This window comes from Theropithecus gelada, chromosome 14 (assembly GCF_003255815.1).
Source record: "Theropithecus gelada isolate Dixy chromosome 14, Tgel_1.0, whole genome shotgun sequence".
NCBI lineage: Eukaryota > Metazoa > Chordata > Mammalia > Primates > Cercopithecidae > Theropithecus > Theropithecus gelada.
This window is the reverse complement of record NC_037682.1, coordinates 124,711,987-124,856,165: the sequence shown is the minus strand read 5'-3', so window position 1 is coordinate 124,856,165 and position 144,179 is coordinate 124,711,987.

Below are 144,179 nucleotides of genomic sequence, written 5' to 3'. Positions count from 1 at the left end.
ACAGAGCCTTTTATGCTCTACTGTCTAAGTCATGTAGAAAATGTTGCCTGATAATAAATTATGTCATTTATCAGAGTCAACACACATTTGTCAAGTGTTTATTACGTATCAGGCCCTGTGCTGAGGATGTGTGGATGGGGCGTGAAAGACATGGTCTTGGCCTCAGAAAACAGTAGGCCTCTATCAGAGCTCAGATCTCACGGACATGGTGACGCCTGTGGATCTTATTAGATAGTTTAGACACTATCTAAAGGGTAAAGGGGTAAACAGTAGGACATTTATTCAGAGAGAATCTCTGTGGTTATCTCCAGAACATCAGGGCAAGTAGGGGAAATAGGTAAAGACATTATTAGCAATTTGAAGCCAGTAATTAAACTTAGGGACCAGCAGAAGAAGCAGGCTTTGGTGGTAGAGTCCAGATTATTGCCTTTGTTTGAGGGTGTGTGTGACCAGGCTCAGTGAACAAATGAGCTTGTACTAAAGACAGCAGATGGAGAGGTGGATCCTTCTCCTCAGGTCTTGCTCAACCCTCGCATGCAACAGATGGCACCTGGCAGCCGAGTGAGGCCAAGGTGGGGCACACAATGGGCCTACCCCAGTCACCTGTGTGACCTGGGTTTCCCAGCACCTTGGAGACGAGGGGAATGGGGACTGTGCGTGTGGAGACATGGCTTTCTGGGGACGCTCTTCACATTAGGTAGAAGAAAGGATACAGCGAGGGTCACAGAGTTAGGGGAGGCTCTGATGGCTTTCCTGGAGTGACAGCTGGCAGGCAGCTGTAGAGAGATTGTGTGTGTGTTAACAGCCACAGTGACTGGGTGTTTATTGAATTGCTGTGGATTTTCTAAAAGCAAAGCAAGCATACTAAATTGCTGCAAATTACCAAGGGCTTTCCTAATGTTTGATAAAAATACTGTGAACATTTAAGGACACAGGCTCGGCAAACAGTTCTGAATGTGGTTGCAGGGCAGCTCTTGCACTGAGAACAAATGCTCTGGCTCGTCAATACAAATCAATGGAGTTCGTGGAATGGGGATCGCACCAGAAGCTGGACATTACAAATTCAGGTTGGCATCCCCTTCCTTTTTTAGGATTTGCTTTCATCCATTTTACACGTGCGTTTCCTCTCCTGTGCCCGCCTTGCCAGTGAAGAGGTGATTATTTTGGGGCATGGCCTCGGTGAGATGTAGTGCACCTCAAACTGGCTGTGGCGGCTTATCTTCTGGTTCAGAGATGAAAACAAGTGCAGGAGAATGGGCTAAGTTTTTAATCGTCTTCCGTAATGATCCCCAGTCTTTCTTGTGTTTCTCAGTGTTCTGAAGACCATCCATCAGCTGTCAAGGAACAGGAATACCTGCAAGGAAGGCCAGACCAGGGGTCTAGAATAGCCCCCGTCTCCCATTCGCCAGTTAACTCCCTTCATGTCCCATGCCTGGTTTCCTCAGGTTCAACCTAATTTCTTTCTGTCCCTGGAGCTTTGCAGTTTTGCTCATTTTCCTCCCTGAGTTAAGTCTTGTTCTTTGGACAGAAGTAAAACATAATATTTTGTCCTAAGGAAAAAAGTAGTGCCACTGGATTTGAAGGCTTTTGACTTCCAGCTTTGTACTGAGAAGCAGAGGACAGTCAGGAATCTGAATTAAATTACACCTCAGTTTAAAAATCAAAGGAATAGCTGTTTAGGAGCCAATTGCACTTTGGGTGAAATCAGTTGAAAGCATCAGAAAAATCATTAGAAATATTTGAAGAGGACAGCAGGTGTTTTGGTTTTTGCATTTCTTAACCTGTGTCATTTGATGTTTTGCTTCCACAGGGAAGGGTGAGGAATTTCACTGCCTTCCAGCAATTAAATTGCATTCAGGGGTTCTACAGTAGCCTTGGTGGTTTGCAACAAAATTTCGAGGATTAGATGCTCCATCTCCTGTCTGATAAGTTGTTGTGATTACCACTATCACCTATGAGTCTCAGTGTGGAATTCTTTTGATCATAATATTATCTCATTGAAAATCAAAAAACTAGAATAGTTTCTAAATGCAGCAAGGTATGCTTTAGTGGTAAGGTCAGCATGGGAGCCAGACATATTGAGGTTTCAATAGATACTAGAAAATTAGGAGAGATGGTCCGATATTTTTGGATGGACGAACAGACAGGTTTCTCCAGGAACACTTAAGTCTTTGAGCTTTGTGCAAAGAAGACTGTACAATTATCTTCCCTTGATGTTTTTCCCCAAAGGATTTGACATGTGATGTGAGAGATTGAATCTGGTAGTTTAGGAAATGGAAGGAACCTAGGAGGTCAGGAAACCCAATCTAACCCAAGCATCAGGGTAGATGCTTCCTGAGCCATGGAACAAAATGGGCAAAAAACAACAGAGAATACAGCTGGGTCAGAGAGGGAAAGGACAAAGGCACAAAAGGACAGGGGGCTATCACAAAGAAAGAGGGAACCAGAGCTCCTGCAGTGTCTTGCCTGGCCACAGCGTAGCAGCCCAGCCATGATGGGACAGGCATGAGGGGTGAGACAAATAGGAGATGACAACAGCAATGGGATAGGAGCAGCAGATGTTTTCCCTCGAGAACAATTATTGAGCAGTAATCACACGCAGAGGCGGGCTCCTGTTGCAAGCAGATGGACTTTATTAGCAGCCTTATAAATTGATGCTCTGAAACTCATCCGATGATCTTTGAGGCCTTAGCCAGGATTCAGTCACCCTCTCCTGTCCTCAGGGAAAAAGTCCTGATCAACCATCCCGGACAAGCACATTCTGAGGGTGGCCCTCTTGAAGCGTGGCTTCTGTGGGTCAGGAAGGGCTTCTGGGGATGAAATAATTTCCCTAGGAGGGATTCCATTCAATGGATAAGAATCTATGTTACTCACATCAAAAAGCTTATCCGCCATGATCAAGTGGGCTTCATCCCTGGGATGCAAGGCTGGTTCAACATTCGCAAATCAATAAACATAATCCAGCATATAAACAGAACCAAAGACAAGAACCACATGATTATCTCAATAGATGCAGAAAAGGCTTTTGACAAAATTCAACAGCCCTTCATGCTAAAAATTCTCAATAAATTCGGTATTGATGGAACGTACCTCAAAATAATAAGAGCTATTTATGACAAACCCACAGCCAATATCATACTGAATGGGCAAAAACTGGAAAAATTCCCTTTGAAAACTGGCACAAGACAGGGATGCCCTCTCTCACCACTCCTATTCAACATAGTGTTGGAAGTTCTGGCTAGGGCAATTAGGCAAGAGAAAGAAATCAGGGGTATTCAGTTAGGAAAAGAAGAAATCAAATTGTCCCTGTTTGCAGATGACATGATTGTATATTTAGAAAACCCCATTGTCTCAGCCCAAAATCTCCTTAAGCTGATAAGCAACTTCAGCAAAGTCTCAGGGTACAAAATTAATGTGCAAAAATCACAAGCATTCTTATACACCAATAACAGACAAACAGAGAGCCAAATCAGGAATGAACTTCCATTCACAATTGCTTCAAAGAGAATAAAATACCTAGGAATCCAACTTACAAGGGATGTAAAGGACCTCTTCAAGGAGAACTACAAACCACTGCTCAGTGAAATAAAAGAGGACACAAACAAATGGAAGAACATACCATGCTCATGGATAGGAAGAATCAATATCGTGAAAATGGCCATACTGCCCAAGGTAATTTATAGATTCAATGCCATCCCCATCAAGCTACCAATGAGTTTCTTCACAGAATTGGAAAAAACTGCTTTAAAGTTCATATGGAACCAAAAAAGAGCCCGCATCTCCAAGACACTCCTAAGTCAAAAGAACAAAGCTGGAGGCATCACGCTACCTGACTTCAAACTATACTACAAGGCTACAGTAACCAAAACAGCATGGTACTGGTACCAAAACAGAGATATAGACCAATGGAACAGAACAGAGTCCTCAGAAATAATACCACACATCTACAGCCATCTGATCTTTGACAAACCTGAGAGAAACAAGAAATGGGGAAAGGATTCCCTATTTAATAAATGGTGCTGGGAAAATTGGCTAGCCATAAGTAGAAAGCTGAAACTGGATCCTTTCCTTACTCCTTATACGAAAATTAATTCAAGATGGATTAGAGACTTAAATGTTAGACCTAATACCATAAAAATCCTAGAGGAAAACCTAGGTAGTACCATTCAGGACATAGGCATGGGCAAAGACTTCATGTCTAAAACACCAAAAGCAACGGCAGCAAAGGCTAAAATTGACAAATGGGATCTAATTAAACTAAAGAGCTTCTGCACAGCAAAAGAAACTACCATCAGAGTGAACAGGCAACCTACAGAATGGGAGAAAATTTTTGCAATCTACTCATCTGACAAAGGGCTAATATCCAGAACCTATAAAGAACTCAAACAAATTTACAAGAAAAAAACAAACAACCCCATCAAAAAGTGGGCAAAGGATATGAACAGACATTTCTCAAAAGAAGACATTCATTCAGCCAACAGACATATGAAAAAATGCTCATCATCACTGGCCATTAGAGAAATGCAAATCAAAACCACAATGAGATACCATCTCACACCAGTTAGAATGGCGATCATTAAAAAGTCAGGAAACAACAGGTGCTGGAGAGGATGTGGAGAAATAGGAACACTTTTACACTGTTGGTGGGATTGTAAACTAGTTCAACCATTATGGAAAACAGTATGGTGATTCCTCAAGGATCTAGAACTAGATGTACCATATGACCCAGCCATCCCATTACTGGGGATATACCCAAAGGATTATAAATTATGCTGCTATAAAGACACATGCACACGTATGTTTATTGCAGCACTATTCACAATAGCAAAGACTTGGAATCAACCCAAATGTCCATCAGTGACAGATTGGATTAAGAAAATGTGGCACATATACACCATGGAATACTATGCAGCCATAAAAAAGGATGAGTTTGCGTCCTTTGTAGGGACATGGATGCAGCTGGAAACCATCATTCTTAGCAAACTATCACAAGAACAGAAAACCAAACACCGCATGTTCTCACTCATAGGTGGGAACTGAACAATGAGATCACTTGGACTCAGGAAGGGGAACATCACACACCGGGGCCTATCATGGGGAGGGGGGAAGGGGGAGGGATTGCATTGGGAGTTATACCTGATGTAAATGACGAGTTGATGGGTGCAGTAGACCAACATGGCACAAGTATACATATGTAACAAACCTGCACGTTATGCACATGTACCCTACAACTTAAAGTATAATAATAATAAATAAATTAAAAAATAAAAATAAAAAAATAAAAAAAAATAAAAAACAGAAAAAAAAAAAAAAAAAAGAATCTATGTTACTAAATGGCTATGTTCACAACATAGGTCACAGAACCAAACATTTGTATACATGACCTCCATCGCTCTGGGTGCCACTTTCCTCATCTATAAAGTGAGGGAGTTGGATTTTCTGACCTCTTAGGTTCCTTCCATTTCCTAAATTACCAGATTCAATCTCTCACATCACATATCAAATCCCTTGGAGAAAAACATCAAGAGAAGATGATTATACAATCTTCTTTGCACAAAGCTCAAAGACATATATGTCTCTGGAAAAACCTGTCTGTTCATCCACCCACCCATCCATGCATCCATCCAGCCACTCATCTGTTTATCCATCCATCCATCCATCCATCCATCCATCCATCCATCCATTCATCCACCCACCCATCCATGCATCCATCCAGCCACTCATCTGTTCATCCATCCATCCATCCATCCATCCATCCATCCATCCATCCATCCATTCATCCATCCACCCACCCACCCATTCACCCAATTATCCATCCATCCATCCTTCCATCCATCTATTTAATCATCCTTCCATTTATCCATCCATTCATCCATCCATTGGTACTTACAATGATTCATTTGTTGGTTCAGATTTCAAAACTTATTAAATACCTAAACCCATAATATTTTATCTCTGTTGATACTGTATCTATCCTTAGTATTTGGCAGATCATTAATACTTAAATATTTACCAAACGAATGAATGAAAGGCAGCTACACTACGTGTTTTACAAAGCAACAGGTTGGAAAGTGGTTCTGCTTCACTGCAGTCCATTTCATAATTTCGTGGCAGTTGCACATATTTCAGCGCTAAATAAATATTTGTTAAAGGAAGGAAGGAATCTGTGCAGCTGCAGTTGTGTATGTTTATAGGTTTTGGCCATCTGCTTATGTCTCATCTCTGTAGGCAGTGTGGTATGGTGGGTAGGGTCTGATGGGTCTGGAGTTAAGAGGCCTGGATTCTCCTTCACACTGTTTCAAGCAAGCTCTGCACCTTGAATAAATCATGTAGCCCTTCTGGGCCTCTCCTTTCTCAACTGCAAAGTAATACATTTGCTTTGCTTACTTGCATGTTTAAAGTGCGTAGTTAGAGTGTGAGGGTTAAAAACGGAAGAGACCTAGTATGCACTTAATAAATAAGTGATAGTTACTGTTTAAATGCAGGGACTTGTCTTCTTCATCACAACATTAAAGAAGGGCTGGTATATCCTTTGAATATTGAATAAGTGCATTATAGTAATAAAACAATTGGGAGTTATTTATGTAGCAAACACTTACATAGGGATTGCTGTGTGCCAAGCACTGTTATATATGCTTTACAAGTATTTTAATAATAGCTGCAACTAATTCAATCAACTCATCGAATTAACTAACTTAATCTTCATAAAAATCGAATGAGGTAGGTACTAGTGTCAGCCTCACTTTTCAGAGCAGAAAACTGGGACCTGGTTAGTGAGATCAGCTCCCCGAGGTCGCCCCGCTAGTCAGGGGCAGAGTCAGCAAATGCAGGCAGATGTCTCGGCGTTGTGATCCTGACTCCCCTGCTCTGCCAGTGTGTGCTCGACAACCATGCTGTAGAATACAATCGCTAAAGTGGAATAGAGACCATGCTTCCCGCCATGAGGTTCTCGCAGTCTAATTGGGCACATGAAATATTTAGAGAAGGAGAGAGCGGGCAATAAAGCCCCCACATGAGGTATAGATCATAGGGGAACGTGTAACAGGCCCCTTACTTTTTATACAACACTTTATGCCTTTCTGTGTGTTTCTGCATTCGTCATCTCCTCTGCTTTCCATAATCGCTGTCATTATTTATTGAAGGCTTACTATGTGCCAGGCACTGGGCTAAGTGCTTTTGCTTATATTATCTCAACCAAGCCTCACAGAAAACAATATGAAACAGAAAACCTATTATATGAGCATCATTTCAGTTTTAGTGTCAAAAATTCAATTCAACTTGTTCATAGAAACAATAAATGGGGGAGTCAGAATTGCCTTCAAACACAGCTGGTTCTAGGGACTCAAATAATGCCACCGGGTACACGCTCTCTCTCTCTCCTCCTCTGTTCGTCTCCCTTCCTCACTTGGCCCTACTTTCCTCCCTGCTGGCTTAACTCTGAGACAAGTTCTTTCTTTAGGGCGACCCCAAGAGCTCCAAGCTAATGTCATCCTTACTGCAAATGATTAGCGTTTCCAATAAATGTCCTGGAAATGAGTTCTGTGCATATGACCTGCCTGTGGACTGATCACTGTGGCCAGAAGGAGGGAATGTGTTGATGTGTGGGAACTGTGTCACGAGGCCAGCCCTGTAACTCCAGGAAGGAATCGGCCTATCAGACCCAGAGGAAAGGGAAGAGGATGTTTCTAGGATAAGGGAGCATGGAGTCCGTGAGACACAACCGCAGCAAAGTCTGCAGCAGTGAATTTCTCCACTTTATGGACGAGAAACAGGTTCTGAGAGTCTGACGGCTTTGTCTTGGACCATGTACCTGGAGACCAGCAGAGCAGGGTTTGTATCAGGTGTGTCTTGTTCTTCTCATCAGTGTTACAGACAGGAAGAGAGAGGCACCGACTGCATAAACGCCTTGTTTGATTCGTCTAGATAAAAGTGGACATTGCCACTGATAAAGATGTCCTGAAACAGACATCTCCACTCTTTTAGGGATGCCAAACTAGGTAAAAAATTCTGGATGGCTCTGCATTGCATCCTCTGTCAAAACCTGCAACTTGGGCTTTGAACTGCAGCTTCTGCTTGAACACCCACATGGTCTTTGAATTTGGAACAATTAGAGAGATACAAGTGGTTCCTGTCGGGTGTCTTCTTTTACAAGTTGGTTTTTAAAACATGGTGCTGGGTGGTGGCTGCAGGCCAGGGAAGTGGGGACTTTGGCTGTGAGTTCCAGGCAGCAAGCTGGGTGGTGGGTGGACCAGCCTGGACTCCACAACAGAGTGGAGCACCGCGCGGGGCTTTGCATTTGGTCCTTGGGAAAAAGCTGGCACGGTGAGAAACCAGTTTCCAAGAACGGGCTCGGCGAGAAATTTGTATGCGGTATTGCGTAGGGGAAAAGCACCGTCGAAGGAGTCGGCACGAGCTCCTGTGGGCTCTGTGGCTGTCATATCAGCTATGAGGCCTGGGGTGCCTCGTTTAACCCCTCTGGTGCCATTTCCCCATCGTGAGACAGGACCTGTAGGGTGGGCTTTCTTAGGAAGGGGGCAGATGTCCTTAGACTGAGACCAGCGCACAGTTTTGGAAAGGCCCCTCACTGAAGACAGGGTTCTGCAGGTCAGGCGGAGGGTGGTCTGTCTGCCAGTTCTGGTCAGTAGTCCTGACAAATAATGCTGGAAGAACTGGCTTCTTTGCAGGCCTCTACGCCTGAGTCCGTATACAACCAAACCTGGTGGAGGCCCTAGTGACCCAGGCAAAGCCAGGCTGTGCTGACTGTAGTCCTGCCTGCTCCATGCCTGCAGGTCCCGCACCTGGGGCTCTGGAGGGCAGGGAACACAAGCCTGTCTGGAGCTCATCCTCAACCCTCTTGTCTTTTACCGAAAGACCTGAATTGGAACCAGCGGGGACAGACAGGAGATCCTCACATAGCTGACCCAGGCTCAAATCCCTGTCCCTCTTACATGTTCTAAGCCTCAGTTTTGTGACCCATTCTTGTAAAGAATACATCAGATAACATTTGCAACTGCTTAGCTCACTTGCCGTTGGACCCAGGGGTGGATAATGCGAGTCTCTAGGGCTCGGGGCATCTGTTTTCCTTCTCTCCCTCAACAGATGCAGGTGACTGCCTGGCTGGCCCTGAGAGCTGCTTGCAGCCTGCCAGGTAACTAGGGGTAAGGGCTCAGTGTAGGGCGGCCCCTCTACTCCATGCTGGGGATCTCAGGAGAAGGGAGTCTGTTACTGTGCCACCTTCTTCCACTTCCACCCCCAGTACCCTCCTGCTCCACAGGCTTCCTAGTCCCTCCTCCAAATCTTCTCCTTACCAGGACCCATGGGAGACAGTTTCTGACTCACTTGTGCTGGGCTTGAGGAAAGCCTGGTGGGAACCCTTCTCCCAGGCCGGCCCTAGGGAGGGCTTTCTCCAGGGGATGCTCCTGGCTGCAGGAAACAGACCATCCATGCCTTCCCTCCATCATCGCCTGCAATGGCTCTAGGCCCCAGGCGTCAATGTGGGGAGGAGGTAAAGCCACACATTTTCTTTTGTTATATTTCTCGAGTAAGAAGGTTGTACCCTTTCCCACCCCGAGCTTCCCACTTGTACATTGTCACTGCGAAGTGGGGGAAATGGCATTCTTCTGCAGCACGCCGTTGTCACCCCCACGTCACCCCCGTGAGCAGGAGCGTCACGTCGGCAGTGTCGCTCCTCAGTGGATGCACCCTGGCCAGAACGAGGACCCTGGACCAGATGAACTGAGCCTACTCCAGCTCCTGCTGCAACCCCAGACCAGGCAGAGCCTCGGCTCCTTCACCTGAAAAAGGGGAATGACACCAGGTGGAAGGGGGATTAGGCTGTATGAAGTACCTTATAGGAGAATGCCTCATCAGATACAGAGTATTTTACAAATGGTAGGGATTTTTACCATGTATATGATAAAATATATTTCACATAAAATTTACCTTTTTTAAGAGACAGGGTCTTGCTCTGTTGCCCAGGCTGAAGGGCAGTATTGCTATCCTAGCTCACTGCAGCCTCAAACTCCTGGGCTTAAGCCATACACCCACCTCAGTCTCCCGAGTAGTTAGAACTACAGATGCGTGCCACCATACCCAACTAATTAAAAAAAAAAAAATTAGAGATGGTGTCTTTCTATGTTGCCCAGACTGGTCTCAAACTCCTGGCCCCAAGCAATCCTCCTGCCTCGGCCACCCAAAGTACTGGGATTACAGGTGTGAGCCACCACACCCAGCCAAGATTTACCATTTTGACCATATTAAAGTGTATAATTCATTGGTATTAAGTACATTCACAAGGTTGTGCAACCATCACAGTCCTGTTCCAGAACTTTCCCATCACCCCAAATGGAAACCAGCACTCTGTTAAGCAGCCACTGCTTATCCCTGCTCCCCCAGACCCTGGCAGCTGCTCGTCTGCTTCTTGTCTGTGAACTCGCCTACTCTGGATATTCCATATAAGTAGGATCTTACAGACTGGGGCCTTTTGTGTCTGGCTTTTTCACTTTGCATCACGTTTTCAAAGCTTATCCATGTTTCCACATGTGTCAATTTCATTCTCTTAAAAGGCTTATTATTCAGCCATTTTTATTAGAGGCTTATTATTCCATTTTGTGATGATGCAACATTTTGCTTATAGAAATGGTAGTTCTAGTTTAAAATCTCACCCTGGGATGAGAAATCATCCTGGAAATGATGGGAACAGGGGTGCCTACTGTGGAGACAGGAGGTGGGCAGAGGGTCATCATGAGACCAGCCTTCAAATGTCAGACGGTTTGGTTAGGTCAGGTTTCAGTTTTGATGTTGCTTCTCCCAAAAGCCTTTTCTGACCTGCACCCCTGTTATAAATAAAGTTTTGGTGCTGCAAGAGAAATAGCACTCAAATGTAAAGTTTTCTTTTTAATTCTCAGCAAGGCAAGTTACTTCTATAGAAGGGTGCGCCCTTACAGATGGAGCAATGGTGAGCGCACACTTGGACGAGGGAGGGGAAGGGGTTCTTACCCCTGATGCACATGACCCCTGCTGCTGTGTCCTTTCCCTGTTGGCTAGGGTTCGACCGCACAGGCTAAACTAATTTCGATTGGCTAAAGAGAGCGACAGGAAAAATGTTTGGTGGGAAAAATGGTTATGACAGAGTAGGTAATTGGAATGAGTCAGGATCGAGCAAGTAATTGGAATGAGTCAGGATGGAGCAGGTAATTGGAATGAGGTAGGGTGGAGCAGGTAATCGGAATGACTCTGGGTGGAGCAGGTAATCGGAATGAGTCAGGGTGGAGCAGGTAATCAGAATGAGTTGGGGTAGAGCAGGTAATCGGAATGAGTCAGGGTGGAGCAGGTAATCGGAATGAGTCAGGATGGAGCAGGTAATCGGAATGAATCTGGGTGGAGCAGGTAATTGGATGAATCTGGGTGGAGCAGGTAATCGGAATGAGTCAGGATGGAGCAGATAATCTGAATGAATCTGGGTGGAGCAGGTAATCGGAATGAGTCACAGTGGAGCAGGTAATTGGAATGAGCTAGGGTGGAGCAGGTAATCAGAATGAATCTGGGTGGAGCAGGTAATCGGAATGAGTCAGGATGGAGCAGGTAATTGGAATGAGTCAGGATGGAGCAGGTAATTGGAATGAGGTAGGGTGGAGCAGGTAATCAGAATGACTCTGGGTGGAGCAAGTAATCGGAATGAGTCAGGGTGGAGCAGGTAATTGGAATGAGTCAGAGTGGAGCAGGTAATTGGAATGAGTCAGAGTGGAGCAGGTAATTGGAATGAGTTGGGGTGGAGCAGGTAATTGGAATGAGTCGGGGTGGAGCAGGTAATTGGAATGAGTCGGGGTGGAGCAGGTAATTGGAATGAGTCAGGGTGGAGCAGGTAATCAGAATCAATCTGGGTGGAGCAGGTAATCGGAATGAGTCAGAGTGGAGCAGGTAATTGGAATGAGTCAGGATGGAGCAGGTAATTGGAATGAGTCGGGGTGGAGCAGGTAATTGGAATGAGTTGGGGTGGAGCAGGTAATCGGAATGAGTCAGGGTGGAGCAGGTAATTGGAATGAGGTAGGGTGGAACAGGTAATTGGAATGAGTCAGGATGGAGCAGGTAATCGGAATGAGCTATGATGGAGCAGGTAATCGGAATGAATCTGGGTGGAGCAGATAATTGGAATGAATCTGGGTGGAGCAGGTAATCAGAATGAGTCAGGGTGGAGCAGGTAATTGGAATGAGTCAGGGTGGAGCAGGTAATTGGAATGAGCTAAGGTGGAGCAGGTAATTGGAATGAGTCAGGATGGAGCAGGTAATCGGAATGAGCTATGATGGAGCAGGTAATCGGAATGAATCTGGGTGGAGCAGATAATTGGAATGAGTTGGGGTGGAGCAGGTAATCAGAATGAGCTATGATGGAGCAGGTAATCGGAATGAATCTGGGTGGAGCAGATAATTGGAATGAGTTGGGGTGGAGCAGGTAATCAGAATGAGTCAGGGTGGAGCAGGTAATTGGAATGAGTCAGGATGGAGCAGGTAATCGGAATGAGTCAGGATGGAGCAGGTAATCGGAATGAATCTGGATGGAGCAGGCAATCGGAATGAATCTGGGTGGAGCAGGTAATCGGAATGAATCTGGGTGGAGCAGGTAATTGGATGAATCTGGGTGGAGCAGGTAATTGGATGAATCTGGGTGGAGCAGCTATAATCAGAATGAGTCAGGATGGAGCAGGTAATCAGAATGAGTCAGGATGGAGCAGGTAATTGGAATGAATCAGGTGGAGCAGGTAATCGAAAAAGGTTGCTTTATGAGGAAGTTGTTTAAAAGTAGAAGGCAAAGAATTGAACATACTGACATACCGATTCTTTGAAAAGAAATTTAGAACTCATACCTAACACCCCAATAACCCTTCCCTCAAATCCTGATGAGTATCTCTTCTGAGTGTTCCCTTAGGTCCCTGAACTTCTCTTATTGTAGCCCTAGGCTGTCTGTGTCTGTGGGCCTGAGTAACTCTACCATCTGCAAGGACAGGGACCACTCTGTCTTGCTCACCACAGCATCTCTGCCATTGCAGACCAATGCCTGGCACATAGCAGGCCATCTGCACCTCCTTGCTGAATAAGTGAATGAATGAATGAGTCGTGAATAGTGGAGATAGCAGCCGAAGCTTGAGCTCACCTTTCTAGCACATCCCACAACCTTAGAGCAGACTGCTGCGGGGAAGCAAGGGCTCCTGTGTTACAGGAGTCACGGGAAGAATTCGGGTGGCCACTCAGTCCAATATGCTTGGGGAAGATTGGAGTGAGTTAGAGAAATGGACCTGGCGGCCTTTGGAACCCCGTCTGGCTCAAACCTTCTTTGATTTGATGACTCCGAGAACTATCCCTTGCCCTCTGCCTGGGCCGTTCCTCACGCCGGCCGAAACGCTGCCGTGGCCCAGGTGTGACCCAGATGCTGACGCAGGATTCTTCAATCTCACAGGTGCTGCTCTTTATAGCTTTTAATCTAGTAATGCACTGCCAGTGTGTCCTTTTCATTAATCACTCCTTTCACCACAGCCACTTGGAGAGGGAGGCTGGGGGAGCAACAGAGAAGAGGACGGAGAGTCTGATGTCTTAAGCAGCATGTCAAAGTCAGAAGCGGTAAGAGCAGCGAGCAGCGCAGACCAGCTGGGGCTTGGGTGGACACCGGGAATGACACAGTCATGCACGCATGGTGGTGGAGGGATATTTTTGTGGAAAGCAGTGCAGGTTCAAAACCTATGATTTCAACTACTTTACCACCACCTTCCATACTCCCTACCTCGCTCCTCTCAAAGGCAGTAAAACCCCACTCAGCTCTCTTTGCTGGAGTAGTGCTCTACATCCAGAGTTCAGAGTGCTTCTGCACCTAAACCCTACCTTCGCCGTTCTCTTGATGCGGGTGAGGGAAGCTATCAGAGTACCCCCTTTACCAGACGAGACACTGAGGCACTGGGCAGTTATATGGCTTGCCCATGACTGGCTCTGTTCTGATAAGTCAAAGGGTGAAGAGAGAAAGCTTAAGAACCTGTGCTGATGTTGGACGTGCCGTTGGAGATGGGGACAGGATGGGGGACTAGAGTTGGTAAAAGAGTCTTAGAGTCTCACCATTTTTTTGATTTCCTGCTCAGTGCTTAGAGCCCATTTGCTTTTGTTTTCCAGGAATATTTTTACTTAGTTTCCTTCTAGAAAGTTATTTGTGGTTCCCCCATGAGTAAAACCTCACAGGGCAGTTCTGTCTGCAACCCGTTCATGCTGGAAACCATAGTGCGTTCAGTGAGCAATTTTCTTTCCTCTTTCCACTCACTGAGTTTTTTCTTCTTGCAATGCATGCAAAGGCCCTTTCATCTGGACCAGCCCCCACCTGCAAGAGCCCCCCAGCATGCATTCCCTCTCCCTCAGTCCCTTTCTTTCCTCCTCCCTCTGGACAACAGACAGTAAGAAATGTAGCAAAGGGTGGAAACATGCAGAGATACAAGCTCATGAAAAGCAGCACATGGAAGGTAGTAAATTAAATGCCACCCAGCAAGGATAGGGAGCCTGAGTGTGGAGAGATGCAGGGAGTAAAATGCAGATTAAACAAAGCAGAGCACTAGAGCAAGGGGTGGGAGGGAGTGAGCCTGCAGCCAGGCTTCTGGGGATAAAGGCTGAGTGTGCTGGGGAAGTCACTTTGCCCTCCTGCGGGTCCTCTGTACCAAGCTGGCCATTCTCCGAGGGCTGCCGCAGCGCTTTCTCTTCAGCCGGAGCCCTCACTCACGGAGGTGGAGAGGATTTGATTAATTAGGGGAGATCTCTTTCACACAGACAGCCAGCTGCTGATGAGGGCCAAGCTCTTTAAGGGTGAGGACGCCCGGTGTCCAGGGCTGGCCCTGCCTCCCCGCCCCCCACGCCCTCCCCTACCCACAGACCCCGTGCTCAGGTGCCTACAAATGCGGTCATTCATGCAGCTTCTTTTCCCCAGTCCTGGTGCAAAACTCCATTTCTTTCTTTCCTGGGGTAATTGTATAAGCCCTGGAAATGAGACTTTTTGGATGAAATGGCGCTGTATTTGTTGGAAAACAGGGTGTGATGATTGAGGTCGGATTAAGTGGGCAGAGGGTGGGATCTTTCTGCCCTGGGGCCTTTGACAAGTATTTCTTGTAAGCTGTCAAGGGTGAGAGAAGGGCGAGAGATCAGGCTGGGGGTGGGGAAGGGTGGCTCCTCTCACTCAGCCTCCTCTGGTGTCCCCTCTGACCTCACTGGGCACAGAAGCACCCTCAGCTGTCCAGCCCCTTCATGCCCCTTCTTAACAGCTCTGCTCCATGGACAGGCTGGGGACTTCAGGGCTTCCCCTTTTCAGGACAAATGCATCATCTGGGGTGCTTAGCAGTGGGCTCCCCACATTGCTCAGCTTATTAAAAGAAAGCTTTGCCTTCAAGTGGCACAGGTAATGAAGCATTGCGGGGTGCCTGCCGGCTCTAATAAGACGGAATGAACTGAGGGGGAGAATTAACCTGGTAGGATTAGTTCACTCTGCAGCAAGATGCTTGGAATCGCCTCTTAGACCCCGTGCCGAGAATCTTAAACACACTCCTTTCTCAGAAGGGGCACTGGCTGGGGAGGAGGGCACTGGGCTGAGCTAGACAAGACAGGCAGGGCTGCAGGCAGGGGCTGAGCTCTCTGCCAGGGAGTGGCCAGTTTTCTTCCCAGGCCGTGGCTGAGCGTGCTGGGCTGCACCGTAACTCCACAGATCTGTCTGTTCAACCCACATGGATGGTCCAGGCTGCGCCAGGGTTGATGGGGAGGGGAGAAGGCAGCGAACTCTTTCATGGCCATGCTCTACTTGGTGGTACAAAGGTGGCATGGGTCTGGGACAGATGCCCATGTTTGAAATTGCAGACTTTGGGCTTGCCAATTCAGGTCACAGGAAGAAATGGAAAGAATAGAAAGAACACAAAGCCACAAAACAAAAGGCATCGGCATTCAAGATTCAGCTGCGAGCCTACTCCTGGTTAGGCCTGTGCTGGGTGCTGTGGTGGAGCCATGAATATGGCAAGTCCACTGCCTTGAGAGGCTCCCACGCTGCAGGAGAGATGAGTGTGCAACCAATGGCAGCGCTAGTCAGGTGGCCAACGATGGACACCTGTGCAGGAGGAATCAGCGACTTCTGCCTGGCTAAGGGGTAGGAAAGGACTTGGGGGGTCTTTGCAACAGAAGCAGCCTTTTTACTTTCTTTATCCAGCATAGGCCTCTTTACCAAACCATCGGGGGTCTCAGAGACCTGGGTGTTCTCTAGCTTTGGGACTCCTTCAGGTGTGTGTTAAAATATGCATGACCTGCCTGGCCCTGAGACCGAATGAGGGAAAATGTTTGGGGGCCTGAGAATCTGTGTTCGGACAAGCATCCCAGGGGATTACGGCAATCAGCAAAACTCAAGGCAGACAGAAGGAAACCAATCTCTCTTTTCATAGAGGAGGGAAGTTAGGCTGAAAGATGGGGCATGCAGTGGCTGAGTCAAGACAAGTGGCTGGAAAGTGCGGTGCTGGGACCTGAGGTCAGCGTTGCTCATTGCCAAATTCAGTGCTGTCTCCACTACGGAGGTCACACGGTCTGTCTCACGCAGCAGGAAAGGCACTAAGAAACGAGCTGTGGGGCCGCACAGCACATAGCATTCCATATTAGGGCGAGGTCTTGTGGGGCTCAGGAAGCATATACAGAAAGGGGGGAATTGCAAGTTTCCATTGCTTCCTGCTTGCTCTGTCTACCTATGTCCTTGCTAACCCCACCTGCTCCAGACGGCAGTTCACCTTATTCCCAGAAGGTCACGTTTTCTTACTGGGCAGCTAGCAAAATGCCAAACGGACTGATGGGTTTCTCAGACTCTAAATAGAGATGGCAGCATTTACGAGGGCGCAAAGCCTTACCACAGAAAGTTGCCAAAGTCTTGTTTCTGGAGACAGAGCTGCACGATATCTGTGGAGCTGAGGGAGTGCGACTCTGGGGCACAATGGCTTTCCTGAAACAGCACCCGATGCCCTTTCAGTCCTGGGGTGATACCCTTTATAAAATCTTTTCCTTGTCAAGAAAGAGCCAATGTTGCTTGCAGGCATGTGGCCTTGGCTTACCAGCCATCCTGTATTCAGTGTGAGAAAGGAAATGTGTTTCCACAAAGCACACACCCGCCACATCCAAGCTGAGAAGCCTTCGCTGGTCTTCCAAGGCAAGTGTTTCCAATCTCAGGCTGGCTGCATCCCACCAGCTGCCTTCATGCCTCCTGGGTGCGTGGAGGGTACCAGTATCCTGTGTGTCAGGCCCCTGCACACCACCTTTTCCTCTGACTCCCACAGGGCTCTGGAAGGAGCAAAGGGAGGTGTTGCAGATCATACGTTTTATTTGACAGATGAGGGAAAGAGCTGAAAAAGATTAAGTGATTTTTGTACTCACATTCACTCAGTGGTCAATTTAAGACTCACACCCAGTTCTACAACCTCCTCTCTTTCCCTTCCTAAACTCCAATTAGGACAATTGGTCCAGGTTCCTTCATGCCTCTGAGACTTTTTGAATATTTCCCCTCTCTGGACTGCCTTACTTTTCTTCAGCCTTCCAGATCCTTCCAAACGGAGCTCAAAACTCCTCTAAGAAGTCTTTCCCAATTTCTCTTAGCCTCAATCCTCTCTGAACCTGAACTACACCACTTAATGCTGAATTATGTTCTATCATATTGTTTGCTAATTGTTTGATATGTGCCATTTTTTTCTCAGCCCAGCTAGTTTGTAAATTCTACGTGGATGGTCGCTTCATGATTCTTTGATGGTGCCCAGTCCAAGGATGCTAAGCACAGGGTTTAAAACTTTTTTGCTGAAAATCTGCATGGAGAATGCTAATGGCATTTCTCCTCCCAAGGGAATGAACAACAGCGACCCCATTTAGCATATCCCACTGTGTTTGGTTTCTCCCTATGTTATTAGCGTAGAGACAGCAGCTCTCTGGCTAGGAAAAAGCATCCAGCTGTTCAGGGCAGCTGGAAGCCAAGTAAGGGTTATTTTGGGATGAGTTATTTCTTGCTTCTTAAGCCCTTTCAAATAATATTGTCTGGGACGGTGCTTCTTGCTGGAGAAGGCTTTCCTTACTTCCACAAACTAGAGGCAGATAAATCGCTACAGAAGAAAACCAGGGATGGGCTGAGAAGGGCGGGAAGTAAGACCCCTTAGTGTTGACAGCCAGATGTTTTTGGAGCTCCTGCTTCATCCTCCTCCTGCCTCTGTACAGCTGCTCCCAGGGCACAGGGACAGCTGAAGGCTTCGGAGACTGCAGCCCTTTTAAACTGGCTTTCATCCATCCGCCCCCTGTGCGGAGGCCTACTATTTACTTATTCGCAGCTAAGTTCCTGCCTTTGATGTCAGAATTTCAGTGGGGGCCTAGAAAAGAAACATATACATACATAAATGAGGTAATTGCAGGGTGATACTTGCTCTAGGGAGCAGAACTGGTGGGAAGAGTGGAGGGGAGGGTGTCGGTGGGAGCTGCTGTAGACTGGGTGGTCAGGGAAGCTGCTTGGAGATTAAAATGAAATGGAGGGAAAAGCCATCCAGATAGAGAGCTGGGAAAGTGCAGGCTGGCCCCGGTGGCAGATGCTGGAGGAACATGCCTAGGAATGGACGGAGGCCAAAGGGAGGAGAGCCCAGTGAGCCAGGGAGCCTGTAGGAGCGTCTGAGGAGGGCACTGGAAGCAACTGCAACCTTTGGAGAGTGGTTTGCACTGGAGGAGTGCTGGCAGCAGACAGTGAAGAGCAGGGAGGATGGGGGATGGATTCAAAAGCTGGAGTCAGGGTGCATGTTGAAGGCAGAGTAGCCAGGTCCATGGTGGAGCGAGTCTGGGGGCTGTGGGGGAAGAGGAATCTCATGTTTCTAGCTTTGACTGAGGAATACTGGGCAATAAATCAGTTGTGTGTGTGTGTGTGTGTGTATGTAATTCAAGAGTTCTAGTCTGGATGTATTGATACCAGACATATAATAATGGCTATAAATTACTTATTCAGCCACAACTTATTGTGTACCTAGTATGTGCCAGGCACTGCTCTAGGCACTGGGAATACATCAGGAGACAAAACAGACCTCCTCTTCTTCATCGAGCACACATTCTAGAAGACACAGACAACAGACGAGACGAATGTAGAGAGTGCTAGGAGGAGAGCAGTGCCTTGGAGAAAGATGAGACAGAGAAGGAAATATGAAGAGAGTTGAAGTTTTGTCTGGGATGTCCAGAGAAGTCATCACTCGATGATGGCATGTAGGCAAAGGCTTAAGAGGGCTGAGCGATGTTGGAGGAAATCCCTGCAGACAGGAGAAACATCAAGTGCCTGGGCTTGAAGACAAAAGGATACCTGCAGTGGCCCAGGGGCAGGGAGGTGTCCAGTGTGACTGAGGCGGAAGGAGTGAGGCTGAGAGCAGGGAGGTCACAACAGGGAGGGCGTGGTAGGTCAGAGAAGGCCTCATACTGCTGCTTGGTTGAGTTGGGAACTCAGTGGAGTATTTCAAGCAGAGAACTGAAATCATCTGCTCTGATAAACACGCTAAGAACAGACTGTAGAGACAAGGGCAGGGCAGGAAGCAGGACGAGCGGTTTTGGATGGATCCTGGGAGCTTGGACTAGCGCATTGGTGGTGGTGGAGTTGAGAAGGGGTTAGGGTCTCCATGTGTGTTAAAGGGATGATGACTGCATTTGCTAATGGACTGGGTGTGGGGATGTGGAAAAGAGAAATGTCAAGGGTAACACTACTGTTTTTAGCTTTGCAATTGAAAGGATGAAGTTGCATTAAAGATATTGGGAAGAAAGAGGGAAGGACAGGGTAGGGGTACAGTGAGAGCGCGACTTTGAGCATACTAGGTTTTGGGCGTGCATTCGCCATTCTTCGGGAATATTTGGCAACAGGGTGACAGGAGTTGAGTTTGGAGCAAAGGCCTGGGCTAGAGATACAAATCTGGGAGTCATTAGCATAAGAGTGATGTTAAAAGCCAGAGACTGGATGACCCGACACAGACAGTCAGAATACAGAGAGAAGAGGTCTAAAATCTGAGCCTGGGCCCTCTAGTGCTTGAAGGCCAGGCGAGATGGAACCACAGGTGGCTGTGTGAGCCTGTAAGTCATGCTAAGAAAGTCTTGAAGCAGGAAAACATGATCAATGCTCAAAAATATTGTGGATCACTAAGAAAACGAGAACCAAAAATTGACATTGACTTTAGCCATGTGTGTGACATCTGTGACCTTTATTAGGGCCGTGTCGGTGACGATGTGGGCGGGAAAGCCAAAGCAGATTTCAAGAGTGTACAGGAAGAGATGCGTCTAAGACAATAGGTGTAGACATGGTGTCAAGGAACTTTAAGGAAAGAAAGAAATGGGAGATTGCTATAGGAGAAAGTGAGTGACAGTTTTCTTGATAGAAAAAAACCACAGTCTGTGTGTGTGTTGATGGGAAAGATCCAGTAGAGTGAGAAAAATTGATGTTGCAAGAGGAAGGCAGGAAAATTGCTAGAGCATTGTCCTTGAGAAGATGAGGACGAATGGGTCTAGCGGACAAGTGGAAGAGCAGGCCTCGGACAGGAGCACCGTCACTCACAGCAAGGGAGGAGAAGGAGGCGATCTATGTACCAGTTGATGGAAGGCAGGGAGAGGTGGTCGGAGTCTGTGGATATTCTTCTCATGTTGTTTCAGTTTCCTCAATCACAGAAAGACGGTTATCAGCTGAGAGTGAGGATTCATGGGCAGGTGTTCCACATGAAGGATGAGATAGCATGTCCTCGCCGTCTAGCGAGCAGCCGAGTGAGTGTGCAAGAGCACTTACGTGTGAATGCTGGACAGCACCACGGGACCTGTGAGTCGATTGCTTATGAATTAAAAAATAACCAGCATGGGTGTGTTCTTTTTGTAAACATGTTCACTTGTGCATGTGCAAGCTGGTTAGACTAAAGCAGATTGTGATTTAGCTGCGTGCAGGAAAGTCCGCGGCAGCAGAGGGCGAGGACAGGCATGCTGAGGTTAAGGGTGAGGGGTGCGACCTAATGATTGGCAGGGAATGCAAGCCGGGGAAGTTGGAGACTCAAAGGGCAGGGGTAGATTGTGGAATCTGCACTGAAGCTGGGGAGGGGAGAGGGGCAGGGAGCATGGTACTGGGGTTGGCTCCTTGAGGAGATGGACTTGAAATACAGAAGGTGTTGTTCAGAATCTGGGATGTTTGAAGTCATGCTTACAGGGAGACAGCAGTTCTTGGCAATGACAGGATTGAGGTATGACCCTGAGAGTGACTGGATAAATTCGGAAGAGGGAGAAGTCCCTTGGAAGAATGGAAGCCAGGGCATGGCATTTGAAACATGATGATTTGTATATTAAATCACCAAAGTAGGAAAAAAAGTGTCAGGAAAAATAGTGTCAGGAGAAAGAGAGCCAGGAGCTGAACTCTTCAAGGTAAAAGGGGCCCTGGATAACTTGTGCCAAGGGTGGGAAGGGTGTGGTTTAGTCACTGACTGAAGATGCTAAGCACAGTACTCTCATGGAGGGGTGGGGAAGAGGGAGCAGCCATGAGGAGCAAGGACATGAGTCTCAGGTGGGCCTGGGGGCCGAGGGGGCCTGTTGAGGGAGGACTGCCCAGGAAACCAGTTTCCAGGAGAGAGCCCGGTTTCAGTCAGAGGCACAAGGTAGGGGGTGTGCATAGAAGAGGGTGGCAATACGGAGATCTTGCAAGAAGTGAAGATATGCGGGTCTTGCTGATGATTGGTCTTGAGTTCTAGAGGTAAGTGGCGGGGTGCTAGGAGATGGGGCGGAAGGAAGGTAAGATCAGAGGGTGAGGCAGAGAGCCTGTGGGTGTCAGAGTCTGGGTCTGGGGATGAAGCTGCTGGAGGTGGCTGGATATAAACAGGGAGATGGATAAAAACAGCAAACATCCTGTGAGCATATTCTATGTGCTAGTCATTTATGCATTAACTCATTTAATCGTCACAACTTTATGAGGTAGGCACTATGATTACCTCTGTTTATGGATGCAGAAACAGAAGCACGGAGGTGAAAAACTCACCATGATCACACAGCTTTTTTGTACAGAGTGAGGATTTGAACCCAGGCAGAGAGATTCTCGAATCTTTGCCACGACTCCATTCTGCCTCTGTGCTTGCTGATGTGTGCACTGCCCCGATTAGTTATGTGGCCTCGGGAAAACTGGCGACCTTTCTGAGTTTCACTTTTGACGTATGCAAAATATAGGTGATAATATCAGAATTACTGAAGGGAAGGGAAGGGAATGGGAAGGAAAGGGAAGGGAAAGAAAAGGAGAGGGGAAGGGGAAGGGAAAGGGAAGGGAAGGGGAGGAAAGGGGAAGGGAAGGGGAAGGGAAGAAGAGGGAAGGGGAAAGGAAGAGGAGGGGAAGAGGAGGGGATGGGGAAGGGAAGGAAAACGAAAGATATATTTGGGGAGATTGACATTCTCCACAGGGCTAAACCTTGATCCTGTTACACAGAAAAAGAAATTTGAGCTCTGCGTTCTGCTTTTCTTTCTGTGATTCCACAGTATGCTAGGCCTCTAGGAAAGTAGCAGCTCTCCTCCATCTTCAAGGAACATGTGCCTGTGTCTCACCTCCCCTACTCATGTTTTGTGTCCTTTTTCCTTCCCTTTCCCTACCTCTTCCCTTCCCCTCCACTTCCCATTCCCTTCCACTTCCCTTTCCCTTCCCTTCCCCCTTTTTTCCCTTCCCTTCTCTTTCCCTTTTCCTTCACTTCCCCTTTATTTTCCCTTCCTCTTCCCTTTTCTTCCCTTTCCCTTCCCTTTTTTCTCCTTTTCTTTCCCCTTCCTTTTCCTCTCTTCCCTTCCCCTTCCCTTTCCCTTCCTTTCCCCTTCCCTTTCCCTTCCTTTCCCCTTCCCTTTCCCTTCCTTTCCCCTCCCCTTCCCCTCTACTTTCCCTTCCCTCTCCTTCTCTTTCCCTTCCCTTCTCTTCCCTTTTCCTTCCCTCTCCTTCCCTAGCCTTACCCTTCCCTTCCCTTTCCCCTTCCCCTTCCCCTTCCCCTTCCTCTCCCTTCCTCTCCCTCCCCTTCCCTCCCCTCCCTTCACTTCCCTTCCCCTTCCCCTTCTCTTTCCCTTCCCACTCTTCTGCCCAGGGGTGGAATCTGCAGCCTTGACCTCCCAGGGTCAAGTGATCCTCCCATCTTAGCCTCCCAAGTAGCTGGGACTACAGGCATGTGCCACCATGACCAGTTAATGTTTTAATTATTTTCATAGAGATGGGATCTTGGTATATTGCCCAGGATGGTCTCAAACTCCTGGGCTTGAGTGATCCTCCATGCGCTGGCCTCCCAAAGTGTTGGGATTACAGGCATGAGTCATCACAGCCGTTTTCCCAGGCCCCCTGTAAGGCAGTTTTCTAAAGAGTAGAAATGGAGAGAGCAGATTGTGGAGGGATAGAGTGGAAATTGCCTTTTCCGAGATGCTGCACCCTGGAGACCGAGAGGACACGACTTTGTAAACTGTAACTGGAGGTGTTCTTGCTGAAGAAATGCAGTGTGGTAGAGTGATATTGACATGGGAAGAAATGAGTGTCAGTTATGGGCTGGTTTTACCTTCTTCTGAAGATTAATTTTAGAGATTGATAATGTAGGAAGACAGCAGTTCCATTTAGAGAAGGAGACAGACAGGCAGGCAGGCAGGCAGGCAGGCTCTTCCAAGGTGCTTGTTCTAGTACTGAGTGCCAAGGTTGTGGTGGACTCAGATGGACCAAGTCACCTGCCAGCACTGGCAGTTGGAGAGGTGAGGTCCATCTGTCAGAGCATGTACCCTTGCCATGTGGATACACATCTCTTTATGCAAGCAGTGAGGGTCAGGGATGCATGCTTTGCAGAACAGTGATTACATGGCAAACCTGCCATTCGGACAAATAGGGTTAAAATGGACCCTGTCCAAAATGGCAGAGTCAAAATGAGTAGGTGGCCTCAGGGATCCCTAAGGTGCCTTGATGTTCTTTCTGAGATTCTCTTTCTAACCCCGAGGTAAATAAGGGCTCAGGGAGTAAACTGTTTTTTAAGTAATGATGCCTGAAGACTGATCACTGACCTGATGGCAAAGCAATCAGGGCATGGAAAGCAACTAGACCCCAGACGAGGAAATTCAAGATGTAAACATGTCGGGCTTCCTGACTGCCCATGCACACACCTCCACCCCCATTCCAAGAGAGTTCCCTGAGAAGACGGTGACATTTCACTATTCAGTGTATGTGGAACAAGTGAAAGATAAGACAATGATTGTGGCGGGGGGATTTGCCGTAGGTCTGCTCGCTCGTTTCTCCCCAGAAGCTTGTAAGGGCACTATGAGAACCCAGGCTTAGCAGGCAGAGAGTTGTGCTCCACCCACCCCAAGAGGTGGCTGCGGGGGCAACAGACAGGCGGGAGGGGGAAGCAGGGACAGGAGGGTTCAGACAGAGTTTGCCTTGACATGACACTCCCCCAGAGCCAAGACCTGGGGGATGTTTCAGAGGTCCTGGTTTCCTATTGGACTGACAGACACATTTGCTGAGCTGAAGACATTTAAAGCTCCTGTCTCTTTTCTCCTCAGAGCTCCAGCGGGTTTTCTCTCACTCTGCATACAACACGCATACTAATTGGAATCTCTCCCTGAGAAGAAGCCTTCTTCCTGACAGATCCTTTAAGAATAGCTGTAGGTTTTGAAAAAACCCAAGATGGCATTGCCTGTAATTATAAAGTAATTGGTGTAATTGAGAGCTCAGGGTCTCATGCAAATCATCCTCCCATTTCTAACTTTACATCAAGACTATTTTTATTTTTAAATGAAAAAAGAAATCACGTGCATGTGGGCATGGTACTTGTGCATCTCCGCCTGGGCCCCTATGTGTGCAAAATACTAGAGCAGAAGTGGTGGGATTGGCCTTGCATGGAAGAGAAAACCGTTTCTGGTTCTTGTGTGTCTTATAGAAAATCCCCAGACTTCTCTCAGCCTTGGTTTTCTTCATCTGTGGAACAGGGAGTAACCTCATATTGTTGTGAGAATTAAAATAATACAGATGCACGAGCATTGTAAACTAGAAAGTGCATGCACAAACATGAGGACCTCCCCCTTGGAAACTTCTTTTCTGCTCTTTAGGAGTTGGAGCGTGGTACAGTGGGAAGAGCCATGCTCTGAAGCAAGAGACGAAGTTGCTCTTGCACTTAGAAACTGGATCCGTGACTTTAGTTGTTCTTTGGTGAGATCAGGTGGGGGTCTGATGGGGACACACATTGAAAAGTATCGCGTGCTGTTGAACTGCCTGTTTAGCCAGTGATCTGACCAGGTCTGTATTTTCTCTTCACCAAGATCCTTTGTGAGGAGTTGTGGTGGCTGCTATGATTTTACCTGATGCAGGTGAGGGTTAAATCTTCCAATACGAGACTCCCCACAACCCTGATCAGGACAGAGGTCGGTTTCTTACAGCTGCTCTAACAAATAACCACAGACTTGATGGCAAAAAACAGTAGAAGTTTATTCTCTCACAGCTCTGGAGGCCAGAAATTCAAAATCATTCAGGTAACACTCCCCTGCCTCTTCCAGCTTCCTTGGCCACATCGCTCTGATCCCTGCCTCTCTTCATATGGCCTCCTCCCTGTGTCTGCTATTTCCCTCCCTCCCTCTCTCTCCTTCCCTCTCCCTCCATATTTCTCATAAAGACACTTGTGATGGTATTTAGGCCGACCTCCCCCCTCCAGATAACCCAGGGTCTTTCTCTCATCTCAAGATTCCTAAGTACATCTTATCTGCAAAAAAACATTTCCCAAAACCCATGACATTTACAAGTTCCAAGGAATAGGAATTGGTCTATTTAGGGGACCATTATTCAGTTGACAACAAGAGTGAAGTCTCCCTGAATCCAGGCTGCCCAGGTGAGAGTCACAGCTCCACTGCTTTGTAACTTTGTGACCTTGGGAGAGCTGCTTCATCTCTTTGTGTCTCAGTTTCCTCATCTGTAAAATGAGGAAAATAATAATGCTGACCTAATGGGGTAGTTGTGAGGGTTAAATAATTTAGTATCTATAAAGAACTTAGAAAAGCTCTCAGCTCATAGTGAGTTCTCCCAAAATGTTCACTATTATTCTGTCTAGTTTTCCCTTAATACCTGGTTATAGGTTTGTCATGGTTTCATCTAAGCCCTTCTAGAACTTAACTATATTTGCCCTGCACAAACTTTTGGTGTAAATTACTTTTCATTTGCTCAAAAATTACTGTTTTAAGTTTCAAGAGGTATCACTGGAAAGATGTCCCGTATTCCTGGAGACTCACGTTGTTAAGATGAGAAATACTGCCCAGAGCCTCCTGCAGATCCAGTGCAACCCCTGTCAGCATCGCAATGAGGTTGCTTTTAGAAATGGATAAATATATCCTAAAATTCATATGGGCTCTCAAAGGCCTGCGAATAGTCAAAACAATCTTGAAAACACAGTCATAGTTGGAGGATTCACATTTCCTGATTTAGCAACTCGCCACAATTCTGTTTGTACAGTTTGTTTTGATAAAATAATCAACACTGTGGCACTCGCATAAAGACACGGAACAATGTAATTGAACCGTGGGCCAAGAAATAACCTCACGTCTATGGTCAATTTTTTTTTTTTTTTGTAAAGGGTGACAAGAACATTTAAGGGGAAAAGAATAGTGTTTTCAACAAATGATGTTGGGAAAACCAGGTATCCACATGCAAAAGAATGAACTTGGACTCTTACCTTATACCATTTATAAAAATTAACTCATAACAGATTAAAGATCTAACTGTAAGAACTGAAACTATAAAACTTCCAGAAGAAAACAGGGAAAAGTTTCATAGCATTGGATCCAGCAATTCTTCGATATGGCAGCAAAAGCACAGGCAACAAAAGAAAAAAGAGGTAAACTTGGTTTCACAAAAATTAAGAAAGACTCTTTTGTGTTTCAAAGGACACCATTAAGAGAGAGAAAAGGCAACCCGCAGAATGGCAGAAAATATTTGCCAATCATAAATCTGATAAAGGATTAACATCCAGAATATATAAAAAATTTCTGTAACTCAAAAGTGAAAAAGCATCCATGTTACAAAATGGGCGAACAACTTGCACAGACTTTATCCTAAGATACACAGATGGCCAATAAGCACATGAAAAGATGCTCAGCCTCACTAGTCATTGGGGAAATGCCATTTAAAGCCAAAATGAGATCCCGCTTCACTCCCATTAAGATGGCTACCATTAACAACCACAAAAACAAAAGAAAAACAATGGAAAAACAAATATTGGCCAGGATGTGGGGAAACTGGAATCCTTGTATGTTTCTGGTGGAGATGTCAAATGGTTCAGCCCCTGTGGATAGCAGTATGGCAGTTCTTCAAAAAATTAAACATGAATATGAAATTAATAGGTGAGGAGTTTCAGTTTAGGGGTGTTGAATTATACTGGAGATGGTGGTGGTAATGGTTACATAACAATATAAATGTACTTAATGCCATTGAATTATACACTTAAAAATGGTTAAAATAATAAAATTTGTGTTATGTGTTTTTACCACAATTAGAAAACAAATAGTGCTTAAGTCTCCTTTTTTCCCCTATGGATCTGTGAGACCATACAGTGGACCTGAGGGGACATCCTGGTGCAACACACACCACAGATCACATAGGAGCTCCCCAGCCTGCATCCCGGTCTTTTCCGGTGAGGAAATGAGGACTTACAAGGTCTTGGTTGGGAAGAGATGATGACCCAGCTGTTTTTTTCTTTAAATAAAGGTTGTTTTTATTAAATTATTATGTAATCATTTTTAAAAAATTAATTGATTGAATTCGCAAGAACTGATTGTGTACATTTATGGGGTCAGGAGGAGATTGTAGGGCTGAGGACAGGGCTGTGCCCTGGAAGAGGTTATAAAGATGAGGCGGTAAATGATGTGCCTGTGATGGGAAAGCGCTGGGGGAGACCCTGCAGAGCTAAGGGCTCTGAAACACCGTCTGCATTCTGCCACCCTGAGCTCTCACAAGGCAGTCAAGATGCCATTGATGTCTCTTATACGTTCTGGGCATGGTACAAGGGGGAAGATGAATTTCTTCAAGGAGCTTACAGGCTTGTCTGGGAGATGAGGCATAAATATCTAAATGAAGGAAACAATAGCTCAAGACAACAAAAGCTAAACTGGTATGAAGAACCGTCAAGTCAATTGAAGAGACGCTCATTGCTCAGGATGCTCACAGCAGGCTTGCTCACTTGAGGTGGGTGGCTGTAGAAGACAGGATTGCCTGGTGGTCACTGAGGTCTGTGGTGTGGAGAGGCCTGGAGCTGGGCTCCTACTCAAGTGCTGCCCATTGTTGTTGACCTGGGGCCAGGTTTTTCTAACCTCCTAGGCCTCTGTGTTCTAACCTGTAAAATGAGGTACTGTTATTTCCTCCACATGAGTTGTTGTGAGAGTTAAGTATGAGTGTGTAGAGTCCTTAGCACAATACCAGGCACATTTAGTACACACTCACTGTTAGTGCAGGGGAGGTGGTGTTGGAATTGGGTCTTGAAGGAGAAGAGGGAAAGGGGATGGATGAATGGCAATGAGGCGTAGGTAGCTGGGTATGTTTGAGGGCAGAAGTAATGAGAGTGTCTGGAGTAAAGGCTTTTTTCTCTCTCAGTTTTCCTTTTCCCCAAAGAGAAGACTAGACTTCTGATGTGCCAGCTACCAGGCTGATGAGGAAATGTGAGCCTGGCTCTGAGGTGGGAAGAAGGCCTGGACTGTGGGAAGAGGCTCACTGCCTTTTCTGGGGTCCTGTTCCCTTTTGGTCAATACTGTGGGTCACTGTGGGTCACCCAGGACTAGAATCCTGAACGTTTAGTCTTGACGCCAAGGTACAAACTGGCTACAGGAATCAGCATCCCACTTTCATGTGTAATATACCATTCTTGAAAAGTACTTTTCAATCATTTATTAGTTCATAAGAAATTTAATGAGAAGTGGGAAACATAATTTCTGCCTCATAGAATGAGATGAGATTGTTTGCAGAATATTTATGATCTTCAAATGGTGCAATACATGCAATAATGTTACCTTGCAATAATGAACTTTTATTATTCAGTAGCTATCAGAGGTTACTCTATGAGAAAATGGTAAATGACTAAAACTTAATTTTAAAGGGAGGAAAATGAACCAATATTATCTCGTATGCCTTGTTTAGTTACTTTTGCATACATTTTCCTGAAATTGTTAGTGTCTTATGATTATCTGAACTTATCTTATTTTTCTAATTCAGATCCGTTTAGGTAATTAATTGATCTGTGTAGTAAATGTCATAGACGAATACGAGTCTTCAGTTTTCTCAATGAAAACAGATTGAGCTGCTGGCTGAGTCTGTTTTCTGTTACTTAAAACAGAATACCTGAAACTGGGTAATTTAGAAAGAAATGGAACCTATTTCTCTAGTTCTGGAAGCTGAGTAGTCCTAGGTTGAGGGGCCACACCTGGCAAGAGCCTTCTTGCTATGGGGGACCTCTGCAGAGTCCTGAGGTGGCTCAGGGCGTCACGTGGGGAGGGGGCTGAGCTAGCTCAGGACTCCTCCTCTTCTTACGAAGCCACCAGTTCCACTCCTGTGATAATTCATTAATCCATGGATAGATTAATTCATTCATGAGGGCAGAACCCTTATGACTCAATCACCCCTTAAAGGCCCCACCACTCAATACTGCCACATCGGGGATTCAATTTCAACATGAGGTTTGAAGGGAAAAAATACTTGAATCATAGCACCTGTTCAATGAGACTGGGAATTTGATTACCATTCTTCAGTAGTTTTTGTTTTGTTTTTTTCCTCCTAAGATTCCTTCCAAGATATAATTCTATGATGGTCTGCTTCTGGTCCATGAAGGGCCAAAGACCTTCCTAACCCTCATGGCTCGATCAGGCACAGAAACCATGGTGTGGAGGTGCCTCCAAGGGAACCAGAGGGAGCACATCTCCAGCCCCTGCTCCGTGCCCTTTTCCGCTGCTTTCTCTCTCTTTTATTCTTTGCTTCTCCAGCCTCCTTTCTAACACTTGTTTGCTCTCTTCCCTCCTGCTATGTCTCTAGCCCTTCAGAGATACCTGTGTCGTGCAGTGCACGCTGGCTTAGCCACACGCAGGGTGATAGAGGGGCTGGCCGCAGGCCTGGCATCTGCGTGGGTTCCTGGGCCTTCTCCCTCTATTTCCTTTGCTCCCAGATTCTCTGCTGCAGGCTGGGTTGCACCAGCTATAGTCAAAGAAGCTCTCTAATGCCTCATTCATTGGTTACTCAACAGATATTTGAGTACCTACTGTGTGTCAGATGTATACCTACTATGTATAGGGACATGGCACTGAACGAAACAAGCTCCTGTGCTTACAGAGCTTCACTTCTCATGAGGACACAGACAACAAACAAGTAAATGGCTGGTGAATATATGGACTCTTCAATGCTTATGAGTACTTTAAGAAAAACTAAAGCAACGAGAGTGATAGCATGGCCGGAAAAGCCCTTTGTAGTGACTTTGACGTTTGAGCAGAGACCTGAATGCCATGAGGAAGATGGGCACACAGATCTCCGTGTGACAAGCATTGTAGACAGAGGGAGCAGGAGCTTCGAAGGCCTGAGACCAGAGGCTGTTGGTGTGTTTGAGGAGCAGAGAATGTTCCAGATGGTCTGGAGAGGAGGGAGGAGAAGGAAATGCCAGATGATGTAGAAGCTTTTTGACTGACTGATGGTCTCTACCTTTTTGGCAGAGTTGAGCAGAAAGTTCATCTTTCTTTTAAGGGAGGCCCTTCAACTCATTTATTTCCATCAGCATTTCAATATTTTTCTTGGAGTACAAGGAGTGTAGAGTAGATATCTGTTGCATTGCCACCTGATATGCATTGCCTGTTCTTTGACGACTGTATTCTGCTCCCCCTCCGTAGAGCTTACCTCTTCCCCCAACTGAGCCTGGGCATTCAGAGGGGCTAAGGATGCCACCAACGCCTTCTGCAATCACCACATCACATTCCCTTGGCAGTTAGACTGGAGGGAGAGCCACAGAGCCTGATCCAAGCCATGAGATACCATGAGACTTTTGCTGGGCATACTGGAAAGCAGGTTTGCTTTTTCTCACCAATTCAATGCCACGAGAATGTGGGATGTGGAATAGGTGCAACCGTCTTGAATCCACACAGGGGAGCCTGTCTGAGAATGGAGCCCCCTCTACAGGAACTGCAGCTGAGATAGTGAGATACAGAGTCCTGGGGACATAATCTGAAGCCTTGAATCAAGCCTTACTTGGAACCAGCAATGTATGTACCTTGAATTTTCTGTAAGCCAGTAAATTCGATGATTGCTTAAGCCAGCTTGAGTTGGGTGAAAAACAGTTTTGTTTTTGTTTGTGTGTGTGTGTGTGTGTGTCACTTGCAACAAGAGGAGCTCTACCTGACACTGACACAGATGATACAAGAGGGCATAGGGTGGGGATGAAGACCAGAACCTTGGATTCAAAACCTGCTCTTGACCTTGGGCAAGGTCTTAGACATATCAAGGCATACATTTCCTCATCTGTAAAATACAATACTAGTATCTTATTGTTGGGAAAATTCATTGAATATATATAACTTCGGAAGTACTCATCATAAGTGCTATGTAAATGTCTGCTGCTGTTGTAACTATTTTTTTTTCCTTTTTGCAAAATCAGGTTTCTGAAGCTATACTGTATTGAGTGACTTACCCTAGTCACACAGGAGGTCAAAGTTAGAGTGGAAATTAGGCACCAGAATGCTCAAGGGGTGGCCTTTGGCAGTTACTCACCTACCCCAGAAGGCAATTGGAGTGCCTACCACATTCCAAGCACTCTACTGTGCTGGTGGGCTGCAGACAAAGATGGCAGATTCCGTGAGAACCAGGGCTTATATATAGCTCAGTGTTGTGTTTCCCCTCGGTTCAATGACAGGGCTCTTTGCCCAGGGGGTGATGGGGTGATTACTCAGTGGTATTGACTTACCTTCCCCAACACAGCTCAGCATTCCACGGAGGGAAGGCATTTTCTGAAGAGGGTTTATTTGGAGAATCAGTTACCCACATAGTGAATGTGAGCCCCACTCCCAGGGCCAGGGTGCTCTCTCTTGGCCTGGTAGCACCTCTGCCCTGCAGGGTGGCAGAGCCAGCAGACAGAGGCTCGGAGCTGCCCTCCTTCTTCCTGGATTCCCCAGGCATCTGTTTCAGCAACTTGCTCTTAGTCTCATGATAAATTCATTACCAGAAAATGAAGCTGGAGTTTCCTAGTGACATAAAATATTGATGAGCGAAATAAGGACTAAGATAAATTATCAAATGTTACTTTCAGGCCCGGCTGCATTCTGTTCTGCCTGGTCTGCATACATTTGTTCTTCTCTCACCCCTTTTGATTTGTTTGGCTGGGGGTTTGTCCTTTTAATAGGAAGCATATTGGAACACCAGTGAAGTGCTCCAACCTCAACGTCATACCAGAGTGGGAAAAATAGACATGTCTCCTGGTTACTGTCAAAACTATGAAACCCAATCCTGCCACTTCACAACCTTCTGGCAGGTTCTTGGCACCCTCAGGATAGCATGAAAAACACATTGCTCCCCTGCTCAGAAACTGCTAATGGCTTCGAATTGCTGTAGAATAAAATATAAACGCCTTACGATGTCATTCAAGGCCCTCTATGGTTCCGTCCTAGCTTGACTTTTCTGTCTAATTCCCCTCTATGTTCCCAGGACTGACACACTTCAGTACACCTAGACTTTCGGATTCTCCGAAAACAGCATCAGTTTCCAAGCAGCTGTGCTAAGTTTCTTGCCTTGAAGTGCCCCTCGTCGATTTCTGTGATGATTGAAATCCTGCCACTCCCTCAAGGGCCAGCTCCGTTCGCAAAATCCTCTCTGATATTCTCCTACTCAGAATTAATTCACCAAAGGTGAATGTTGGTGAAAGCATTGCAAATTCAGTGCTTTTTCTCATTGCTAGTGATGGTGGGAATGGTGTGTTTACAAAGGAATGTAGCCATAGTTTTCAAAGTGCTTAAATAAGTGCACATCTTTTGAGTCAGCAATTCCACATTTGAGAATTTGTTGTAAGGAAACAGTAAGTTGTAAAAATTAATTTGAGTATGAGGCCATTTATCCTAGTGTTCTTTAATATAGTAAAATATTGGAAAGAATCGAAAAGCCCACAAGTAGGAAATTGTTAAATAAATTGTGATACATCTGTATGATAGAATGACATTTATCTACCCAAACATTATGGTGCGCAGAAATAGTTGATGGTTTAGAAAAATGTCCATGATGTTTTTGTAAGTGAAAGAAATAGGGTATAAAACTGTGAAGTGTGGGGGCGATGGGGGAGCTGTTTGAGCTTAGAGAAAGCTTTGGAAGCATATGCACCAAAATGTTGGGTTATGGGACTATGGGCAATTTTTGGACCATTTTCTCTTACAAGCCCACTCAACAGGGTCCTCCTAATGTGCATAACTTGCTTCTCATCTCCTTCACTTGAAACTAGCCCCCAACCCCTGCCTTTGCTCCCATGGTAGGAAAGCGCTTCAGATAATCATCCTCCATACACTTTAACTCTGCAGATCTGCCTTCATGCTCTGATCCCCAGTTAAACTCATTCATTTGCTCTCATCTTTTGACCTCCTTTTTACTCTCTCATGGTAATGGTGGCTCTCCTCCTAAACTCTCCAAGTCCCAGGCATAAGCCATGGCTCTGCCTATGTGGTGCACGGCCTCAGTAAAGGTCAGATCAATACCGAGTTCTCCAAAGTTACTTTCCAGAGTTTTATGACTAACCACATGAGATCATCTCTACTATTTTTAATGCCTGTAAGGATGTGGTGGGGAATGGTTTCCAGCAGGGGTTTTCAGCCATCTTCTCTGACGTGTATACATCCCAGACATTCTTGGAGGTTGTATTAGGGTTCTCTGGATATATATGTGTGTGTGTGTGTGTTTGTGTATGTGCGTGTATTTATTAGAAGGACTTGGCTCATGAAGGCTGCAGTCAGCAAGACTTGGAGACAAGCAGTCTCAAAACCCAAGAAGAGCTGAGATTCCAGTTTGAGCTTGAAGGCAGGAAAAGGCCAGTGTCCCAGATGAATGCAGTTGCATGGAGAGGCTCCTCTTGTTTGGGGGCAGGTTAACCTTTTCTGTTCAGACCTTCAACAGGTTGGATGAGGCCCACCCACAGTGGGGAGGGCCATCTGCTTTACTCAGTCCACAGATTTAAATGTTCATCTCATCCAGAAACAGCCCACACAGACACACCCAGGAAAATGTTTGACCAACTATCTGTGTACTTTGTGGCTCAGCTGAGTCAACATAATGCGAATCCTCCCAGAGGTTTCAAGGCCAGTTGCTGAAAGATAGCTGGTTGGCCATAGGTCATATGCACTGACCAATGTCATCTTTTTCTCTCACTGCTCCCCCACTCTCTGGTGTGTCCAGAGCTCTGGGTAAGAGCAGATGCTTTACCCAGGAGTCACAGGATGTCAGAGGCATTGAAACAGGCACAGGCCCACAGAAACTGAGGACCTTGTTCAAGGCTGCATGTCTTCTAAGCAGCAGAGCTAGGACCTGGACCTGGGACCTGGATATCATACTGCCCTGGTGTTTGTCCTCACAGTGGGGAGGACAGGATGGAGGAAAACTAGTCCTCCTGAGTTCTGGAAAGGAGCGCACCTCATCACACCCCTTGACTGCAGACTGTCATGTTCTCAGATTTCCCGGCTCCATCGTACTGCTTGACACATGGGCACAGCTCTCCGTCCAAGGGAAGCTCGGATGCCGTGTTGAGTTGTGTGGAACAAAATCAGTTAGCAAATCCCTGTGAAAACTTTCTGAAAATGGGAAGTACAGACCCTACACTCTGGCAAGGAATGCTTCCTGTCCCTTGTGAGGCCTGAGTCCTGTAAAGCCACTGGCTTCTGGGCAGGGATGGGGACCCACAGGCCAGTCCTTGCAGGGAAGGACTCAGGACACCGAGAGCCCTCTTTGAGCTTTCAGTCTGGGCTCTTCTGGTCATTGCTGCAGGGTCACTTCCTGGCTCACTGATCCTTTCATTTCCATGACTCACTCTCTCCTTCTGGGCTCTGTGTCCAGCTCCCCCCGCAGTTCCATGTTCAGTAACTGAAGGGTCGGGCCTGGTTCATCCTGTGATACTGCAGATCTCCTTGGTGGGTCCTCACCTCTAAACAGAGAACAGAGAACACTGAGAAGATTGAATGTGGGGCCAGGAGCACAATCAAATCTCAGTGCCCCTAAAGTCTACTTGTACTAAAACAATCTGGATAACTAGAGATCATGGTTTTTGGTTTCAGTTACATGGAAAAGTGACTTGTATAGTTAGAGATTTTGTGCACTGGGGCTTTTGCGATTTCCTTGCTGTTGTTCTTGAACAATATCAGTAAAGCTGCTAAATGCCCTGTTTAGCATTTCTGAGGACACAGGTTTTACCTGCGAGTCTTACATGAAGAGCATATTCCTTCTGCCTTGTGCTCCCCAGGGCTCCGCCCTCCCCGTAATTCCTTCAGTTGGAAGCAGAGGCACCTCCACAGCTTAAGAGCCCAGGCCTATCAGAGCAGAGTGCCCTTGCACAGGCCCCACACCCCCTCACATACTTACCTGTTCCAGGTGCAAGGGGTGATCCTGGGGTCACCAGACGGGTATACAGAAAAGGTAGGATGGAGTAGATCAGAACATTTTGGAGCTTTTCAGGATGCAAAACTGGAATCAAATCCTAACTCTATCACTTGCTGGCTGAAGGCCCAGCATGGCACCTGGAACACAGGTGTTCAGGAATTGTCAGTTTCCAGTAGTGGTAGAAAGATTCTTGAGGCTCTTGGAGAGCTGGGGGCAACAGCAGTTAGGCGTCTTCCATCAGCGGTGAGCTCGGGGAGGAGAGCAGTGGGGACAGGGAAGAGCGAGGGCAAGGGGTGGGTGAGTCAAGGTGAGAATCGGGTCCTTGGGTCTCATGTTCCAACTGAATGTCCACCACTGTCCTGCTAGGGGTCTAGTCAAGCCAAGGCTACAGTCCTTTCTCCAACCCTCCCGGAGATCAAGGGCCTGTGTCATCACAGACAAGGAGACCCCTGCTCTGCCCCAAAGGGAGGCAAGGCTGGGTGTGAGGTTCCTGTGCACCAGGCTTCTGTGGCCAGGCTCCTGGCGCTTCCCTTTGGTGATGACACCTGGAGACTTTACAACTAAGGGGGCTAATCCCATTTTGAGTTATCCAGAGAATCTTCGCAGGGTTGGAACTAGAGAATTGATTTTAAAACTTCTTAATGTTGCCTTTCAAAGGCCCCAACTACTTTCAAAGGAGGGTAGTTCTATGTGAAAGGCATTTGAACCACAGTCTTGAAAGGCCTGGGAGAACAGAACAGACAGTAAGAAATAGATGGTGGCTGAGCTTCTCCAGTCTGCCTCTTCCCCAGGATGTAGTTAGAGAAATGTTGTTGAGAAAACTGGAGGCTAAGCCTCTGCTCCTGTGGCATCAGCCTGGCCCTTCCTCCCCAATGCCCCCCATCACCCACTCACTCCCCGTAGTCCCTGCCCACACCCCACTTGACTATTAGCCAACCCTGACTCTCCACCAAACCTAAAACTGAGTCAGGGAAGGGTGGTTCTCTTCAGGGAGAGGGCAATGAAAGAAAAATTATCATGACTCGTCAGGTGAGGGATTGGAAGGAGGAGGCAATATCAATCGTTTCCTGAGGCTGGTGGCAATGTGAACCTGGGAAGGCAGAAACAGCCGGCTGGGCCGCAAGCTGTGCTCCTACTCCTCCCCGAAGTATGCTGGGCACAGGGTATGCCAAGCCCTGGGCTAGAGCCTCCTGTGGAGCAGCTCAGACTTCATGACCGTCCTGGGAGTGGTGCTGTCATGATCCCACCTGATACAGGAGGGAAGTGAAGCTCCCATGAAGGTAATTAACTCTCCCGTGCACATACAACTGAGCCCAAAGAGGTGTTGTGTCACCCCCATTTTGTAGAAGGAAAACATTTTGCAGAGACGAGCAGGGGCCAGGTGCCCTTGTACACTCTTTTAGCTGTTGTTGACAAAGGACCAGCAAATATTTCTGTACAGGACCAGAGAGTAAACATTTCAGGCCATACAGAGCCTGTTGCAAGCATCTGCATACTCAGCTCTGTCGAGAACATCCCTAAACAATAGACAAATGAGTGAATGGGCAGGATTGGGCTCCAGAGGGGCAGAGTTTGGCCTTGGGCTGTAGTTTGCCCTGGCTCCGGGAGACAGTACGTGGGCTTCAGGGCAGAGACCTGAATTATACCCCCCAACTGCTCCCTGAGTGATCCTGCACTTCAGGTTTCCTTCCGCAAAATGGGGATAATGCAACACCTGTCTCAGCCCGGTTGTGACAGGATTGAATAGGAGAATGCATGTGAAAGATTCACCCAGTATCTGGCACGTAATTATTTCTCAATAAATGTAGCTTTTTTTCTTCCTCCCTTAGTCCTTCAAGGGCAGTCCCAAAGGAGGGAATCACTGGTTGTTGAACCCTAGGGCAAGACTAAGAATCACTAGCACTTGGCATCTGTGATGTATAAAGTGCCTTGACAAAATACTGTCACATTTGGGTTTCGAGAAAACCTTCTAAGATACACCTGCCAGATCAGAAGGCTGCTCCTGCTCCATCAGCCTGGGAGGAGAGCAGTGGGGGCAGGGAAGAGCGAGGCAAGGGGTGGGCGAGTCAAGGTGACAATCAGGTCCTCGGGCCTCGGGTTCCAACAGCACATCCACCACTGTCCTGCTAAGGGTCTAGCCAAGTCAAGGCTGCAGCCCTTTCTCCAGCTCTCCCAGAAATCGAGGGCCTGTGCCATCGCACAGACAAGGGGCTCTGCCAGATGGGAGAGGCAGGTTTTTATTTCACAGATGAGAGGCTGGAGACTTTGGGACGGTGAGAGATCTGCCAGAGTCCACCCAGGTGGGTTTTTAATCCCTAATCCCATATACTTCATAAACTCATCCCAGTTTTGTGACTTTCCGTGTGGCCCTGTGCAAGTCTCCGTGTCTCAGTGTCTCATACAAAATGGGGAGAATGACTGCATTTCCTCCCCACTGTGATGGAAGGTCAGTGAACCTCCAGCAGAGAAACCCTCTGAGAAGGCTGATTTCCTGCCCTTTTTAGGATCCTCAAAACTGTTGTTTCAGAATTTCTTCTGCCTCGCTTCCCCTTGTGAAGTTCGGTGGCTCAAGTGTGCTGTTCCTGACCCTTAAAATAGGCCAGGAATGATGCGGGTGGCTGTGGCGGAGTGCGCGGATGGTGTCAGAGCCTGGAGGGGCAGACACGAATGGGTGCTTGTCCTGGGTGGTCTGTCTTCACAAGCGGACACAGCTCTTGTGGGCCGCAACACGCTATGTTCCACATGCAGGGAACCGAGGCTGGGCCGGGCTGTGCCCTTGGCCTGCAGGCAGAGCTTTCCGGAGCAGGCATTCTGACCTGTGTGCAGATCTATTCTTTATGAGGATGGCAGCGCAGGGCAGCAGGAGAGAGGAATAAACAGTTGGAAAATGGCCTAAATCTTTTCCTGCTAAGCTGGGGTGGGGGTCAGGGCAGAGGGCAGGAGATGGGAAATGATTTAATTTAACAAATTGTTGGATTCTTAGCTGTCCAGCAGCACAACTATTTCCTGCCGTCCATGATCAGGGAGGCCTTGGTTTCAGGTTCCATTTCAGGGCCATTGGTGAGTCTTCACAGTCAAGTCTCTGAAACCCCCGGAGCCTCGGTTTCCACAAATTCAAATGGAAATCATGATGTCAGGGATGTTTTCAAAATCGGCAAGTTGATGAATGAAGAAATATTCATAAACTGTAGGCTGCGGATTGGACAGAGGTTTTTGTCGTTCCAGTCTTTGATGTGCCTGCATATATGTAAAGTGACACCCAGAGAGGAGCTGCTCCCCCCAAAGAGGTGTGGCTAAACGTGTGACGGTGGCACTGGTTCTTCCTGTGTTGTGCACACAACTCGGGTTTTCCGCTTTAAGATAACTGTTGCTACTCACAGCATCTTTCCGTTTTTGGAAGCTTCCCATCTCATCCCCATCAGCCCTGAGCACCGAGAGCCACTACAGTTCTGACGGGCTGTGTGAGGCTGGCTGGACAACAGCAGTTTTCCTCCGCTGCTGCCGTCAGAGTGTGTGTGTGTGTGTGTGGTATGTGTATTTATGACAATTTCATTGAGGTATGACTCACATAGCATAACATTCACCCTTTTGAAGTGTAAAGTATATTCATAACATATTGTACAATCATCACCACTATCTAATTCCAGAACATTTTATCACCCTGAAAAGAAACCCCATACTCACTAACAATCACAGCCTGTTCCTTCTTCTCTCAGCCTCTGGGAATCACTAATCTCTTTTCTCTTACATGGATTTGCCTCTTCCATACATTTCACATGCATGGAGTCATACAGTACGTGGCCTTTGTGTCTATCTTCTTCTACTTAGCATAATGTACTTAGGGTTCATCCGTGTTGTAGCATGGATCAGTTCTTCACTGCCTTTTATGGCCAAATAAAATGTCATAGCATGTATCAGTGCTTCGCTGCCTTTTATGCCGTAACGTGTATGGATATGACACATTTTTTTCTGTTCTTTCATCAGTTGAGCATTTGGGTTGGTTTCCACATTTGCTCTTCTGAATAACGCTGCTGTAAACATTTTGTACAGGTTTTAGTGGGTATGTTTTAAATTCTCTTGGGTAACTACTTAGAAGGGGAATTGCTGGGTCATATGGTAACTCCATGCTTGTCTTTTTGAGGAACTGCCAAATTGCTTTCCAAAGTGGCTACACCATTTTATATTACCATTAACAATGTACAAGTTTTCCAATTTCTTCACATCCTCACCAACTCTTCTTATTATCTGACTTTTTGATTCTAACCACCCGAATTGGTGTAAACTTTTTATTTAGATTTTTCTAGTGACTAATGATGTTAAGCATATTTTAATACATTATTAGCATTTGCATATCTTCTTTGGGGAATGTCTTTTCAAATCTTTTGCCCATCTTAAAATTAGATTGTCTTTCTATTGTTGAAATATGACAGTTCTTTATACATCTTGTGTATAAGATCCTTATCAAATATCTGTCTTGCAAATATCTCTCATTTTGTGAGTTTTTAAAAACTTTCTTGATGGAACCATTTGAAGTCCCCAAATTTTAAAATTTTGGTTAAGTCCGATTCATTTTTTCTTTACTTGCTTGTGCTTTTGGTGTCATAGCTAAGCAACCATTATCTAATCCAAGGTAATTATGCTTTCTTTGAAATTTTTTGTACTTTCTCTCTTAGATGTAGGTCTTTGATCCACTTTGAAATTAAAAACTTTTTTTTTTTTTTTTTTTTGCATATGGTTTAAGGCAGGGACCCAGCTTTGCCTGTGGATATTCAGTTGTCCTTGTACCACTTGCTGAAAAAAAAGTTTTTTTCCCCAGTGAATTGTCTTGGCATCTTTGTCAAAAGTCATTTGACCATAGTGTAGGAATTTATTTCTGGATATATTTCAATTCCGTTGAGATATGTCTATTCTTACGCCATAGCCTAATGTCTTCATTACCATAGTTTTGTACTGCATTTTCTGAACAAGAAGTATGAGTCCTCAACTTTTTTGTTGCCTTTAAAGGTAGTTTTGGCTATTTTGAGTTCTTTACATTTTCATATGAATTTTAGGATCATTTTATCAGTTTATTTAAAAAAGACAGCTGGGATTTTGATAGGAATTGCATTGAATCTGTAACTCAATTTGAAGAGTATTGTCATCTTAACAATATCAAATCATCCTGTCCATAAACATAGAATGTGTTCCTATTTATGTGTTTTTCCTTTCTTTTTAATTTTTTTGTCATTTTCAGTGTACAAAATCTTGCACTTATTTTGTTAAATTTATTCCTCAGTATTTTATTCTTCCCAATGTTTTTGTGAATTTAATTGTTTTCTTAATTTCACTTTTGGATTGTTTATTGCTAGTGTATAGAAATAGAATTGTTTTTTGTATGTTAATCTCATATCCTGAAATGTTATTGAACATGTGTGTTAGCTGTAATGATTTTCTAGTAGATTCCCTAGGATTTTTTGTGTGTGTTTGAGATCACATTATTTGTGAGTAAAGATAATTTTACTTTATTCTTTCTAATGTAGATGTCTTTAATTTTTTTTTCTTGCCTAACTGCCCCGGCTGGAACCTCCAGTACAATTTTGAAAAGGAGTAGGGACATAGGACATCTTTGTCTTGTTACTAATCTTAAAGTACTCAGTGTTTCATCAGTTATGATGGTAGCTGTGGGTTTTTCATACATAACCCTATTGGACTGAAGAAAACCCCTTCTATTTCTAGTTTGTTGAGTGTTTTCATCATTAAAAGCTGTTAAATTTTGCCAAATGGATTTTCTGTGTCTGTGGTTTTTGTCCTTGATTCTATTACTATTTTCATGTAACTCCTGCAATACATTTTGCTTGGCAGTGGTACATACTCCTTTTCATATGGTACTGGATTCAGTTTGATAGCGTTCTGTTGGGACATCTAGGATGTCTTTTTCTGGTTTTTGTATCAGGGTCATAGCGGCCTTAGCGAATGAGTTGAGAAGTGCTTTCTCCTCTTCTATATTTTGGAAGAGTTTATGAAGGATTGATGTTGACCAATGAAGCATTTCTTTTTGTGAAGCGTTTTGATTACTAATTCAATTTCTTTACTAGTTATATAGATATATTCATATTTTCTGTTTCTTCTTGAACCAGTATTGATAGTTTGTGTGTTTCTAGGAATTTGTCCATTTCATCTAGGTAATCTAATTTGTGGATATACAATTATTCATAAAATCCTCCTTCTGATTCTTTTTATTTCTGTAAAGTTGGTAATGATGTGCTCTGTTTTATTCCTGATTTTAGTAATTTGAGTTTTTCCTTTTTTCTCGGTCAATTTCACTAAAAGTTTGTCAATGTTTTAAATCTTTTTACAGAATTACCTTTTTAAAAAAATTTTCTGACTTTTTCCATTTTTTATTTCATGTATTTCCACTCTAGTCTTTATTGTGTCCTTTTCTCTGCTTTCTTTGGGTTTCATTTGCTCCTCTTTTTCTGGTTTCTCAAGGGAGATTTGGTTCTTGGTTTGAGATATTTCTTCTTTTTAAATATATGCATTTATAGCTATAATTTTCTCTCTAAGCATTTCTTTTACCACATCCCATACCTTTTGCTATGTCGTGTCTTCATTTTCATTTGTCTCAAACTATTTTCTAATTTCCCTTGTGATTCCTTTCTTTGGCTTATTAGTCATTTAGGATTATGTTAATTTTTAAAATTTTAACATGTTTGTGAATATCCAAAATTTCTTTCTTATTTTGATTTCTGATTTCATTCCAGTGTGGTCAGAGAACATAGTTTGCATAACTTCAATACTTTTAAATGTATTGAGGCTTGTTTTATGGTCTAGAATACAATCTACCCTGGAGAATGTTCCACATTCTGCTGCTGTTGGGTGGAGTATTCTATAGATATCTATTAGTCTAGTTGGTTTACAGTGTTGTGTGAGTCTCCTGTTTCCTCACTGATCTTAGTTGTTCTATACAGTATTGAAAGTGAGTTATTCAAGGCTTCAACTTTTGTTGTAGAATTGTCTGTGTCTCCCTTCAATTCTGTTTTTTTTTTTGGCTTCATGCATTCTGGGTCTCTGTTGTTAGGTGCACCACCATATTGTTTTATGTTGCACTTCAAAGCATCGCTTCTTGGGCCTGATAAATTTCTGTCTATCATACTACATATTTCCTTAACCTTCTTTTTCCAGACTTAGTAAGGTCAGGTTATATCTGAGCACCCATTCAAAGCTTTATAACTCATATTCTAGTACTTGCTTACAATTGATTCAGTCTTTTCATTAAGTGGGACTTAAAGATGATGCTGGATAAGAGGTAATAGAATTTTGGGAATTGGAAGTCCTTTAGATATTATTTAGTCCATTCTCCTCTTTTTTTTTGGATGAAGAAAGTGGGACCTAGAGAAGTGAATAAATTTCTGTGAGGTCACACAGCAAATTAATGGCAGGGACAGGGCTGGAACTCAAGTTTTTTTGACTCTGTTCACTATTTTCTTTTTACTGAACTACCCTAGGTCTGTATATTAACTGTGTTTTTCAGTGGTTTATTTGTGCATGTCTACAGACTTGTGCTGGCTGGAGAGTCATCTGGGGATCTTATTTTAAAGTGTATATGTCTATGCATATGCATATGTATATGTGCGTATTTCCTGTCTGTGTCTGTCAGGGATTCTCATTCAGCATGTCTGAGATGGGACGGTAAATCTGCATTTTGGGAAACCTTCCTCGGGGGCTGCTGATGCACAGCCTGGTGTAGACACACTGGGTGCTTTCACAGATTCACAGCCTTTCACTTGGCCCTGCACCTTGACGATGTACACAATCTCAGTCAAATTTTCCTGAAGAAAAAATTAAGCTCTTTTTTGAAAACTTTAAAGTCAGTTTGTCATTAAACACTTATTTATACCTAATTATCACAGTTCCCTAGATTCTTCTCTCCCCCTTTCAGGCAGCAACTGAAACACTGAAGGCCACAAGTGTTTTCCAGTCTACTGAGGCAGAAGCCAGAAGAGGGGACTGGTTGGCAATAGCAGCAGGTGGAACAGAGAGAGTTTCAGTCTCCTCAGAGCCTTGTTGTGTGTGTTACGTTTCCTTTATGTGCTCCAAGCAGGAGACTCAAGTTTTGTGGAATTACAGAAATTGGAGAAGGCCATCTCCATCCTTTTGTAAGCAAGCCCTATTGTCCAGGGCTCTTCCACTTTGTTTCTGTGGGCACCTAGAGGTCTGAGGATGCGCTTCAGAGAACGTATTAATGCTCTAAAATGTTAGTCCCGATTTTGTATGCACACACTTGCATTATTGTAAGAAGAGGCCCCATAGGTTTCATCAGGTTCTTTAAAGTCCCATGGCCCTCAGTAAAGAACGACTGTTGCTAGAGCTGGCATTTGCTGCAGGATCATTTCAGGTGCCACGTTGCTCCTCCAAGGTGTACAGTGGTGCCTTGGGTTTAGTCAGTCAGGATCGTGGAGACGCTCTCCCTAGGTGTGGATAATTGAGGAAGAACAGAAGTAGAACTGACCCGCAGTCATGCTGTCCTTCAGCAGATGATTCCCTCTGTGTTAAAATAGACACAGAGTAGATGAGTTGAACATGAAGAAATGAGAAAGGAATGTGAACATTTATAGCATTTATAAATTATAAATAGCTATTTAAAGTATTTGACATCTTCAATGTGGGGAGCAAATGTGAATGGCAAGTTGTTATGCCAAGCTTGATATAATCCCCAAAATAAGTTCCTAACCCAGAAAGATGACCTTAGCAGGGAATTAGCAAGCTTTTCTATGAAGAGACAGACAGTATGTGAGACTTTGCAGGTCATCAAGTATCACTGCTGGCATGAGAATAGCCACAGACAATACGTAAATGGGTTGATATGGTTGTGTTCCAATAAAACTATATTTATGGGCACTAAAACTGGAATTTTTGTATACTTTTCTGATGTAATAAAATATTTTTCTTCTTTTAGTTTCTTTAAAACCATTTACAAATGTAAAATCCATTTTTAGCCTGGGGTATGTAGAGAAACAGGCTGCAAGCTAGATTTTACATGTGGGTTGTAGTTGGTTAGCCCTTGAACTTGGGTAATTTGGAAGCTTTGAATTTTAGAATCCAAGTTAAATGAACATCGTTCTCCAGTTTTCTACTTTGGCTTTGGCTAAAGAACTCAGAAGTAAGTTAGGCAGCAATTGTAATAATTGAATTTTAATGTCAGAAGGTCCTCATAACTTGATTAAATCTTGTTCTATATTCTATCTTTCCTTAATTATGCTGATCCATTTTATGGTATTTTTCAGCTCACAAAGGGCTTACATTTAATGATTTCATTTAATCTGGTTAAAATCATTTTCAGATTTATTTTATTCATATAAGTAGAACCTGAAAATATTCTTATTGTTAAAAGTATCAAACAGAGAACAGTGAAAGTTCTCATTATCCCTCTACCCAAGTCAACTGTTTTCACCAAAGAAAACTTTAAGTTTGATGTAGATTCTTTCAAAATCCTGTTTTTTCAAAATTTATTTTTTAAAATTATTGTATATATGTAAGGTATACAATATGATGCTAGGAAATATATAGATAGTAAAAAGGTTACTACAGTGAAGCAAATTGATGTATCCATCATCTTAAATACATAGGTATCCAGTTTTTTGTGTGTGCGTGGCAAAAGCAGCTAAAATCTATGGATTCAGCATAAAACCCACATACAGTACAATTTTATTATCCATAGTCTTCATGTTGTACCTTAGCTCTTTAGAGTTGTAGACCTTACATCTTAGGTATTTATATAACATTTGCACATCTAGTTTTGTGCATCTTTTTTTCTTTTTAAGTTTTTGTTTAGTCTGTGGTAAATAATGTTGTATGTATTCTAAACTTGCTTTTTGTTACTTTACAATAAATACATCATCGAGATCATCCCATGCCAATGCATATAAAACACAGGACCTATTTCCTTCTAGTTCATACAGAGTAGTCCATAGTTTGTGGTATGATAGCTTGTTTATTTTTTCCTTTATAACAATGACTTTAGCTGTTTTTAATTTTTCCTTTTTACAAATAATGCTGCAGTACACATTAACCCACACATGGGGAATGCCAGGGCAGAGGGTTATGCACATGTTAAATTTGAATAGATACCCTCTACTCGCCCTTCCAGGCAGCATGGCCAGTTGATGCTTCCACCAGTAGCATGTGCGCATCCTCTTTACCCTGTACCTTTGCTTTTTTTTTTTGCTACTCAGATGACCACAAAATGCATCTTCTTGATTTAATCAGCATCTTTTCACATGTTTATTAGATGTATACACTTCCCCTTCTGCACATTTTCTAGTGGCAGAATTTGTTCTTCTTTTCTATTAGTTTAGTCTTCTTTTGTTTATTTGCACTGTTGGTGCTTACATACAAAGCGGGTAGCAGTTGTTTGTCTACTATCTATTCTGCAAATTATCATATATGTCACAGTATCTTCTCACTGTGCAGCTAATATGTTAATTTTGCTCTTAATTGTGCAGGCCTTTTTTTTTTTTTTTTTTTGGTAGATATATTGATCATCTCTCCTCTTTGGTCATTCCTGTTGGTATCTAGCATAAGAAACTAGACCTTTGACCACATACATATTAAGGATTTCTGATCAATGAAGGAAACTATAAACAACTTTAACAGATGGATGACAGATTGATAGAGGATATTTGCAAGATAAAAAGAGAAATTGACAAGAGATTAATGTATAATTCACACAAAGGATTCGTACAAGTCAGCCAGAAAAAAATATTGGAAAACCTGATAGAAAAATGAGCAATGGATATAAATAGCAATTCACAGGAGGAGGAACCCAAACAGCTCACAATCTGAATAAAGAGACACTCGATCCTACTGCTCACTAGATAAACGATAATAAAAACAGCAATGAGATATGATGTTATGCCTATTAGATGAGCAAGAATTTAAAAGTTATGTAATCCTAATTGTTGTTGAGGATGTAAGAAAATGGGAAAACACGTGCAGTGCCAGCAGGACTAGAGTGTGCTGCGGCCATCCTGGTAATTGTGGAGGACTTAGAGGTCCCACTTGGTGCGTACCCTAGAGAAACGCACGCATGAATATATAAAAAGGCATGTTCTGTACTACTCATGGCAGCCTTTTTTGTGGCAGCAGAGGTAAAGGCAACCTGCATGTTCATTTCTGGATGAATAAATAGGCCAAATGTGATGGGTGGTAGGGAGCTAACAACACAGAGTTGAGAACAGAATGTAAAAATCAGAACAATATCTATAGCTCAGTTCCACTGGTATACATTTATAGCATGCATGTAAAAAATGTAATGTAAATTCATTAGAGTGGGCGCCTGTGGGAGTGGGGGAAGTGGAATGGTGATCAGGAAAGAAGAAGGGACAGCACATAGCCAGAAGAAATCTTGTGCAGATTGTGAGGATAATCATCCATCAACCAGGGCATTTGATTAACTGAATTCTCTGCATCTTGGTTCCAAAGGAGAGAAAGCAACAACTTTTATTTCATGATTACAAACATCTTATCCTATAATCATTTCTGACATTCATATGATTTGTTTCCCAGGCTTAGCTTTTGTATTGATTGGAATTTATTTTTCTGTACATTATCAATTAGTTTGTAATTTACATTTCTTCTAATTCATAGTTAATGGTTTTAAAGCTGTTAAAGAATTCATACCTTTCTCCCCAACTTGAAACATAACCTTTATCACATACTAAATTCCCACATGAATGTGTGCTCTGTTCATTTATTTGAATATTTTTGTGGCATTTTCGTGCTATTTTAATTAGTATAGCTTTATAAAATATTCGTATGTTCTGTCAGGTGAATCTCCACTTGCACTTCTTCGTTTTCAATATTTTGTCAGCAATTCTTTCAACTTTATCTTCTAGAGTAATTTCATAATCAGCCAATAAATTTTATTAAAAATCCTAATAGAAATATCTGTGGGGGTTGAAATTACTGAGTTTGTAGATTAACTGAGGGAGAGTATTTACCTCTCTACTTAGCGAGGTCTCTTTTCTTCAGTAAAGCCATATAGTTTGGCTCTTATAGTCCTGACACATTTCATATTAGGTTTATTCATGAGTGTTTCATAAAATTTTTCCTATTACTGTGACGGCTTCTATTACAACTTTCTAATTTAATATTGCTGGACATTCCAATGCTTTTGATTTTCATCTGATATCTGGTCATTATAATGAACTGTTGTCAATTAATTCTAATAGTTTTAAAATGTATTCTTTTGGGTTTTTCAGGTAGACAATTACACATTTAACAAATAATGACAGTTTCACTTCTCTGCAGTATTTTTATTTTATTTTTTTCTTATTGTACTGTGTAGGACCCAATTGCAATGCTGCTCAGTGATGCTGAAAGGGAGCTTCTTTGCTTTAATCAGTCTTCTGCTGTGTCGCCATTTCATATTTGATTGGCTTTCATTTTCTGGTAAATATTTCTTACCGAATTAGGAGATAGGATTTTTTCTTTTATTCCTCATCTTCTAGTAGATTTTTCTAAAAACTCAAAATGGGTATCAGATTTTGTCAGGTATTTTCTCTGCATCTATTGTAGTGATAGCAGTCATGTGGGTTTTCTCATTTAATGGTTTGATTTTCTCAGAAACTCAGTGAGCTAGATATTAATATACCCATTTTACAGAGATGGAAACTAAACAGCATATAGGTTAAGAAAGTTGCTCAAAGTTGGACAAGCAGTGTGGAGCAGCATGCCATGAACTCCTGGATTTTCTGCAGTTGGCACTGTGTTTGCAGGGCTGGGATAGCCGTGACTGGCTGTAGATTGGGAAACAAAGGTGAGGATTTGCATATTGTTGATTTCACCTCTGAGGGTGTATCCTAGGAAAATAAAGTGTGTGAAGACTGTGAACAGTGATGTTTATCACATCACAAGGTAAAAATAGAGAAAAAATTAAAAAGTTGAATGAGAGATGAGATATCATCCATAACACAGTTATTAAAGGAAACATTACTTTCTTATTAAAATATTAATGATAAGAGAAGTGCTCCTGACATCATAATGTGTGAATAAAAGCAATAAGTCTACGACATTCCTGAAAATCCCTGGGAAGAATGCTGGTAAGAGGAATGAAAGGAAGGTGCATGTTGGAGTCCCAGTAGCAGGAAGCCCCTCCTTGGCAGGGTTTTGGAAACAAGCCAGTCTCATGTGCTCAGGCCACTTCAGAGGGACATTTGCTTAAATACTTAGCTAGTGAAGGTCATTGGGGGCTGCAGCGCAGGTACCTTGCATCCCTGACATGAAGCTCTGGTATGTTCTATGTCTACGCCTGGTCAGTGGTTGCACCGTGTCAGTGAAAAGTCTGCGGCATCAGTCTCTCTCGGAATCCTCTGCCGACTCCCTGCGCCCTCCCGACAGCCAGCAGCTGTCACTGCCGGCTCTGTCTCAAGAGCCTGCCACCCTTCATCTTAATGACCCTCTAGACAAGGCAAATGAGGCAGCTCTGCGGGTCCCTTCTCTTCACCTGGAAATGAATTAGTGGTCCATTAGCTTAATGAGGAGCTCTTCCTGCCTCCCCTACCGGTGGGACTGTGCTTTCAGGAATGTGGAGATGTTTCGGACGCAGGTCACGCCCGTGGCCAATCAGAAACTGTGGTCCAGGGTTCTTTCTGTCCACTTTCCAACTACGTGGGTGATGTCTGTCTGCTGCTTTATTTTTCTCCCTTTGCAAGCAACTTGTCGTTTGATCTGAATTTAAACAACCCCGGCTTGCCTGGAGGAGGATAGGTGGGGGGTGGTACAAGTGGCAAATGCTTCTCACAGCTGATATGACAGCCTGGAAGAACTCTCTTTCCAGCTTAACTCTTGTTTCTGCCTCTGATTCTTTCTTGGAGAGGCATGGATCAACTCGAACAAACAAGGCGTGGCTGGGAGACTCTCAGGCTCTTTCAGAGTCCTTCTGTATATTAACTATAAATTCTTACCGTATGTCAGGTGCTTTGCTAGGTACTTTTCAAGAATTAGGACATTAAATCCACATAATAATACAATCTGTTGGAAGCTATTACTATCCCCAGTTTAGAGATGAGAAAACTGAGTCTTTTTTTTTTTTTTTTTTTTTTTTTTTTTTGAGACGGAGTCTCGCTCTGCCGCCCAGGCTGGAGTGCAGTGGCCGGATCTCAGCTCACTGCAAGCTCCGCCTCCCGGGTTCACGCCATTCTCCTGCCTCAGCCTCCCGAGTAGCTGGGACTACAGGCGCCCGCCACCTCGCCCAGCTAGTTTTTTGTATTTTTTAGTAGAGACGGGGTTTCACCGTGTTAGCCAGGATGGTCTCGATCTCCTGACCTCGTGATCCGCCCGTCTCGGCCTCCCAAAGTGCTGGGATTACAGGCTTGAGCCACCGCGCCCGGCCAAAACTGAGTCTTGGCCAAGAAACGTGGCCAAGATTTCACAGTCAGTCCATAGCTGAGCATGGTCACAGTAGAGCTGGCATTTGCTGAGTGCTTTGTATCTACTTTGCATGTCACCGATATTAGCTCATTTATCCTAATAACCACCCTGTGAAGTAGGCATTCTTATCGCCATTTTAGAGTTAAGAAAACTGATGCTGAGATGTTAAGTAAACTGCTCAAGGCTACTTAGTGAGGAAGTGGCAGAAGTGAGGTTTGCTCTCACATAGGTCTGATTCCAGGGCTAGCAACCACGACACTCGGTTTCAGCAAATATTCATTTAGTGCCAACTAGCAGGCCCTGGGCTGGGTTCTCGGAACCTCAGGTGGAATAGGCCACGCCGTTAAAGAATGCACAGTCCAGGGAGAAGGAAACACGAAATAGACAATTTCAACGTAAGAGAGAAAGCCCAAGGAGTAGACCTTGAAATGTAAAAGGATTCCCATATGTATTAGTCAGGGTTCTCTCAGAGGGACAGAACTAACAGAATATATGTATATATATCTATGCGTGTGTGTGTGCATATATATAAAGAGATATATATATATCTATATATATCTATGTATGTATCATATATGTGTGTGTGTATATATATCTATGTGTACATATATATATAAAGGGGAGTTTATTAAGTGTTAACTTACATGATCACGAGGTCCCACAATAGGCTGTCTGGAAACTGGGGAGCAAGAAGAGCCAGTTCAAGTCCCAAAACTGAAGAACTTGAAGTCTGATGTTTGAGGGCAGGAAGCACCCAGCATGGGACAAAGATGTAGGCTGGGAGGTGAGGCCTGTCTCTCTGCTTCACATTTTTCTGCCTGCTTTATGTTCATGGGTGGCCGATTAGATGGTGCCCACATGATTAAGGGTGGGTCTACCTTCCCCAGACCACTGACTCAAATGTTAATCCCCTTTGGCAACACCCCGGATCAATATTGCATCCTTCAATCCAATCAAGTTGACACTCAGTATTAACAATAGCACCATAAGAGAGGATATTTGATGTAATATTAAAAGACGAGGTGAGATTAGTTGAACACATGGTTGCTGGTGATGAGGCAGAGGCAGGCCTGACAGCTCAAGGCTGTGTAAGGGTGGGCAGGGGGTAGGTGAAAGAGGCTTGAGCCTCAGATTGTCTGGTAAGTGTAGGGATTTTTGGTGGCGAAGTTGTCCAGGTAGGCAGCATGCCTATCACTGAAGACGTATGCCGTGTTCAAGAGTTCCAAATTTATCTCGGAAACGACTAACCACAAATGAGCTGCAGAGTGATATGGTCAGAATGGAGGGAAGAGACTTGAGGAGTCCAGTTAGGAGACTTCTGCAACCAGCTAGACTAGACAAGACAAAAGCCTGAAGGATTCTGTGCTGGCTACAGTTTTCCCCAGTTTTTGATCCAGGGAGATAAGCCTCCTTGGGTCCCATGGATGGTACTGTTGATGGGCCAGAGTGCTCCCCCTCCACGGCTGGGTTCTGGGAGTCAGGACTGGGTGTCTCCGACGGACAGTTTGTTCTCTCGGCCTGCAGCCTGGATGGCGTTGGAGAGGCAAAGCTGCATTAGCCTCCTCTAGGTCTTTGTTTGTTGACAAAGTTTAAATTTGCAATTTCATGGTTTGGTTACAATGAGGTTAGTTTATAGAATTCATGAGCTGTTAGGGGAGACTCAGAAATCCCTGCAGATCAGTGCACACGGTGGCAGCCACTGGCAGTGTCGGGAAGCACAGCTGCTCGGAGTTCTCTCCTGTGCTGCTCTGAAGCCATTGATTGGAGGCTAATTTCTCCTGGGACAGATCGGGATTGGGAGCCCTAAACCAAAAGAGTGTTTAATTCTAGACTTCTTAATTGTGCTGGGAAGGGAGTTCTTGGGAATGGTAGAGCAATCAAAGGAGCAAAGTGGTGAGGTGGGGTGGGGTCGGGGTGAGAGTCACAGAAAAAGGAAGCAATTCACTTCTGGTGGCCTTGAAAGGCTTACCTGGCTAGCACTCTGTGACTGCCTCCTTTGGGGTAAGCAAAGTTAGAAATACACGAAGTGGTTTCTTAGGAAAAGATTTTGATTCTAGCCATACCTCTAGAAAGCTGGGAGACTCTGGAAAGGTCATTTGCATTGCTGAAGCCATTTCTTGGTCTGATATTGGAGACCAATAGCAGGATGATTTCAAAGGTATTCCTAAAGAAAGTGTTTGAAACGGCAGGAGTCGAGAGTGTGGACTGTGTGGAAGATGAAGAGGGCATCGTGGGGATTTCTGGCAAAGAAATGTATTCTTCATTCTTAGAGCTGGGACAGAACTAGACAGCTTAGTTATTGGCGTGAGGACTGCTATTAAAGATAGATTCTTATTTCTTGTAAGTCATATGTACATAGAATACAATTTAAAAGGACCAAAGGATAATGTAGAGAGCCAGACAATGCTCCATCCTTTCCCTGTCTACCAGCATCCTGTTCCTCCCCATGGGGGAAGGAGGTGTTATTAGTTCCACATGTTCCCGTACAGAGCTAGTCCATGCATTTGCTGTGGATATTTGTGTGAGTGTGTAGTTTTTAAGCATTAAACAGGGTATACTATGTGTTATTTCTAACCTTGCTTTTCACTGGTGCCGTTTTGAAATACCATCCACCGCAGAGCCAATTCTTTGATTCAGTTTGTTTTCAGACTATTTGCAAACTTCTCTTGCACCTCAGAATATTTATGAGGTCTGAGCTTGAAATGGCATTAGCAAATTCTGACCCTTCAGCTTCAATTTTTCTAGACTGCTGTTTTCCCTCCTAGCAACCAAAATTGATTGTTTGATTTTATGGCTGAGAATTTTTCACTTGTTGATGAACTGAGGAAGAAAACAAAGAAGAAAGAAGAAATAGGTGAACTATGTAAATAGTTACCAATTAATTTGACAGGCAAATAGTCAAGGTGGGTGAGGGAGAAGGGTATGATCCAGGAAGTATTAAATCAGCACACTCACTGGCAAGAGCCCCATGACAAGAGCGGTTATGAATACCATGAGATTTGAAAGGAACAATTGTGTATTAATCTCATTAAGTGTATTGAGGTGGGGGCTTCAAAATTCACAGGCAATTGTCCTGTTTCCAGATTGCCTCCTCTGACTAGAGAGTCACAAATCCCTGGAAATGAACAGCTTGATAGAGCAATGACTGCCAGTCTTTAATCCTAGGACTCCTGTGAGGTTTGCTATGGAAATAAGAAGGCCAATTTAGCCTCATCCATATGTGCCGTGCACTCAGGAATAATGCATTTTGACATGTGTATTTCCTCTAGGATCTCTTTTCACTGCAAAACACCCCAATTTTAGAGAAGTAATTACAAGAATTACATAGGCCATAGAATATTAATTAATATTCCTTGTAAGTGGAAAGAGTGCTTCTCATGCTATTTCTCTCTTGGTATCTGACATGTTTCTATAATTTGATAGTTGTTTCGTATCTGTACTGAATATATTTTTTCTCTCCACCCTGATGACTCTGTTTCCTGAGATGGTATGGCCACCCAAATTTTTTGTATTTTATGCGAGATTTTGGGTTTTCAGATATCATCTTCTCACAAGTCAAGTTGCAAATTCTCATTTATTTCCTAGGTGTTTGCAATCACTGATATTAATTTTCATTAGCTCATTGGGCTGCCGGCTACATCTGTTCAGTAACTCCATAGGAATTGCCTGCCATGAACCGAGAGCTATCTGGGAAATGTGGCTAGCCATAATTTCCTCCCAGGATCCTAGAAAGCTACATGGCTAAACATGTAATATGAAAGGTCTTGGCTGGGCACGGTGGCTCAAGCCTGTAATCCCAGCACTTTGGGAGGCCGAGACGGGCAGATCATGAGGTCAGGAGATCGAGACCATCCTGGCTAACACGTTGAAACTCCGTCTCTACTAACTAAAAAAAAAATACAAAAAACTAGCCGGGCGACGTGGCGGCGCCTGTAGTCCCAGCTACTTGGGAGGCTGAGGCAGGAGAATGATGTGAACCCGGGAGGCGGAGCTAGCAGTGAGCTGAGATCCGGCCACTGCACTCCAGCCTGGGCGACAGAGCCAGACTCCGTCTCAAAAAAAAAAAAAAAAAAAAAAGAAAGGTCTTTACAAGTCATTGAATCATTTTTCCAGATTAGATTTCCAAATGTCAAAAGAAACAGCAGCTCATTAAAACCACAGCTGTAAATCCACCAACAGCACACGTAGGAAAGTGATTACAGAGCAAGCTTGATTAATTAGGTGTGAAAATTTAGGACCAGCGTGGTAATAAATGATGGAACTCACCAGCAGCCTGCTTCCCTTCCACAGTGTTTTGCTGAATGGCCAATTTTCCACTTGTCTATTGTACAGAGATCACATTTCAGAGCTGGTAAAGTTTACATCTAAATCACAGAGCTAACAGAATACCATGCTTGAGGTCAGACAGAGTTCTGACTTTGGCTTCATTATCCTCTTTCTTTGTAGCCTTTGATACATCACTAAATCATTCTCAGTCTAATTTACTCCATTTATAGATGGTGAATTTCAGTTCCTACTTAGATACCTTGTCTTTGAATAGAAGCAATTTCATTAAAAACATGAACAAAATGAACTTTACATAATCCTGTGTGTGGCTTTGGGGTCTTTGGTATAAGAGATCTTGTGATATGTAAATATTATGTTCATTGTCCAACATAGTTTGGAAATCTGATGTTTTGGCTTATCGAATTAATCTCTTGAATGGAGTTAAATAACATTTGTAAAAGTGCCTAGCCTGGGGCATGGGACATTGAAAGTAGTCAATGAACATTTGATGAATCACCACCATCTGAATGGAAAGTGAAGATTACCAATTGCAGAGAATGACAATAGAAAACAATATACTTATCAGGACAGAAATACTATGGTGAGTAGAATATAATCCCTTTTTGATGATTCAGAAGATAGTATTGTGCCTTGCTTTAGGGTCATAAATATTAATCAATAGTTACAAATATAGTGTTGATCATATTCCATTTCTCCTAGGCCCCAAACCTTCAGTGACTTCCAATTGACTGTAAAAGCCCAATTTTCCTGACCTGCACTTCCAGGGCATTCATTATGCGGCCCCCATGTTATTTCTCACTATTTATCTTTGTGCATCTGAACAGCCCAATTATACTGCTCCGTGCTTATGTCCCAGAATTCCCCACTTCCAAGCCTTTGCTACTCATTAAATAATTTTTGGAGCACTCACTCTATCCCAGGCACTGTGCTAGCTCTGGGGGATAGAAATTTAAATGTATATAGTTCTTGACCTCCAGTAGCTCTTTGTCTGGTAAGGAGAGACGTATAAACACACATTTGTAGTCCAGTGTAACACACTCAATGATAAACGCTCTACCTTGCTATCTAGCTGCAGAAGTTCATGGCTCCCCTAGCTGCAGTGTCTTTTCCCTTCACTTCACGTAAGCCATGTACTCTGACTGCAGCTGGAATCGTGTGCTTGCCCAGAACATCCCCCTTTCCAAAATTTCCCTCTAAGCAAGCCCTCTCCTGACTAATTCCTCTGTGCTGTGGCTTCCCTCCATTACTCACAAGTCTCATTGCAACTGTCAGTCTTTTGCTTCCACTATTTTTTTCTCCTTTTCCACTCTCTTCTCTACCAAGCCTGAACTCTGTGGAATATTCCTGAAAATTTCGATGGCTGTCTGGACAGTACCCTAAACTCTGTGTTATTCTACCATCAAATCCTGGATCAATCCTTCTGTCTACCTTCTGCGCTCTATAATTATTCTTTGTGTAGTGTCGAGGACTTCTGGCCAGGCAAATATCACTACCAAGACCATGTTCCTTCAGTTCATTTGGTCACTGGTGCTACCCAGAAATCCTTTACATGTTCCCCATTAGCTGCCAAATGACTATTTCAGAATTTCTCCTTTCTTCTGTAATGGACATATAAAGCACCTTGTATTCAAGAGTCTGAATCTTATTTCCAAGAAATGTGTTGCTGGTAAAATGCTTTAAAGTGTGTGTGTGTGTGTGTGTGTGTGTGAGACTGAGAGAGACAGAGACGGAGAGATAGGCGGAGAGAGGATCAGACCTGCAACTCAGCTAGATTCTTTCTGGAAGATGTTTAGAGGTGGGTTTCAGGGGTCAAGACTGGAGAGGAGGCTGGGCGCGGTGGCTCACACTGTAATCCCAGCACTTCGGGAGGCCGAGGCGGGCGGATCATGAGGTCAAGAGATCGTGACCTTCCTGGCCAACATGGTGAAACCTCGTCTCTGCTGAAAATGCAAAAATTAGCCAGGCATGGTGGTGGGCACCTGTAATCCCAGCTACTTGGGAGGCTCAGGCAGGAGAATTGCTTGAACCCGGGAGGCGGAGGTTGCAGTGAGCCAAGATTGTGCCACTGTGGCGACAGAGTGAAACTCTGTCTTTTTAAAAAAAAAAAAAAAAAAAAAGACTGGAGTGGAGAGCCTTTTAATGTAGGCTAATAAGGGACTGAGCTAGGGTCTTGGTAGAAGTGAGAGGAAGGAGGAGATAGATTTGAGAAATATGTAGTGAGTAAAATCAGCAAACTCCAGCTGAGGCAGAAAATACAGAAGAAGGTGACTTCTTAGGGAAAAAACTAATGATTTCCATTTTCAACATGTTGAGTTGTAGTTGCCTGTGGGATATTGAAGCAGAGCTTTGATATATGTGCCTGAAGCTCAGGGGATGAGGCCAGGGCTAGAAATATAGATTTAGGAGTCATCGGCATATAGATGATAATTAAAATCATGTGAATGACTGTGGTTATCCAGGGAGCATGTGGAGTGAGAAAACCAGCGGGTGGAGGACAGAACCCTGTGAAACGACAGCCTTTACAGAGCAGATGGAGGAAGATGAGCCCACGATGGGGCCAGAGGAGAAACCATCCAAGGTACAAGGAGAGCCAGGGAACACGGTGTCATGGAAGCCTCAAGAAGGAAGGAATGATTAATTATATCACACGTAGCACTGAAACCCAATCAGATCAGGATCTTAAAACGCCCATTACATTTGACATTTAGGAGCTCCTGAGTGACATTTTTCTGAGAATATATTCAACTGGAAGTGGAAGCAGAAGCCAAATGGCTGAGGACTGGGAGGGGAAGAAGGGGATTCCGTTAGTATAGATCTCACCTGAAAATGACAGATGAGGAGGAGAAGAGGCAGACTGGATGGTCACTACCTAGATAGGTATTAGGTAGAACAGATGGTGGTGGAATAGCTGATGCTCTGTGCTTTTGTTGCAAGATCCTTCATCACTGCTCCACATGTTTACACGTCATTCAAGGAATTATTAAATTAATAGTTCTTCCATGAAATCTCTGAAGATCTTCCGATGGGGAAGTATTATCTCCCTTCTCTGAACTCTCACAACTCCAAATGTATGGTTCTGTGAAGACATTCACTTCTGTTTTTCTTTAAACCTCATATTATGTTTACTTATTTATCTACTCAATTTTTAGATCATTAAGTACCTCAAATATATTTGTTCAATATTTGTTCAATATTTATTTTCCAGTGTTCTATATGCCTATATTTTAGAACGTAAAGTAGCCAAAGAATGCCGTCAGGCCAGCAGGAATTCAATAATTATTGCAGGAATATATCAACCTGGACATCAATCACAACTACATAGAAATGTTTTGGAACTTTGGTTAGCATCGAGTTTTGTTAATAGAATCAATTAGCAGAAGGTGACCTGTAGGTAATATTTTTACCCTAATTGTTGACAAAGTTCTTTAGCTTGGGCTTCTGCTGTACATGGTTCTGGGAAAAATCTGAAGTTGAATTTCCCACAAAGGTAGCAATTCTCACCTGTCTGTGGTATGGAGATTTTAAATTGTTGGGAAGAAGAGTCAGCTGGAAGGGCTTGAATGTGATGCTCTCACATCTTTGATGACAAACAATACCTTAAACAAAAACTGCTCTTACAGGGTTGGCTCAAGAGAGCCCTTCAAAGAAGTCTGAGCACGCTTTTCTCTTTTTGTGTCATTTTAGAGGGTAATGGTTGTCAAGTCCCAGTTGTTCCAATATTTAATTTATATGAATAATGACAGACATTTGGATATTCTCATAGGATTTCTTTAGAAATCCACATGGATGCCTTTGTTTTTGTTCCCTGGGAAGTCACTGTTGGGAGAGGATGTGTAAAGACAGGGTTATCTATCCCTGTGTCTTCCCAGAAATCCCAGCACTAGGATAACAGTTAAACGGTTTTCTTCTAAAAATGAGAGAATTTTAGGGAGAGACTGGGCACTTACCAATTGAAGTGCATTTCCTTTTCAAAGGCAGTCTCATATGGGGCCTGTTTTTACCCAAAGCAGGAGGAAACCATGATTTCGATTGTTTTTATGTGTGAGCAGAGGAAGCTGTTTTGGACAGAGCTCTATGGACAGTCACCCATTTCAGCCCCCACTGATGGTGCAATGTCCTCTCACCTGTGAGTATCTGCAGGGGAAGGATCGAAGTAGCAGAGAAGGGCCTCTTGCCTGGTTGAATGCTCTGCTGCTGCTGAGTTGAAATTCTTAATAATTTTTGAACAAGGGAGTCTGCATTTTCATTTTGTATTTGGCCCTGAAAATTATGTAGGCTGTCCTAAGTGTCAGCACTGGGCCATGCTGATGGTGGATCCTCAGCTCCACTTGCGTACGTGACTAAAAGACTCCTCAGGGTCCTGTTGCTGGTGACAGCACCTCATCTCCAGGGGTGCTGGGGAAGAGTGAGAATGGCGAAACGCTCACTTGTTAGTCTTCTTGAAACAGCTCAGCATGTTCGCCAGCCAGCAGCATCATCTTCATATAAGATAACCTGAACATTCTACGTACTTAATGAGACCACTGGAGTGTCTGTTCCAATTACCTTTTTGGGGAAAAAGAATGGAACATGCTGGCATGAATGAATAGCAGCTGAGTGTTCATTTAAAAGATCAAGTCTATTCAGTCTCTCCACTTGGTGTGCTGGTCTCACTGCCCCACTCTTGGCACTTTAATCAGATGCTTGTTTCGCAGTCCAATGTGGCACACCCCGGGTTCGATGGGGCCAGTACATTGTGCATTTATTTGGATTAGCATGTCTTATATTAAGTTTTCTTTTCAAAGAGGTTTATGCAGAGCAACAGATAATGAAGTTTCTGCTGCAGTGCCATCAAGAGGCAGGCAGAAAAGCATTTGCTGGACAGAACACGCTTTAAGATTGTGACTCAAACAAGTGAGCCCAAGCCTGCCTGGGGAGTGATTTTCTTAAAACAGCAGTGACAAAATCTCATAGAGATGCAAAGACGATGCCTGGAAGCCTGGAGCCATCCTTCATTTTGGATGACCGCTCAAGATTGCAAATATTTGTGGAGAAATTACAAGCTGCCAATAGCGGCGTGGAACTTACAGTGGAAGCATAATTTGAGTGTTAGACAAGGATGGCAGGGCAGAGCTTCGTGATTAAGTTAATATGTATTGATATTTCTCCCGTTGTTTTGACTTCCTAGGCTGTTTAAATTCACTCTTGCCACAACAAAATACAAAAGAGGCTGCAATGACATTGATTTTTTGGAAATCTTGCCTCTGAAAGATAGTGTGTTTTTTGTTCTGTGTACGTGTGTGTGCTTGCACTTCAGCATTGACAGGAAGGCAGAAATGTTACAACTGTGGCACAAATAATTATGTGAAATTGTTAAGCATAAATTATCAAGGGAAATGCATTTTGATTGTGAACATAAATCAATTTTATGTGTTATGAAATTGCCACCATTTGAGTTTGCTGAGGTGACTTATTTCTGGCAGCTGTAAGCACATGATAGTTTGAAAATAGACACTCTGGTGTCTCAGGTCTTCATCAAAACCTGGACTCCTTGATTCGTACGGAGAAAGACCGCAAGTGTGAAGGGGTTTGTGTGTGTAAAGAAACGCCCATTTCACACTCTTTGACCTGAGGCAAGCGAGATTTGACTCGGCCTACATTCCTTCAACAAGGCTTTAGCCACGCAGATTTAGCCCCTTTGTTTAGCATGGCCTGCAATACCTGTGCTTCCAATTCAGAAACAAATTTAGCTGCAAACTTCCAGCCTATTCTTACACCATGAAACATGCTTCATCATAATTGAAAAAGATTTGTTTAGTTTTAGCAGACAGACAATACCCTATTATCTGGCCATCTCGCTATTATCTAAATGGAAAGAACCAATAGTAACTATAAACAGAATGTCTACAAACCTAAATGTTAGTCTCTGCATTTTATACTTGGAGTTTCTGAGGTTGGGGGCGCGGTGCATCTATAGATGCATAGATTAGATGCATCTATATTCAAATGTGAATGCATATATTATATTCACATTTGAATATAGATGCATCTAATCTAGGGATTTTCAATATTCAAAACAAAATAATAATGCTTCTCTTAGGAAAACCCAAGTCAGAGAATCCAGCAAGTTGTCTTTCTTCCCCGGATTGTAAGCCCTGCTCAGCCCTTCCCTCTCTGCGGGCCCTGGCCAGGCGGAAAAGCCGCAGCAGCCTGCGGAACGCTGGAGGACTGCGTTTCCTCTCTCACTGTCTGTTTCTGTGATTGAACACTTTTTGGGAGCAGAGAGAAGTCACCTGACTGTTTTGGTTTGGGGGGACTGCTGGTCAGACTGTAGGGAGCAAAAAGCAGCAGAAACCAAGATGGTGATCATGAAGGAGTGTGACCTATCAACTGTGCCAAAAAGGACTTTAAAACAACACTGGCTGAGCAACACTGACCCCAGCTTGCTCTTAGAAGTGCTGGCTTTTTCCTCTTGAGGATGGCGCGTGCCCTGGACCTGGAGGCAGGACAGTGGGGCCAAGAGCACAGCCTCTGGGGCAGACTGCTGGGGTCTGAGTCCTGGCTCTAATTCCATAGCTGTGTGACTTTTGGCAAAGTATTTAACCTCTTTCTGCCTTGGTTTCCCCACCTGTGAAATGGGGAAGATAATAGTTCCCACCTCAGAGGTCTGTTAAATGAAATAAGGTAATATATAGAAAATGGCTAGAAGAGGATTTGGCACATTGAAAAAACAGTATGTGTCTTAGTTGTTTATCTATATATAGATAATTCAGAATGCAGCAATCACCCCTCATATCTGCCTTCAGGAAATAGCTATAATGGTAACTTCATATCTAAATCTATATCTACTCTTTGATTTGGGAAAAAAAGTTTCAGTATTTCTTCCACAAATGACTTTTAATTGTTTTTATTTTTCTAACCCCAGAGTGGGGTAAATATTTCAGTCAAATTTCTGAAAACTTTATAGGATTCTCAAAAATGAATGGGGATGTTGAGCTATCTCGAAAGTAGGTAGCACCCTGTGAGTCTTGAGGAGAAAACCAATACTGGGAGTTAAAATGACCCCAAATTATTCTAAATTGAAGCAGGTATTTAAAATGCTTTTTTAAAAAGGATAAATACAAACAAGAAATCAAAGATGAAATGATTGGAAGGCCTGAAGTTGTCATTGACAGATAATGTGATGATGTACAAACCACAAAGAATTAAACCATTGTGACTAAAAGCAGAGGCCAGTGAAGTTTTCAGATACAATATTAACTAAAAAAGAGCAAAGGCATTTCTGCATACTAGTAGTAACAGCCAGAAGACTTTTAAAATCCAGGATACCCCCTATAACAACCAACACCTATAACAAAAGCAACATATGTAGCAAAGAATACAATGAATATTTAAGAAAAAATATAAAAATCTGTTATGGATATTTAGAAATAAAACAAATATATGTTGAATCCTTTCATACTCTGAATAGGATAATTTATCACAATAAAGATGTCAATATTCCCAGATTAATCTATACATTCAATGCAAATCAAATGTCCAATTAAAGTACTAGCTAAATTTTTTTTAGACAGAGTCTTACTCTATCACCCAGGCTGGAGTGCGGTTGCGCTGTCTTGGCTCACTGCAACCTCCGCCTTCTGGGCTCAAGTGATCCTCCCACCTCAGCCTCCCAAGTAGCTGGGACCAAAGGTGTATACCACCACACCCGGCTAATTTTTTATATTCTTTTTGGTAGAGACAGGGTTTTGCCATGTTGCCCAGGCTGGTCTCAAACTCCTGAGCTCAAGTGGTCTGCCTTCCTTGGCCTTGCAAAGTCCTGGGATTACCAGTATGAGCCACCGTGCCTGGCCCAGCTGGATTTTTTTTTTTTAATAACTCAATGAATGTATTCTAAATGTATATGAGAGGACAAAGGTCCATGCATAGCTAAGTCAACTTTATGAAAGGAGAGATGTGCCATAAAGTTATAGTAGTTAAAACATGTGGGCTCTAAGAACAGACAAATAGGCCAATGGAGCAAAAGACCATCCTCAGAGATAGAACCACATTGATTTGATAAATTTTGTAGGTGGTAGTAGAATCAATCAGGAAGAGGCTGTCTTTTTAACAGATGTGATGGAGAACCTGGCTTACTACACAGAGAAAAATAAAACTGGATATCTCACTGGAACCACCTGTGAAGGTGGACTCCATGTTAATTGCAGAGCTAAATCTGAAAGGTAAAAAGTTAATAGAAAGTAATGTTAGGGAATCTTTGTGACCCAGGATGGGGGAAGACTTTTTAAAACACTAAAAGTACAAAAAGTACATAAAGGCAAAATTGGATTACAGTAAGATTAGGCACTCTGTTCAACAAAAGATGTCATGGATAAAATCAACACTAAGAGATTGAGAGATGATATGTAGGATGATAAGCTGATGAGATTAATACCTAAAAAATCTTGAGACTCAGCAAGAGAAAGACAAGAGCTCTAAAAGAAAAATGAGATATGAATAGCAAATTTGTATAAGATGAACCCAAATTAAACCAAACAAGCAATACAAAGAGATGCTAATTTTTTTGAAATTAAAGAAAATGGAAATTCCCATATAACTGACAATAATTAGGAAGCTGGGTGATATGTCGATGAGGGTGAGGGGATACAGGAACCCTCACGGGGGGAGTAGAGACTGAGATTGTCATTGTGAAGAGTAATCAGAAAGCACATATACATATACCCTACTGTCAAGCAGTTCCCTCCTAGGTGCATATCCCAGAAACTTCTTCCAGGCCAGCTCCAAGGATGCTCATCACAGCGTTGTTCATGGTAGAGGAGAGATACATATCAAGGCAGGAATGGATAAATAAAGCATGATGGACTCACACTGTGAATTACAATGACACATTTAGAAGCAACAGAACAGATCTACCCAGCACAGCATGGCTAGATCTTAAACCCATAGTGTTCAATGTAGAAAGAAACTGAATGAGGTCTATAGCACAATACAGTATTGGTAGAGTGAAATACATGTAAACAAATCAAATAACATGTTTTACAAGATCATATGTAAATGAATGTGTGTGTATGTGTGCACGCTCACCTCTCTTTCTCACATGTTTACATGGTTGCTTATGGGAGAAAAGGACATAGGAGTGAAGAATGGCACAAAAATGGGGCTGTGTATGAACCTAATGGTGTAAGTGTGCCCATAAATAAGGCTTGTAATTAACTCAACTCTCTGCACATGAGGTCAACGCTAAAGGGCTGGGAATAAACATTTAAAGAGTTTAGGAACCAGCCTCTACCATGTCCCTACCAAAACCCTGTTAAAGACCATCCAGCAAGTCTGCCTTGCATACAACTCAAAAGTCTCTGTGTTACAGATGATGCCTCTGCTGCTGCTGCGAGCAGAAACTCTGATTTCTCCTGTACTGAGGTTGATGTAACTTTATTTTTGGCATACAGCCACTTTTCCACAAGTGGAATATCAAGGCATTCCTCTCCACTACAGCAATTTGGGAATTTCATTTAGCTTCATTATGATAAAAGTTCACTCAACCTGAGTGCATGATAAGCAACTTCTATTGCATTTTCCATATTCGTGTATCTAAGGAGAAGGCAAGTTGCTCTCCAAATTTATGCAGATGCTAGAATTCTAAGATGAAAAATAGTGGGAAAAACAGTTCACAAGTCTCAGATGCTAAATAACAACAGCGAGGATTCAAAAACTGTTTCCAGATTTCCAGAAAATCTTTAACTTCATCAAGAGATAAATCAAATTGCAGGTGCTATTGACAGCTATTAAAGCTGGAGGATGGCACATCTTGATTGGGAAAAGCAAATTAAAAGAGGCAGCCAATTAACCCTTTATGCTTGTATCATTTAACCTATTTTCACAGACTTTTTAGTTTTTTATTATGGTTTCTAGAAACTTAATTATTAGAGGTCACCATTTTTTAAAGTCAAATTTATCTATTGAAAACCCTAAATTTGGCTGGGCACAGTGGCTCACACCTGTAATACCAGCACTTTGGGAGGCCAAGGTGGGCAGATCACGAGGTCAAGAGATCGAGACCATCCTGGCCAACACGGTGAAACCCCGTTTCTATTAAAAATACAAAAATTAGCTCGGTGTAATGGTGTCTGTCTGTAATCCCAGCTACTTGGGAGGCTGAGGAAGGAGAAGTGCTTGAATCTGGGAGACGGAGGTTGCAGTGAACCGAGATCGTGTCACTGCACTCCAGCCTGGCAACAGAGTGAGACTCTGTCTCAAAAAACAAAAAACAACAACAAAAAGCAAAAAAAGCCCCCTAAATTTACAAAGAAAGGAAAGATAAAAACATAAATGGAGTACATCACTCTCCTTTCTGAGATGCATTAGAAATTTTTGGAAACTAGAATATTCTATGTGCATTCAGAAATGCCATGTATTTATTGTACCCTCTAGATGGCTACCAGTGAGTATTAAATAAAATACTCATTGAAATAAAAGGTTGATTAAGCTCAAAATGGTAATGGACGTCCATGTTACACAGGGTATTTCTCAAAAGCATTTCCTGTGCAGGTAATTTGTATGCATTACTTTTATAGTTTTCATTCATTCATTGATTCACTCATTCATTCATTCATTCTTGAGTCTTTCATTCATTAAGTATTGCGTGCCTATTCCATGCCAGGGACTGTTCAGCCTTTGGTGGCACCCTCACTGGCCTGCTTGTCCACTGCAGGGGCCATGCCCATCTGTGGTCCCAGAACCAGCAGAGTCCACAGAAACAGGATGCTCTTAACTTTTAAGGGGACATTAGGTCCCGTCCTCCAATTCCATTGAGACGTTGCCCACATTCTTTTTCAAGACTTTTTAGGGAGGTCCTTTTTCTGACTTCCTGTATCTCTGTACCCTGTTCTTGACTCAGTATTTAATACCAAGTGTTCAATAATATCAGTGCAGTTGTATTTCTTACTCTTTGTGACACAATGTAGTTTCTATCATTCTTCAGTACCTGAGCAGGGGTGGGTGGGTGGGGGCGGGGTGGGGGGGAAGAGCAGTGACTGTTACTCTATATCAGGCACTGTTCTCAACATTTCACATGCTTTTAGTCAACTTGGCCTTACCGCGACCCTCTGAGGAGCTAGAAAAACACCCAGCTCATATCACTCAGATGCTAAACAACAAGTAAGTCAAAAACTGCTTCCAGACTTTCAGAAAATCTTTAACTTCATCAAAGGGATAAATCAATTGCAAGTGCTATTGTCAGCTACTATCATAATAATTAATATTAGCCCCATTTTACAGATAAGAAAGCTGAAATCTAGGAAGTTTAAAAGATGTGCTCAAGGCTGCATAGCCAGAAAGTAAAGGAGACATGAATTTCACGACGAGACATGGTTAAGTGTATTCGCCTTTTCCAAATGAATCTCCATTCCTTTAGAGATGACCTGGAGGATAGAGGATACTGTGTCCAATCTTCTTCCCTCCCTCCTGCTGCTCTGAGGTGATGTCACCAACGCCCCAGTGCAGATCCCCTGTTCCAGCAAACAGGTCCAAAATAGTGTTCTGAAATCAGGGGTCCTACATTTTGGTGGGAGAGAGCCCCAGGGAAGGAAAGAGGGATAAGTTTGGGATGCAGAATGGTCAGATGATAGAGATGAAGGTTCTACATGAGGAAGGGCAGATGCTGCTCAGCAGAGGCCACGGGGAAAATATTAGTGCTAATTGGACAAACTGGGCTGGTGAACCTGCAAGTCATCCTGGGACAGGAGAGCCTCGCCCCCTTTGCTTCCACTCATCTGTTTTGATGGAAGGCCTCGCTCTCCAGTTTCCTGCCATTCCTACCCCATTGAAGGGGATTTTGTGGAGGGCTAACACTTCATTTCAGAAACTTGGGATAGATTGACTCTGACTTAAACTCTAAGGTGTACCTTGCCGAACTGGCCATAACTTATTTGGCAGTGAAGAGTAGCAACGGAGAGTTCATGCTTATTTTCTTCTTTTTCCTCTTCTTAAGCAAGAGGTTTCTTGTATGTAGACTAACTCTCATAACTAACATTTTGATGAAATTAGAAGCATACATATTAATGCCACTTGTTTTTCCAAATTTCCCAGAGAATGGTCTTGAAGTACAATGTTGTAGGTTCTGTCAAACTCACATGTCGGCTAGGAGCTGCTTGAGAGCTGAATTTATTATCTGAATAGCTCCTTGTGCCCCGTCCGCACCCGTGTGGACCCGGCAGTGTCGCCCAGAGTCTGCTGAACCGTTGGTGGTGCCACCCTGTCAGGAATCCTGCCTATGCCTTTGGCTCATGGCTGCTGATTGAAGTCTGTGGCATATGTCCCCTATATATAGAAATGCACATATCTATACATGGCTGTGGAGCTACAGATAGGCACACTGACACCCCCACACGTGAATCTGTGCAAATTTTTTTCTTGACTTTTTCCTTCAACCCAGTGATTTCCTAACGATCTGTTACCCATCTAAGACAGATTGCTTTTCATGGTTCAGCAGTCCCAGCACAGACATTCATTTTAATCAATAGAGCAGTCAAAAGAAATAATAGATTTACTTGTTTTTTTCTTTTTTTACATTTAATTGGAAATTTTCAAGTGATTACCAACTTGTGTAGATCTCAAAGTTTAGGAAGCACTGTTAGCTAAGCACATGGGCCTGGCATAAGTGCACACACGTCACCAGGCAGGATGTGGGTCTGCAGAGAGGCTGGGCTGGGGTGGAATGATGCAAACTGTTCCTGTGGAACAGCCTAGTTCCCCTCATTTCTCTCTTACATCATCAGCACTAAACTCCGAATTCCCAGGCATGTGTCTAGGACCTAGGGCCTATCTTTCATCCTCACCCTCATTGCCAATACCTTACCCAGGCTGTCCCTAGGACCAGGGCCTATCTTTCATCCTCACCCTCATTGCCAATATCTTACCCAGGCTGGCACCATCATTCCCTTGTGCTGCTGTACATCTGGGCTCCTTGCCTTCAGTTCTTCTTCCAACTGTTCTTTGAATTAGCTTTCTAAAGAAAAATATAACCATGCCACTTCCTTACTCAAAAACTGTCTGTAACTCTCCACTGCCATGTGGCCTTGAGCTTGTTACTTAAACTCTGGATGTCAGTTTTTAAATCTGCAAAATGGGAATAAGAAGTCCAGATCCTTAGCAAAGCAGGCAGAGTTCTCAGCCTCTACTGGGTCAACAAGTCTCTGAACACCCTACACCTTTTCCTGTAACTCTGTCTCTACGGCAAACTCGTACCCTTCCTTCAAGACTTAGGTCAGATGCCTCCTCTCCTGCAAAGCCATCACTCTTTGGAAAATTGTGTCCCAGTTCCAGGTTCCTCCTGCCTGTGTGCTGGGCACTGTTGGATGACAACACTGGCCATTGGTGGCCTCTGGGCTGTAGGCTCCATGACGGCAGTAGTGTGCCTCGTCTTTCTGTCCACCACAGCACCCAGCACAGTGTCTAGTGCAGAGTCCAGCAAACAGCATGGATGAGCGAGCAAAGTGTATGACCTGGAAGGAGTCTGGATCAGGTAGCTATGTCTCAGCACTGCTCTTCTTTATGTAAAAGTCTTGCTTGGCTAAGAAACTTAGATGGAAGTTATCCTATTGGTTGACGTCAGTTGGATTCCAAAACCCTCCTAGATCCCTGCAGGCAAATTATTAAGAGAGAAAACCACTTTGGGGGCCAATCTGGAATGGTTTCGAAACCTTTCCGTATTCTCCTTTGATGCACTTACAATGTGTAAATCATTTGATGGACTGTCCTGTATTTTGCTAGTAGGACTATGATTTTATGAGGTGCATGTTTTCACTCTCCTTTCACTGGGGGAGAAACTGAGGCCTTAGAGCAGTGGCTCCTCAGCTGTGTTTGCAACATTACTTGGAGCAGCCTTAAAAAGACTTGCTACCCAGACCGATTATATCAGAATGTGCTGGGGCTGGGGGTGGGCCCAGACGTCAGTTTTGTCAGAGCTCCTCACGCGGCTCCGATTTGCAGCCAAGTTGCAAACACCGCCCTAGAGAATTTAGATTCCATATCCATGGTGACTGCGAGGCAGTAGAATCGATGCTAGAACCCCAGTCTTCGGTGCTAGGCCTACTTCCAGGACTCGCACTGTCTCTTTGTTATGACCGTGCACTTACTACAGAGAATCCAGCTCCAGCCCAGAGCGTCTGCTCCCTCTGCTGTGGCAGGGGAGGGTCCTCAGGTCTCTTTTTCCTTAACTGTAAACTAGAGACACTGAAAATTCTCTTACAAAGCTTCTGTTTGAATCCAATGACATGAGGCCCTATAGATGGGAGCAACTTTTAAATTAGAGGGTTGTGTAATATTATAAAATGAAGAAATAGTAATCCCATCATGAAGATAGATCGCTTTGGGCAGATTGGCTTCTTATGGGAGACTTGGTGTGATCCTGAGGCTGCTGGAGCTTTGAGGTGGACAGATGCAGCATTCCCCTCCACGCAACCGTCTGGGAATGGGAATTTTCAGCACCAAGTGTGTAGAGCTGTCCTTTAAGTCTCACCTGAGACAGGGTGTCTTCTTAGTATGTTGTTCCTGTCAGCTTTCGGCTGCCAAGGATATAGTAATTTGCCTACCCCTGAAAAGAGACCAAACGCAGACAGAGTATTCTGCAGGCAAAATCATACTTAGAGTGTCTCAGGTTATCAGAGTAAGTGGTAGTTGTCTGATTATAAAGTGGAAAGATATTATTCAGACATGGATGTATCTGTAATCAGCAATGATGAAAAAGGAGGTATACAGGAAGTGAATGGTAATTAGAGGGGACTTGGGGGACATTTTTGCCTAGGTGTATTGAGTCTCTCTTCTGCGTAGAGAATGACCCATTGCTTAGAATTTCCAGGGACCTGGGGACCCATTAGCATTGCAATTGTCATATAGCTTGGAAATGTGGATGCAGGCATTCTATTTTTGGAAGGATTCAAACAGCGTCATTCTTGAAAAGATCTTATAAGTTTGGTATCTGATGAAGAAAAATACCGAATAAAAACCTGGTCTTCACCAGTAGTTGCAGAGGATAATTAGGCTAAAGCCTCCTCTTGCCTGTGTTCAGGAGAGCTGTTCTGAGAAGTCTGAGACTGAAGGGATTTTGAGATGAAGAATTGCACTTCCAAGGGAAGGAAGACCAGTAATTTGATCTGGTTGTGGGACTATCAGACCGAAAGCATGGAGACCTGATTCAATTTCGCATCTGCCAGCTGACTGACTTGCAAGGTCATCTTTTTGTTTTTAGGCTTATTTAGCTCTTAGCTACTAAACAGACATATATTGAGAATCATATATTGAGAGTCAGAAGAAATGTTATCTGACTCTTGTGAGCCCTGATACTTAACATTTAACACATAAGTATATTTAATGGCTTATAAAAGAGCCCAGTTTTCTACCCTGACCGGTGGCCCTAGTGTCTCAATAAAATCAGCGTCTGAAAGTTCATGGTGTTCTGGGAACATGGCCCCAGTGTGAACAGTGGGTACACACGTGCACAGAAAGCCACCATCGATACTTCAGTGATTGAGAGACCTCCTTTTTTGTGATGATATGTAGCCTGACCTCAGGAACTGAGGATGTGCAAAGACCCTCTCCCTAATTACGATGCTGCTTCTTCACTGGCAGCAAAGCACAGACAACCTTGTTTCATATGCAAATTGCAGGAAACGTTCCCCCCTGTCCCTGTAGCTTCCCTTGATTTAGGAAGTCATTCATAGCCCCACTATTGTCTGTGTCGGGGGGGCTGGGGGGGAAGGAACATTCACAGGCCCTCCTCACCCCTTTAAATGGATGTTTAATACGCTTGGAAATGCGATTGTCTCCAAGAAAGCCAACACGGGAGAATTAGAGCCTGTTTGCTTAGATGAATATGAAACTTTAACATAGTCCAAGAAGACCCCTGCAATCCCTGCTAAATAAGATTTGATTTCTCTTTAAGCTGTTTTTAATAGCTGGAATTACAGAACATTGTGTTTACCAGCTAATAGGTTTGTGAGCAGGCGGCTGGCTTTGTCTTCAGGGTGACACCACGTACACCTGTATTCACAAAGCCGCCCTCCCGTCGGTGGAAGCTGAGCTTATTGCTTCTGGAGCATCTTCCCCGTCTGCTTCTCTCTCTCCCTATTTTACCATCATGTCTCTGTCCCTGTCTCTGTGTCTTTCTTTCTCAATATGTTTATTTTGTCTTTAGGGGCAGGGGGCGCAAAGCAGTTTTACCCAAATTCTGCTTTTAGTCTGTTATGTTTTAGAACCAGGAAATGGGGAAAAAGAAAGAGTCCTAGACAACGTAGCTCTGATAATTCATTAAGAGAAATGTAGGCCCCAGGCAGGCCAAACGTTAGTTGCCCCCAGGAGACCAGGCCTTCCAGTGTGCATTTTGTTCTGGGATGTGGCCCAGATCACAAAACACACAAACTTACAATCTAAGCCTCATACCATGCGGAAGAGTCAGTCTGCTCTTTAAACCTGTGCCTTCCACCCAAAAATACGAACAACAATTAGTTATAGTGATCAATATTAATAAAAAATAGTATTAGTGTTATCTTTGAGCACTAACAATGTGTCCAACCCTGAATTTTCTATGCATTTAGTCCTCTTGACTGCTTTTTTATATGGATGGAATCATTCCCATTTTACACATAAGGGACCTGAATGACTTCCTCACACTGAGGCTGAGGCAGAACTTGCAAAGGGCTGAGCAGGACTTGAACACAGGACCATCTGACTTCAAATGCGATGCTCATAGACTACTGACAATAGGCACCTGCACGGTGTGGGCTGCCTCAAGAACTCTTCTGAACACTGTGTCTGCATTTACACATCCAATCTTTACAACAACCCTATGTGGAAGGCACTTTCATTTGTTCCCATTTTCCAGCGAAAGAAACAGGCACAAGAGGTTATGAACCTTGCCCAAGCCACATAGCCCTGGCTGGACGTGAGGTATGGGGCTGTGAACCCAGGCATGCTGCTCCAGGGTCTGAGCCCTGAGACCTTGATGCGATACTACCTCCCCGCTAAGCTCCTAAACTTGGAGAGAGCTTCTGCAGCACCTGAATCCACTCAACAAACGCATGTTAAACACCTATGAGACTCCACACTGTGTCCAGGTTAGGAGACAACTAGAAACACCACCCCTACCTTGGGGTTGAGTGGGTGGGTAGGGAAGTGCAAAGGGGCTGCCCACTCCCCTTTCCTAAATGCCTTTCTGCACTGATTTTGAAATTTCTGTCTTTAAATGAAGGCTGCTAAGGCTGAGATGTCCTTTTGTTATGTGCAGTTATTTGGGCCAACTTCTGCACTACACAGGATGGGTTGTCCCTGGTCTAGTGCCCTTCTGAGGATGGTCTTGGTCCCTATGCTAGAGAGCACAGTCCACAAGTGAGTGGAGAGAGGCTGAGTGAGGAAAGAAACCCATAAACCCAATAATGTACCCACCTTCATCCATCTATACACCCGCCCACCCATCATCCATCCATCCATCCCCCCACCCACCCATCGTCCATCCACCACCCACCCACCCATCCACCCACCCACTTATCCACCCATCGTTCATCCATCTTCCCCTCTACCCACCCATCATCCATCCATCTATCCTCCCATCCACCCACTTATCCACCCATCATTCACCCATCTACCCATCCACTCACCCATCATCCATCCATCCACCCACTCACCTATCCACCCATCCACCTTTCCACCCATCCTCCCATCCATCTACCCTTCCATCCATCCATCCACCCACCTATCTACCTATCCACCCACCCATCCGCCTATCCACCCATCATTCATCCATCTACCCATCCACTCACCCATCATCCATCCATCCACCCACCTACCTATCCACCCATCCACCCTTCCACCCACCCTCCCTTCCATCCATCCACCCTTCCATCCATCCATCCACGCACCTATCTACCTATCCACCCACCCATCCGCCTATCCAGCCATCATCCATCCATCCATCCATCCATCCATCCATCCATCTATCCTCCCATCCACCCACTTATCCACCCATCATTCATCCATCTACCCACCCACCTATCCACTCATCCACCCTTCCACCCATCCTCCCATCCATCCACCCATCCATCCACCCATCCACCCTTCCATCCATCCATCCACCCATCCACCAATCCATCCATCCATCCATCCAAAGTGAATGGGCTTCTTGGCTCCTGTGTTAGAGGGGCCATGTTAGAGGCAGGTACTCAATACAGTCCAGTGGGGAATCAACAGAATAAGTGGTTTTCCTAGAAGGAGACAGAGTTAGAAAAACCTTCACAAAAGGCTTTGTGATCTTTTGGCATCTTCTTGAAAGGGGAGATGGCAAGAGTGGTTCATGAATATTTAGAATTCTCTGGAAATGTCTTTGGGACCTGGAGCGGTGGTATCTTTTCTCTTTTGATCCTGCCTGTGCTCGCATCACTCATCACACCCCACCCATCAAGGCAGCCTCACGTCTCCCTTTACTCACCTTGTCAGGTTCCCCTTCCTCATTCACAGTGTGTCATGGGAACGTGAGAAATAACAGATGCAGCAAACAGTATGGAAGCATATTAATAAATCATTTTAAAGTATTAAAATTGATATTGGGCTTTTCTGCAATATTTTATCTTTTATAATTTATTAAGCATGTTATTTGTCACCTGGTTAAGCAGGAACAACCAATATTTCATTGGGGGATCCGATTTCTCAACGTGGGATGGAAGGGGTGGAGTCCTTCCCATGGAGAGTGACAGGATGCCAGCCTGAATGTCAGCTTGACCTTGTGGTTTCTTAGTTTGCTTATGGATTATGATGACAGCCCAAAGCCCTCTGAATACCCAGGATAGGCAGAGGTATGAAAGGTATGAAGAGTGCACATACTTTCTCTCCTTCATGTGTCTCCCTTCTCCTGGGGCAAGATCGGGGGTGGGTGATTCCCACTGATGCTGTCCAGTCTCTCCTGCACTTGCCGTCACTCACTGAGTAGCGGTGGAGTCCTCTGATAGGCCAGGCACGGTTGGTAGCAATAAGCACACATCATTAAACAAAACAAACCATGGTCCCGGCCCTTGTGGGGCTTATCTGCTAGTGGGTGGAGATAGATAATAAAAAATAAGCACATCGAATCTGCAAATGTGATAGTAGATTAGCAGGTGGTAAGTGCTGTGTCTTAGCTAGAGCTGCTATACAAATGACCATAGCCTGGGAGGCTTAAACAACAGACCTCTATTTCTCACAGTCTGGAAGCTGGGAAGTGCAAGATCCAGGCTTGGCAGAGCTGGTGTCTGGTGAGGGCTGCTTCCTGCTTTGCAGATGCCTGTCTTCTCCCTGAGTCCTCATGTGGGACAGAGGGGAAGGGTTTGAGGGAGGGAGAGAAAAAGAGAGAGACAGAGAGAGGGGGCAAGCTCTCTCTTGTCTCTTCCTATAAGGGCACTAATTTCATTCATGAGGGCCCCACCCTCATGACCTGATCACCTCCCAACGGCCCCACCTTTTAATACTCTCACTTTAGGAGTTAGGGCTTCAACACAAGAATACTAAAAAGACAAAATGTTCGGTCCATACCATGCTATATAGTACCAAGGATAAAAAAGAAAGCAGCAGAGAGTGTGGGGTGGGCTGACCGGTAGCCCTGTGGTAAGCAGCAATGCTATTTGCTACACACCTTGTTTCTGCATTTTCCTCGCTGAACGGCATTTGGATCTCAAAGAATTGGAGCCATGTATATTGTCCCACGTTCACAGATCCATGAGGTGTCTCTCAGAAGGGAAAACATCATCGAGGGTCGACTTGTCCTGGCCTGTGACACCCCCTTCTTCCACTGCCCACCTGTTGCCTGTGCCGCCAAGGACTGTGCTGGCTCCTGGGACCTTCCCTCCCATTTTTCCAGGAGGAAGAGCCGGGTATAGGTTGGAGAACAGTCCATAGGTGGGGCTGCAGCGCTGTCCCCTCTTTCCAGAGGATGTCAGGGAAAGCCAGTGGACCGGAAGTTGGTGACGTCTGGCAGTTGCTGACCACATCTAGCAAGCCGAGGAATAAAGCCGCTCGGCAGCACGGATGGCAAATGGCTGCGTCTGGACAGCTGTGTGGCTGTCAGCCATTTCCTCTTCAAATTGGTGCCGCCCACTCCTCAATGCCTGGCTTGGGGTTATCTCTGGACAAGCATGTCAAACCAGGAGCTTCATTCCTGGAAGCTGCGGTGAACTTCTGGAGTGAACGAGTGTGTGGATGTCGGCCTCCCAGAGCTCCTGTTTAGCTGATTCTATGGGCACGGGTCTCTGATCTGAAGCATCTCACCGACTGCATCTATGAGTCAGGCTGTGCTTCTAGTTTCTGGTCATAGGGCACCTCAGAGATGGAAAACTAGGCAGAACCTGGACACCCCACCTTTGTAAGCCAGCAGAGCCACTTAAGGCAGAGCTTTGGGGGTATGGGGTGGTTAGGAATAAGTGAATGAAAGAAGGAAGGAGTTTATAGTTAGCATGCAGAAACGTACACAGTCTTGGTGTTTATTAGATTTATCACAGTCTTAGGAGGAAGATCTGGCTTCTCTGGTGGAAATGTGTCAGTCACACAAATGGCATCTACCACGTGTCTCAAAGTTGGGGAGGAATTGAGCCCATTCACTTAGGAAGTGAAATGGGATAGCAAGGGCTGGATGTTTTAGAGACAGCTCAGTCTTTACCAAAGGTGCCTTGTCCTAAGAATCTTTTAGGGAACTTGATACAAGTGTTCATTCTTGGGCTGTGCACCCCCAAACTAATCAACCAGCCCTCCAGGGGAGGAGCCTGGGAATTTGCCTCTTGAACCAGCACTCCAGTGATTCTTACAAGAGGGAGCATGTGGCTCTCAACAGGGCGCACATTAGAATTAATCAAGGAGCCCTTGATAATTGCTGGTACCCTGGCCTCATCTTGGAGAGTCAGTTGTATTTCATCTGGTTGGGGGCTGCGTGTTGCAAGTTCTAAAAGCTCCAAGGTGTTCTTATGCGCAGGTAGGGGAGGCTCCTGTGCACACTAGACAGTTCAGGCTTCTGCGTAGAAGATGCAGGAGGAATCTCTTCCTTGCTCGCTCACTGTTTGCCTCTGGGTGGGTGACTTCTGCTCGCGGAGCCTCACTGCATGAAGAGGAGGTAGTGGCCCCGCGTGGTCCAGTTGAGGGTCCTCTGGAAGAGTTAATGAGCCCCTGGGTGTGAGCACCCTCTTCCACTGACCCCAGCTTTGTGGAGTAAGCCGCCAGCCCTCCAGCACCCTTTGGGACTGTTTCTGCTCCTCTCCAGCCATTCTTTCTTCTGGGGTCTGTGCCTGTCTGGATGACAGATGCAAAGGGCACAAGAGTCTGGGACAGGCAGGGACCCAGGCAGGTTCTGACTGCTGCTGTGTGTCAGGTAATGAGGAGGGAGGGCTCTGGGCAGGCAGCCGCTTCCACGCCGCCTTGTCCACCTCCACATTCTCCTGACTTATTACATTGTAATAAATTGAACCATTCCACTTCATTATTTCATATATGAGGAGATTTATAGATTGTCCTGGTGGCTGAAGAGGCAGTGATTAAGGAAGCAGCGTGCTAATGAATAAGGCTGGGCACAAAGCCGTTTTAATTAATGCACAGCCCAGGGGCTGTAAACCGCTTGCTGATAACAAACCTGCCCATCGAAGAGTTGAACTGACAACGTCCTACAGAATAAAGGCTGATGGTGACATGGGGGAGTCATTCAAGTGACAACTAAGGCTGCTGACCTCAGTCTCTCTCCCTACTCCTGGGCTCACTATGGCAGAGCCACCCAACACATATTTATTTATTTTTTCCTGCAAAATAGTTTCTACTCTCTGGTTCCCTGACACCCCACTGTCCTCCACCTCCCCCATGGAGCATCCCAGGGGCTGCGGACATTAGGATCGTACTCGAACTTCCTGAAGGTTTTGTTTGGTCAGATTCACGGTGCAGAGGATGCCTGTTGTTCTTCACAAAGCCCCAGTGATATCATTCTTTTCTTCCAAACTTCTTCCAGAGCTCTGGAGATTTAGTCAAGTCCAGTGTGCTTGAAAAGACTTTTTTTTTCTCTTTCCTTTTTCACTTTTGGTGGAACAATCCCTGTTGGTGGCGTGGCTTTGGAGGCTTTTCATCTTACCAGCAACTTGGCTGCCGTGGGCCTGGCTTCCCAGTGTGAAGGTGCAGGGTTCTCTGAGCGAGTCCACGCATTCTGCATCCTTGTCACACTGCTCTACACCCTGGGGTTTTCAGTAAAGGCTCTTTCCTGACAAATTAAGTCCAAAGGGTGACGGGAAACACAATAACCTTTCTCTGTTCTTTTCATGGTTTCCTGCCAGGATTTGCTGTTTGGAGACGTAGGAACGCCGCACTGAGATGACTTTTCAGCCAGCTGATAACTGATGCTTTCGGCCATGACACAGAGCATTATTAGTAGTGCAACTGACTAACATGAAAAATAGTGATTCTCATAACAAAAGGAATGTAGCCACAATAAGAGAAAAATCCTAGCCAACAGAATGATCTGAAGGAAAACGCTATTGATAATGAAATGGGGTTTATTGAATTAACTGTTCCATTTAGCAGACACATGAGCGGAACCCAGGATGGAAGAATGTAATCACCAGCGTGACTCCAGTGATGGAACTGAACTAGATGCGGAGACTGGGGAGCAGCAGAGTCAACTCAGTTATCATCTTGGCGGCCGGGCTGCCGTCCAGCTCACAGAAGCCATCTGATCCGGAAAAGATTTCCGACGCCTGCTGGAGTAAGTTTGGCAATAAGTTGTTATTGCATCTGGCCTCCTACCTGCAAAAACTGCCCCAGTGGAAAGGCGATACTGTGTGATGAGTTACCCCGTCCTCCTGCGACTGCTCTCTCTGTCATGTTTTCAGAGCAGCCCTCCCAGTCAGGAGAAGCAGTCGCATTCCATCTGGGGACGTCTGAGAGGAGATGCAGAAGCCAGCAGCTGATTTTCCTCCCCTGCCTCTTCCCTTGAATAAACACCCTTGGTGCATGCTGGCCCTGACTCCTGGCTGTCCCCTGTGGTGCACGGCTGGGTCCTGGTGGCTTCTCTGTGGCTGCAAGTTCCCCCCGGGTCTATGATGTCTCTGGGCACCCCTCTACTCTTGCTCTCTGAGCTGTGTCTTTCCTGCTAGCGCTGTCTCCATTCTCCTCTCACACACACAGTCTTTTCTCCCCCACAGAAGGCAGCTGCAATATTTGCCTAAAAACTGGAAGCTTTAAAAAATTCCAGGAGGCTGATGCAGGAGAATCGCTTGAAGCCAGGAGGTGGAGGTTGCAGTGAGCCAAGATCGCGCCACTGCACTCCAGCCTGGGTGGCAGAGTGAGACTCAGTCTCAAAAAAAAAAAAAAAAAAAAAATTCCAGAAAAGTCTGGGTGGGTTGGGGAATTAATGTCTTAATGTAATATATTAAGAACAGATTAATCCAGAAATAACAGCAATAGTGCATTTTCTCCTAACCTTTCATGAACGATTCCCATATTATTTAAGTTACCTGCTTTTTTATGTTACCTCCCTCTGAGACTTGGAAAAATTGAGGTACCTAGGAGGTTTGTGACTGAGCCAGGATTAGTGGTACAGTAGAGGCAAGACAAAAAACGGTGAGACTGTAAGTAGGAGCTCGCCCATGAGAGACCTGTTGCCTTGGTGAGCTATACGCTACTTACCTCTGATTTTTAGCGAGCAGTTCTGAGCGATCACTGGGCATTTTATGACTAAGATGGGGAGGAGCCTGAAGCCGAGGGCTTGGGCAGGAGGATGACCGGCAGAATTTTGTAATTTTCATGTAATTATACTACGTCCCACTTTCTGCAATATCCCCAGACTGCCAGTTGTCTGTCAGATATATTTTAGAAATGAAATTGAGGAGGAGAGTGCATTTGGGAAACAATAGAACTCAGTTCTAAGTAACATATTAAGCTTAATTTTTAATGGTGGAGAATCTTACGGACACACCATCTGTAAATGTGGAAGATTAAGCAACACAAAACACAGGAATTTTGGCTGGCAGACACGCAGCATGGCGGCCCAGCACGCCACTGAAATCCAGGGAAAACGGCTTCTTAACCCACGCTTACCTGCAAAACCTACTCTGGCTCAAGTATAATGAAAGGCCTGGCCGGGAAGGAGGACACCAAAAGAAACTGGAATCCAGCAGGAGGACTAAATAGGGACAGCTGTTTTTCTCCTTTGCCTGAGCAGCGCTGGCTCTTGAGAACTGCTGGAAACTAGGAAGAAAGAGGATGGGTTTATTTTCTGGGACCATAGCTGTCTGTGACACCTCCGTGGAGGGAGCAAACCTTCGTAATTGAGGTTTTTAAAGGATATATAGATATTGTTTCTTTGCCCTTAAATTCACTCACACTGATCAGAATGTCAGTAATTTTGGCCATCTCCAGCTGCCATCTCCAGCTGCCTTCTGCTTCCTTGTATTCTTTCTAAGAGTGAACTTACTTATCCTTCCTTTTCCCTTCTTGCCCCTTAGATTATTAGATTATTAAAGGCACCACCACTTCTAGAGGAGGTTCTTGTGTTTAATATGCTTTCCAGCACTTTCTTCTAGTTCCTGTACCATTGAGCTGACCAGAAAAATTGAATCAATACATCTGCTTAAAAAGATATGAAATCCAGTATGTAGAAAGGTCTGTCAAAGGTCAATCAAAAAGGTGTGGCAACCGAGGAATACTATGCAGCCATAACAAAGAATGAAATAATGTCCTTTGCAGCAGCATGGATGCAGCTGGAGGCCATTATCCTAAATGAATTAATGCAGGAGCAGAAAACCAAATATCACATCTTCTGACTTATGTGGGGGAGCTAAACATTGGGCATGGACATAAAGATAAGAACAGTAGACAATGGAGGCTACTAGAGGGGGCAAGGAAGGACAGAAGAAAGGGCTAAACATCTACCTATCAGGTACTATGTTCACTACCTGGGTGACGATTCAACTGAAGCCCAAACCTCAGTCATGCAATATATCCATGTAAAAACCTGCACATGCACTGTGGGAGGCTGAGGCAGGCAGAAAGCCAGGAGTTTGAGACCAGCCTGGCCAATAGGGCGAAACCCCACCTCTACCAAAAATACAAAAATTAGCTGGATGTGATGGCGGGCCCCTGTAATCCCAGCTACTCAGGAGGCTGAGGCACGAGAATCACTTGAACCCGGGAGGCAGAGGTTGCAGTGAGCCGAGATCATGCCACTGCACTCCGGTCTGGGCGAGAGTGAGACTCTATCTCAAAACAAAACAAAAGCAAAAACAAAAACAAAAAATACCCCTGCACATGTGCCCCTAGAATCTAAAATTTTAAAAAAGGGGTGGCAAACTCAAAGGCCCAAGGGTACTGGCATTTCACATAAGTGAGTGAGATGATGGACATCCAGTGATGCCAAGTGGCTCACACTAAGACCAGGTGTGACACATCCAGCTGTTGTTACCTTTTACAGCACCTTTCCAGGTAAAGCTGAATGACTCCAAAATACCCAGAGGGCTGTCCGTTGTTCCACATGTGGTTGATTTGTGGTGCTGGTGGCTATGTGTGTCCAGACAAGTGCACCTCCCAGCTGCAGAGACCACCTGGCCTCGTGGCCAAGGAAGCTCAGTGGTGACACATTTCCCTGGTGACCCTCATGTCAGATGGATGTCTTTCAATCCCTTCCTCAGCAAGCCATCTCCTATCACTAGCCAATCCTAAAATCTCTTCTTCCTCTGTTTTTTCTTTCCTAATTTTTCTATTTTTTTCCATAGGCTGTTTCCATGCAGGCAGAGGCCAGTGTCATCTCCAGCACCTGGGAGACATAAGAGAGCCAGTGGCCTTCCTCTGAGACAATCTCAAATGAATATGCTTGACCCAGATGAGGGAAGGATCACACAGATTCTGTCGAGGTATGTGGCAGTTGATAAATCATTTTCAATAAGCTATTATTCTCTTACTTAAAGCATTCTTTTTTCACTGTAAACAGTTGTTATTTTCTTAGTTGGGTTTAGAAAACATCCTACTATCCCCATCATTGCAACTAGTTCTGATACATTTAGTATCTTAGTCACCTCTCAACTCCATGGACTCCATTTCCTAAGTGCCATGAGACGTGTTCCTGGGGAAACACTGTCCCAGGCAGTGATTTGAGAGCAGGAGGAGGGAAGCAGGGCCCAGTGGCTCTATAGTCAGGTCAGAGGCCTCAGCTGACCCCACAGGGGGTTCTGGAAGCTGGCTTCATCCTTCAGAGCTGTCCCTGATTGGTGCAACAGGCCAGGCCTTTATTCTGCCTTGCTGATCCCTTAGCAAGGCTGCCTCTCTGGCAGGGGCCTTCCTGGGGAGGGACACAGCAGTGAGGCGGCTGCAGTGCTCCTGGGGGTGGGCTCCTCTGTCTGGGCCTGGGGTCTGGTCTGTGCACCAGGAAGTTTATGTAAGGGGAAGATTCCCACCTCATTTCTCTCTGGTCGAGATATTTTGTTTGTGAAGTCGCACAGGAGATAAGATTAACTTTTGGCTTTAAGAGTGTGTAACACTGAGACTCCAGCCTGGCTACGATGTATGGATGAAACATCAAGTTCTCTTTCTTTACACCCTCCCTCTTCACCCTTTCTACTTGTTTTCTGTACAATTCTGTGACAATGTGCATGGTTCTCTCGCCACAAAACCTCTGCTGGCTCGCTGACAGCATTTTGTAGCTGTCTCTAAGTGACATCTAAAGCCTGTTGCAGGGAAGCAGAATGACATGCCACTATATTTTGGGGATACATAGAGCATTATCTGAAAGCCTACTCAGAGGAAGAAGTTTACAACACGGGCTTGCCTGTGCTGAGGTTGTTAGCAGGTGCGGGCTCCTTCGCCCCCATGTCCCACTTAGGAAGGTTCACCTGGAAGACCTCCCAGGCTGGATTCTCAATCTGTGCTTCACATTTGCCACCTGGTTCACCGGCGTCTCTCGTCAGGGGTCTCTCGCAGGTATGGCTGTGGTGGGTCGGCATCCAAGGGCGGGGCAGAGATAAGCCACAGCGCTTCCAGGATCCCACGTAAAAAGAAAACAAAATTCAAAAGATGGTGCTGCGACCTGCGGTGTTGATATTTGCGGGGTGATGGATGAACGTGGCGAGCCAGGCAGTGTAGTCTGATCAGGGTGAAATGGCTGAGCAGAGGAGCAGCGAGTGAATCAATCATGGGACCCGCTCCACCCGCAGCTGGGTTCATCAGCTTCACAGCCTGTCTCTACAGGCTTATAAATTACCCCTGATGGAGGGCTGGCATGTTGGGCCAGGTTGTGGTGACTTCTCCAGCAGAGAGCAATAGGCTGCGGTGAACAGAAGCAACAGAACTTTGATGAACTCCGGTGAGATAGTTGGTGACCCTCTCCTGCTTGCTTTGATAAACCCATATATTTTGTGCCCAAGCTTAAATCCTCCAGCAAAAAAACAAAGACTTGGACTTAATTTAACATACCTATGTAGTGTACCATAGCACTGGAGAGCGTGGCCTCCTTCAGTCCTGGCCTCACTTGCTAGTTATATGACCCGGATGGTTTACCTAATTAACGTCTTTGTCCCTTGGACTCCTTACTTTTGAAAATGGCAATAATAATACATGGGGCTCCTTCCTTATGAAGCTCTTAGTTTTTCATAGAATTGAATTAGTTAATATTTATAAATCAGCATTAATAATTTTAGCAGTTATTATTATGGGCTTAGATCGTATTGCCTGGTCAACCACAACTCCACTCAATTTTGGAAGACTAGCTCATCTCTTCCTTTGCTGATAAAAAACATCCTGTATGTCACCCTAAATGACATGTAGCCACATCTACTCTTACTTATTCTCTTTTAATCGACAAAATGAAGTGTGTCTTCTGTTCAAGGTCAGCCCTTCTGTCTGCAACTCTTCACCTCCCCTTCCCGGTCTTTCTGTGTTGACTCCATGTCCTACATTGCCAATTACTGTTCTCTCTCTTCATGGTGTTTTGTTTCCTTTCTTTCTTCTTTTTCTTTTTGTGACAGAGTTTCACTCTTGTTGCCCAAGCTGGAGTGCAATGGCACAATCTCGGCTCACCACAACCTCCACCTCCCGTGTTTGAGTGATTCTCCTGCCTTAGCCTCCCGAGTAGCTGGGATTACAGGCATGCGGCACCAAGCCCGGCTAATTTTGTATTTTTAGTAGAAATTGGGTTCCTCCATGTTGGTCAGGCTGGTCTCGAATTCCTGACCTCAGTTGATCTGCCTGCCTTGGCCTCCCGAAGTGCTGGGATTACAGGCATGAGCCACCACGCCCAACCTGTTTTGTTTTCTTCCTAGTAGTCTCCCGTCCTTATCCTCTCTAGATATTTAAGTCTCTCCAGTTCAAAAACAACAAACAAATTAAGCAAACTTCTGTTGATTCTGAATCCTAATCTAGTTACTCTTGTATTTTTCTCTCTCATACTCATCTAAACATTTCAAAAGAGTGTTCTAAACTTTATGTCTCTACTTCCTCACCTTTTAGTCATTTTTCTGTTTTACCAATAGCATCTTAATTATTCTATTAAAATGTTAAAAGAATCCTGATCTGTTGAAATTATTCTAGCAAAGTCACCAATGATTTTTTATCGCCAAATCCAATGAACAATTTTAGTCTTTATTTTTTTAGTCACTGCTGCTGATAATTCCTTTCTTGATCCTCTATTCTCTTGACTTACATTATGCCAAATTATTCTGATTCCTTAAAGATTGCTTTGGGTTCTGTGTTTTTAGTGTAGTTCCTTCTAAGTAGTCTCTAGTATGATTTTAATTACATTGTTGCATGTAAGAATTCCTTAGAAGAATGTTTTTAAATTTCCAAACAGTAGGTATTTGTTTACTTATTTTGCTGTCCTTTTTTTGTTGTTGGTATCTAGTTTTATTACATTCAAGTCAGAAAATGACCTGTGTATTTTGGAACATGTTGAAGTTTTCCTTTTAGTTAAACTATGATCATATTTTTATCAATGTTTGATGGGCATTTCAAAAAATACATATTCTCTTCTTTGTATGTATATGCATATATGCAGATACATATGAGGTTTGTTAATCATGTTATTCAAATACTGTCTACCATTACTTTTTTGTCTATTTGGTTTTTCAGTTCATGAGAGTTTCATTAAAATCTCCTACACCATTTACTTCAAATATCTTTTTCTGTTCCTATGTTCAATGCATAAATGTTCATTACTGTGATACCTTCTTGGAGAATTGTACCTTTTATTTCTATAAACTATCCCTGTTGTACATTTCCCTCCTTCACTTGAATGTTCCCTCTTTCGCCTTCTTCAAGAGCCATTCTGCAGGGTTCCGGTCTTGCCCCTGCACTCTCGTGTTACCCATATTCCCTGAGGAGGCCCCCGTTCTTGGGTGTCAAATGCCTTATACACACACACACACACACACACACACACACACACACACACATACTGATATTCAAATTTAAAGCTTGAGTGCAGACATTCACCTGTTTCAGACCCACTGTGCCTGGCTTTCTGATGAGCCTCTCCACCTGGATACTGAGGTCTCAGAGCCCTGAACTCAGTCTGTCCAAAACGCTCTCACCATTTCACCTGTAAACTTCTCTGGAGCTATCTTCTGGCTCCTTTCATAGCTTCACCATTTACCCAACCATCAGATAAAAACCTTAAGAGTTGAAAAACTTAGGTCTGTTGACTTTTTGGGGCACAAGGAAAAATAATCTGGAGGAAATTGTGATTCATACATTAGGGAGAAATTCCTTTCTTAGTTTTCACAGTAGCTTAAATGAAAGAGTGATGACCACCCTACCTCAGATGGCCACGTAGCCCTCTCTTCCAGATGAAATCAACCTGAGCATTTGAGAATGGGGCCTGGCTGAGGCCGCAGTGGTGGAAATCAAAGACCCCAGGATTGCCATCACAAGTTCTGAATCCAGGTTAACTACTAGGTGCTCTTGGGCTATTGGTTTCCGAGATACTCAATTTTTTTTTATCTTGGAATTATTATGAAAATTAAATATGTTTATAAGGATGGAGGGTTTTTTTTTCTTGAGTGTACCAGAAACATGATTTTCATTTGTTCTTTATCTGATTTCAATGATTTAGAAAGTTAATGAACACATGTACAGACTGACCTGTTTAATACTCAAACACCATCAAGACCATCTTTCTCTGATGTAGCCCTATATCAAAACACAATGGCTGTGGGCCCTTAAAATAATGTCTCCTTTATTTAAGGATATGTGGTCTACCCTCATTTTTCTCTGCCTTTGATAAATCACCTACATTCATTTAACCTTTTTCCTGAGTTTTCACTCTCCACCCCTTTAATCATTTTCACTGCTCTGTCTTGGACCCCCTCCAATTTCTCTGTACCTTTTGGAAAATTAGAATCCCCAAACTGCACATAACACTCTAATAAGGGCCAAGTCAATGCCAAATATAGCTCATGACACTCTTTCTTGTCACTTGAGTGACAGACAACACTGTTAAGACTTCTCAGTAGCTTAACAGTGTTAAAAGACACACATCTACATTGCAGACCCCAAGATCAACCTTCAAGGGTGTGATCGGCATGCGCTCGTGGAAGAAACTTAATGCTGTTATTGATCCTCTCTGGAGAATGAGAAGATGTGCCCAGAATTTTTAGAGGATACAGCCTAATGTGTCTCATGCGTGGACCCAAGGGAGCCATATTCATTCGAGGTTTGGGAGAAAAATGCAGTGTTTGGACTTCCAGATTTTTGATAATAATGGAGACAATTCTCCTACCATTAGACCCCTACCATTTCAGGGTCATCTTGATATAGTTACACAGACTCTAGTTATTTAGCTTGCGTGACTACTCTAAGTTTCCTTCTTCCACGGAAAGAAAGCATTTAACTTTCTTAGTTTCAGAGCGGAGGGTTCCACAGAGACTAGTGAGAAATAGAATCTGGAGCAGGAGGCAAATTAGTGCTGATAAGTGGCCTGATGGGTGTCCTGGAAGGTCTGAAATATTGGAGGCTCATTACATGGAAGGCAATGTGATTCACTGAGCTATGGAACCAGTGACGTAAGGAAGGAAATTAAACTGGGAGTGGCGGGCAGGGGGAGAGAAGAATTTGGTTCAGAAGATTTTACCAGGGTTAGAAGTTTAGGGACATTTGAGTGAAGATAGAAAGTGATGGTTTTCAGAAAGAAGGGGGATTGGGCAGTCTGGCGTAGAGGTGCATTATTCTAGTGTGTGGTTCCTCCAGCCTCCTGCTGTGGGAAGCGGCTAAGCAGGTGGAAGATCTTGCAGCCAGACACCTGAGCAAGGGGCAGAACAGGCACACAGGTGTTCAGTTGGCATCCTGGAGGCCAAGAAGGTTGACAGCAGGGTCACTCTCCGCTAGAACCCAGAAATGGAAGTGGGAGACGGCGAACCATGCTGCCGACTATTGTCTTTCTCAACTGGCTCACGGCAGGAACCAGAGCCGTTCCTCTTCCTCTCTCCTTGCCTGGATGAGGCTGAGCTCACGCTGAACCAGTTAAACTTTTCCCACAGTTGGGAATGATGGAGAGTGGATTGTTTTGGCTAGAACTAGATGAGGACAGGTGGTGCCACCTGCTACAAGTGATTTCCTTCCAGTTGGCTCTAGAGCCACCATTCTTGGTCTTTTGCAGTTTGGTGGGGCTGGTAGGGAGGGGAGGGAAGGGGAAGGTGGTGGGTAAGGGAGAGAATCTGGATTTGCAGTGAGTCATAATGGGCTTTCACAGGTTGGCAACCCCTTTCGGATACAGCAGCAGATGCATTGGCATTGAGAGATGATTGTATAAGGACATGTTTGAATTACTGATGTTCCAGGATCCCTGTGGTGGCCCTTTCTACTGCAGATGCTTGAGACCTTTCCACACTTCATCAAGGTGACAAAAAGTGCTTGTCATTTTAGAAGGCTGCAGTTCCTTGGAGCCAAGAGTCGTGATAAGAAGCCATCAGAGAGGCCTGTTCTCCTTTAGCTATTTTCCCTGGTGGGAAGCCGTCCGCCCACCGGTCCAGACACAAAAGCTGTCCAGGAGCTGCCTTTGGGCCTTCATGTAGTTCAACCACAGCAAGCCATTTGGACAATTTTTCTCTGGAGCAGGAAGTAGGGTGTCTAAAACTCACCTCATTAATCATTGAAGGTGGCACTCTTAATCTCTTGCAAGCCTGGTTGTGTCCGAAAGCCCATACCTCCACGCGGTGGTCTAGTGTTTGAATACAGACGTGCCCAGTGTTGAAAGGGTTCTCTTGTGGGGCTGCTGTGGCTGAGGGCAGCCTGCTGTAGACCAGCTCTCTGAGCTTTCTCTGTTTCTCAGCTGGTGAAGGAGATGCCTTGTTTATAAATATCAGGAAGGAAAAGCAGGTGCAGGTGGCAGGGCCACCGTTGGAGGCAGAGAGGAGGTGGGGTGGGCAAACCAACCACGCATAGTTGGTGATTGTTCAGATGAAGATCAGAGACTCCTTCAGCTTCCATGGGCTGTTTCTGACTCTGTAAGGCTGCTGGGGGCCGCTCTGGCTGAGATTCTGGGGGCCTCTTGTCTTCCATTACTCTAGTCTGCTGTATGCACCTAAACCCATTTACAGTTCCAGAGGGCAGGGACAATGAGACACGACACGCCCCTCCCTGAGGGACGGCCTCACAGTTACCGAGGTCTACCTCGGCCAGACACTAAGCCTTGGCATACATTATGTTTGATCCTCACTCTGTCCCTATGGGATGGGCATTATTTCCGTAGTAGCTTGAGCGGGGGCACAGCAGGTGGGGGTAACTGGGAGATAATAATGTCCCTGGGGTAGGGATGATGACTGTATGGGTTAGAAGGGCAGGGAAGAGCGGGAATGCTGCCAGGAGGGGCAAATTAAACAGAAGCAGCCAGTGTGTGGAGTGTGGTCTCTAGGCTTTCGAGGGAGAGGCCTGTGGCTGAAGCGGGAATCCAGGCAGATTTTGTTTTTCTGGCTAATTGGACGCTTGTTCACAGTGTCTTCGCACTCACAGAACCAGGCAACAAAGAAGTCTGTGGCGTTCACAGGAGGGAAACAAAGCAAGACGAAGCCCCGCCCAGTGCAGTGCTATTAATTCAAATGAATGACCCTCACCTACAAATAAAGCTGGTGCCTGGCAGATCGCTGGTGCTTGGAGAGCTGCAATGAGAACAAACAGGGGCTTTGCCGTCTGGCCAGGCAATCGATGCCTCCTGCCTGTCGCTGGCCGCCCCGCACCCACCTCTTACAGGTGTTACCTGTCTCCTGCGAATTCTCCCATCCCACTCCCCACTTCCCTGGGGGGTCTGCCAGTCCAGGGTTGGCCTGGAGGGTGGGCTTATTTCATAAGAAAGGCCGACTGAAAGGGCCCAGATGCAAAGCTACACTGCTCTGTGGAACTGGGAGGACACCCAGAGAGACGTGTCTGAAATGGGTGGAGGTCTTTGGGCATCGCTGGCAGGGGCGGGTGCCTGATTGTCATTTAGGGACATTTCTGCCTTGATCTGTCGCTCTTATTTATCTCTGCCAAAATAAAGATGTGTTTGATGCTAAAGACTTCTTTTATTCAGCCTCTCAGTCACTCCAGCACAGTAGTCAGAGATGAATACAACGTTGCCCTTAAGCTACAACCTGATCTTCTCAAAAACCCTTTGAAGAAGGTAAGCGTAGTTTTACTTTAAGACTGGGGACTCAGGGAAGTTAAGAAATTCTCTGAAAGTCACTCAGCAAGTACATGTTAAAGACAGGGTACAAATCCAAGTCCTCTCATTCCAAAGATTTAATTTTAACACCTATCTGGTGTTTTCCCCTTTGTTCTCTTCAGCATCAAGGCAGAACATTAAAATAACTAATTTTCAGAAGGATCACAGAGAGTTAGAACTGGAACCATCCTTGAAAATCCCCCAGTCTCCCTCCCAGACTTTGCAGAGTGAAGCTGGGGCCAGGGCAGTAAAGGGGAGGGGATGTCCTGCCCTGCACGTTGCAGTGAGGTGGGGGTGTCAAGGCCACAGGCCCGTTCTCTTTCACCCAGGAGAGATTCTCAACAGGGGAAAAGGCCGGGGCATGTGTGTTCCCATGCATGTAGCCGCATGTGTGAACACAGGCACATGGACCCCAAAGGCAGCCTGTGTGGTTTATGCCGTGTATGTCCTGCCCCTCTGTCATTCTGGTAAGAGCTGTATTCGATCCTGAAATAGCTTGCCTGCAAGCTGGGATCTTTGTCTCCTGCTCTATCTGAGGGGTCGGGGGAAGCCTTTCTTTGGAGTAAATGGAAATCCAGAGGATCCCTGCCCCACTCTTGACCCAATCCCTGAGGATTACTTTTTCAGAGAAATTCAAACCCTGATTTTCTAGATTGCATCCTTGATGACGGGAGGCATTGCTGTTTAAATCACATGTTTTCTTTTCTGTGAAGAGGGAATCTCGTTCTTCGTAAGCGCTTCCATACATCTAACTGCAAACACAAAGCCCCTGAAAAGTTAGTGGATCTTGGATTTGTCCCATGTTTGCTAATTGCCAGAGACCTTTCTATTTAAACAAGTGCTTCTTTCATTGCAGTCTTTGCACAAACACAGCTTTGGAGAGAGTTTATATTTTTAGGGGAAAGTAAAAGCTCTGCATTGTGCTATACTAGCAACTGTGGATGATGTGGAAACCTGGTTGCCAGGCACAGTGTTTCCTGCTTTAGGAGCTGTACCCAAATGCTTCTCCTTGCTATTTCACTTCATTCTTTCATTCATTCATTCAGAAAATCCATACTGAATACCTTCTGTGCACCTGGCACTGTGCTAATTGCCGAGAATATAGAGGAGAAATAATTTCTAAACAATTTCCCCAAGAACTTCACAGCCTATTGAGGAACAAAGGCCATCACACAGACGTTATACAGAAAACAATCATTTGAAAGTACAAAGTAAAGAAAAGGGACTTCTAACCTCTTCAACAGGTGCGGAGAAGGGAGTTATATCAAAGCTTCCTGAAAGAGGAAGTTAAGTTATAACTTAAAATGAGGAACAGAAATTAGCAATGTGGAGAAATGAGGGATGGTCAGTGCAATTTAAATTGAGAGAGTAGTGTTTTAAAAAGATTCATGGCCGGGCTCAGCATGGAGATTGTCTAAATATTTGGACCTGGACATGAGGTGAGCTATTCTAGGGAGAGCACATTTGCCGGGGCGATCCTGGAGCACATAGATTTTAATGGATGGGCAGGATGAAGAAGAGCTCATGGAGCACACTGGATTCCAGCCACTAGAGACCAGGGGAAACCAGGGCAGAGAAGTTAGAGGAGGGTAAAATTTCAAAGATAGAATTGCTAATAATGTCAAATGCTGCACAACGATTACAAAAGATAGAAAAACTATCCATTGAATTAAAAAATGGTAGAGACTATAGTTGTCTTTAGGAAGGGAGGAAATGGAGTAACTTCTCTCAGAAAGCCAGGCTGTGAAGCAAAGGACAGAAACGAATCAGTAGATAGACAGGCATGTGAGACTGAGAAGCTGATCACCTCCACACCACATAGTTTAGGTGCTGCATTTGTGGTGGCCAGTCTTAGGGAAGAGGATGGCAGTAAAAACTGCAAATCATGAACTAACCAAACAGCAGGATGATTGGTTTGGGAAGGGAAGAAAGTTACTCCAAGGAGATCAAGAGAAAATGGCAAAGTTGGAACTACTCATTGAAAATAGTTTCCTGATTCATATATCAGGAAGAGTTTCTGATTATGAAATCCATTTCTTATAGTGTTGTGATTAAGAACGTGGGCTCTATAATCAAATTGCTTTGGTTCAAATTTTAGTTCTGCCGTTTACGAACCGTGTGAGCTTAGGAGCGTTGCTTAACTTCTCCGTGCTTTAGGTCGTTTGCTTGTTAAGTGAAAATGGTGATAGAACCTCCCTTGTAGGATCACTATCGCAATGACAAATAAATGTATTTTAAACACTGCATATTTTCTGAAACACAGTAATCATTCAATAAATATTAGCTACATTCTCCTTATAATATTTTGCATCTACGTAGTGCTTTTAATCATATGTAATGTTTGCAGCTTCTACACACGTTTTTTAACACTACAGAACAAGAAAGACTACTAACTGTGAAAATAGCGTGGTATTACATCTACATGGTTCTTCCACAATTTAAACCAACTTATGGGAAGACTGAGACCCAGAGATTTAAGTAACTTTTCTGAAGTTATACAGCTAGTAGGCAGAGACATAACTTATCCCTATATTTTCTGATTTTATGTTTGGTGTTCTTCCTCTTATTATTATAGAATTTCAGATTTCAGGAGGACTTTTGGTTGGTGATTGGAACAAGAGGGACTTGTTATATTATCCCCACCAAAATGTTATTTTTATCAGTATTTTCCTCAGTCAACATTTTGGTTAATATATCTTTTTACACTTTTACTTTCAACGTCTCAGCACTTTTTTTAAATGTATGTTGTATATTTTGCATTTTCTTATATGGTACCCGGTCCATAGCAAGCACTTCTCTTTCTCCTTTATTGAACTTCCTTCCCCTTCTTCTTTGCTCTTTTTCCCCTTCTTCTCTTCCTGTCTTATTTTCTTGGTCTCATTTCCTTAAGATAATGATCCTCAAACATAGTATTCTTTAGAATCTCTTGAGGAACTCATTAAAAAGAAGAGTCCCGGGTTTTACCTGAGAGATTGTAATTAATTAGGTCTAGGGTCAGAACAAGAAGGAGCATGTATTATAAAAATCTCCCTTCCACTTTGGGAGGCTGAGGCAGGTAGATCACGAGGTCAGGAGTTTGAGACCAGCCTGGCCAAGATGGTGAAATCCTGTCTCTACTAAAAATACAAAAATTAGCCAGGCAGGGTGGCAGGCACTGTAATCTCAGTTACTCAGGAGGTTGAGGCAGGAGAATCGCTTGAACCCGGGAGGTGGAGGTTGCAGTGAGCTGAGATTGTGCCACTGCACTCCAGCCTGCTGACAGAGTGAGACTCCATCTAAAATTTTTTTAAAAACTCCATTCATTCTGTTACTGGTGGACCTTCTCTTGAAAATAGGTTTTCCTCAGTGTTTAGGTTAAATCCATGGAAAGAACTGCAGTTGCTGAATGAGTATATTTTCATTTTGGGGAAAAGGACATAAAGCCACAGTGTTGGCAGGTTCTGGCCGTTCATGGGATTTGAAATTTGGAGAGAGATTTGCTAGTTTTACTATCACATGTGGAAAGCAGCTGATCCAAGAATGGGATAGCAAAGGGGAGGTGGCTACTGCTGGGAGAGCTGGAAATACACTTGGCTCTGAGGGAGGCAAATGGGGTGCACTCTTGTTTCAAATAGGCCGCTGAAATAGCTCTGGCTAGGGATGAGTTTAATGAGTCCTGCCAACTATCTATCCTTCCATTCAATAAGCATCTATTGAGACAAGTATGATGAGAGGAAATAAGAATATAATGATAAGCAAAACCTAAACCTATTTCCAAGGGAATCACAGTTCAGTGGAAGCAGGTAGGGGCTAGGGGAGGAAGTACAGTGAAGTGGAAGAGACCGGAATAAAAGGTTACAGACCGGTGAGGCTACAATTGCCCTGAAAGTTCCTTGGGAGGCTTCAAAGAGAAGTTGAAATTGACGCTGGCTCTTGATGACTAAGTAGAATCTCCCCCAAAGTGGAAGAATTTATTGCAGCTGCTGAAAGAGCTTGGTGGACAGTTATATTAGTATAAAATAGCATGATTGTCGCTCATCACGGGGTTCAGTGAATAATTTTCAGAACCCAAAACTCCTTAAATCACCTTTCTTGTCTCTCTCTCAAGGTTCTGCAGCATCGGTGGTGAATTATCTGTTTCTCTGGCCAGCATCGGTTGCTCCTCCTCAGGCCGCAGTGGCCTCTGGTTCCCTCCTTCCTGAGTGGTCTGTGGTTTGCTTGTCTCGCTACATTTCCATGACCTCTCCAGCTCCTTGCGATCAGCGCTTCTTCCTCACTGTCTCCTTCAGTCGGCCTCTCTACTTACTGTATTTGACTGCACCCACATTTCTGTTAGTCTCTCTTCATCCTCTTCCAGCTGTGCAAAAACAGCCAAGTCATCTCAGATACTGACTTACTATTTTCTCAGAGAGTTAACTTCTTTCAAAGGAGTGTTGGTCTCTGAAGACGATGAAGGGGAGGTTGCCGATTGCAGGGACCTCAAGGGAGATCAGGACTGATGGTGAAATTTCAGCCTGATGATGATGAGGACAATGATACTATCAAAACCTGAGATTTAAGGAATCCCTTGCAAAGGTATGTAGGAATGTGTTGAGGGGTCTCTCTTCTCCTGTAGCATGCTGAGCAGCAGGTTTGCAAATAGTACTGCAGTTGCTTATCTGGAAGGTCTCTCAGTTTCAAGAAGATTGGGGCTTAGAATGCCGGATAAATCTCCTGCCAAGTCAGCAAATGATAAAGTCTGTCAGACCGTGTGACTCACCAATAATTCAGATCTCTGTCCATCGCCGCTTGACTGCACTTACGTTTGGTTTCCATTTCCTTCCATTTTCACAAGTCTCATATGTTTTGTTCTAACCTTCCCAATGGATATGTGAGATGAAAAAACAGCCAGCCTATATTTGGGGACCACAATAAATCAGACAGAAAAAGATGGTGGAGTCTGGCAAAGTCTCCTTTCTAGAAGAGTTACCAAATGTTACTAAGCTGTCTAATTTCCCTTTCAAAAAGGAGAAGAGATGCTTCAGGCAGTAGGCAGGAAGCCGGGTTCCCACGGATGGGTGGGCGCAATGAAAGAAGGGAGAGAACAGGAGTGTCTATTTAGTTTGTGCCCCTGATTTTAAGCAGAACATCAGTCAAATCACACCAGGAAGGTCCAGGTTCCTTTTTTATTTAAATTCTGGAAAAAGACACAGTTTCTGTAAAAATTATGAAAAAATTATTTTATAACCGTATAACTTTTGTAGTAAGAAATCCATAATCAAAATTAACAAATATTTACTGAGTCTTAATTGTCATTCATCGATTACTTCTTATGTCCCAGGAGCTGTTCTCAGAGCTTGACATACAAGATCCTATTAGAGCCAAACAGCGATTACATTAAGTGTTACTAGATTTATTGTACAGATAAGAAACTGAGGCATAGAAAAATCACTTCTTCAAGGTCACATGGGCGGTCAGTGGCAAAGCCCTGGTTTCTTTGACTTGAAATTGTGTGCTCCTGGATGCCACTCTCTACTGTGTACAGCACAAGACACGAAGATGTGCTTAGAAGTATCACGGTCTCTATTTTCCATGCACACATCTTGTTATAGATTCTAAATTCTTCACACTTCATTTAAACCTGCTGATTCTCTTTTACTCTTAGAAAAGAGAAAAAGAATAAAAAATGGTTAATCTTAATCATAAATATAAACAGTTACTAAGTCATTTTTTAAAACTTATTTTGATGGTTAAAGGAATCCTATAACCCATCTTTCGGTGCATTATCAATTATTATTGTTGTTCTCTGTGTTTCGAAGCTCTTACTGGCATTTCTTATGTGGTATATTTCTAAGTGAATATATTACTTTTTATAGAGAATCAGTGTTATGTCCTATGAGAGAAAAGAGTCCACCATTGTTATAGACCAATCTGTTCTCATAGTGGTCTCCTTTCTCTCCCCTCCCACCAAAACCCTCAACCCTAACTCTGAGAGCAAGTAGCTAACTGTGATCTCTAAAATATTATTAATGAGAACTCAGACTTGTGAGTTTGTGGGCACTTGGAAGCTGTGGCCTTCAACATCTGTGCTTTTCCCTACAGTTCTACCCCTTGCCATCTTCCCATTGCACACAGTTCATCAGAGCTGCTGCGTGTGTGCCCTGCTGTCTTTTAGCCAGGCCGAGGTGTATAAATAAACTAGGCTCATCCTAGATGTCTCTTTCGAATTTGAATCTTAAGCTAAGTGAAAAAGAGACTTAAAAGGCTTGTGTTTTTCTATTTGACCATCCTATTTCTGTCACATAACCATGCCCACATTCTTGCTTCTTAGACATGTAGAGCTGTCTTGGTTTTTGCAGATTTCCAACCTGAGTACTTGACTTTCTACGCCAGAATTCCTGTTTGCTTAAATTGGCTAGAAGTGGGTTCTCTTGCTTGCAACCAAATAACCTCAACTAACTCTCTTCCTGCTTACCCCCCACCCTGTTCATTCATTTAATCAGTAAATACTGAGAATCTACTGTGTTCCAGGTACTTGGCAGAGACTGATATTATAGCTGTAACCCTGGCAAATAACATCACTGCTCTCAAAAGACTTCCCATGGTGGGAAAATCAGAGAAATAGGCAGTTCCAGTTTGTTATAATAAGGATCCTATTGCACTTTATGGAAAGTGCATCCACTTAAGACTTCCAGAAAGGTCAATCAGAGAAAGCTTCCTGGAGGAAGTAAAATGTATACGCAAAGTGGAAGGACAAGTAAGAGTTTGCCAGGTGAAGTGGTGGGGAAAGAATGTTCTCACACAAGGGAAAGTGGAGGATCTATGGAGAGCTGGAGGGAAGAGACAGCAGATGCATTTGGAGAACTAAGAGCAATTTGACCTGGCTAGAGCATAGAACACCATGGGAATGGGGATGAATTAGATGGAAGATATGGAGCAGATAAAAACAGATTATGAAGGACTTTATAGGTCCTCCTAAGGAATTTCTACCTAAATAGAGTCAATGGGAAGCCACTGAAGAATTTTAAACATTGAAGTGAACTACGGTTTTGTGTTTTTGACATTCCTGACTGCAGGATAGAAAACGTCTTGTCTTGGAGGAGGGCAGATTGGCCCCCTGCAGGCCTGTGGCCAGAAACCTAGGCAATGACTGAAGCCAGAGTTGCAACAACGGGGATGGAGAGCAGAAGACTACAGAGGGAGTAAAATCTGGATTGCAGATGGCATCATGGTCTTTTGGACAAGGGATTGAGGCTGAGTGAAGGCAGAGCAGAGGATGAGGAACAAGTATGTACTATGAGCAAGCAGGAGGAAGGTTGGGCTATGCACGAGACCAGAAGCACAGGCACATGACCAGATTCGGGGTGAAATAATGAATCCCTTCTCTCAAAGTTGGCCTTTGGCCTGTGCCCTCTAATCTGAAAGCATTAGAGAGTGTCAGCAAGATAAGCCAAGTGCGTATGTGTGAATTTGTGGGTAGTGGGAATTAATCTTTTTGTTCTGCTTGAAGAATGAGAGAATGAATGAAATGTGTGAAAAGGTGAGGGTCTGCTTTGTCTGACGATCCTACACAAAATGTGAAATGATGAGCGTCCTGGGTTAAGCTTTGCTGTTTGGAGTTGGGTCTTTTGGGAGAGAAATCGTTCTTGGCCACAACAGAGCTGGTTGTGCATTCCATTAGCAGCAAGAGCCCATGGTGTGTACACCTCCGGGCCGTTTGTCTCACTGAGAGCTGGGTGTGTGGGAGTGTTTACACCGGGGCTCTTTCAGCCCAGGCTGGTGGATAATGAATGAGTTTGTTTTTGAGCTGGTGAGTTGGAGCTGACACAATGCCGGCAGGTGCCTTTGTCTCAATCCCCTCCATCCGTCTTTATCGGATTTGCCAGACTCTCCCTCACTCTCTTTTCTTTCTTCCCTTTACATTGAAGGCAGCTGGGAATGGATCTGCAGGAGGACTCTCCCAGGACAATAATGATGGTGGGAACGTCCTCTGTGTGTTCATGCCTTTTCTGATAATTGTTGTCCACCCCCAACCTGTCTTCCACCGTCATCTGTTATGTCTTGAGTAGACCAAGGAGAATTGCATTCTAAAGAAATAGTTACCAGACATTTCCCAGGATAATTTTTTCCCAGTAATGAACTTAATTGATCTTTCACTTTTTCTCTCTGTGTTTTTGTCTGTTTCTTCACGGAGGATGAAGGGGAATGTTAGGGACTTTAGCTATAGTCTCATGTGGACTCATTGTCTCATAGCGAGTTTCTTGTTTCCTTCCCTGTCTGAAAACCTCCATTTAACCTCTAGACCCAACCTGAATGCCATCTTCTGGGACACCTCGACCCCTCCCACTTTGCTCCTCCTGGTCTTCTTCAGCGACAGTAACCAGCATATTCAGTTGCCCAAGCCAGAAACCTGACTTTGACTCCCTCCTATTCTTCATCTCCCACATTGCATTGATGATCAGATTCTGTCACCATAATCTCTTAATATCCCTTATTACTTTTGCAGCTATACCCCCATAGCATCTTTTTTTTCAGGCTACTATCATTTTTGGTCAAAATTTTAATTGTAGAATTAGGATCTTAAAGATTCAGACAGATTTATGTAGAGTTCATATACGTTATTGTTTTTTTTTTCATCTGAACGATTCTAAGAACATCCTAATTGTTAGAGGCAGGAACTTCCTGCCTTCAAATGTGTCCTATTTGCACTTCCCTAGTCCATGTTTAGAGGATATAAAGAAAAGCCTGACCATTTTATTCCCTTGTTTAAAATTTTTCAATGGGTTTCCACTGTTCTTAAGATTGGACAAACTACTAAGCATCTTATGGCTAAAGTCAGGCTTACAGTTGGAGCTCCCTTTTCCTTGAAAGTCTCTTACTATCATTTCCCTTAAAGGTTTGTGCTCCAAATTAAATATGTTAACATTTAACCTTGTACTTCCTTCTTCCTAGGATGGCTGTGCTCTTCCTCCTTTCTCCTTTACTGTCACCTGGATACATTCCACTCACTGTTCATTTCAACTTGCATGTCATATCTCCCAGAAATCTTTTCCTGACCTCCTCCTAGCCCGGGCCACATACCCTCCCATGTGCTCCAAAAACTCCCCATATCACTCATGTCACCATTCATTACAGTGTGTTGGAAATACCTCTTTGCATATTGCACTAGACAGTAAGCTTTTTTTTAAGGGCAGGATTGCATCTTATTCATGATTAGTTTATTCTTAGTGCTTGTTCTGGTATATCAGGTGCTTAATTATTAGAAGGCCACAGGAAGTATTGTTTATTATTTCCTCTGGATTCTCTGCTAGGCACCTTGTTTATATATTTATAAAGGCATGAACAACATCGCTTTGTAATTTTCGGTTATGTGTTCATGTCCCCCACTAGGTGGTGTGTTCCTCATTGGCTGGGACTGTATTGTACTCATCTTTGTATCCTGTATGGGACATAATACAGTTTCTAGACCATAGTAGGCACCCACTACATGTTGGTTCTTGCTAGACATTGAAGGTACCGTGATGAACAAATCCTTATGCTCTCAATATTGATATAGTTTAAGTTCCTGTCATTAATCAGCTATGTGATCTGAAAAAACAGCATTCTCACCTATACAAAGAACAATTCCTCCATGACTTTTTTTAAAGCTTAAGGCTCTTTCTTCCAGAACCAGCATTCTAGAATTCTGACACTTGATCCAGTGTGCGTGCTGCTTATGATGAGATGGGAATGGCATAAAAGATGTTGGAAGGTGTTGTTCTTTTTAAAAGCCTTCTCTGTGTTGCAGCTCATGCTCAATTTGTATAGCTGAGGCTGGTTTGTGGGTGTGGGGTCCAAGATTATGTTCTGTTGTTTGCAGGAAGCCCCTCTTAAATCCCTAGGTCCTCAGGCACGCCCCGTTATCTCTATATCCAGGCAGCCCCAGGCAGCCCCAGGCAGCAGATCTGGAAATCCTTGGGAGATTACCATGGAATGCAAACACTCAGCGCCACCCTGTGCTAAGAGCCAGAGGTGAGATGGAATGGGAGGGAGTTCCTGCTGTTGTGAAAGCCTGGTAGCTGTTCTGGTAAGTTTTAGGAAGTAGCTGAGACTCTTGATTCTTTTTCTTGTCCTAGTGTGGATGCTAAGTTTGGGAAGACAAAACAGACTATATATGCATGGTCTTTCTCAATCCTGCCCAGCCAGGATGATGTGGAGAAGATCATCTGGGTGCCTCTTGGCAGAAGGTAATCACTTCCCAAGATCCTGGTGAACATCTCCGGGAAGAAGGGGACTTTGCCTCCCGAACAGACACCCAGTAGCTGTCCCCTTCCATCTTCTATGAACACTGAGGGCACACAAGGGTATGATTAAGCTACACCCTGCCTCTCCCCTTCTCAAGAGGTGAACAGGGCATTCATGCAGCCTGGAGCTCCCGTTGCGTCCCCTATTCCTGGGAGCACCTCAAGGCTGAGTGTCAACTGCTCACAGTTACCTCCTCGGCTCCCCAAAGCCCATCTCCTCACAGGAGCCTGGCTGGGAGGCCAAAGTTTGCAAATCCGTTTGGGGAAATAGAAGCCTTTTAACCTAATTTCTTCCTCAGAATTGTTTATGTCCCTGATCAAAAAAGCACTCTTTTACCCTTGCAGTGTCTTCTAAATGATGTCAGATGTTACAGATGTCACCCGGCGGCAGGATTCTCGCGTTTCAGGCTGCTTAATGCTTTGGAAATGATGTAAGGCGAGCTCTGAGTGAAGTGCAGTGGTGGGGAAAGCTTATTTCCAGGGTCCAGCATCCCCAACCCATCTGCATTAGGGAGACCCGTGAATTATGGCAGCTGAGCAGGCCTCAGAATGATGGTTCCCGCAATTGCTGAAGACAGGCCTAGGAAGCTCCATTTACCAAAGTGCCCTCCAGTGGCGTCTTTCCTAGCAGGCACTGAATGTGTATAATGGGGAAGTCCTGGAAGATTCTCTCTCTTTTCTGACTTGGTTAGGGAGGGGCGTCTGTTCTGAGGTGCATAAACCCTAATGATTTGGGTCAGATTTAGTGCCATCGCTATCTTATTACCTGAGGGTTCCCCAGCCTGGCCTGACTGCTGGAGAGTGAAGAACAATGGTACCCCAAAGATTAGGATGTTCTTATCTACAAAATGGGGACAATGGGAGCTCTTTTTCACAGAGTTTTTCCTCAGTCACTTTGTGAATCCTCAGATGTGATACGGAAGGCAGTTGGCTACCTCAGAGTTTTCACATCATTCTGTTTATTTCCATCGTAGCATTTATCACCCTCTGAAATTATCCTGTTTATTTTTTTGTTTGTTGTTTATTGTTTGCTTTCTTGTCCTAACATCCATTGAAATGTAAGACCTACAGTCAGGGAGTTCTGTATTTCCAGATTCTAACTATGTTAGATCAGACTGTAGCAGGCCAGTGATCTCTCTGAGAACAACTATACATTTCAAGTAAAAAACGTCAATTTGAGGACTGAGGCATTGAGGACTGGAGGTCCAAAATACCCTCAAAGGGGAATCCTCAGGGGTGTAATGTGATATTCCACAGATCTTTTCTGGGAGATTAGGTAGTGTTTTCTGATTCTGGGCTTAAAACAAGGGTCTGAGAATTCAGACAGAGTTTCAGGTCAGAGGACCACTGCTAAGATGCCCAGAAATGAGCAGAACTTTTGGCAATCTTCTGGGAGCTAGAGAGACAAAAGTTAGAGATTTGAGGGGCTAGGATCCTGGTCAGAAGGGTAGGCTGGAGAATTGAGCCAAAATTTGGGCAGTGTTTGCTCAAGACGTCTGCCAAAGTCTGAGATTGCAGAGACAGGAAGCTAAGAACCTTAGCATAAAATCTGTGAAAAGCAATGCACAGACTGTAGTAGTCTTATAATAGTAAGAAAGCCAGAATCAGAGTTAAGAACCCACCAATGTGAGTGGTACCTGGTGAAAACCCCAGGATCTCTGGCAGGAGTTGAAGGGGAAGCCAGCAGTAGACAGAGCCTTACCAAAGCTGTGCTCCTTCCTCACCGTGGTGTTGTAAAGGTCCCAGTTCCACATTCTCTGCCCAGCAGAAGAAGGGGCCAACTCTCTCTGGAGGAATATAATATCATTTGGAGCTGCTGTATGTTATTATTTTGGGTGTGATGCAGTCAGTAAAAAATTGCCAAACCTGACAAGCAATGAGACTGAAAACCAAGAGGTGGAAAAACAGACTATAGCTAATTCTAATACCCAAATCACCTCTAGGTCTTTATCAGCAAAAAAGTGAAAAACAGCTATAATTAAAATAGGCTGGGTGTAGTGGCTCACACCTGTAATCTTGGCATTTTGGGAGGCAGAGGCGGGTGGATGACTTGAGGTTAGGAGTTCGTAGTTACTCAGGAGGCTGTAGTGGGAGAATCACTTGAACCCAGGAGGTGGAGGTTGCAGTGAGCCAATATTGCACCACTGTACTCCAGCCTAGGTGACAAAGTGAAACCCTGTTTCAAAACAACAACAACAATAATAACAAAACAACAACAAATATTCGGAAGATAGAGGAAAGAGGGACAAAAATAGAATTTCAATAGAGATTTGGAATTTATGCTTTTAAAATCAAATGGTGTGGTGTACTCAAATCTACACATAATAAAATTTTATAAAAAACACACAATCTGAATAAGTTCTTTACTTTACAAATAGTAATATTGTACCAACAAGGCAACATTATTGCTTGTTTTGATAATGTACTCTGATAATGTAAGACATTATCATCACATATATAAGAACTCTGCTATTTTCGCAACTTCTTGTGAATCTCACACTACTTCAAAATAAGAAGTAGTTGTTACTTCATCATAAGAAGCTTTAATATAAAATGACTGAAAAACCAAATGTAAATTCTGGAACTAAAAAATACAATAGCTGAAATTAACAACTCAATACATAAGTTTAACATTAGATTTCAGATAGCAGAAGAGAAGAATACAGGTCAATTGAAAATATACAGACTGAGGCACAAAGAGAAAAAAAATAAAAATACATAAAATAAATTAGAAAAAATATTGAATAGAGTAAAAAAAAAGCTAACATAATGTAAATGTAGCTCCAGAAGTGGGAGAGAACTGGAATGGGTTAGAACAAAAAATTGAATGCTTGGTAATTTTTCCAAACTGATAAAAGGCAGCAAACCACAAATTCAAGAATCTCTATTAGGATAAATGTAAAGCAAGATAAATATAAAGAAACCCAGCACATCACAGTAAAATTACAGAAAATCAAAAACTAAATAAAAAGTCAACATTACTTTTAAGAAAACAGTAAGAAAAGTTATTCAACAGACTTTTTAAAAGAAACAATGGAAGGCAGAAGGCAATAGAATGGCATTTTTAATATGTTGAAATAACAACTCCCCAAATAATCCTTTATATCAGGCAAATTTATTCTTAAAAAACTAAGAGCATTGCAGACATACAAAATTTAAAAAACTTGTAACCACTAAATGTACACTAAAATAATTAATAAATATTTCTTCAGACAGAAGAGAAATAAACCCAGATATAAGCAGGCAAGTACAAGAATAAGGAACAATAGAAAGGATTAATATGTAGACAGATACAAATGAATATTACCTGTACAAGACAATAATAATAATATCCTGTTTTGTGGGTTTAAAATAATGTAGAATTAAAATATGTGTTAATTAAAAACAAAGAATTTGGGAACAGAGTTACTAGATTTAAAATATTATAGTGTTCTAGCATTGAAAGGCAGCATAAAGCTAATAATGTTTTTTAGGATGTAATTCCTTTAAAATGAACATTGTATTAAATAATTTCTCAGATACCTTCCAAAAGAAGTATAACTAATAAGCTAATAGGGGAGGAAAGGGATATTTAAAAAATGATTAATCAGAAAGAAAAGTCAAGAAAAGAGAGGAATAAAACAAACATAAAACAGACCAGTCAAATAGAAATAAACAGTAACCTGGTAAACAGAAGTTCACAACTTTTGGTAATTACATTTAATGTAAATGGACTAAATAGTTCAAGGAAAATACTAAGATTTTCAGACTGATATGTTCTACTTATAAGAAACATGCCTCAAATATAACATTACAGAAAGTCTGAAAATAAAAGAATGTAAAAAGATGAAACATATAAACAGAAAATTAAAATAGTTATTGGTTCATATTATACACTCAATAAATAATTGTTGATTAAATTTATATTATTCTTACTCAAATCCTGATGGCCAGCAAATAATTCCACATATTTTGTGTGGTCTTGTAAAAAGGCATATTTGACTTAAGCATTAATATTTACTGACTATGTTGGTGGTTGGAGATGAACGACTGTAAGGCAAAAATTTTAACATGAATAATTAGTAAAATTTATAATAAAGAGTCTTTTGATATTCAAAGTATTGTATTGTCTGCATATTCAGCTATTAAAACTGTTCATTTATTTATTTGCTATTATTTTTGGTCTATCTGGTATTTCTGCTTGATCACAAGCTCTGAAAGGCAGGGATTTGGTTCAATTCAAATCCCAAGGACCTTCTTTCTACTGCTAATCTAGGACCAATGTCCATGGGTTGTAATGAGGATGGTGGCTACATGGAAAGTAAGAATGAAAGGGAGACTCTCTAAAGGAGCGAGTGGGTGGAGAAGGTGACCTGGAAGAGTAAACGTTTCTCGGTCTCTCCAGATACATAAAACTCAACTAAAACTACTCCACATTTAGTGCCACAGAAAAAGGTTATAATAGTTTTAAAATATACATTCAAATTTGCAGACTTGGTGAACGGATTAAGTTTTGTAATTAATTTCTAAAAAGGCAGAAAATTATGTGATTCTCATTGAATCATCATTACATAATTTCATCATTACACAGTAATGTATTCAGTGAAATTCACCCAGTAACTTATCCAGAGTAATTTTTTCTGGTAATTTATTCCTCTTTGCAGGAGTTCCTTCTTGTTCCTGCTCCTTATTCCTGACCCAGCTCCATTTTTATTTATTAAAAATAACCATAGGAATCGTGAGAGGTGTTTTGGTGGAGGTCAAGGATTATGAACTGAAAGTTTTAGATATTAGAAGTGAAATTATAAGTCACATGGTATTTGGCTTCTCACCCTCTCATTTTCTCCCATCCTTCCCTATTCTTCTTTTCTTTTGACCTTTCTATTTTTTTCAATATTAACACAACTTAGCTACTGTCTTCTCTACTAAGAACTATCTGAATCTTTGAAGGTAAATGCTATGTAGACCAATTGAGGTTGATTGTTGGGTAATTACCCATAATGGTTACAATAAAGATGAGTAATAGGTCATTTGTGGGTTGAGCCAGGATGTAATTCATTGTGCAGTTATTCCTCAGACTAATTATCTGTAATTGGCCCAGACACGACCTTTTCTTTAAAATAGTGTAAACAAACAAAATAATTAGAACTGCTGTGTAAGCTATTCTAGATCACATATTGAAAAAATTTTCTCAGTGGTTTCGAAAATTTTGTGGTCAGTTTCATTTCATGATTTGAGGAAAAGTATAGATAAGTGTGTCTTAAACTTTAATGGATGTATCATACAAACTACCCTTGGATCACACTAAAATGAAGATTCTGGCTAGGTGTAGTGGCTGATGCTTGTAATCCCAGTGCTTTTGGAGGCCAAGGCAGGAGGACTGCTTGAGGCCAGGAGTTCAAGACTGGCCTGGGCAACACAGGCAGACCCTGTCTTTACAAAATAAAAATTGAAAAATTAGCTAGACCTGGTGGCATGTACCTATAGCTCTAGCTATTGGGGAGACTGAGACAGAAGAATTCCTTGGGCCCAGGAGTCAAGACTGCAGTGAGCCATGATTGGGCCACTGCACTCTAGCCTGTGCAGCAAAACGAGACCATGTCTCAAAAAATAAAATAAACCAACAACAATAACAACAAAAAGACAAAAAAATGAAGAACCTGTGGGTCTGGGTGAGGACTGAGATTCAGCTTTCTAGTAAGTTTCCAGGTGATGCTGATGCTGGTCTTTGACTGCAATTTAAATAGAAAGGCTTTAGACCAGTGATTCTCAATACTGGTTGCATGTTAGAATCAAATGGCCAATGTTACCAAAATATTTATACCTGATACCCACCCAACATGAATTAAATCAGAAGCTCAGAGTAGGGGACTCAGAATCTTTGAAAAATCTTTCCAGGGTGCACACAGAGGTTAGAAAAGCAAATACAGATCACCTACCCAGAAAAGTGCATACACATGATATTTTTGCACGCAATTCTTGGGGGTCAAGGACCTCCAGGATCCAATTCATAAAAAATTTAAAACTTATGCTTCAAGAGAAAGATCTTTTAAGAGAATGGCATGGGTATCTCTTCCAATACATTTCTTTTATAGGCTAAATTTTGTCATTCCCAAAATTAAAACGTGGAAGTCCTAACGCTCAATATGACAGTATTTGGAGATAGAGCATTTGGAGAGGTAATTAAGGTTAAGTGTGTTCATAAATGTGGGGGCCTAATCCAATATGTCTGGTGTCAGGGATGCCTGTGTGCAGGGGAAGGGCCACGTGAGGACATAGGGAGAAGGCAGCCATCTGCAAGTCAAAGAGAGAGGGCTCAGGAGAAACCAGTCCTACTGTTGCCTGGATCTTGGAATCCAACCTCTAGAACTGTGAAAAAATAAGCCACCCAATCAGTGCTTTTTTGTTATGGCAGTCCTAGCAAACAAATACAATTTCCATGGGAAGTTCCTCTTTGTTTTCTCAGACTGGTGTTTGTATTCACATTTTTATTCATAACCTATTATTTACTTAGGCATTCTGTGAAGAACCTGGCTATAAAAATTCAAAGATATAAGATGTTAATGCTGGGTCTAAGTCATGCGCACATAGTGACATCTGGAGAGGGATCCAAGCTTTCTCTCATTCTAACACCTTCCTGATGTTGGTCAAAGTAGAGCCAACTCTAGAGTATTGTTTGCCTAGCCACCACTGGGTGGGTGAGAATGGGAAGTTAAAAATGTGACCCAACAAAAACTATTTTTTCAAATTCCTCATCTAGTCTCAGGATTCAGTCAGTGTAATAGAGTGGCTTCCAAACCCTTTGCTGATGCACATTGAGGTATTCTAGGAAACTCACAGGGGAGCACCATGAGTTATTTTAAATTTTTGAGGAAAACATGTGGACATCTATCAGACATTGCAAAAATGACTAGTTCAAGAAAATGCAGTATCAACAACATGGTAAATTCATTTTGATGATTTTATATCTTTGCAAGGATCAGTTTTTGGTGGTTTACATGATAATAAAACAAGTATTGTACAAAACTCATTGTGAAACAGGAAATGCATATCATGATATCCATGCTGATTCCAAAGTATGAGAAGTTGTATAGCACCCAACAGGTGTATGTGTGCTGTTAGTAAGTAATTGTAACTATTTAAGAATAAAATAAATTTCTTTCAATTCGTGCATTTTTTCCAGGTTATTAGAAAGTAAAAACTTTTGTTTTATTTTATATTGTTCGTTTTGGCCTAGGGATCTTGTGAAAAGATCCTGAGGCACTAAGGATGCTCTGAACTGAGAAAGCGTGGGATACTCTGGTGTGATTGTTTATCAAGGCCTCCTAGAGCGTGATCATTCTGGGAGAAGCCAGCCACCATGTGAGAAGTATAATGACCTTGAGACTGCCATGATCTGAGGAAGCCCAATATAGCCATGTAGAAAAGCTACATGAGAGAGAGATACTCAACCAACCTCTAGCTATTCCAGGCATCTATGACGAGTACAGGAGCGAGAGACTTTTGGCTAGCTCTGGCTTCAGGTGCCACTGGACTGCAGCCATATGAGAGGTCTACCACATGACAACTGCCCAGATGAAGCCATCAGCTCCCAGAACTGTGAGGAGGAATAATGTACTGCTGTTTTAAGCCAGTAAGTTTTGAAATTATTTTGCAAGAAGAAATCAATAACTAGAACAGAATTTTGGTGCCTCAAAGTGAGGTGCTGCTGTACTATAAACTTAAAGCATGTGGCATTTGTTTTTGGACTAAGCAATAAATGGAAGTTGAAACATCCACAAGGATTCTTCTAGTGAAATTTGGAAGGGCCTCAAGAGACTGCTGGTGAGGGCTTGAAAGACAGAGATGAAAATGCTGCTGGATGGTAGAGAAAAGGGAGCACTTGTGATATGCGGGGGAAATTCTGATGGCACTGTTGCCTGTGATAATGTGAAAAGAGAAAGAATATCAAATGAACTTGTAGGTCTGGCCAGAAGGATTTTCAGGCAGAAGGTAAAAGGTGCCAACTGGCTTTTTTTCTAGCTGCCTGTTATAAAATATAAGTAGAGATGAACTTATGAAGGAACCATTTAGTTTTCAAGCACAATTTAGAGGAAATGTAAATGAACCTTGGTTTAATGGCTTTAAAAATAAAATTATTTCTCATCCCTGGCTCTTGCAGCAAATGATTCTCAAACAAGAAATGTTCTCAGGGTAAAGATAAAATCCAGGCAGCTATGAGTAAAGAATAGCTTCAGAGTAAAAGTCTTAAAGTTATAAGACCTTTTGTTTGGATCTCATAAATAGTTAAGGACGTGCCTAATAGGACTTCCAAAATATTAAATCTGTGCCTCTTAGACTTTCTTTGCTAGAAAAGAATCTTAAGAGCATATTTTGTGACTCTTTAAACTAGACAAAAAGTAAGTATCTTTAGAGCACTATTTCACGGTATTTGAACAGAGGTCAATGAATAAAAGGAAAGGGGGACTATCTCTGTAAGAAAAATAAAGACTATAGCTTTTGTCTCAGTGAATAGATTATGACTTGATATATAGGAAGCTCACAAAATTTTTAAAGGAATTACATCGGCGTGGACTAAAAGGAAAAGAGAAAGTATAGAAAGGGACCTGTAGACCTTCAATCTTCCATGAGCAGGAAGAAACCAAAGAGGCTGCTCAGTTTAAAACAAGAGCCATTTCTTACAGAAAAGAAAAGAACATTGAGAGGATGGAAACAAGGGCTCAGAGGAAAGAAAGAGGAATTACTTTCTGGAAGCAGAATGGAGCCCTAACCAAGGAACTAGAAATATTTGCCCAACATAATTTCAGGACTGCTATGAAACCATGACTGCTAGGTACCATTTATTTCTCCCTCTTGGAAACAGTAAGATATATTGTGGTTATCTCATGAATGTATCACTGATGTAAGTTTGGGGTGGACAAGTGGGCAAATGACTGTCTTTATTTCACAGGTCTTCAGATCACATGAAACTGTGTTCAACAAGCCACACCTAAGGATCTACTAAAGGAGGCTCATTTGTGTCTAGATCTAACTTAGAAAACAAGCTTCTGGATGTTGAACTGTTACTGTCACGGGATGAAACTTTATTGACCAGAGGAGAGGGTGAATGTGTTTTACATGAGGGAGGCTCATACGTTGTTGGAGTCAAGGGTGGACTTGATAGTTCGCATCTAAGACAGCCCTCATCTTTTCCTTTCTTTCCTGTGTGCATTACTCCCATTGAAATGGAGTCTGTTTCTACTCTTCCCTTAAGTTTGTACTGGCCTTCCTAACTTGCTTAACCAGTACAGTGTGGTGGAAGTGGATCTTATGACGCAAGCCCTGGAATGTCGTATGGTCAGATCATAAGAAGACTTGTAGCTTCTGTGAAAGGCTATGAGAAGACTTGGAATACATAGAATAATTCAGTTACCAAGTTAGTCTGTTTACCCTAAGGCTGCCTTACTGTAAAGAAGCAAAACTGAGCCACATGGAGAGGCTGCATGAAAACAGAGAGATAGGCTCAACCAACTCCTAGCATTTCAAGCCACCCCAGCCCTTGCAACAGACAAATGAGTGAAGACGTGTTCAGCTGACTCTAGTCTCAGCCACAATGCAACTGCAGTGTTATATAGGACCCCAGGTGAGAACTACTAGGCTAAGCCCACCAAACTACAGAAGTTGTTTTAGGGGAGAGGCTTTGTTGTTTTAAGGCAGTAAGTTTGGATGTGTTTTGGTATACAGCAGAAGATAACTAGAACAACTGGTAGCATCTTATTTTTCATATGGACATATTTATAAGTGTTTCACCTTTATAAAATCTATGATGGTTGAATCCATGTTGCATTGCTTAGATGTCTAGTCATAAAGCTAGGATCAATGGATATTTGATTTGCTTATCTTGAAGAGGGAGATAGAACAGTGGAAAGATACCAGGTTTCCAATTCTAGTTTTTTCATTAAATATAATAACTGTGTCTTTGTGCAAATCAGTTAAATGCATTGGATCTCAATTACCTCATCTGTAAAATGTGGCTGTTTTTCCCTTCCTACCCCACAAAATTATGATAAAGGTTGAAGTAGACACTGAATATGAAAATCCCTAAGAAACTATGTAGCACAGCATTAATCAAATGTAGGGAGCTTCTGGAATGAGCCTATTTGCAGAAAAGAAATTTGGTCTTGATGGAATATTTACATTGAATCAGAAAGAAAAGTGTTCAGTCAATGGAAATCACAGTACAAGTTCTGAAAACTCTGTCCCAGAGATAAAGGTACAAACTTGGCATCCTGGTACAGCTAGCAAACCAACAAGGCACAGTGGTAAGAGGCTGAAACATATAATGGAAGATAGTATTAGTTATCTAGTTCTGTGCAACAAATCACCCCCAACTTAATGACTTAAAACAATGTGCCTTGATCTGCTGCAGTTTCTGGGAGTTAGGAATCCAGGAGTGACTTAGCTGGGTGGTTCTGCCTTGGAGTCTTTCCAGGAGGGTGCAGTCAGGCTGTAGGTGGAGACTATGCCATCACCTGAATGCTTGATTGAGAGTAGAGATGCATTTCCAAGATGAATTCCTCACAACATCAGCTGTTGATTGGAGGCCTTAGATTCTTGTCACATGGACCCCACTGTAGTGCTGCTTCATGAGTGCCCTTACACCACATGGGCAGAATTCCCCTGGCTTGGGGGTTCTGGAGAGAGCACAGTAGAAGCCTCACAGCTGCTTTGGCCCAGCATCAGAAGTCACTTGCTGTCATTTTTGCAATATCCTGTTGGTTTGCATGGCTCAGCCCTATTCCTTGTGGGAGGGGAGAGTACTACACAAGGCTGTGAATGCCAGGTGGGGGTCATTTTGGTGGCAGGCCACCACACATCGTAATATGTACAAAATACGGGGAAAAGAAGACTGTGAGGAGGTAAGAAAGAGGGAAAGGAGGTGTGGCAGCCTTGTGATGTGATAAAGTGAAAGGAAAAACCAGCACATAGGGAAGAAGTCAGCAGGTGAAGTGGAATCAAGAGAGAAGGTGAAACAGGTGGATTTGCCATTTCCCCTGTATCTTTTGTCTTTTATCATTTCATTTAGCTTCTTGTTCTTGGCACCCACACTAAGTAGAAAGACATAAATTGTGAGAACTAGCTTCACCTGCTGTGAACCAGCTCTCTCTCCAGCATCCTGAGACCACCATGGTGGCTCTAGGAGCATAGGGCAGGAGTGGCAGGAGACTTGGTCACAGCTGGCAAGGGGTGGGACTCAGATTTAAAAGTGGGCCCATGATCATTCCACTCTATTAACATCTTGCACTGCAGGACAGAGAGAAGTAATATTCTAACATTTGGTTCTTCCACCCCTCAGAGATAACTTGATTACTCTCTGGGGATGGAATCCTCTTGCTGAGGTCAGAACCTTGCTGGTCATTCCTGCCACCTGTGATCGCCTTCTTGTATATTTCTACCTCATTGACTCCCCATCTTCTTTCATAGCTCAGCCTCATAGGTCTTCATTTATCTCTCTCTGTTGTTATTTGTCTCTGTTAACAGGGTCATTTATCCCCATAAAGCATCCTGAGAGACAAGGATTGAAGGATGCTGCTGCTAAGTCAGGGGGTGCTAAAGACCCTCTGTGGGAAACTGTGGATGCAGAGACACCTCTTCATCTGGTCTAAGTAAAAGCTGCATGACGTGATAGGAGAGGTGAATTTTTAACAGCCTTTTCCATGGGGAAAAGTGCTCAGATGGGAAGTAATTCAGTGGAGCAGGCAGGCAATACACACTTCTAGAGTTTTAGTGCTAAGTAGAGAATGGTAGACTCATGAACGGCCTTGCTCTGACGTGCATCCTATCACATTGTTATCACTATTTTGCAGAAAGCAGGGGAAAGAGTAGGTCAGGGGAATGTCTGGCTGGTCAGTGAGACCCAGGGCCTTATAAATCATGGCTCTGAGCACAGGGACTGTCCTTGTCAAGACTGTTGCTTTTCAAGCACCAGAAGATCCTGATTCAGTATATACACATGGACACAGGGTAACTTGTAACTTATTTCTGGTCAGTTTGCCTTGGTTTCTTGGCTTCCTTCATCCTGAACCTCTCTGCACTTGGCATTCTTTACCAATCTCCTACCTCCTGCTGGAGGAAGATAGGGTGAGGCTTGCCTTACAGAGAGGTTGGTTGAGTTCATGTTTGACATGGCACAGAAGAAATAAAGGAGCTGCTGATGTGAGTTGCTGTACAGGCTTTAATGGGGTGTCAGCATTTCATGGGCTTCTTTACGGCAGCGTTAAATGAGTTGACATGCCGTAAACTGTCCCACAGGGTATCTTAGGGGTGGGGAACAGTAAGCAGGTAAAGAAAACCTATCCTGGACACAATCTAGCTATCATTTTCTCAAATTGCTAGCCCTCTATATACTCAGGTCAGGTTGCTTCTTCACTCTACACCCCAGGGTTGAAGTGGGTTACAAAAGCAATTAAAGTCTATAAATGGTAGGCAGCAGAACTTCTGGGTGGCTGCAACTCCTACTGAAGTGGAACAGATGTAAGAATACCCTTTGAGAAACCCCAGAGGGTTCCCAAAGGCTCTTCATTCTGGGAGAGTCTTCAGAATCATGCAGATCCCCTCAGTGTTATTTACTCTGTGATAGGGGGTTCTGCCTGGAGACAGGTGACAGATCGGTCAATTTTGGTAGTATCATGGCTGATGACTCACCTCCTTGGGAAGACCCTTTTTTCTGTGCCTTTATTCTGTCTTTCTGCATCCTCCCTTTCCCTGGGCTTTGTGCATCATTAGAGTGCAGTGGCTGTGAAAGAATCAGACATCCCAGGTCCTGACCCACTTGTCTGGCATTTTGACAGAAATGGGAATTATACCCTTTGCCACTTGAGGGCTGTTGAGCTTTTTTTTTTTTTTTTAAGTGTGTCCTAACAGCAGGCTGGCTTTCATAGAGTTTTAATTGGATGCAAGAAGCTGGATAGGAAAGACCCTTGGGGAAAGGGTTAATTTCTGATGCTACACCCTGGAAAGAGAGCACTCATCAGCCACAGACTCTGCAATTCCCAGTCCCTCAAGCCTTTGGGTTGCACAGCTCTTCACACTGAGGAGTTTCTCAGCACAGCCTGGCATTGCTGGCTGAGGAGTGACCCAGGAGGGAGCAGGTGCAGGAATCCCTTGCCCCAGCCCCAGCTGGGTACCTCATCTAGGCCTGAGGGTGTGAGCAAAGGGGAGACTAAGGGCGGTTTTGGAGGCCTGTCTCCTGCCCTTCTACCTCAGAGCAATCATCTAAGTTTGGGCCCTGCAATGAGCGTAAAGCCATTTGCGAAGCGCTGCAGCCACTGGACTGAAGATCAGTTGCCTGCAGGGAGTGTCTGTCTCTGTCGAGGAGTAGCTAACCCAGAGGGGAGTAGCCCAGTACCTGAATCATCCACTCAGCATGAGGGGCTACGGAAAGGCTGCTGGATTGTATCTAAGCAGCTACAGGATCCGTGTTGTCAAAAGAAGGGCCTCTTGCTGATGAGATTTTATTTTTCTGTATCCCAAGAAGGAGGTCCATCTGCTATGTTGTATTTTAAAAGCCTAGGATGTCCCTTCATGTATTAGGGGTTGCAACAGTCAGATATCCTGATGAAAGAGAAAGGGAGGGAAGGACTGCACAAAAGGGCTGGTCCTTGAATCCAGAAAGTGCTCAAGTCCAGGCTGGCATGTGTCAAAGGTGGGCACTCAAGGACGATGTCTCTGCCCCCCCGACTCCAGTGGGTCCCTGGTCAAGGAGCAGCAGACCGGTAGTGGGTGAGTTAATTTTCTCTTTGTCGCAGAGGCCACTGGAATTTGCACTTGTGTCTGTTCTGTCTGACTGGAGGATGGCCCTCATTTTATTCCTTGAAGTATTCAGCCTTGTGTAAGGGCCAACTTTGATATCCAACATCACAAGTTTCTCTTGCATGCGGCAGATGAAATGGAGATTTTTTCCCCCTTTCTTCAAGGCACAGTGAGGGGGCAGGATTTGTTCTTCATAGATCTTTCCAACTTCCTCAGTTATGATTTTATAAAAACCCATCAAGGTATATGTGAGCAAATGCACATATGTGGATACAAACACCTTCTCCTGAGTGGCAGAATGGTGTAGTGGCTGACTGTGTGGACTCTGGTTTGAATACGGATTCTGACATTTGCTAGCTCTTTGTGATCTTTAGCTCTCCATGCCTCAGTTGGCTTATCTGTGAAATGGGGTTAGTAACAATATAAAACTCACAGTTTTGTTGTGAAGATTAATTGACTTAATGTGTGTAATGCTTTTAGGACAGTGCATGGTACCCATAGGTGCTATACAGTAGCCATTGTTATTTTATGATTCTGTCTTCCACATACAAATCAGCTTTCATACAGGAACTATTGGCATCTCAAAACCCAGGACAGGTACTCTGAATTTTCCAGCCCTTGGGATTTTGTGCTGTTGAGCCGTTGCTACCTTGGGTCAGGGTTTCTTGGTGTGGGGGTGTAAAACCCTCTCTTGAAGACAGATCCATAGTTGGTCTCCTCTTCAGCTACCCCTGAGACTCACTCCCTGGCACTGGGAGAGGAAGCAGTTGACATAGAACTGAGATACCCTATGTGAACTGCCTTTCCCCATAATGTGGGGGAGGAAGAAGGTAAGGTGGGCAGGGAAATGAAAGACTGACAAGACCACTTGCCTATTATAAAATTTGGCCTTATATACAGATTTATTAAAGATGGGATAAATCATATTAAGTTATATATACAGGTACAAATACTCCTGTATCTGTAGATGTTGTTGCATATAACATCAATGTGATATTTATAGATAACGAATACCCATACATCAGCGTAAATTTAAATTTTATTTCATTGTGGCCACTTGCCTCTTCTTAGTACTGTATTCAACATGCTTGTTATTTTTGCACTTGAAAGACATTATGAAGTTGATAATGACTATAAAACACCCAAAAGTGGGACATACATAACTTAGAGTTGATATGTTTATTCCTGGGGAAGTTTGTAAGTTGCAATTTCCTTCAGTATGGTGAATAGCCCGTGTGAATATGTCAGTAAGGCTTGGTTTTGAATACCATGGCTCGTGTATTCATGAGCAGTGGAATTGGAAGCAGCATGAGGCGGTTGAGCAGCGCGGGTGTTGGTATCAGAGGCAAGGTCTTCACGCGTGGTTGTGCCTTTACAAGGATACTTGTCTGAAGGGGTGAGGACAAGCTGAAATCCACCCTGGTTTCCGCTTGACAAACCATGTGATCCAGCCCAGCACCGTAGCAGCCGCAGGAAGTGTCATCCTCCCAGAAGGGGCTCCTGTGTGTAATTGCCATGTTTTTCTAATTCCTCCTAAGTGCTAAAAAGTGGCCCTTGGAGAGGGCAAGTTCAAGTCTTGGCAAATGACTCATTAACATTGTGAACCTGGGAAAGTGAATCTTCTGAAAGGCACATCCTTATCTGTGGCTGATGTTTCAGGGATATTGTGGAAAATGAGAAAGGATATAAGACAAATAAGATGGGCTGCTCATTCCCAAATTTGTGGGTGCTCGGAGCACAGTCATGAACAAGACAAAGCCCAGCTCCTGGCCTCCAGTACTGCCCATTTGATTGTCCCATGGTTATCTCAGGCTTGCCATGTTCAAAACTGGGATTGGCCTCTTCCCCTCCACACCCTGCTCCTCTTCTTGTACTCCTTGTCTCACTGACTGGCATCACACCTACCAGACCACTCAATTCAGAAGCCAGAGAGTCATTGCAGATGAGTCTTACTCACCCTTACATTAATCATCAAGAGCATTCACTTCTTTCTCCTTAATGTTTCTTCTGTACCATCGTCACTGCGTTGGTGCGGTCTCTCATCTCTTCTTGCAGAAATGATGATGATAAAGGGGATGATAATAGTGACATTGATTTATTTATGCAGCAAGTATGTACAGAGCACCCATTATGTGCCAACCAATGTTTCCAGTCAAAAGATAGTCAATACTCAACATCATCGGTCATTAGGAAATGCAAATCAAACACATCGTGAGATAAGACTGCATGCTTCTTACTTTGCTGTGCTGGCAGCGAGGCGGGGCAACTGGAACTCTGGTACATTTAGGGTGGAAATACAACATAGTACAGTCACTTTGGCAATGAGTATGGCAGTTTTTATAAATTCAAACATACATTTACCTTGCAACCCAGCAATCCCACTCTTAGGTATTTGCCTGAGTTAAAGAAAGCTATGTATAGATAAAACCTGTATGTGAATGTTTATAGCAGCTTTATTCATAATCTCCAAGAATATGGAAACAACCCCAAGGTCCTTCAGCCAGGGAATGAATAAATAACCTGTGTTGCACCCACCCACAAGAATGCTACTCAGCAATAAAAAGGGAGAGACGAACGACACCTGCAACTACGTAGCTGGACGTCCGACGCATTATGCTAAGTGAAAGAAGCCAGACTCAAAAAGCCAATGACTCTATGATTCCACTTGTAGGACATTCTGGAAAAGACAAACTATAGGGACAGGAGGCAGATAAGTGGTTCCCACAGGCTGGGGTGAGGAGAGGATTAACCTAGGTCTGTTTGATTGTAGCACTGCCTTCTCCTTGGAGCCTCACTGGGATGTTCTGCTCTCCCTGCTTTAATCCTGTCTCCTTGTGATCTTTCTTTCTTCCTTCCTTCCTTCCTTTTTTTCTCTCTCTCTCCTTCCTTCCTTCCTTCCTTCCTTCCTTCCTTCCTTCCTTCCTTCCTTTCTTTCTTNCTTCCTTCCTTCCTTCCTTCCTTCCTTCCTTCCTTCCTTCCTTCCTTTCTTTCTTTCTTTCTTTCTTTCTTTCTTTCTTTCTTTCTTTCTTTCTTTCTTTCTTTCTTTCTTTCTTTCTTTCTTTCTTTCTTTCTTTCTTTTTCTTTTCTTTCTGTTCTTTCTTTCGTTCGTTCTTTCTTTTTGAGACAAGGTATCCCTCTGTCACCCAGGGTGGTTTGCAGTGGCACAATTACAGCTCATGGCAGACTCAACTTCCCTGGACTCAGCTGATCCTTCTGCCTCAGCCTCTGGAGTAGCTGGGACCACAGGTGTGCACCTCCATGCCCAGCTAATTTTTGTATTTTTGTGTAGAGATGAGGGTCTCACCATGTTGCCTAGGCTGGTCTTGAGTTCCTGAGCTCAAGCAATCCACCTGCCTCAGCCTCTCAAAGTGCTGGGATTACAGGCATCACATGACTTTTCTAAAGACAAGTCTGAGCTTAGGGTTCTGACGCAGAAGAATCTCTAAATGCTGGCTATCACTTTAAGTATGCAGTGCCACAGTAGACACTATTCAATGCCTCGGCTTTGGGGACACAAAGCCCTTCCAAAACTGGTCCCGTTGGCATCCCTGACTTCCTTTCCCACCAGTCTTCCACATACACTCTTTTCATTAGCTCTTCCTAAATACTTTAAGTTGAAGCTATTTAGCACCTCTGAGGCATCCACATGGTGTCCCCTCTGCTTGCCTCTCTCTTCCTGTATGTCTTAGTCCAAGTAACTCCTACTCTTCCTTCAAAAGCCAGCCAGGGCCTCACCTATTATGGAAAGTCATCTGGTCTCAGCTGCACAGGCTTCCTTCTCCAAAGGCACTCATCACGGTGATGTCTTGGCTCTCTTGCCTGGATGGTGAATTGCTTGTCTCAGTATTCCTATCCCTGGCACAGTACTGGGCACAGGGAATCCCAGCTTCCCTAAATGTGTTTTGAACAGAATTGCTTTCTAATTATACACTGCAATTACTACTGACCTTAGAGTTAAGCCTTTACCACCTCAGCATGGAAACGCATAAAAGTGATACATCCATTGTAATTTATTTTGATTTATCCTGGCCTTTTCTTATATCATAGTGACCAAGCCTTCATGAACAAGAACTTCAGGGGAGAGCGATTGCAGGATTGAGCTCACGTACTTTTCCTAGGGGGTTTTCTCAGGGATCATCTAGTTTTGGTCCCGATTGCATTAATATTAGGTGACAAAGATGAAGGCTAGTGGCAAAGATCCTCGCTTTTTGGGAAATGTGGCTGTTTAGAGGCATACTTCACCTGTTGTGAAGTATGCGGTGTGAACCTAAATGAGTAAAAGGTGGGGTGGTGTGCTGGGAAAGTAATTAAGGGAGGTGGTCAGTCATCTGTGTCTTGACATGGGCCAGCTGGCACCCGTGAAGCCTGTTCTGTGGTTAATAAGGATGAGGTCTGTAGCGCTGGGATAGCCGACTTCAGCAGCAGTAATAGCTATTAGGTGGACTTTGGCTCTGCAAGTGTTTAGGAGGCCTGGAGGGACTCACCAATGATTCTATGCTATTCTGTGCAATTCCCTTAACTGCCCTTGGCTGACCTAGTTATTAAGAAATCTTCATTCCCCAGTCTTGTTAGCTAAACAATCACTCTTGCTTCACATGTAAACATATATATGTACTTTCATCTTTGTCTCTTGTGGTCCTAAGTTTTATTTAACAAGAGTGGATCTTCAAACTTGGAGGGCATTTTTATATTCTCAGAGTCAACATTTATTACTAATATTGCAAGATACAATCTCTGAGAGCCTGCATCTCTGGCATGGGGGGAGCTGGGGAAGAGGCCTCAGAAAAGCAGTAGGGCAGAGGGCTTGATTCTAAGTGAGCCTGTGTGCAAGAGGCTTCTGTACAGCACCACCCGGCCTGGGGGATCCTGCAGAAGCTGCATTCTCCTGTCAGCCACGAAGCGCCTGAGATGAGCTCCCCTGACTGCCATGTTGAAAATGTCAGGCCCAGATGGTCTGGTGGTTACATTTTCTCAAAACAGTTGGGAACCTCTGCCAACTTCTCTAAGGAATGAAAAAGATAATTTTTAAAATGCTGATTAACAGAGCAAAATGTACTTGAGCTGGTAACAGATTTTTTTCCTCCTCCCTCCATCCACTTGCTGCAAAACAACCTGTGGTGATTCAAAACATGGGAAAGAAGCTAATGGCTTTACTGAGGGACAGTACCTTGAAGGAAGGTGAAAAAGTGGCAGGCAAAGAGGAAGAAAAAGCACCGAGAGTGGTAGAGGATCAGAGTCTTCTCCTGTTGATTTCCCCAAACCCTAGAAGGCTCTGAGGGCTCATCCTCTTGTTAGCCAGCCTGGTTCTCTCAAAACCCAACAAGTGGCTCAAAACCCAACAAATCTGCCAGGACCTTGGTTCTGCATGAAGGGCGTGGCAAGGAGGGCTGGGAAACTGGAAGCACCTTGGTTCTGTTTGTTCTTAGTGCCAACCCCCTCTTAGTTCCCTGGCAAGACTGAGGAGGTCTGAACCAACTTTGCAGCCCATCCTGATATACGGCGACTAGCTCATCCTTGTTTGCTTGAGGAGATCGAGAATTTGAATACTAAGCGGGTAACTGACTGCAGGCTATTGTTTTTGATCGCACCTGAACACTCGTGTTTCTGATGGGGCCTAGTGTCTGGATTCCAGGCCCTGTTCTGAGATTTGAAGAACTTCACCATACTGTTCCTGGCTTTCTTTATATCTCTATATGTCTATATTACAGTCCCAGAAAGGGGAGCTTAAAAGCCTTCAGTTCTGAACCCACTGTCAAATGTTAATTTTAAGTAGGCACATCAAATATAGAGCAAAAGAGCAAGAGAATGGATATGGGAGTAGAGCAAAAACTCAGAATGGACCACCTAAACTCCTGCTGGACCTTTCTGTGTGTGGAAAAGAAATGGCCAAGCTTGGATGTTTGATCCTTCAGGATAATTAATGACAAGTGAAAATTAGTGGTTCCCTCCACTCCCCTGCAAAACCTTCCGAACTTGTATCTTAGAGCCAGAAGTGCCCACATCATTAATGAGAAGCAGGAGCTGTGGGGCTCCGCAAATCCCTGGTCTTCTCCACCTTTCAGGATGTTGCATGCCAAACTTCTGCCTAGTTGAGTGATCATGGACACATGTTCCAGTCTCAGTGGTCCTGGAGGGTCTGCAGCCCAGGCATTCTCATTCTGACGGGAGTCTTGTCTTCCTGCCCTGGTGCTGCTGATGTAAGAGTGCCACCATTTTGTGGCATTCTCTGCTGGTATTCTTCTCGCACCAACACTGAGGGGCCAGAGGTCTTCCCCTGTGTGTATTCCCCCAGCCCCTGCTCCCTTGGAGGGGAGGAACCTATTTTGTCATTTGGATGTTTTCTGTCTCTGAGCTTGTTCTTTAGTTGTCCCTTCCCTCTAGGCTGCATTTTTTCCCCCTCTTGTTGTGCTCAGGTGGTCTTCCTGCAGTGTGCTTGGTCGACATAGGGTCACTGTTTGCCTTCTGATATGTGTTCTGCCAAAAACTGTTGGCAGAATGTATGTGATGACCTTAGGAACGTGGTTACATTTAAACAGCTAGACTAGGTTTTCCCCTATTCTCACTCTGACCTGCGAGTATAGGGGATGGTTGAAGTTGCATTAGCTCTTTCAGAGCGGTGAATTGGTGAGTAATGATGGAAGTGAACTCAATGGAGCATTCAAGACCCTGATTTACCTCAATCCCAGGCCTTCTTACTAATCTCTTACCTTTACACTCAGATTCTTGGTTCACACTACACTAATTAGCATGTATTTACATGTTGCTTCCTTAAACCTTCCTTCAGCATTATGGCTGTAACTAACATATGTATTTGCAAGAAAGCATATTTATAGGCACATTCTTTCAGTCCTTAAAACCGCAGACTCTCTAACAGTACTTTTTTATCTTCCCTCTGAAGATATGTCTAGCACATTTTATACAAAGGCACATGAATTAAAAGCTGGTATGATCTTTGCCTTTAAGATGGAATTGCCTTCAAACACCCAGCAATTCCAACTCCTAGGTAGAGACTCAAGAAAAATGAAGACATATGTCCAAACAAAAACTTGTACAAAATGTTCATAGCAACGTTATTCATAATAACCCCAAAGTGGAAAAAAGTCTTAGTATCCATCAACTGATGAATAGATAAATATTGTGTAGCTATTCAATGGAATATTATTTGTCCATAAAAACAAATAATATACTGATATATGCAGCACAAAGATGAACTTTGAAAACATTAGGCTAAGTGAAAGAAACCAGACACAAAAGATTGCGTAGTGTATTATTCTATTTGTACAAAACATCCATAATATGCAAATATATAGGAGCAGAGAGTGTATTAGTGCCTGCCTGGAGCTGAGGAAGGGAGAGATTGGAGATAAATAGAAAATGACTTCTAATGAGCATGAATTTTCTTTTTGGGGTGACTAATATATCCCAAAATTGTTTGTGGTGATGGTTAAACCACTCTGTGAACACCCTGAAGATGATTGAATTATGTACTTTAAATGGGTGAATTATATGGCATGTGGATTATATCTTAATTTAGAGAAAAAAATAGAAACGTTCAAACAGAAGTCAATACAAACTTTTTCTACCTAAAATTCAAGATAAATTCTGCAGGGTTATTTCTTGCCACACAAGAATTTATGTTTCTCTAGAGGACACAGTCCAGCAAGTTGGCCAAAGCAATGCTATTCCTACCCGAGTAGCCTTTTAGAGCCAAACACAGGTGTCGGATTTAATCAGAAACAAGTTGGAAGCCCTAGAGTTGGAGCAAACCTATCTCGTGACATTTACCACTTCTTATATAACAAGTAGAGAGATTTTTATCTCCAGGTTTCACTGTGCAAAAATAGCATTAATGCTGCAATATTCTATTCTCTGGATAGCCTGAACTCTATTTCTTTGATGAGCTGGGAAAAGAGAAGGAGATGGCATATTGGGGAGATGTGGAGGAGGAGGAGTTGCTCTTGCCAGAAACCTGAGAATTATCTCTGACGCCTCCCTCTCTCTTGCCCTCAGAGTCTGATCAATTGCCAAGTTCTGTGATCTACCACCTAAATGTCTCTACTCCCCTCCAGCTCTGATACTGCCGCTTGAGTCTAAGCTGCCGTCTTCCTCCTCTACCGTCTGGAACATCTTCATCGTCTTTTTTCTTATTGAATAACAACAATAACGTTCTGAACTGATTCTCCTGTAGCCCTTTCTCCAAATCTGTATTCCTAACTTCAAAGAGGGCATTTAAAAATGCAAATCTTGACTTGAAATCCTCAAAAACATATCCCTGCCAGGTGCAGTGGCTCACGCCTGTAATCCCAGCACTTTGGGTGGCCAAGGTGGGTGGATCACCTGAGATCAGGAGTTCGAGACCAGCCTGGCCAACATGGTGAAACTCGGTCTCTACCAAAAATACAAAAATTAGCCGGGCGTGGGGGTGGGCACCTGTAATCCCAGCTACTCAGGAAGCTGAGACAGGAGAATCGCTTGAATCCAGGAGGCAGAGGTTGCAGTGAGCTGAGATCACACTACTGCACTCTAGCCTGGCGACACAGTGAGAATCTATCACAAACAAACCAACCAACCAACAAACAAACATATCCCCTCTTTACAAGTTCGTCTAGGTAAACTGCAGAATCTTCTCCGAGTTTAGAGCCTGCCCACCTTTGCAGCTCCCCCTTCTCCAGGTGCTCTGATCTCTTTCAGATTCTCTCAGGACCCCTCAGAGCCGTTTCTCCAGACCCCTCTCCCAGCCTCTCCTTCTCCTGATGCATTTCCTTTTGCCCTTCAAATTTCAATTTCAATGTCATTTTTCTTAGCAAACCCCCTGCTCTTTCCTGCCCAGTGTTGCATTGTGTTGTGTGTTCTCCCACCCTAGGATTTCCCCTTCATAACTCTGGAGCACTCATCACAGCTGTAATTTTAGTCATCATGGAATTGTTTGTTTAACGTCCATCTCCTTAACTGACGGCAAGCTTCCAGAGAAGGGGATTGTGTCTGACTTACTCCCCAGTGGACCCCAGCACTTGGCCCAGGCCAGGCTGAACAGTTTATACTCGATCACTATTAGAAAGCGCAGGGAAGACGGAAGGCACGGAGGAAGGGAGGCACCCAAGGAGGGAGGAGGAACCGAAAAGCCTAACAGGGAAGCCAGGTGAGCTGCGCAGCAACTGCTCAGAGTAGGGACTGCCTCCTCACTAAGCTTGGGGAGCCAGTGTCCCATAGCACACAGTGAGGTCGGCTGGGGCAGAGAGGGATGAGCTAACATGCGTGGAGGTTCTCAGGAGCGCTGAGGAGGTGAGGACTCCCAAAGACGCTGCTCATGCCCAGTATACTATGGCAGTGCCAAGACACACAAAGAGGGAACGCTGTGAGAGGGAAGGCAGGGGAGCGGGGAAAGGGGCTTCCGATGGCCCGACACTGGTAAGGAGTCTTCTGAACCTAATGAGATTGGGAGGATCTCCTTTTTGTCTCCAGGAGGAGGCTGCCATTGACTACTGTTCTCTTCGTGGAAAGTACCATTTGTCTGTGTCTCAGACATCTGCTCTGAGCCTGTCATTTTTGATGGGGACAGGTCTTCTCAGGATCATGGGTTTGTTTTAGAACCACCTAGGCTGTGGCAGGGGCATCAGAGTTTTCACCCTAAAAGGGTTATTTTCTAGACTGCCCTGCCTTGGTGTCTGCCTTGCCTTACACATCTTCTGGAATAGAAACCATGGATCTGCCCAGAGGCTGTAAATGTTGCAAGGCTGGAGTCAGACAGACACAGATTCAAATTCTAGTGCTGCCACTCACTAACTGTGTGACCTTGGGCAAGTTTTATTACCCTCCAGGACTTGCGATCTTCATTTGCAAATGGGGCACAGTAATAGTACCTACCCCATGAGGCTATTGCAAGAATGCAAAAGAAATATTTTATGTGAAGCTTCTAGTACTTGGATGGAAAATTCAATAATGTTAGATACTTTGTTAGAAATTTGTTCTAGTGGTCCGCTACCCTTCATGCAAAGGCTTGTTTTATTAATGATGCATGAACAGTCGTTCTTACAGCTCTACTTTAAGCCAATTTTCTCCTGTTGAGCTTTAGGTGAGTGTGGGGAACAGATGGCCATCGTCCTTCTGATGGTGCCTTTGGGGACAGATGTAAACGAGGTCAAAAACTTGGAGTTTGTCATTGTATAGTTCAGTTGGCCTCTCCTTTAAGCCTCAGGTGCCCTAACTAACTCTAGCTGGCTTATTGCAGATGCAGAAGGTTGCCATGAAAAAAGTCTAACATGGACCAAGAATCTCAGTATTTGCTACTTACTAGCACTGGAAATTTGGACAAGCCACTTGATTTTTCTAAACCTTTTCTCATTTGTGAAATCAATATCCTAGTACCAACCCTTTCCTCTCTGGATTGTTGTCATCTGATGAATGGAGGCAGATAAAAAAGAATATGTACTATATTATTCCATTTATATAAAATTCTAGGAGATGTAAAATAATGTTTAGTGACAGAAAGCAGGTCATAGTTTGCCTGAGGGGGAGGGGAAAAGAAGGGGGTGAAGAAGACGTTACAAAAGGCAAATATCCTCTCTGGATATTTTGTCATATACATAGACAAAATAGTGTGTATATGAAGGCCTAGAATAGAGCCTGGATCCCTGCAGTCATGTTAAGCAGTGTCATGGTTAATTTATTGGTCAACTTTACTGGGCTAAGAGATGCCCAGATAGCTGGTGAAACATTGTTTCTGGGTATGTCTGTGAGGGTGTCTCTGGAAGAGATTAGCATTTGCATCAGTAGACTGAGTAAAAAAGATTTTCCTTTACCAATGATGCCCAATGTGGTCAGGCATTATTCAATCCATCGAGGGTCTTAATAAAACCAAAAAGAGGAGGAAGAGTGATCTTTCTTTCTTCTGGAGCTAGGACATTCATCTCCTCTTGTTCTTGGACATCCGAACTCTTGGCTCTTGGGCTTTCTGTGTCTTGGACTTATACCTGCCCACCATCCTCCTCCACAATGGCCCCCTCTCTCAGGCCTTCAGACTTGGACTGAATTATCCCATCAGCTTTCCTTGTTCTCCAGCTTTCAGATAGCATATTATGGGACTTCTCGAATTCCATAATTCTGTGAGTCAATTTCCATAATAAATGTCCCCTTTATCATCCATCTATCTATCTATCTATCTATCTATCTATCTATCTATCTATCTATCTATCTATCTTCTATCTAATCTAACCATCAATTCATCTATCCTTCATCCTATCAGCTCTGTTTCTCTGGAAAGCCTGACTAATGCAAGCAGTTTCTTAAATTTGGATCTGCTTGCGATAGGTCAATAGAAATTCATCACCAAATTAGGAAAATGCATTTCAAGCCAGGTATCCTACTGACTTGACATTCAGCACTGCTGCTCTGTGTGTGGACAAGGCACATCTTTTTCCTTTATGTGACTGCCTCTAATCCTACTGTAACACGTTCTAGCTCCTTTTGTATTTTTTTTGGAGGTCCTCTTTCCTTACCTAGAGATAATAATTGGAACTTGTTTCAGGTCTCTATTGTCTTTCTCAAATAGTTTCCCAATTCTTAGCTCCCTATTCTCTCTGTGTTACTACATTAGTGACCTTTCTAAATTGCAGAGCTGACTATGCCATTCCCCAGTTTAAAATTCCTCGCTGGCTCCCTTTCACTTCTAAGATAAGGACTGCTCCAGCTCCATTTTTTGCCACTCTCTCTCAGACTCTACAGCAACTCAGAACTACCTGGACTTTTTAGAACTCACCAGGCTCTTCCACACTTTCATCTCTTTCTTTAGTGTTATTTCCTCTTGGCACAACTTCCACCATGATTCCACACTTAATCGTCTTTCAAAACTCAGTTCCAAGTAAAAAGAAAGTCTTTAGACTAGGAAAAAATATTTACAAATCATATATCTAATAAATGACTTGTATTCATATTTTATAAAGGACTCTCAAAACTAATAATAAGAAAGAAAACTATGGGAAAATGGCCACAAGATTTGAACACATGCTTCATCAGTGAAGATATATAAATGGCAAATAAACACATGAAAAGTTGTTCAACACTGTTAGTCAAAAGAAAAATACAAATTCACACCACAATGAGATATCACTGCACATTTATTAGAATGGCCTAAAGGAGAAAGATTGACCATACCAAGTGTTGGTAAGGATGGAGAACAACTGGAACTCTCATACATTGCTGCTGGGAATATAAAATGGTGCAGCCATTTTGAAAAATAGCTTGGCAGTTTCTTAAAAAAATTAAATATATGCCTACCATGTGATCCAGCCATTTCTACTCATAGGCAGTTACTCAAGAGAAATAAAAGCATGTATTTATACAAAGACTTTTGCATAAATATTCATGTAACTTTGTTTGTAGTAGCCCAAACTGGAAACAACACCAAATGTCCATCTTCCAGTGAATGAATAAACTCATGCAGATTCATACAATGGAAGATGACTAGTGATAAACAGAAATGACTCACTACAACATGGGTATGAATTTCAAAATAATTTTGCTGATGAATGGAGGCAGATAAAAAAGAATATGTACTATATTATTCCATTTATATAAAATTCTAGGAGATGTAAAGTAATGTTTAGTGACAGAAAGCAGGTCATAATTTGCCTGAGGGGGAGGGGAAAAGAAGGGGGTGAAGAAGACGTTACAAAAGGCAAGAGAAAGCTTGGGGCTAATGAATATGTTCATTACTCCAATTGTGGCAATGGTTTCATGGGTACACACAAATGTCAGAACATATCAAAGTGTGCATCTTAAGTATGTTGTGTTTATTTTATGTCTAGTATGCCTCAATAAAGTTGTTAACTCTTTCAATGTAAAATAAACAGGAAAAAAGAGAAAAACTTAGCTTTCGTATTACCCTCTTTGAGGAGTCCTTCTCTAGTTACCTTTCCCCCAATACAGAGTTATGTTCTCAGGGCTCTGTGTAAACATAGCCATGGTATTTACTAAATTGGACTGGAGTTTCTAAGGCACTGTCTCCCTCACTAGATTGTAAGTGACTTAAGGACAGGGACTGTGGTGTTCACATCTGTATGATATGATCTGAGTCCTCCCTCAGTGCCTGAGAGTTGAATCTAAATAGTCATTTGTCTTCCTTGAAACCGTAAGCTAAGATGATGATTTTGTTAAAGAAAATCTGAAAGCCATATCCCTTAAGCAAAAATCTACTTCTTTAATGAAATTGTTTCAAATGGAAGAAGATTATATATGCTTGGGAAATGTCAAAAATAATAGCTGTAAACTTAAAGGAGACTTGGTTTCTGGAGGACAACAAATTCATGTGGGAAAAAAGAAAAGCTTTTGCTGGTGGGTGTGGCTCAGGGTAGGATGTTCAGGACTGGAAGCATTCAGGATTCTTTACTCATGGAATCAGCAAACTCTGGCCAAGTAGCACCTTTAAAATGATCCATGGAGGGATTTTTCATTTTGGAAAACAGGTTTATTAGTGGAATTATTACAAGCATTAATACCTGTAATGTTATTTTCTTGCTAATGATGCTGTAATGGGTTGCACTGGGATAATAGACCTGCTCCGAGTGCATAACTTACCAAAGCTGCCTACCTCCCCCATGACTTATGGGCTGTAGCCCTCATTAGTTCCATGGTTACATTGGCTGCTGTTTAGAGCCATAGTGAGAATCTTGTGCAGGTTTGGAAGAGCACCAAGTTTAATGCCATAAATGGCTGTAGAGTGAACCAGTCATTGCTTTTTACAGAAACCCAATATACATGCTTTTCAGACAGTGGTGAAGCGACAGAGTACCCAGGCAAGGGGAGGTAAGCTTGACACCTGCCGATGTTGGAACAGCTCCACGGCGGCTCCACGGTGTCCGAACAGACTGCCAGCTCGACACAGCATAGGGTTGTCTCCAAAGAAGTCTTCTCACTCGCATGGGCCATTCTTTCCACTTGACATTGGGAACATGAACGGATCTTCCAAATTATATCTAAAAGTTGTATCATGTAATACCTGAGTGCCCCCAGCGTAGCTGCATCGCCACACCCACACACAGAACACTTTATTCTGGCAGGAGACTCAGTGTCATCCTGTGCGCACTCCAGAATGAGGATGCGCACACTCTGCTGTGTATCCTGAAAGAAGGCCACTCACAGCAGCATCCCGCCTAGCCCAGCTCATGGAATAGCTGATTTGTGGACAGACCGTATAAGGCATCATGAGATGATCCTGAGGAAAGACAACAGAGTGCATGGCTTTTCCTAAAGAAGCGATTCTGATGTTGTTACCCTGTAGGTGGTCAGGGTCCAGGGTTGCTTTGTGGGAAGCCAATGGAATAGGATGATGTGGTAGAAGGCCACCTTGGATCTGGTGGCTTGGGGCCAGTGTGTCTGTCTTCTTCCTCTACATATACTCATCCAGGTTAAGCTGCTGTTTTAGCTAACATGTTTTTTCTAACAGTCCTAACAAAGCTGCCAAATAGTCAAGTGTGCAACTTTTCAGTCTCTTGTGTGGAAAGCAGCTCTCTTGAGATTGTGAAGGAAGAGCAGGAATAAGGCTGGTGGTGCAGAGGGTGAGCTACAGGAAGGCATGGAAATACTAGGTGACTACAAGCATGGAAAGCGCCTTCAGTTTCCAGTACAAGATTTTGCAAAAAGCAAGGGCAGTGTTGACAGACTGCCCTGGGTTCTAACTGAGACATAGCCACTCACTGGCTGTGTGTCCACGGGCCAGTTACTAGCCTTGATTTCCTTATTCATAGAATGGAGATAATACCTACCCCCAAACTTTGTCAATATTTAATCAGATAACGTATTAAAACACTGGACGGGAAATGGTACACAGTAGATGCCAGAGAGGTGTGAGCTGTCCTCCGCTCTGTCTATCCTTTTTCTGCCCAGCTGCTCTGAAAATGAGTTTTGGGCTTCCTTATATTCTACATGGTAGCAGCAGAAATTCAGAGTTGCAGATCTGATCTGCCCTCTTTCTACTTTGCACAGCAGCTTGTACATATTTGAGTATGGGGGTCAGACGTGACCAGGTGACCACACCCCCGTTCTTGCAGCTTCATCAGAGGGACATCCTCTCTTCTCTGGATGATGCTGGACACCAGAGGGTAAAGAAAGCAGAGGCACCAGCAAGAAAGTCCATTTCAATCACACTTCAAGTAAAGTGCTAAAAGTGGATATGTGGACGTTTGAATATCTTCCCCTCTCCTACACCAGCCTTTGGCTCAGTGTGAGCTAGTGCACGTGGGGGACACCCCCGAGCTTACCTCCTCTCCATTATACATGAAATTTCTATCTCAGGGTGGACAGGCTCCTCATCATATTGGGGAGAAAATTGAAGGGGCAGTTGGAAGACCTGGTTTGAAAGTTTTAACGATACCATTTTTTAAAACAAATTCTCACTGAATATCAGGTTCGGGTCCAGATGCAAGGAAAGCAGAGGGGAATAATGCATGGTTCCTGATTAAAGAGAGGTTGGATTCATGAAGGATACTGGTAAGTACGTCCATGATGATGGTGTGGTGCGATATGATGGAGGAGGGATCCCAGTTAGCCAGAGGTTGGGGGTGTCAGAGAAGCAGAGGAGGTGGCCCTTCAGCTTAGTCTGAAGGACAAATTGGATTTAGTCCAGTGGGCAGGTTGTTTAGGTAAAACTGAATATCTGTGAACTTGGGAAAGTCATTTACTCACTCTGAGTCACAATTCCTTTAAGTGACAAGGTAGGGGGCTGCCTTAGCCTCTGTAGATTTTCTTGGGTCTAATACTTTATGATTTCATATTTGGTCTGGAAAGTAACTTGCCTTTTTCTCCAACTTGAGCGTCACCCTGGGTAGAATTGTGATTCATCCTAGTTCTATACCCCAACTCTCAGGGCAGAGGGTTGACTCTCAGTGACTCAGGGCAACTTGAGTCCCCCACCATGTGCATCAGAAGGCTGGATCTCATGACCTCCAAGACCCACCTCTTTGTACAGGGAACTTTGTCATTAAGGGCTGTCCATATATTTCCTAGCTGGACTGTAGGAGAACATCAAGGCAAAAAGGAGGGTTCTGAAGAGCTTTTGAGAAGATAAGAAGTTAGGCGTGTGGGACTGGGAGAATATTGAAGACATTATCTGAATAGATTTGGCCCAGTAGACCTTCTCCCAGAAATCCCTGCTCCAGGGCTTTCAGATAAAGTATCTAACAGCCTTTTAGCAACAGCTTTTTCTCTAGAAACAAACCCCCATGTTTTACATCTCCTTGCAGGCACCCAGCTGCTGATAAACCTGGAAGGAACAATTGTGTCCCAATGCAGCTAGGCTGTCAGCCTCCTGTCTTCCAAGGGTGTCAACTTTTAGGATTGCTCCTTTGCCTGAGAAATTGGGATTGGAGGATGGGGGAGTTTGTTTCCCTCTCTCTTCTGTTGGTTCCAAGATCCTAGAACCTGTCACCAAAGTGACACAATAATGGATGTCAGCAATCTAGGGCCTGAGCAAGTGAGCAAGGGAGGCTAGGAGGCTAGGAGAAGCCACCTCAGAAGCTGTCCCACATAGTGGTGAAGAGCTGGGTTTGGAGTCAGAAAGACCAGAATTTTGTATTCCAGACTCTGCCACCTGCTGTGTGTTCCTTGGGCATATGACTTACTTGCTGAACTTTAATTTCTTCTTATGTGTAAAGTGGAGATTATAGTAGCACCTATCACTGGGCTCTTTGAAGGATGAAATGAGATTAATGATAAGTGCATAGTACAGTGCCTGACAAAGAGTACTGACAAGCTACAAACATTACATAATCATCATCATCTTCACCACCACCACCATCATCACCACCACCATCATAATTATCACCACCGTCATAATCATCGCAATCACCATCATCACTACCCTCATTATCATTACTACCATCCTTGTCACCATCATCATCATCAACACTATCACCATCATTATCATTACTATTACCACCAACATCATCACCATTTTTATCATCACAACCATCATTGTCGTCATTACCATCATCCTCATCCTCATCATCACCATCGCCACCATCATTATTACCATTATTCTTATCACCATCATCATCATCATTATCATCAACTTCACCATCATTTTCATTACCATCACCACTATCATCATCATCATCATCATCACCATCATCATTATCATAATCACTAGCATCATCCTCCTCCTCATCACCATCATCACCACCATCAACACTTCACCATCATTATCATTACCATCACCACCATCATCATCATCACCATGATCATCATCACCATCTTCCTCGCCATCATCATCATCATCATCGTCATTACCATCACCATCATCACCATCCTTGGCACCATCTTTGTCACCTCATTATCATTACCATCACCAACATCATCACCATGGTCATCATAACAAGCATCCTCATCACCATCATCATCACCATCACTATTGTTATTGTTACCATTATCCTCTTCATTATCATCGTCATCATCATCATCACTATTACCATCATTACCATCCTTGTCACCAGCCTCATCACCGTTATGATTGTTGTTGTTGTGGTCATCACCATCGTTGTCTTTGAGAGCCTAGGAGGAGCAGGACTATGGGCTGAGGGTGTAATAAAGGAAGGACAGGCCTGCAACATCACTCCTCTCAGGATATCCCTCCTCGGGACAGGTAAAACGGGCAAATGCCTGAGAAAGACTTTTGCTGCTAGAACTTAGCAGCAGCACTGTGTCCGACTTCAGCATTTGGGTTCATTTTTGGAGTGGTAACAAGAAACATGGCAGCAGTGGAGTTTCTTCAAAATTGTTGAATGTCAACATCTGATGTCTTCATTCAGAATAGGAACCACCCCAGCACCCATTAGTATTTGTGTAACTTATAGAATTCACTGGCTTCCTCTTGACCTCACTTCTTTTCAGAGTTGGGGCCCAGCTGTGGAACGTCTTTTTTCCTCAAGGTTTTTCTCTTTATTCTCTTCCATTCCATTATTTTTCTCTGATGACTTTCTCTGAAATTCTCGCTCCCTTAAATGGCACTTTATATGACAGGTAGTGATTTGGATATTCCTGGTCACTGTCTCTGGAACTCCAAGTCTTAGCCAAAGAGATGCTTGGGCCCCAGTGGAATGTCCTTGGGTGATCAAGCATGCTGCAGTCACCCCCAGACAGCTGGCATCACAATAGGCCTGTCTTAGAAGGATATTATTGGCTTCCCAGGTCTGTTACTAATAACTGACAATTTTCTATCCTGGGAAGGAAAGAGGTGTCTGTGTAGCACAAAACCCTGGAAGTTCTGCTTGTAAATGGCTTCTCAACCAAAATGAGGAGAAAGTAACTTTTCAGGCAGGTTGGGGTATCTGGAAAGAGTGTATTCATTTTCTTATTTTTTTTCTCCACAGTTCAGACTTGCTCAGTCACATCCAGTCATATGAAACAGCCTGTCTCACTCCCCACTTTTTCTTTTATTTTACCTTTACGTGTTTGTGGCAGAAACTGTTGATACTCATCCATATTCATGGGATACTCTTGATTTTTCAGCCTCTCTTTTGATTTCATTTAGTTCTTGCCAATGGGATATAGAAGGAAGGGAGTACACTAATTTCAACCCTAACCCCACAAACAATGCACATGGTCCTGCAATTAGTTTTTCTCTCTCTCTACCATTGGCTAGGTAAATGCACAGTATTCTGAGGAGGCCCTAGGAAATAACTCAGCCACAAAGTAGAAGGGTGGGCTTTGCAATTACTGTGTAGAAGACCACTGAAGGCCACTAGATCAGGATTGAACCATTGAGATCTGGGGGTTCTTTGTTATAGCAGCTAGCATTACTTTCACTGACATATCATTTTCCTTCAAGAAAATTAGCTGAATTGCCACTAAAATAATGTTAATAGAGACATTTCCTTCTCTTTAGTGTGAAAGCTTCAGGAGGGAGAAACATCTTTATTCTTCACCTCTTTATTCCCAGGACAGTATAATCATTGTCATGTGGTCTGTGTTCTACAAATATTGGTTAAATAAATGAACAAATCCACTAGCCTCACTTCTCTTGCCTGAGAGTACTGGCTCTTTCTGTAAAGTGTTCATGAGCTGTGGTTGTTTGGTTGAACACCCTAGGGTTATCCTTTATTTTCCCTTGCCACTAACCCCAAACCAGGCCAGATACTTTGGGGCTAAACAACTCTGATGAAATCCTGTTCATCAGGGCCGCCACCCTTCTTTTCCACAATCTCACTGTAGATGCAAGAGCTTTGAAGCTGAGGGGGACCTCAGCCTCCACATGCAAGGCTCTCACTGCTGGGACTCTCTCCCCGCTGACCATGAGCTTCTTGCAGAGCTGCCAACTAAAACTCTACATCCAGAACAGAGAAAATATGGAGAATGGCTAGGAAAGGTAAGACAGTGGCCAACACAGTCAGCTAACTCCCACCTCATAGTATCCCATGAACTCAGTTATTGACCCTAAACAAAAAAAAATTGCGATCTGAGATGATCCCACTGGATGTAAGTTCTGATGAAACAATGTCTGTATCTCCAGCTGGAAGTTGCTTCTTTGAACTCAAACTCCTGTATCTTTTTTGAACAAGAACAGCAATCCTTCACCTGGAATGAATGCTTAAATCCCTGCGGAGAGCTATGTAAAAATTCAGATTCCTAAACTGCATCAGGGTCGATTTAATCAGGATTTCTGGGGATGGTGCCTGGGAATTTGTGTTTTTGAGGCCTCCAAAGATTCGAATCACATTCCTGGTTATTAAAGCTACTTTAATTAAATGCTTGCTAAATGCTGGCCTCTTGTATGGGTACCTTTCTTCTATTGACCTTTTAAATACTTACAACCACCTTGTGATCGTGGTACTCTTACTCATCTAGTTTTACTGATGAGGGAACAGACTGCAGCAGATATTTTACCCAGGACTTGAATGCTCTCTGGCCCAAGAGGTGTCACTCTTCACTACCTCTTCTAATGTAGTGAAAAAAGCATGGAATTTGAAACCGGAATACCCAAATTCCTCTTCTGCTTAGGATGAGGCTCATTTTTTTCTCCTGAGATGACAGTGGATGTGAACAGTGCTTGCAGATCGTAGTTGCTATGCCAATGCCAGGTGTGCCCCTTGATGGAACGGATTGTGCACCCTGCCACGCACCCAGGTAGCACAGCTGAAGTGTACTCAGGTGTGCCTCCAATCCAACAGATCCTTCCATCCTGACATCTTCTATCCACCTTTGCATCTCTGTCTCCACTGCCATGCAGGCTGTAGTAGACCATCATCCTTTTCTCTCCTGAATTATCAGAATGGCCTTTCTGAATCTGTCTTCTTCCTGGTCATCCATCCTCTGCCCAAATATCAGCGTGTTTTTGTTTCTTTGTTTTAACAATGCAAATTTGGTTATGGTGTTGCCTTTAAAGTAATTCCTCCCAGTCTCCAGATAAGATGCATGCCCTTTAGTGAGGCCCACATAATCTGCACCCACCATCTGGCCTTGAGGTCAATCTTGCATCTTACCGCCTCCCCCCTGGAATTCCTCGATTACGTGCAGTGTGCACAGCATGCTACGTTGTTCATGGCATCCCAGTGCCTCAGACTGCACCCTAATCCTCAGGCCCACGGCATCCCTGCCGAGCTGCTCAGAGAATGCCTGCTCACCTTTCCAGACTTTGCTCAGTGTCGGTATTCTCACTGATAAAGCCTTTTCTTGGCATTTCTCCACAAACCATATGTGAGAAACACCTCTCCCCTTGCCTCCACTCTGCCCTACAAATTTGTCATAGGCATTTCACACCTCCTTGCCCCTTCTTGTTTACATGTTTGTTTCCTTCGGCTAGATTGCAAGGAATCTTGCATCTATATGTTCCATATGATCAGGAACATATTTTAACTCTTTTTCATTGTGAGTGCTTAGCACACAACTTGGCACTTAGTAAGTACTCAATGAATGTTGGCAGAATTATTGAATTCCAAATGTGTGCCAACGAATGTAAAAATTAACCTAATCTAGCCAAATGCAAAAGATGACTGTACAGACTCCAGGGAAAGAGGGAAGAAAGGCTCTTGTCCTTGTATAAACCTGTCGTGTGGGTACCTGTGGTGGGTGTGGAAGAACTCTTGCCACAGGTAAGGATGGTGGGGGATTGCCAATCCCAACTGCTGTGTCTGGAAGCCCAGTTACCACTCTCGTGCCCAGGCCGTGATGTCCACAGCTGCTTCTAGCCCAGAAGTAAGCACAGCAGGAAACCTGTGCAGGTCTGGCTCTGGAGGAGGCAGTGATTTTTAGACGTGTGACTAGCCAAGGACTCACCGTTTGCCATGTCAAAAGTGTCCTAAGGTTCCCATACAGTCTACGATCTTTCTTCTTCCCTTCCTTTTCTCCCCTTTCTCCTTCAGGGAGATTGGACCTACATCCAGGTCTGACAAGCCTCCTGGTCTCCTTCATTTTCTTCCTTATTTTCCTTCACAGTCGTTCACCCATAAATGTTTTCTGTGTCTAATCCCATCGTTGCAGCACCCAAATTGACACAGGTGCTATTAAGAGTGGGCTGGAACAAACCGCCAAGCATGTGAATTTCAATGATACACTCTGTGCCCGGGAAATGCTCTTCAGGTGGATCTGTGGACCCCATGGGCCAATGTGATCCAGACCTTAGCCACGACTCCAGTTGTTACCTGGCCCCCATAAATTCCCACTCTAAAGGCATATTTCTCTTTCTCCAGTGTACACAGTCATAACCAAAGGGTCATAGATTTTTTGGGAAAGGACTTGGGAAATCATTACAGTCTATACATGCCATCGCATTGCAGAGTCCTGCCTCCAGCAGTGGGTCCTGCTCTCTGTCAGTGGGTTTCCAATCTGGAATGGACTCAGATGTGGGAACTGGGCCAGGAGGTGTGGCTGTTGTGGTGTTCCTACCCTCAGCCTCCTGCTCCTCCATTCCTGCCCTGCAGCTTTTGTTATAACTGTTAAGCAGCATGCTGTTGGTGGCCCATCTATTTTTCCCCTAGGCACTCTGCAATCTATGCACCATCTCCATGGCTCCCTGCCAGTCAAGGCCCCTGAATTGGCTCTCTGACCTTTCCAGCCTGCAGCCACTATTGCCCGGTCCCCATCATCCTTGGAATTAACCAACACAGGTGGTGACCCTCCTACCTCGGGCCTTGACCTGCAGAGGTGAGCCATCGCGGGACCTCTTGGCGATGCCGATCCAGTGCATTCCTAGTGGCCTTAGTGCACGGTGTGTCCTAGGTCCCTCCTGTGGAACGCAAATCTCTGTGGCTCTGCTGGCCTCACATCCACTCCAGCATGACTCCTCCAATGACTTCTTTACTCCTTCTCCTACCTACCTGCAGTCACAACTCAGGCCTTTCCGTTTTACCAAGAGCAGACCACGGCTTTTCTAGGCTTCAAAGTGCCACCCAGCTGTGAGCCAGCTGCATTGCCAGGTCCTTGCCAGGCCTTTAGGTCCCTTGTCCTAAGAAAGTGTCCCAAGGCAATGGGTCCTTGCTTACCCACCTTAAGCATCAGCCTCTCTGGCAGGTGCCTGGGACCAGAAGTCTCTCCTTGGCCTGGCTGGAGCTTCTTAGCCCCTCATCGCAGTTAGCGGCCGTGCTTCATTCCCTCCCTCCATTCCTCCTTCTCAGGCCTGAGGGCTCCCTGTCACCTGCCGCTGTCTCCTCTGGTGACCCAGTTTTCCTCATGGGTGTTTCCTCCAATCAGTCTCTTTCTAACCAAATTCTATCTGGACATCTGTGTTTTTGGAGGACCCAGATCAAGTAGGACTAAGACATGTGTTACCTCATTCAACTTGCTCAATAGTTTTCTAGTCTTCGCTAGTTTTAACCCTATGCTAAAGGAGTGAAAGGAAAATTGAAGCTCAGGGACATTCAGATATTTGCCCAAAGTTTCAGACACAGGAGGTAAAAGTTGGAATCCGGTTCTTGACATCTAATCAGGGAGGTTTTACCACAGTGGGGTTTGTTAGAGGGTTCTTGGAGAAGGACATTTGGAAGATATCCTTGGGGAAGGCAAGGTTTCATCTTAACTGACGGGGAGGGAGAACAGAGATAGGAGTAAGCAAGTTTTATGTCTCTGCATACGTGTTTGGTTCCCGTACATATGTGAGAGTTTCTGTGTATAAATGTGCTTGCATTCATACCTGTGTCGGGATTATCTAATTCATGCAGACCCAGAATGTGTGCAGGCCACATGCTAAGAAGGAAAATTTAGCTTTGATAGCTGTCTCCAAAATTTTGCAATTTACAAAATCAGAAAGAAAGCCATTTCAAGTTTAATACACATTGCAATTTTTTAAGGTTAAGCATATGTTTATGTTCAATTTTAGACCAAGGTGCTACGTAATCTATTCAGTACTTAAGGCTTTTATGTACGTCCTGATACAGAGGTGAGCGAAGAATGGGAGCGGCTTTGTGCTTTCCCTTGGGAACCCAGGGTCTTCCATGAAAACATGAAACCCAAGGGAGGGGGGCAGTGGGTCTGCAAAGCCCTCAGGAGGTGCCTTGTCCTTGAGCAGGGCGGTAATTCCTCTTTCCTTCCCAGCCCTCCTCCCTCCCTCCCGCTGGCTGAGCGCTGCCTCCCTGGAGGATTCCAGGTGGGAACCCAGATCGCTGAGCAGTGAACACGAAAATAATGAGTCCCCTTGTCTGTGACTGTTCCCGTCACATCTGAGAGAGACCTGCGATCTCCGGGAGGGAAGGACGGCCCCTGCCTCTGCTCTGCTCCCGCCTCTGCTGGGCTCTGCCCGCCTGCACCGCGGCCTCCTCCTGCTGCGGGCCCGGTGCCTGGGCGGTGCTGGCGGTGTGGGTGTGCGTGGAGCCGAGGAAGCTGGCAGCCCGCAGAGCACGTGAGGGCCGGGAGCCAGGGTGGGCGAGGGGAGAGGTGTCTCCACTCCATATGCAAGTCACTTAATGAGAAAGAGTGCATCTGCTGCGCAGCCCCCACCCTGGGGACGGCTGCCAGCTCTCCTCGTGGGTGGCTGTAGTAAGCCTGGCCTGAACACAGGCTCATTCTCTAGTCCTTCCCGAGCACAGCAGGGGCACCGGGAGGCATGCCAGCGTGGGGGTGGCCGCTCTGGGGCCGCTTCAGGTGTGCGCTTGCCCTGGGGGCCTGGCATGGCCGGGATTCAGCCCTGCGCTCTGAAGGGACTGCCCTCCCGGCCTTTCCATGTTTCCAGAGGGCACCGGGGCCTCCTCCACCGCCTCTTCCCCTGATTCCATCAACAGCACAGGTTTGGGGATCTGAACCAACCCCGCCCCACCCCGACCCCACCTAGACGTTTCACCCTCCAAGGCTGTTCTGCCTCTACTTCCCTGTATCGTGGACTGATCCCCGGTACTCTTACTACCCCTACTCCCGACGTTTTTCCATTCTTGCGCCCTTCAATGAGGCTTCTCTCTTGCAGGATAATGGACTCTGCCTCATGAGCCTGGGCCCATTCTTCTCCTGCTCCACTAGAGCAATCCCTCAGGGTACATGGCCCAGCTGAAACCCCTCCTTCCAGCACAGTCTCTTCCCTGGGTGATGTGGTCGCCAGGGCCTCGGTTCTTGCTGCCAACTTCCCATTCCCTGGCCAGGGCCCCACTACCTCCTCTCCCTGAGCAGGCTGTTTTCAAGGCCCAGTTCTCTGCACTCTTTTCATTGCTTTTCTTCTTTTTCTTATGAAGTACTTTAGATAACACCCAGAACATCTGTTCAGACAGCATTTTACATTTTCAAATTTTAAAAATATAAAAAGTACAAAGAATAATATAACTTACATGCATATTTTTGCCATCCAAAATCAACAACTGTTAGCATTTTGTCTCCTTTGTATCTAGTATTCTTTTTGCTTTTGGAAGAAATAAAAGACTCCAGAGAAAATGAAAGTTGCCTTCAACCAACATCCCTCTTTCTGCTCCCTTCTGGTTCTCCCTAGAAGCAAGCGTTGTGGTTCATGTTTATGGTTTTAAGTACATAACATCATAAATGATACATAGGCATCATACTGTCTCTAGCGTTTGTTGCTGGCCACCTGCTATATTTAGAGAGGTCTGGTTTATTTTTTTTAACTGCTGTACAGTATTCTGTCATTAAATGTATTGAATTATTTTTACAATATATTCCACTATGTATAGACATGATATGTTCTTTCCAATGTTTTTCTCTTAGCAATAACAAAAAATATGCTTCAGTCAACAACTTTGGACATGTTTTCCGGTGCACACATGCAAGAGTTTCTGTGAGGCATATACTCAGAGGTAGAATTGTTGGGTCTTAAATAAGGCATATTTTCAATTTTATAAAATATGCCATTTTTTTCTCCAGGGTGGATGTACCAATTTGCATTCCTACTTGCAGTTTATAAGAGTATCATTTCACCCAAATCCTTGTCAACACTTGATATTCTCATACTTCAAAATTTTGACAATATGTGGGTGAAAAATTGTATTTCATTGTTACTTTAATTTGTATTGCTCTATCGTTAATAATAGCTTGCAATTACTTAGTGCTTATTCTGTGCCAGCCACTGTTCTAAGCCGTTTACATATGTTAACTTATTTAATCTTCACCGCAATGCTTTCAGGAAGCTTCTGTTGCTGTCATTCTCATTTTACAGGTCATGAAAGAGGTTTAATAACTTGGTAAAGTTTTCACGGCTCCTCAGGAGTGGCACAGGGATTCAGAATTGGGCCCGTCCCTGCACAGTGCCACATCATCCTGGGTCCCCAGTTCTGGAGAGTTCAACTGTTCTTTCATGTGTTTTTGAGCCAGTTATATTTTCTTTTCTATGATGTTTGCTATTTATTATATCCTTGGATAATTTTGATTAGGTAATTTGTCTTTTTTCTTTCTTATTCTTTTAAAAATTATTTACATAGTTTGGACATCAATACTTTGTCTTTTATATATGATGCAATAATTTTCCCTGGATATCACTTGTCTTTTAACCGTATTTGTGGCGTGCATTTATGTTTTTATTTTTGCCACACTCTTCTTTTAAATTTCTTCTTTTCCTGAACCAGTTCTGCCCCCATTTTCACCATGTCCTTGGCCTGATGACTTTTTCCAGTTGATGTCTACATTTCAACTCCTTTTACAAATGTGAGATCTGCTTCACCAATTGCTTCAAAGACATCTCCACCTTTGTATAATGCTGTGACCTTAAACTTCAGATGTCTTCCGTGACCCTGTCTTCCTTCTCAAGTAAGTTCTCCCTTCAGTCTTCTCTACTTTTTTTTTTTTTTTTTTTTTTTGATGGAGTCTTGCACTGTCGTCTGGGCTGAAGTGCAATGGTGCAATCTCCGCTCACTGAAAGCTCCACCTCCCGGGTTCAAGCGATTCTCATGCCTCAGTCTCCCAAGTAGCTGGGATTACAGGCCCCCGCCACCACACCTGGCTAATTTTTTGTATTTTTAGTAGAGACGGGGTTTCACCATGTTGGCCAGGCTGGTCTCGAGCTCCTAACCTCGTGATCCACCCACCTCGGCCTCCTAAAGTGCTGGGACTACAGGCGTGAGCCACTGCACCTGGCCCAGTCTCCTCTATGTTTATAAATGGCACTGCATTTGTAAATCATGCAGCCTGTAGTTCTGGGTTACTTTTGCTTTTCTCTTTCCTTTATTTCATGTATTGAATCAGGAAACACAATCGAACGAGGTCTTTCAACATACAGTCTCTGTGTTAACTGCCGTCATTCCAAACCGAGCACTTGATTACTCAGACCTGCATCACTGCAGCAGATTCCAGATTGCCTTTTCTAAAAAGTCAAAACCCTTCAGTGGTTCCTCATTTCCTACTGGTACATCTCTTATAGCTCCCCACTGTGACCTTGACTTGATTCCATCACTAACTTCTCTTTAATTGGTCTTTCAAAACAACACCTCCGTCCAATCAGTGGAAGCAGCGCCTCCCGGACACAGGAAACTGCTCCTTCCTGGTTCTAGGATTCAGCTGGCTGGTGCCTCCTAGGCGGGCTCCTTCTCCCTCTCCTCCGCCTGCCAAGTGCCGCTGTCCATGGTGTCCCGCCGTCCCGCCGTTTCCCCTCTGAGGTCTTTTTCTCCATCTCCGGTGTCTTCCAGCACATGCTGTCTGGACCACTCAGATGGTCCGCCTTTCGAAACGTTTACCTTGTGTTGTCAGGCTACTGAGCCCCAAGAAACCAAGAGCTGCTCTTTCCCGTTGCCTCGACAGGACCACTTTCATTTTCAGCAGTGCCTGTCTCCCCTAGACGCAAACTTAGCACTGGCGTGTCCAGGGTGGCAAGGGCAAAGAGCAGGAGGAGCCGCGGAACACGGATGAGGTAGTGGAGCCGTGGTGAAATGCAGAATGAGATATGCATGTTGGTGCCTATTTAAATACTTAACAAAAACAAAAAGCACTGGTAGGCCTGTAGTCAGACTTGCTGAATGAGATTGCTATCAGGAGCTACAACATAATGGTGTTTCAATTTCTCTGTGGAAAAAAAAAAAAAAAGGAATCACTTCCCCTTTCCTAACTCGGACATAAATCTCAAAGACGGTTTTTAGGGAGGAAGCTTTCTCAGCCTTCTCTCCCACCTGGGAACCAGCTCAGGTGCTCTGCTAAATTCATCAAGAATTGACAGGCAGCTCCGAATCTCTGAACCACCGTCTCCTTGAGGCTGCCTGCCGCGCGCAGCGGCCCAAGTCCCTGTCTCTCGTCTTCCTTCTCGAATTCCCTGTCTCTGCCCAGCATCCTGGGGCCAGCCTCCTGCATGCCTCTTGGGCACAAATAAACCTTGAAGTCTCTTTCTAACACCTTCAGACTTGCCGGTGCCGTCTACTCCTCCAGGCCAGCACAGGCGTGGTGTCTCAGACCCTGAGTGTCCAGGATGTGAGTTCAGGCCAAGAGAGTCACTCATTAATTCATTTTTGCATTTTCCCAAAACATGCCCATATTTACATGCCCCTTCAAACCCAAACTCAGGGATGACTAGGAATCTAAACGACAAAGAAGATGCAAGATAAGCTCGTCTGTGACTGGTTCTCCGGTTCTTTTCCCTTGCTGTGGAACTCCTCTGCTTACACACCCTCCAGTGACCCAGGGAGCAGGGACAAGAAGGCATGGGTCTGGTTCCTTCTAAGGGCCTTTTGCTTTCATCCCACCTTTTTCATAGATGGTTGTCAAGCCTCTTTGAGCCCCAAGACCTCCCTCAGCAGCCAAGTCAACAATTCTAGTGGGGAGGAGAGAAGGGTTCAGTGACTGGAGAAGTAGCTGGTGGAGAATCCAAAATGAGGCATTCTCCTCACTTCTTACTGTCTCTCCACCCTATTTTCACCATTTTCTTGTGGAAGAAACAGACACTGCAATCCACAACCTTTATAGTACAATAACTTTTTCAGCATTGTTTTGTGCATGTTTTGACACAGGGCTTTGTATTTCAGTCATCCTGAGAGAGGCAACTTTATTCACAGCGAGTACAATTTAGAGATAGTATGATCAAATAAGCAAGATGTGAATATGCAGAAAGACACTTGGAATGGAGTGGGGGGAGGTGGGGTGGGGGCAGGAGCCAAGACCAGAAGAACAGCAGGGATTACAGGGCAGCCCTGGATATTCAGACACACATGAGTGTACTACTTAGGGAGAAGCCTTTCTTTTTGGTTAGGACCTAGCCCTGAATCTAAGGTGAGCTGGAACCTGGCTTGGCTGCTAAGACTAGATTATAACAGTTGGATGAAGCATAGATCTTCTGCTAAATCACACTGCTTCCTGGGAGAGGTCTTGCCATCTCCTGTCTCTCCAGCATAGTGCTTTCCGTAGAGTAGATGCTGTATAAATATGTAATGTTTGCATGAAAGAACAAACAAGTAGAAACATGGGAAACTTTGGTTTTTGACCGATAAACAACAGATGAAGGGGTGATTCTAATTCTGGGTACCTAGATTGCTCAACTGGAATATTATCAAATCTCCAAAGGGTTAGTCCAAGGTAGTGTAACCTTTTTTTTGAGGACAAATAAACTGGACGTGATGAGTTAAACTCAGATTTAATAATCTTAAGTTAGAAACTTTTCTCCTACCTCCTTATCCCTCTGAGAAATTAAAAAAAGTGCAAAAGGTGATTACAACAGAGTCTGCTACCTGATTCTCTCTTCTCAGCTAGGACTGTATTTCCTCATTTCCTTTTCAGTTAAGGCCAGCCAGGTAGCTGAGTTCTGGCCAAAAGAGTACGAGTGGAAGTGATTTCTGCCACTTTCCGGCCAGCTCCATTGAAAAAAGAATTTGATGCTCAGTCCTCCATATTTGTTCCCCATCTGGCTTGGTGTGGATGAGAGTGGAGGCTGTGGAGGTCATGGATTGGGAAGAGGAGGAGCCACAGCAAACAGGAAACTGAGTCTCTGACTCACCATGTGAAAAAGAGTCTCAAGTGCACCAGGGACATGTGTTTGCTACTTTGTGTGAGTGAGAAATAAATTCCACTGAGATTTGGGATTTGTCATAGCAGCTAGTACTATCAGAAATAATCCAGGGATAAATTGTGCTTTGTTATAGACAAGAAGCTGCTTCCTACTGTTCTACAGGGTAAAGAAAACCAAATTGTTCTCTGAGTGCTTAGGTCTAATGGCTTAATTATTGAAACTTTTAAAGTTGATTGCTCTGAAGGCTTTTGTTTTTGTTTTTTTCCTCCTACGAATGTCTAAGGAAAGTGCTAAGAGTTGAAGGAGGAAAATGTAAAGGAGAAGGAGGAAATGTAAATGCAGAAGACATTGACCGTATTCTTATGGCCTTCCCAACTGATTTTGTTGCTTCTGATATTAGTTGATGACCTGATTCTAATAACTTGGATACCTGACCTTGGCTTGAGAACTGGATTCAGAACTCTCATGTACTTAATCTGTTCATGTTAAACCATTTACTTTCTTCTAGTTATCAGATATATTGTTTTCAATCATACCCTAGTAACTTGTCTAAGTTAGCACTTCGTTAGGTTGATTTTGGTGTTCCTGACTCGGAACTCAATTTTGATTCAAATTAGGTCAGCCATAGTGATTAACCTGGTGAGGTCAAATCTCCTTTCGTGGTGAAACTTGGATTTCAGTTGGTTCCCTAAGCAATGATGAGAAACAACTCGTATGGACTAAAGAGAAATCAAAATCAGCAACAATATACTTTGTGTACTATCTACTGCTCCCAAAGTTTGATCAATCATACATTGTACTGGATGAAAGCCCCCAGTTAGATGTTAGGAATGGCAGCTTATCCTTTGCTAATGGGTTCCAGGTGTCTCCTCCATGCCTCATTACTAGGATATGCTTCACTGTTCCAAAGCCATAGTTCCCAGAGGGAATCCCTGCATTCAGAAAAATCAGCTGTGTTTTGACATCTGGATGGGATTGAAATGTTTACACTTGAGTAATGTAGCTGGAAGATGTGTACATAGTCACTTAAAAGTTTATCGATAGATAAGAAGCAGCATAGAGGAAGATAGGTGAAGCTATTAAGCACCTACATGAAGCACCTACTGTGGGAAAGGCACATGTGTTTGGGAGGATACATGGAAAGGGTTAGCAAAAAAAAAAAAAAAAGAAAAGAAAAGAAAAGAAAGAAAGAAAGAAAGAAAGAAAGAAAGAAAGAAAGAGAAAAGACACTGTCCCTACTCTGAAGGACTCCAATGTCTAATGTGAAAAAAAGATACACAGATACTTGTAAGGCGGTACATTCAGCAATACAGCCATGAATAGGCATAAATGGGCACTACTAGGGAGAAGAGGCAGGGAAGACTTTCTAGAGGAGGTGACACATGAGCTTGGTAGGATGAATAAGGATTTGCCAGTCAAAGGTTGATGATTGGTTGGCGGTGGGTAGGTATCATTCAGCTTTCAGACATATGACTCAGCTTTAGGAAACACATGAAAGGCACAGCAGGGGTCTTCAAATAGTTCATGGAAAATGCAGAGTATTAAAAAGACTATGCACATATTTCAGAAATTCTTCTTGTACCAATATAAACTTGTACTGACTTGTTATAAAATGACTAAACAGGATCTAGTTTGAGGCACTAAGAAAGGTAAGACATTGGTTTGAAAACGTTCCCTATCAGAGCAACATGAATTCTGCTAAAATTGAAGCAAGGAGAAGCATCCAATTTATGGTGAAGCTTGGGTGGAAGAATAGTAAAATTATTGATGCTTTATAAAAACTTTATGGGAATAATGCCCTAAAACTCCAGCAGTTTACAAATTGATAACTCATTTTAAGAAGGGATGAGATAATGTTGAAGATGACAGTCCACAATGGCAGGTCATTCACATCAATTTTTGAGGAAAAAATTCATCTTGTTTATGCCCTTATTGAAGAGAACTGACGACTCACAGCAGAAACAATTGCCAACACCATAGGCATCTCAACTGGTTCAGCTTATACAATTCTGACTGAAAAATTAAAGTTGAGCAAACTTTCCACCTGGTGGGTGCCAAGCACATTGTATTCAGGTCAGCTGCAGACAAGAGCAGAGGTATCCATGAGAATTTTAAACAAATGGGATCAAAATCCTGAAGCATTTATTTGAAGAATTGTAACAGGAGATGAAATATGGCTCTCCCAGTATACTCCTGAAGACCATGCACAATCAAAGCAATGGCTACCAAGAGGTGGAAGTGCTCCAGTCACAGCAGAAGCAGATTAGTCAAAAGCAAAAGTCTTGGAAAAAGTTTTTTTGGGATGCTCATGCCATTTCGCTTGTTGAATTTCTGGAGGGTCAAAGAATGGTAACATCTGTTTATTATGAGAGTGTTTTGAGAAAGCCAAAGCTTTAGCAGAAAAAGTCCTGGGAAAGCTTCACAAGAAAGTCCTTCTTCACTACAACAATGCTCCTGCTCATTCCTGCCATCAAGCAAGGACAATTTTGCAGGAGTTTGGTGGTAAGTTATTAGGCATCCACCTTACAGTCATGATTTGTCTCCCTATGACTTCTTGTAGTTTCTTAATATTAAAATAATCATTAAAAGACTTCCATTTTTCTTCAGTTAATAATGTAAAAAAGACTGCATTGACATGATTAAATTCCCAGGACACTCAGTTCTTAGGAATGGACTAATTGGCTGGCATCGTCACTTACAGAAGTGTCTTGAACTCCAGGGAGATTATGTTGAGAAATAAAGTTTGCACTTCAGTTTTTAATCTTTTAATTTGATTTTTTCCATGAACTTTTTGAAGTTTCCTCATGCCTGCATATATATTTCATATGCCACATATTAATAACAATAATATGTTCAGGATTTTTGTGAAGGTATACG